Source organism: Takifugu flavidus, chromosome 13 (genome assembly GCF_003711565.1).
Source record: "Takifugu flavidus isolate HTHZ2018 chromosome 13, ASM371156v2, whole genome shotgun sequence".
In the NCBI taxonomy this organism is placed as follows: domain Eukaryota; kingdom Metazoa; phylum Chordata; class Actinopteri; order Tetraodontiformes; family Tetraodontidae; genus Takifugu; species Takifugu flavidus.
Genome location: NC_079532.1, coordinates 12,128,399 through 12,269,900, shown reverse-complemented (window position 1 = coordinate 12,269,900; position 141,502 = coordinate 12,128,399). Strand labels below are relative to the sequence as shown.

At 46.1% G+C, this 141,502-nt stretch overlaps 6 protein-coding genes across 23 annotated transcripts in view; 4 read left to right on the top strand and 2 right to left on the bottom strand.

Moving 5' to 3' along the window:
* The window catches only part of igf1ra (insulin-like growth factor 1a receptor), a 59,975-nt gene extending 48,392 nt beyond the window's left edge, over positions 1 to 11,583 (top strand). Inside the window, exons 11-21 of the mRNA XM_057050947.1 lie at positions 273 to 559; positions 657 to 799; positions 1,306 to 1,471; positions 1,580 to 1,682; positions 1,765 to 1,835; positions 1,916 to 2,145; positions 2,695 to 2,799; positions 2,966 to 3,125; positions 3,361 to 3,490; positions 4,470 to 4,604; positions 6,833 to 11,583. Of these exons, the coding sequence (XP_056906927.1) occupies positions 273 to 559; positions 657 to 799; positions 1,306 to 1,471; positions 1,580 to 1,682; positions 1,765 to 1,835; positions 1,916 to 2,145; positions 2,695 to 2,799; positions 2,966 to 3,125; positions 3,361 to 3,490; positions 4,470 to 4,604; positions 6,833 to 7,379 (2,077 nt within the window). The 3' untranslated portion in view covers positions 7,380 to 11,583. The remainder of the gene's footprint in view (positions 1 to 272; positions 560 to 656; positions 800 to 1,305; positions 1,472 to 1,579; positions 1,683 to 1,764; positions 1,836 to 1,915; positions 2,146 to 2,694; positions 2,800 to 2,965; positions 3,126 to 3,360; positions 3,491 to 4,469; positions 4,605 to 6,832) is intronic.
* Positions 11,584 to 11,585: 2 nt separating this feature from the next.
* Positions 11,586 to 13,211, bottom strand: pgpep1l (pyroglutamyl-peptidase I like). Its single transcript, XM_057050951.1, has 5 exons — positions 12,627 to 13,211; positions 12,500 to 12,552; positions 12,322 to 12,438; positions 11,871 to 12,097; positions 11,586 to 11,783 (listed from the first exon to the last, which is right to left on the bottom strand). The coding sequence occupies exons 1-5, from the start codon at positions 12,688 to 12,690 to the stop codon at positions 11,603 to 11,605; spliced, it is 642 nt and encodes a 213-aa protein (XP_056906931.1). The 5' UTR covers positions 12,691 to 13,211; the 3' UTR covers positions 11,586 to 11,602.
* Positions 13,212 to 13,360: 149 nt separating this feature from the next.
* Positions 13,361 to 20,232, top strand: synm (synemin, intermediate filament protein). Its single transcript, XM_057050948.1, has 4 exons — positions 13,361 to 14,307; positions 15,136 to 15,260; positions 16,360 to 16,439; positions 16,932 to 20,232. Exons 1-4 carry the CDS (start codon positions 13,510 to 13,512, stop codon positions 18,857 to 18,859), a joined length of 2,931 nt encoding a protein of 976 aa, XP_056906928.1. The 5' UTR covers positions 13,361 to 13,509; the 3' UTR covers positions 18,860 to 20,232.
* On the bottom strand, positions 20,068 to 26,864 carry ttc23 (tetratricopeptide repeat domain 23). Its single transcript, XM_057050949.1, has 11 exons — positions 26,538 to 26,864; positions 26,291 to 26,438; positions 25,895 to 26,018; positions 25,687 to 25,825; positions 25,472 to 25,597; positions 23,263 to 23,434; positions 23,085 to 23,184; positions 22,662 to 22,789; positions 22,099 to 22,248; positions 20,607 to 20,689; positions 20,068 to 20,518 (listed from the first exon to the last, which is right to left on the bottom strand). The coding sequence occupies exons 1-11, from the start codon at positions 26,579 to 26,581 to the stop codon at positions 20,413 to 20,415; spliced, it is 1,320 nt and encodes a 439-aa protein (XP_056906929.1). The 5' UTR covers positions 26,582 to 26,864; the 3' UTR covers positions 20,068 to 20,412.
* Positions 26,865 to 46,538: 19,674 nt separating this feature from the next.
* Positions 46,539 to 92,395, top strand: mef2aa (myocyte enhancer factor 2aa). 13 transcript variants are annotated; one of them, XM_057050934.1, is made up of 12 exons: positions 46,539 to 46,790; positions 62,425 to 62,631; positions 68,366 to 68,569; positions 79,608 to 79,710; positions 79,805 to 79,938; positions 81,149 to 81,371; positions 82,953 to 83,012; positions 86,100 to 86,284; positions 87,286 to 87,309; positions 88,459 to 88,588; positions 88,736 to 88,859; positions 89,265 to 92,395. In XM_057050934.1, the coding sequence occupies exons 2-12, from the start codon at positions 62,578 to 62,580 to the stop codon at positions 89,599 to 89,601; spliced, it is 1,578 nt and encodes a 525-aa protein (XP_056906914.1). In that variant the 5' UTR covers positions 46,539 to 46,790; positions 62,425 to 62,577; the 3' UTR covers positions 89,602 to 92,395. The 13 variants fall into 13 exon arrangements, with proteins under 13 accessions (XP_056906914.1, XP_056906913.1, XP_056906918.1 ...); XM_057050933.1 differs by lacking the exon at positions 46,539 to 46,790 and adding an exon at positions 49,575 to 49,758; XM_057050938.1 differs by lacking the exons at positions 46,539 to 46,790; positions 79,608 to 79,710 and adding an exon at positions 49,575 to 49,758 and having other exon boundaries at positions 79,804 to 79,938.
* Positions 92,396 to 94,155: 1,760 nt separating this feature from the next.
* Positions 94,156 to 121,168, top strand: mctp2a (multiple C2 domains, transmembrane 2a). 6 transcript variants are annotated; one of them, XM_057050928.1, is made up of 25 exons: positions 94,156 to 94,312; positions 94,555 to 95,539; positions 95,709 to 95,771; positions 95,851 to 95,959; positions 97,468 to 97,610; positions 97,688 to 97,764; positions 97,843 to 97,957; positions 98,026 to 98,049; positions 100,271 to 100,444; positions 101,144 to 101,274; positions 101,375 to 101,561; positions 101,655 to 101,748; positions 101,836 to 101,938; positions 102,012 to 102,114; positions 102,182 to 102,283; positions 102,359 to 102,433; positions 102,677 to 102,796; positions 110,384 to 110,517; positions 110,595 to 110,718; positions 111,416 to 111,535; positions 112,302 to 112,343; positions 116,895 to 117,004; positions 117,094 to 117,203; positions 118,432 to 118,529; positions 120,577 to 121,168. In XM_057050928.1, exons 2-25 carry the CDS (start codon positions 94,568 to 94,570, stop codon positions 120,634 to 120,636), a joined length of 3,390 nt encoding a protein of 1,129 aa, XP_056906908.1. In that variant the 5' UTR covers positions 94,156 to 94,312; positions 94,555 to 94,567; the 3' UTR covers positions 120,637 to 121,168. The 6 variants fall into 6 exon arrangements, with proteins under 6 accessions (XP_056906908.1, XP_056906907.1, XP_056906909.1 ...); XM_057050927.1 differs by having other exon boundaries at positions 94,179 to 94,312; positions 94,552 to 95,539; XM_057050929.1 differs by having other exon boundaries at positions 94,264 to 95,539; positions 95,712 to 95,771.
* Positions 121,169 to 141,502: the final 20,334 nt, after the last annotated feature.

The following is a 141,502-nucleotide window of genomic DNA, read 5'->3' as shown; positions in this document are numbered from 1 at the left end:
CACCTAACTGTAGCATAAAAAATGTCGGTATAATGAATAATGAATCTGTGGATAAAATAGTAAAAATATGGTGAAGTTACTGGAAGTAATATTGCACTTTGTAGACGGTCCCTGGGAGTTCATGCAATATCTCCTCTTTTGGTGTTATCTCTTTCTTTTAATAAACTCCACCTTGGTAGGAACGAAATAGAATTAAGAATGCTTCAAAGGTTTTGACTTCTTTCAAAAAGAAGAACTATGTCTGACCTCGTCCTCACCTCTCTGTGTTCCAGGCCGCCGGATCGCCGCCGCAGAGATGTCTTTGGTGTGCCTAACTCCACGCTGTTTCTGGAGGGCGGAGTCAGGGGGAACACCACGATCGGCACAGGGGACAACACCACAGACAGCATCCCTCCTATCAAGGAGTACCCCTTCTCAGAGGGAAAGAGCACAGTGGAGTTCTTAGAGATCCCCCACTTGCAACCTTTCACCGTTTACCGCATTGACCTCCACGCCTGCAACGAGGAGGTGGGACACTGCAGCGTCGGAGCTTTCGTCTACTCCCGGACCAAACCTGCAGGTTGGAAGCCCACCTGGACGTGCCGGGGTGCAGATTACACCTGCCTGTCGCGCTCTTTTAGTATGTCACTAACAAGGATGTGTGTTTGTTTCCCCAGTTGGAGCCGACGACATCCCTGGGAAGGTGATATATGAGAGGAGCGATAAGGTCGAGGGTTGCGTGTTGCTGCATTGGTCAGAGCCCGTCACGCCAAACGGTCTCATCTTGATGTACGAGGTCAAGTTCCGCCCTGGGAATGAGGTGCGTGTTAGATATCACAGGTGTGACCTGGCCTGAGGTCACTCATTACTTCACGTGTTGCGTCATATCTACTCCGCGCTGCAACAGGTTATGATATCAAGGAAAGATGGGGGGGTTGAAGATTGCCGCAGGGTGGTGATCTATACTCAAAGGAGAGCTGAACAGAGGAAGAATACCTGCGAGTGTATTTCAAGACATCTAAATTAATCAAAAAATTTTCAAAACATATGGCTGAATTTATGGAGCTATCATGGTAATCCACGTGTAGATTTCCGTCTTTAATTCAAGGTTTTTAGGGAATTTTATTCAGCAATCAGTCCTTTGTTCAAAAAAGCATCATCGGAATATAATTTAACACTCGTAAAAATCAGTAAAAACCCAATGACTGTCTGAAGTCTGGACTACGTGACCTGTATTCCTGCCCCTCACTCAGAGGTCACCTAGTTAGCTCCAGAAATGATCCTGAAGTTGAGACGTTCAACCAGAGCCGGTTTTCACTCTTGCAGCCCGAGAAGCACAAGTGTGTGTCGCGGCAGCACTACCTGGAGCACAAGGGAGCCCGGCTGACCAACCTCGGACCAGGGAATTACTCTGCTCAAGTGCGCGCCACTTCTCTGGCAGGAAACAGCTCCTGGACCGAGAGCCTGTTTTTCTACGTGCCGCCGCCCAAACGTAATGCAGCACATCTCGTTATCCCAGTCAGAATCTGGGAAATGCTGAGGATGTTTGAAGGCAGCAATAAGAACGCCGAGCCTGTGCTAACGATGTTTTTCTCTCCAGGAGATGATGGCGTTACCTTCTACCTGGTCATCATCATTCCCATCCTAGCGACTCTTTTAATCGCCGGCCTCACCACGATCCTCTTCTTTGTGAACAAAAAGAGGCGAGTACCTTCATGAACATTTTGTGTTTCCCTCCTCGCAATGATTACAAACCATCACATCCTGATGTCCTGCTGATTGCAGGAACAGTGACAGGTTGGGAAACGGGGTTCTTTACGCGTCCGTCAATCCAGAGTACTTCAGCGCTGCAGAGAGTAAGAGAATCAACAAGAATCGCTGCGTTTCTGTTTGGGTGAGAATATGTAGGGTTGAGCCGCTGCGTGTGTTGATCCAGTGTACGTCCCGGACGAGTGGGAGGTGGCCAGGGAAAAGATCACGATGCACAAGGAGCTGGGCCAGGGCTCCTTCGGCATGGTGTACGAGGGCATCGCCAAGGGTGTGGTCAAGGACGAGCCCGAGACGCGAGTGGCCATCAAGACGGTCAACGAATCGGCCAGCATGAGAGAGCGGATCGAATTTTTGAACGAGGCGTCGGTCATGAAGGAGTTCAACTGTCACCACGTGGTAAGAAGGAAGCAGCCGGTCATCAGATCACACAGATCCCGCCCGCAGAACTCCAAATGAGCTTTATTGGCCCATTAAAAGCATGAGCAGTATCAGCGGGGTGCGACGCCATTGTCTTTGCTCGGGAAGCCAAGGCCCAAGGCAGCATCCAGGCTCCCGTGCCGTGTACATCCTCTCATCGGTGCGCTCACAGCCTCATTAAATGCCTGGGATTCTTTTTTCCCCTTTGGGAAGTCTGGCTGCTAAAAAGACAACTACTTAATCATTTAAGTTATTTTGAAAGATGAAATGGAAATAAATTTACCACCGGTCTTTAAACTTGCCCAAAATCCGTGGAAGAAAAAAGGGGTGATGATCCAAACACAAGTAAAAGGAAGCGATGCTAACTAGCTTAGCACAGAAGTCAGTAGTGGACCTGCACCCTTATAGAATTAGCAGATTAGACTTTTTTAACCAGATGTTTAGATTAAAAGTGCAGTTAATATGTAGCCGCTATTGATGGACTATTGATTGGCGATATCTGCCTCTGCTATGGTGTGATCGGTGCAGGTGCGGCTGCTGGGTGTGGTGTCTCAGGGACAGCCGACGTTGGTGATCATGGAGCTGATGACCCGCGGAGATCTTAAGAGCTACTTGCGCTCTTTACGCAAAGAAGTAAGCAGCCTTCTCTCTCTTTCTCACTCACACACACACACAAACACACACACACACAAGCTTGTAACAGTTTCTATAGAATGTGGTCTCTGGAATCGAATGGTCTCTATTCCAGCTCTGTCTGACAGCTGCTCCAGGACTGACTAATGATTGTTTTTCTTTATAGAACTCCACCAGCCAGGTCCTGCCACCACTCAAAAAGATGATCCAGATGGCGGGGGAGATCGCCGACGGCATGTCGTACCTTAATGCCAACAAGTTTGTCCACAGAGATCTGGCTGCCAGGAACTGCATGGTGGCCGAGGACTTCACTGTGAAGATTGGAGGTAAGTCGAGCTAATCAGGCTCTTCCTGGTTGTTCAGGGCCGAAAACCAGACGATGGTGATAAATAGGTGTTTGGATTTCAACGATTGCCTGAAGCGGGGGAGGCTTAATGTAGATGGACGGAGTGAGAGTGGAAGAAATGAGGGAATGGGTGAGCTCCTTCTCCCACACAGTGGAGGAGACAGTTAGTGGCTTTCCCAACCTTTGGTTTTCATGGGTTTTTCTTTCCTCTTTAGATTTTGGAATGACGAGAGACATTTACGAGACAGATTACTACAGAAAAGGAGGGAAGGGCCTGCTGCCTGTCCGCTGGATGTCTCCAGAGTCACTGAAAGATGGCGTGTTCACTACAATGTCTGATGTCTGGTACGAGAATAAACACTCACACGTCTACATTACGAAACATTCACGCAACAAGGGGGGGAAACTTCTTCATATCAGCTAAACTAAACAATTTAATACACTTCATACAGTGTCAAACATGCTACTCTTGTCATTCACAGCCCATTGTTTGTCACAAACTGTATATTTCAATTGGACATTAAATTTCAGCCCACTTTGCCCATTTTTCCCCCATTCACAGGGATGAATATACATGTTTACCAGCTCTCTTACAACTTTTTGTTTTCCAACTCAACATGTCCCAAGGGTCAGTTCCTAAAAGTGGGCTTAAACTGCTCCAGATGTTCTCTAATCATAGGCTGCAGTGCCAGCACCAACCCACCTCCGCGTTTGTGTACTGCATCTACCGCTTTGATGTTACGCAGATGAACTGCTGCAAGTCATAGCCATTCTGGGCTCCATGGGAACTCACAAATAGGAAACTTTTTGTTCCACTGATGAGGAAATGCTGTGTGAATCAGGCTTTTGTCTGTCTGAGGGGGTTCCAGGCAGCAGTATGCACCATATGTACCCTGGAGTTTACTCTTACGCCACCAGAGAAACCAGCAGAAAGACTGAACCAAACTTTAGACTAAACGTTGCCGCCGAAGTCGAGATAGGAACTTTGTGGATGAGAGGTTGAGATTAAACCGAGGCGGTGTTGAGTAATCTTTTGTCTTTTAGGTTTAAATGATGCATTTTATACTGTAATTTGCATTCGGCCGCATTTTATGTTTAATTAAGCCTTAGCAAAGTTTGAATCTAAAAATGACATGACATGTTGTCCTTAAAAGTTTAAGGAGGAGCAATAAATGTCACTTTTCACCGTAGATCTACGTCTCAATGTCATAAAACCATGCAGCAGTGTTTAATTCGTATACATTTGTCATCTTAGCTGTTTCTTCCGTGTTCTGCACGAGTAACAACGGACTGACATTGATTCAAACTATCAAAACTCTTGCAGGTCGTTCGGTGTGGTGCTGTGGGAGATTGCCACCTTGGCGGAGCAGCCGTACCAGGGCATGTCCAACGAGCAAGTGCTGCGCTTCGTCATGGAGGGAGGACTCCTGGACAAACCCGACAACTGCCCCGACATGCTGTAAGTCTAACTCATCTCCCCTTTTCAGATCGTACACTTTTATGGTGTAAAACCTCTCTGGTTTTATCCTCGACCGCCGACGACTCCGCCTCGCATGTCCCATTCAATTTCAAGAGCGGGTCTATTTAAAGCAGAGGTCCTGAGATATCATGTGGTGTGTAAGCTGAGGTACAGCCAAAAATGAGTCCCGACATTGACGTCATGGTTTAAATGTGGACCGTTGACGACACTTTCAGCTATGGCGAGAAAACTCATCGGCTTAGGCCCATAGAAGGGATGCCTCAACCCGTGTGTGAAAGATGCCCCTCATTCCGATGGGTGCGATGACGGCCTCTGTCCAGGAAACCAAGCGGGAAAGATGAGCTTCATTAACTCCGATATGAACCGCCGCGGCCGGTCAGAGTGGATACACACTCTGACCTCAGCGTTAGGGCATCTCGGTGTCTCTCTGCACGCCGCCAGCCTCACCTTAGAAAGGGAATGCAAGCTGACGGGAAAAACAGCTCCCAAATGTTGTGCAGACACAGACCTCTGGTTTCTATGGCAGCCTGACTGTTTTGTCCTGATTACAGGAGTGTGTGGATTGTGTTACTGAGGTGGCGGCGGTGGGAGACCCGGGGGGTGGGGGTGCAGGGGATTAGCCCCATGCTCTGTGAGCAACACATGTGGACGTCGCCGCTGCTGGCTTGAATTATGCGAGATTTCCAGAGGAGTGCTGAAGTGCGGCAGAGCCAGACACCCCTACAAAGACCGAGCACAATGATAGAAGAGGGATGAGTCATGTTTGGAGAGCTCCGACTGTCTCCTCCTTTCCCATGACCGTGTAGCCGAGGGTCAGTGGTCAGACTTCCCGAATTGCTGGCTGGAGTTTTCCTACAGACAAAGGTGCATTGTTGCTCCCTCCTTCTCTGAGGAGTTGGCCGACAAGGAAAGTCAAGACTCCGAGGCCACATTAAAGAGTCTTTTAATGACAGAGCGCACTGAGGTACATTCCGCTGTATATCAAGGTCACATTAGCGATAAAGTCTCAGTCTCCTCATCTAACACCCGCCGCTGACGTGCACACTGCTGTTTGCGACTCTGATCTGTAGTTTCGTCAGAGCGAGTCTGCTCTAAATGTGCAAGAGCAGCTAAAGTGGGTCAACCATTGGGAAAAGAAGGCAGTTTCATGAAAATAAGGACACGTCCTAAGTTTATTTCACGTCGGCATCACGTCTGTTGTGCACCTGTGTGTCGGGAGAGACTTGAGGCTGACGGGCAGTCGGGATTTACTGCGCTGTTTGTTTTCCAAAGTTGCAATAAACAAGCCTTGTGTACAGCAGTGGGGGACTCAAGCTGCCCCGGAGCGCCAACCAGCACCGACATCCATTATGCCTTTCTTTTCTTCCGAGTCCCGGGTTTGGACAGTACAAAGCCAGCTTTTGCTGCGCTGCTTAAAAAGGAATCCGAGCTGCACCCCACCCTCCTCCCCCATCCCGGATGTTTCAGAGTGTGAAACAAACTGCATGCTTAAGAAAGCTGTAACCATAATTCCTCTGCACAGAGAGAAGCTGACACCCAGCTGTACCGGGTGTTGCATGGTGCAACGAGATCGCTGCACCAGAAGTGACACCAGAGAGAGGTGTTTACTTCAGTGGGGGCCCTGAGAGTGCGCCCCACTTGTTCTGCGTATAACTGAAGCTCAGCTGCTGGCCTGGCATAGCAACCAAACTCAAAGAAAGTGCTGCATTAGTCATATTGCCGTAATGCAGCAATAAATACGTCATCCAGTCATTTTGTAATGTCTTCTGCAAAGGTGTTTTGTAACTCTGTCTACTCTCCTCTCGGCTGCATGCTGTCATAACACTTCTACTGTAAATCCCAAAAATAAAACTAAAGGAGTCGGTCTAAAGGGATGAAAACGGGTGACGCTAAAACCCTCCTTTAGCGTGTGTGTGTGTGTGTGTGTGTGTGGCGCGAACCAACTTTATTGAAGTCACACCCAATAAAAAAGGATATGAAGCAAAATAGGAAACAAGGCCGAGCCTGTTTTTCTGAATTTAAATCTTGTTCTGGTTTTTCCTGCTCTGAAACTTGGGAGAAATTAAAATAGTCACGTAATTATTTACTTGTACATCGGTGATTGACGTCGTTCTTAAAGTAACAAGCCTTTACTGCCACCTGCTGGCAAGAAAGTTTTGCGCACCTTATTGGCCTGCAGCTCTGACCCCTCTGTATGTGGCTTGCAGGTTCGAGCTGATGAGGATGTGCTGGCAGTATAACCCCAAGATGCGTCCGTCCTTCCTGGAGATCATCAGCAGTATCAAAGAGGAACTGGACCTATCTTTCAGGGAGGTGAGCTTCTTCTACAGCGAGGAGAACAAGCCGCCGGACACGGAGGAGCTGGACATGGAGGTAGAGAACATGGAGAACATTCCACTGGACCCTGCATCTGCCAGACAGCCTGCTGCTGCCGCCGCCGCCACTGCTGCTGGTTCCCCGCTGTCGGGGTGTACGGGAGGCTGCACGCCGCCTCCATCCACTCAGAAGTTGTCCCCCATACAAGGCCCAGGGACTCCGCTGCTGGGACCCGTGTCTCCCTCCTCCCCGGGCCCAGTTGCCCCATCTTTGGCATCACCGGGTCAAGCCTTGGACAAGCACTCAGGACATGTTTCTGCCAACGGGCCTGTGGTCGTCCTTCGGCCCAACTTTGAAGAGATGCAACCCTATGCACACATGAACGGGGGCAGAAAGAATGAGCGGGCGTTACCGCTGCCCCAGTCGTCGGCCTGCTGATATCAGCCCAGCCCCTCTTTCTTTGACACAGGGTAACAAAAACCTCTCTTCTCTTAAAGAGGGACGGGTGACAGAAGACTGTTCTACTGTGCACCAGTAGTTGATTTCTCCACTCCTGTAAGGTCGAAGGTTACTTTTTAAAAATGGAACGAAATAGCACAGAAACCTGCAAAAGCATTTGGAGCCTTGTGGCTCAAACTCCCCACCGAGGAAACCCCCGCGCCGCCCGCAGAGCAGTTCTCGTAGCAAGAGTCCTTTAAGGAGGAAAAAACCACGAGGGCACGAATCCTCACTTGCAGGTTTGGACACAAAATTGTGGAAAATAATGTTGTTTTGTTTTAAAAAAAAAAAAAGATCTGCCAGCAAATTCAACGGAAGAGCACTTTTTTCCCTGATTATTTCAGAGAGGATGTTGTAGATATCTTGACTGTGTATTTATACAATCCGATTCACTCAATGCGTTTGCATTAGCAGACCGGCGCGTGTCCCTCAAGGATGCCCCGGTTAGACGTCACTGTTATGTCTGTGGGCGTCAATCGCCGACGGGGGCGGGTCGGGACGGAAGACGAGGGCCTTCTGTCGAACGGCCAAATCCGTTGGCAAACCGAGCTTTTCAGACAGGCCTCGCCGCTCGTTCGAAGCTGTGATTCACAGTTGAGCTCGCTCTGTCCAAGGAATCACCTGCTCAGGCGCCCTGGTGCTGCTGCAGCAGCTGTGTGCGTGGTGTGTGTTTGGTTTCCCACGGATGTTGGATCCACACCTGCATGGAATACCACATTGTTCTTAGGAAACTCGCAAAGACGGCAGAAATCGGACGACACGGAACATTTAATTCATATCAGCTCAAACTGTCAACATTCTGGTTATTTGTACACACTTTTGTTGCTAAGTCATATTAAGAAGGGAAAATCATTGGATTCAAATTACAATAATCGGAATGGGTTAAAAAAATAATTGGTTGTGGGCAAAAAACCTGCAAAGGTTCTGTAGTGAATGAATGAACCAGACGCCTGTCATACCGCTGACAGCCTGGTGGGGGCAGGAGAGGACCCGATTGCAGGTCTGAAAATGGATAAAATTTAAAACCCAACGTATGAGAAAAAAAAAAACATGCTGTAAAAGTTTTAATCAGATAACTGAGACATCACTGGTTGAACTGACTGATCTCAACGGGCACAGAAAAACCTCACCGAACAGAACTTTGACTGACTGTGAATCACAGCCTCAGTCTCTAAAGGTCAAACGATCGGTTTCACGTCGGGCTTCGCTCCGAGAGGCAGATAATGAAAGACTCTGAGACACAAAAAGGTAACAGATCCCATTTCAAAACCACAGCAGATCTCTCTCTCTCCCTCTCTCTCGTTGCAACAGACATTTCTAAATTTTCTCCACATTTCAGACACATATAAAGGTCTTACAGTTGTGTTTTCGACTGCAGGATCAACTTTTTTATACACATCATTTGGCTTTTGTCACTTTTTTTTTTTTTTAAAAAAGAAAGAAATAGAAGAAAAAAAACTTTTTACGGTTCAAAAATGTTTGCCTCTATGTCTGTACAGAACAAAAGCTGCTATTTTATTCTTTTTCTCATTTTGGATGTTATATATATGATGAAATCCTTCAGGTTTGGTATTTTATGGTCTCCACTACGGTCTGTTTCTTATATCTACAAACTCTAAAAAAAAAGAAGAAAACAACAAAAAATAAGACAATTTAGATATAAACCCTTCTCCCGTTAACCCCCAAAGGTTTTCTGCATCATTAGAATCTGCTCATTGCCTTTAACTTTATGAAATGTTTCCTTCTGTTTTTGTTTTGCGGATGTCTATATTATTATTATTATAATTATTATTATTATTATTATTTGAAAGGACACCTTAGCTGGATGTGTGAGTGTGAACTTTCTGCACCCTCTTTTGTACTCTGCTGCCCCCAGCGTTGCTCTCTGGGTGCGACTCAATCTCAGGTTAATGTAAAGGCTTAGCTTTTCCCACCGTCACCCCCCCCCCCCAGTTTCTTCTGACTGTCAGGATCAGCCCCAGGGATCAGCTCTTACGCCACGTCTGGTCCGCTTCCCGCCTCCTCTCCGCTCGACACGGGGCCGTCGTCGTTTTTGCCTTAATTGCTCCAACCATCTGCCAATCCTTAGATATCAGATTTGTATAGAAGACTTATCACTTTAATCCTTTTGCAATGGGGCAAATGTTTCATAGCTTAGCATCCTCACAGCCGCCGCTCTTCTGAAACCAAATAGAGGATGGGTTAAATACGGGGAACACGCGGAGTCAAAGGTCTTAAAATGGCTGAAGAGTCAACCGTCTTCTGAAGGATTTCTCGTCACCTTCTGGAAATGTTGCCTGGTTATTATTGTTATTTTTCACCCCTTTCTTTGACTTTTCCCCCCCTGCAGGAGTGTTATTTATTTATTTTTTTATTCTTTTTCTTCTTCTTTAATAATACCAGTTTAAATCACTGTATAAATGCCCCATGATTCAGTATAAATGTTTTTTTTTGGCGTCATGACTGAGGGGACTTAAACATTTCCCCCCCCCCTCCCTTTGAGTATATGATCTACCTCACTCGTTCTAAAACATGTATTGGAAAACACAGCTCGCTCTTCTCTCAACGATTGTGGAGAACCCTCACGTGGAAGGTAAAGAAAGACCCACAGGGACCCTCACAGATCCCGCCGGGCCAGGAGGTGAAACGTCTGCGTGCTTTAAACGTCTCTGTGTCGAGATGCGGTCATTCCACGGTTCTCCCGGGCTTTCCACCCCCCCACCCCGACCAACAGCCGCAACCTGAAAACCTTCAAAAGACAGAAACTACTTCCCTCAGTCAAAAACAAAAAGCATTTATAGAGAATTTTTTTAAAAAGCGTTCAGAAAAGGGAAGGTATTTTATCGACGAAGCGATTTCTCTTATGGGTCAGCAACATCACATGACTTTTGGGTCACTAACGCTCAGAAATCACATCTATTTCCACATCTGGATCAATATTGTGAATGTAACGAGGTCACGTGTTCACTTTTCCACAGAACCATAGCGATAGCAGCAACTGCCACCTTTTCGTTTGCTCCTTTTTTATTTATTTTTTTAATCATTTGGACTCCCTGTTGACATGCCTTTCCTCTGCCCTGTTGTACTGCTGTCGAACACTAATGCTGCTGATACAAACCGCCACCTCAGTGGATCTTTCACGGTCAGAAAAGTAAAGAGCGGGATGACGCCACGGCGGCAGAGGAGCTCTCGCATCCCAAATCTCCTCCTGGTGAAAGCTCTCAGAGAGGTTCCTGTCTCAGCACAAGGGCAGGAGGCAGAAGAGTATTTTGTAAAAAAAAAAGAATCAGGCTAGCAACCAAAAAGCAATAAAAGGGTGACAACACGATTGGGTAACTAGTTAATGTGAATTTGGGGTGCGTCCAGCACGTTTTGAAAGAGGCTCTTGGTCTGACTGCTGCTGAATATCACCCAGGTACCAAACTCACCACTGACGAGCAAACATATCTGCGCGGTCGTTTTCTTCCATTTATGACTATGTAATAACTGATTCGCTTGTTTATGGATGGACTTGGACGACAAACCTGTCGCAACTGTTACACTTCAGTAAAACACTCGGGACACGTAGAGGACAGGGGCGTCGCTTAGATTACGGGTAGTTGCTGTAAGGACTAAATAACATTATTAGAGAGATTAGAGAGTTTACAGCTTCATGCTATAGTCGCTTCTGCTCGGCATCAATAAAAACGCCTGTAACTGATAAGAAATCTCCATCTTCGGCATCTTTGCCACTTTCCCTTCTTCAGAACGTTCTTCATGGCCTCCCCGGGTTCGTGGAGGATGTTTGGCTCCCATCAAACTGCAATAATAGGTTTGAGGCTTCGTCGCTGTCGCGCCTCTGTCGTCCTGTTTCACATTCCTGAACCTTCTGAGGGGGCCTCGCTCTTCTGTCTCTGTTAGAACACTTTCACTAAGTCTCTGTCTGTTACCCGCCAGGGAAGAGAAAGATTCATTCTGCAAAGAAATCCTTCATTTGATTGTTTTCTGTTTGTTTTCCGAGCTCTGTATCTGAGACCTCAAAGCTTTTCCCACCTATAGCTGGGCCATGGCGTAGTTTTCTTACGCCATCCCTAAATGTGTATCTGACAATTTCTTGTATTTTCTTTTTTTTTTCCTGAAATTTTGAATAAATAAATGAATGAGAGCTGAGAGTCTTTATTCCTTTATTCTCTTACATGCGGCAGAAGGTTTTCCAGCTGGGCCAGCAGGGTCCGGAGGAGGGTCCGCAGCAGAGGGACCAGCCTGTCAGCTGAGGCCAGGCAGCCAGACGTGGGGAGGTGGACGAGGGCCGCCCTCCTCTCACCGTGATAGAGCGAGCAGTAATAAGCAAAATCACACAGATACCTGAGGAGGAGCACACACACACACACACACACACGGTTTTTGTATTTCCTCCAGTGTCTTTGAATGCAACACAGGTGCTCTCTATACCTCCCAGCATCTCTGGAGTAATGGACGTCCACTCCTGCCTGGTTCAGCTCTTTGCAGACGGTCCTCATATTAATGAGTGAGTCCAGTTTCTCTGGCCCCCCCTCCACGCAGCTGTGGCTCTCAGGACAGAAGCCGCGCACGTCTCTGTCTCTGTAACCGAGGTTCTTTCCTGTTTGTTCCAAGATGATCCCAGTGGAGCCAGTGGCAACACCAAGATGCAAAACAAACTGGAACACAAGCATCTCCCATCACACCGACTGGTGGACCAGTTTAACCGAATATTAAATATTGAACGGAACTATCTTCACTAATTATTACAACTAAAATGTAAAATGTAGAGATTATCAGCACTGTGAGCGACATCTTTTAAATATTATCGCAGATTTTTTTTTAGTATATTCTTTCACGCCCATTTTGCTATTATTTTATATCTTGGTTAAGACATTTTTACCTTTGGGCGAAGACTTCTCCAAATCTCTGCAATGATTTGTTGAGCCTTAACATAACTCACTGGTAGCTCCTTGACGTGAATCACAGTCGGATCGCCCAAACCGACCAGCTGCAGACCCTTTAAAAATGATAGATTATATCTCGGTGTTTTATTTCGCTTTTGAAACTCATTTCGTTACCTGAGCCGCTTCCCAGCTGAGGTTAACGAAGAACTGTCTGAAAGGTCCAAAGCCTAAAGAGAACGAATTAAAAACTCCAGAATGAGCTTCAATTCAGTTTGGATTCATGGAGAAAAAATGATATTACCTGTAACCACCACAATTTCACACCCACTCATGGCGAAATCGAATAGGCTTATTCCCCTACGCATGTCGTCAAAAAAACACGCCTTGTACACAATAATGCCCACAAGGGGGAGCCATTTCACCTAAAACTAATCGTACCCTAACAAGGTGATGCATTCAGGGAGCAGAGAGGACAAAACATATACAGTATATATTTGATTTATACCAGGTCTCCTTGAACTTGTACAGAATGTCCATCTATCCTAGTGTGCTTAGCTATTTCTATATATTGCTGCATTAAGATAAATAAGTACAGTAAACTTTCAAACTGTACTACAAAACCAGACGGATAAACAGAAGAGATCATCGATAGTTCATCTTTTGCTATTGATATTACTACGACTACTAATACCATAACAACGATAGGATTGCCAATAAAAAATTAAACTTAAAATACATTGAGATTGTTTTGCATTTAACTTAATAGATTACAATTTATAAACTTATAGGAAAGGAAACATAGATATTTTTATTATTTCGATCGTGTGTGTGTGTGTGCGTGGGCGCGCGACTGTAGACCAGTAGCTTTTGTTTATGGGCCTAGGCTCTACCCGACGATTGATCTCGAAGTGATAATATTTCCGACGGCACATAAATGCAGCGTAACATCTGCCAGGGACGCGGACGCATTTATGACGATCCTGAGGCTGGAACCGCCTTCATCCTCCTCCTCCTCCTCCTAGTCCACCTCTTGCACTTGTCAAAGACCGCTGAGCGCATATGACATCACAGTCGTAGGACAGGACGCTCCAGCAGATGACGCCCGGACCACCAACCACCTAAATTAGTTATATTATTACGCATTCGGGACATTTTCGAACCCACTTTTAGAATTTGCCGCCACGATGTTGCCTTTCAACAGAACTTTTGAGGGCGAAAAGCAGCAGCTCCGGGAGCTCAACTCCAGACTTGTCCAGTATCTTTCAAGAACCAAGCAGCTGGAAAAGGAAAATGTGCACCTGATTGCCGAAATTAACAAACTCCGAGAAGCCAAGGCGGCGGAATGGGAGCCCAACTACAAAGATGAGATGCGCGATCTGAGGAGAATGGTGGCACAGCTGTCGTTTGAAAAGTCCCAGGCTGAGCTGGAGAGGGAGAAGCTATGGCGGGAGCTGCAGATGGTCCAGGGTCTTTGCAGCGAGCAGACCGAGGTGTGCAGGGACATCAGCGGCGAGCTGAAGGGCTGCGAGCAGGAGCTCCACCGCGCCCACAACACCAACGACCAACTCCAGCAGCGCTTATTCCAACTCGAGAACGAGCGCAAACGCCTGGAGGAGGCGCACAGGCAAGAAATGCACCATCTCCGGGTCAAGGTGGAGTCACGGGTGGTGCCCGTCGTCACGCAGACGTACCGCGGACCTCCGGCCGCCTCTACGGAGGAGATGCACGAATACGCTCGCGATCTGTCCGAGGGGTGGATCCACACCTTTGAGATGTACCAGCGCAAAGTGGAGGAGATGGAGCAGGGCATCAGAGAGGACCGGGCCATGCTGTGCGACCTGCAGAGGGAGAAGATGCTGTATGCGTCAGAGCTGGACAAGATGCGCGCAGAGGCAGAGAAGCAAGGGCAGGTTCAACTGCGCCTGGAGGAGCAGCTGATGCACATGCAGGACCGATTCCGGACGGACTGCGGCGAATATCAGGTATCCAGCGCAACATTTTACAGAGCCAGTGTAATTACATTCACTGATTAATATTGTTTTATAACAGAATAAGAAGAGTCTCTTGTTATGACAAAAGAGACTGTTGGCCGCCCCCTCCTGCCACACCCACCCCAGGGATGCAGCCGTCAGACCTAAACCATTATCTAAATAAGTCCTGCCCCACCACTGCCGCTGCTAATAGCAATAAATAGATCTGATTTAACCCGGTGGCGCTCCGGGGCTCATTCCAGCATCACCCTGCAGGTGCTGCCGCGTCTGAAATAAATCTGACTCTTCTCACCTCCCCACATAATGGCATTAACTGCCAGTGTTGACAAGTTCCCTTAACGGTCAAGCATGAGGTCTTGCGTGCAACATTTGACCCAAGCATAAAAGGATTTGAGGTTTTGAGTGGCTGGACGTGGTTGCGCCAACCCAGCCCTTTAGATTAAAGCAGTCACTTAAACCAATTAGCCGTCAGACTGGTTAATCCTTATTAGCCTCCTAAAGATGGAGCCTTAAGCAGGGTGGCTACAGAAGACACCCGAACGCATCTCGGCTTAACCGTGTGGTGCCTTTCAGCAGAGTGGGAGTGAGACGACTGTCCCCGGATGCGATGTGTCGCCGGGAGAGGACGCATCCGGTCCTGTCGCGCTCTATTATTCGCCATCACCAGTCAAAAATAACAGATTGGCCCAGTTACAGACACCACAGACGACCAGATGGAGTTCACCTGCTGTCACCAGCTAACACAGCCAAATGACATAACCCAGGCTGTCCATCATGTCCCCTCTGGAATGTGTTTTTGGTTTGTTCTTATTCCTCCAGATGATTATTGAGCAGTTAGAGGAGGAGAGGAAAGCCATGGCTGACACCATAGCAGAGAGGATGAGGGAGCACCAGCAGCTTCTCCAGGTGAAGATGGATCTTGGCATGGAGGTGTCTGCATACAGGTGACACGTCTATTTCATATCAACTTTTATTTAGTGGTCTTTTTAACAACTCTGCTACAACGCTTTCTCAGCCTGGTTCCTGAGTCAACCCTGACGTGGTGGGAAAGCTACTCCTTTTGTTTGAATGCTTTCAATTTAATTTTAATTTACCTCTTGTTGGACCTTGCAAATAAACCGCAACTTGTCATGAGTATCTGAAGACCAAAAATATAATAAATGCATCACAAAGTGCATTTCAAGGACCTGCATTGTCCTACCAGATCACATTTAAACGCGAGATGGTATGAAATGTGCAATCAGGCCCTGTTATAACACGTTTAAATTGCTAAGAGACAATCAGAGCCAGACCCAATTGTACGAAAGATTCTATTTAATAGAAACTGAATTGTTTAATCCTCTCCAGGACGAACTAGAGCATGGCTTCCACACACCATCACAGCGTGGAAGGTTTCTTCATCGTTCTCCTATAGGTTCACACACCAACCACAAAGCAAAGTTATTTATGATAAAAAAAAACACCGTCTCTTCATTTTTAAATTGCCCCCAGAAGTATTTTCATGCCATCAGAGCTCAGAAATGTTACATGTTTACATCAGAGGAGCAATTCTGCTGCTTGAATTTGAAGCTCCGGCAGCAGGAGTCTGCATTTGTCACGAGTCAGCTTTTACGGTGGGATTTCTGGAGCCGTGGGACCGCCCAGCATTGTGGGTGATATTTTTAGTCTTTCAGGAGTCTCCAGAGACGTTGCTCCTTTTTCAGACATTGTTGTGCACAGTCTGCTGGCGGTCGGTTTGCTGGAGCACGGCCACGCAGAGGTGAGGCGCTGAAGCTGATTATTATGGCGGATTGTTGCGTTTTGGATGACTGTGGCCCTACATGGTCAAGGAGCTGGGTTCATTCCATCTGCTAGGCTTGTCGCGTTTAAAGTTTAAGATGGAAGAACTGGAGGAGGCTCAGCGTCTTATAAGGTATTTGTCGCCTTTGCGATGTAGATTCGGAAATAGCGAATTCTTGTCCGCTCAGAGGATCTGCAGATGGTTTTTGATGCACGTGCGCTCGTCTTTAACGGTGTTCCTGTCCTCTTGTCTTGTTTGTTTAGGGCTCTTCTGGAGGGTGAGAGAATGGGTCTTCAAGATGCTAACAGGAGGATGAATCCACAGCAGAGAGAACGAGTGATAGGTAAAGTTGCTCAGTGCAAATATAGTGTAGAAGCTGCATTTTTTGAAGAAAAGATTGAGTAGTAATATTCGTTACAAAGTTACATTAGTACGTCAAAAACTGTGTTATTTAGCTACCTTGAGTGTTGTTGTTCCGGGGTCATAAAAGCTCAGCTGGCAGGGTCACGGTGATAAATGGGGGATTTTCCTGTCTGACTTTTCCTGGATCAGTGAGGAGTTAAGCTGATCAGTTACTCTTCCTGGATAAACAAATAAATCACCTGCCCCTTATATCAAAAAATCATAGTAAACACAGAATTTTGTGGAAGCCGGACACACCACCGGCATTGGTTACTTTCATGACCTTGAAGTGGAGCCACTTACCCTCAGCCTCAGATCTTAGATCTCAGGCTGGAATCGATCTTTCCTCTATGTTTAGAAATGAATGTCTCAAGAAACAGCGACTTGCTCCTTTTTATCTCTAAACTAGCACGCTGTCTACTTCCTCTGTCAGATATCAGGTTACCAGCCCAACCCTACACCCAAAGAACTTCTGCAGTATCCAGCAGACACCGCGTGGATACCAGGTACAGCGCGCCGATGTCCAACCTAAGAAGATCTCCGGTGCCTCCTTCTGGTTCCAGAAGTCCCTCGAGGGTCATTCCCATTTCAGTCGCAGGCAGAGCTCAACATCAGAGTCCTGCGTCCAGAAGGGACATGGTGTCGTTCGCCAAAGCGCGAGCTGACGCTTCGTCTGCAGCTAGCGCCGCCAGGAAAGGCACAGATAAAGCGGGAGAAAATACGTCAGAGGAAGCAGGAGGAGACCAAGTTGTGAAGGTCAAAAAGGCACACCAGGAGAACCAAGTCAGTCCAATCAAATCCCCACCTGCTGAGGCCAAAACTGTGGCATCAGCTCAGGTGAAGAGCATGATAACATCAGCAGAAGGTGAAGCACAAGCACCCAGTCAGCCAGAGAGAGACAACAATAGCACAGATATGGAGAAACCAGAGGTCCCCAGTGGTCCAAATGAGAAGAAAGCGTTAGACTCAGTGTCTGTGGAGGAGCTCATTGAAAAAGTCATAAAGCCGGCAGGTTTGGAGGCTAAGGTTGGCTCCTCGGGGGATGCGAAGCTGACCTACCATGTGGAGAAAACCGAGCAGGAGGATGGAACGACTAAAACGCAGATTGTGCTGGAGTCCAAAGTGGAGGAAGAGCTGGATTTCTCCAAGGATGCCACACTGGATGGGCTACTGCACCAAGGGGTGAAGAAGGTGTCACTGGAGGACATCGAGGACACAGCAACAGGGAGCATGATCAAGGACCTGTTAAGCGGCCTGCGGGGAAGCGGGGAGCTGGAGAATAGGTCCGTCAACGTGGAAATCATCGAGGAGCCGGTGGAGGCCCTCAGTGAGGAGGAAACTGACATTGAGCAGCATGTCAGAGGCGATCTTTACGAACCCCCTGCAAGGTATTTTCAAATCGAGGAGCTTGAAAACGTATCTGAGGGCGTTCCTTCTCCAAGAAGCGCTGACGACACAACAAGACCCCCTGAAGAGAACGCCCAAGTCAGGTCTGTGCAGGTTCAAGAGGTTTCTAGTAAGAGCGAATCTTCCTATTTCTCCCACGACCAAGAACCTCGTGAATATTTTGTCTCCACACCGGACGACAACCTTTTTGAGCATGAGGAGGGCATCACGTCGTACGGCCACTATGGCGTCGTAGATGACCTGTCAGACGAGAGGTACTACCAAGACCAAGACCGAGATCTTTTCCCCCGTAAAGTCATTGTAGAGGAGAGTGAGGAATGTGCTTTCCTACCAGGAGGTCACGCTTTCCCAAGCGAGGGTTTCCAGCCAAGAGAGTGTATCATCGAGGAGGAGGTCCGCATCTCCCCTGTGGTTCAGGAGTCGATGCTGGAGTTCCTGAAAGAAGACTCCCTGGAGCCCAAAGAGCAGCTGAAGGGAGCTCTGGAGAAGCTCCAAAGCTCCGTGTCAGGACCACTGAGGGAGGAGTTGGCCTTCCTCACACGAGTGAGCAGCAACAGCCCTCAGAACGTTGCCGTCGACGTCAGAAAGGTGCAGCAGTCCAGCGACAACGGCACCACGACCATAGTGGCAGAGCTAAACGTCTCTCAGACTCTGGAAGACTCCGGGCTGCTGGAGGGAGGAGAAGATCTCAGCGAGGAGCAGATCATGGCCGCCCTCAGAGCTTCCGACCTGGGGCTTGAAAAAGGCTTCCAAGGAGGGGCGGGAGGAGGATACACGTTCAAAATCTCCAAAGAAGAGAACAGGACCTACAGCGACGGGGGCTTCTCCAGCGAGGGAGAGACGGCACCAGAAACCTCCAAGAGTGAAAGGTCTGCGACCCTGGGAACCCCGGTGAAGATTACTCAGGAGCAAAGAATCGCAACAGTTTACTTGGAGAGCCCAACAGACGATTGAGAATCCAGTTTTAAAGTCAGTACTGAAGCCAATTCCATTCAGATGATCATACAGACTGACTCTCCGATCAGAAAACAGAAATCTATATTTTTGAGTCACATTTCTGCCCCTAAATGCAGCAGCAATTATGCGCCGTGCTAACTAATCTGGGCTAGTACCTGTTAGCTGTAAGCTACTATAGCAATTTTTGTAGCAAAACCGCGATGCATTTACTGCTCGTACTCTGTCGCTTTGACATGTATCGATCTGTTTTCTAACTTTCAGACGCTTGGGTCTTCTACCCAAATATTTCGTATTTTTGTACTAACCTTTGCAGTGCAGCTGGATCAGCCATTACATCACAGTTGAGCCTGTACTTTTCAATCCACCCGGGCCAATACGAGCCGTCGCCCGACAGCCAAGACTGGCGACTGGCTGCGCAACCTTTCCTTTTTCCTTATTTGGACGGTGCGGCCCAATGACGCGACTGTTGTGTATGCCGTTGTAAGAAGCCAGGCAGCGGCGTTTGCATGTTCTCCCTGTGCCTGTAGGTTTCTCTGCTTTCCTCCCACGGTTAAAAACATACACCTTAGTTGGACCGGAGAGGCAGTGGGGTCAAAGGTTAGGAACGAAGCTGTGGACGGTGAAGAGGAGGTAGGGAATGAGCTGATAGCAGATCCAGGTTCTGTGTTAGTACATGTGGTAGTTAGAATGGTTACTGTTTGATTTCTTCACAGCATGTAGCATCACATCACACCACTTTGGTTTAGAGCCAGTGTGACTGCACAATGTTGATCGTCTAATGTTGGAGAGGGAATTTCACATCAGAGGTAGACTGAAGGAAGGAGAAGTCATGTAGTGAAGGTTGTTAGCGGCCGTCAAAAACGTTGAATCACATTTTGTTTGTGCAGTTGTCCCGGTGTTGCGTTGTAGGTTTCACATTTGCTCTGTCAATATTGTGTGCTGATGGTGTTACTATTTCTGGATCCTCAGCCTCCTGGCACTGACCTTTAGGGTTTGTTGTGCTCCGCATTTGGCGATCTGACAATATGGCGGCGTGGTTGCATGTAAAGTTTTACACATGTTGTTAAAGTGGCCAAATAATGTCATTTAAATCACAGATTCCCAGCTTTCCCAGTCAAACTCGGGTGCAGCAGATTTCCTGGCCTTCAGCTCAATAATGTATCATCCGCGTACTTAAACTGTAGTTTCATCTGGAATTGTGACCATTCTTTATTTTTGTGCGCCGTTTCATCACATACAGCAGTGACATTTATTAAATTTGAATCATCCTGGATTGTTCAACATCTGCTTCTATTGACATATGGAAAAAAATGCATCATTTTAAAGGGTCCCAGCCTTCATTTGATCATCATTAAAAATCTACAATTGGAGTTTTGTGCATATGTGAATATTTCTTAAAAAACTATCACATCTATACACAACACATGTTGTTAGCTATGCTACTGCTAAGACAACAAAACTGGACACTGGTTAATTTCTGACTTAAACAAGCCTCTCAGTAGTCCTAGTATGGCTCTCAACTAGCAAGTTACTAGTAACCAATCCATTAACTAGTCAGAAATGGAGCTTTCTTCATTTCGACTGGGTGCTGTAGTTGAAAACAGTTTGGTTCTGTCTCCACTTCTGCTCCGCTGGGTCTGTGCCACCTCTGGTGCCCTGCAGACAAAACACAGCACACATGGTTACAGCAGTGAAACATGGGCAGCACTCTCAACTATCACACCGCCATCATTCATGGGTATACCGGGCCAACATCTCCACAGCTTTCTGTGTAGCTTTGGACCTTCTGTGCTGGGGTCCGAACAACAGCCTTTGGATCTGCAGGCACTGAAATAAAAACAGAAAAAATGCAAGTCATCAATATTGCTGTTGTCAGTGGAAGATGAGAAGAGCAACGCCCGCTCAAGAGGGAAATAAAAGCGTCCTAGCAACACGTGGATGCACTAAACATCCCAAAATAACCGCTGTAGCAGCCCGAAGTCAAGACAACACCTGTGCTGACTCTGAATGGGGCCTTACCAACTCCGGGGGGATTTTGCTAGATTGATTACAAGAACTCAGAAGCACCCCAAGAAACATCTACGTTCAAAGGAGAGGGGCTGAGCAACCGCTGGTAGACCCACAACATTCACACCGAGTCAAGTCAAACTTAATCAGAAAAAGATGAAGAGGTTACAATGTCGAAGAGAGGGAGCCCACCCCCCCTCTCACACACACACACACACTGGGAAAAGTGAAACACTGAGTAATCTGGAACCGATTCATCTGGCCCCTGGGATGTTTTTTTTCTCTCCGTTGCTAAGGTTGATGTCATGGAAGGCCTTTTCTACAGCGGCTCTGAAAAGGAAACAAAATGTCAGGCGCATGTGAGTGAGCCATTGTTCGCCTGTTTTCTCTGAGATCTCGCCTCCCGCCCGAAGAGGTTTTCCACTGGAAAAACAACGTTACTCAATCGGGGTATAGGTGGGCTGAGGACGGGAGGAGACGAACGTCTGGACGTCTCTGGTTTGTGTCAGTGAACTTTAACGGTGTTATTTTGGAGAGTAGTGGAACTGTAATTTCCCAACGACGAGGGGGACTCGATCCTGCCACAACAAAACAACATAGCAACCAGGCTCCTTCCTTTACAAGTGCTTCCTGACCAGATTTAGGATGTATCCCTTTACAGTTATTCTAGCTCAACGCTGAATGTGGAAAAGAGGGGGAAAAAAGAAAGAAAACCCCCCCGTAGACACAGGTCACAGCACTGTAGGCTAATATCAAAGACAGCTAAGCTTGTTTACAATGACATCACGATATTTCACTGATTAATGAGGTCAGTGTCCTTTAATTGACAGCGATTAACCGGCTGTTTGTTTGTTGTCCATCTGTCAAGCCCCGTCCAGAACCAGAGTCACACTGATATTTTAGTCTGAGGAGGCCCGCTGTGCACGCTGCCCCCTCCAAGATTAGAACGCAGCTCTGATGGCACCGGGCTTCAGGGACGAAGGTGAAAATAGCTCCTCTGGACACGAGAGCGTCTCCGTGTGTATAGTCTGAACGAGCCTCCCACTGGTGCAGACGCACACGCCCACTGACTCCTAACCTTTGATTAAATCCTCCCAAATACGCTGGCAGGATCACAATCACGGAGTTGTGATGTTACCTTTGGCTGTTTGCAGCATCTCTAACGTGCATTTATAGGTTGTAACCGAGGCAAACATGAGCTCCTGCTGTTCGTGTGGTGTTGTATTTACCTTTGTCATGGTCCTGTGAGCCTGCCTCAGGCAGCCCTGGGCCATCTCCAAGCTTCCTATGAGTTCAAGGGTGTCTGCCACCTCCACACTCACGTCACCAAAGGTGGATTTTTTTGTTGCGAGGGAAGATCTCTGGATGTCTAGACATTTCTGCAATGGTCCACATGTGTGTGGTATTTAATGGGAGCCTTCACATCAGGACAAATCATGACAATTAGAAAGTCTGGGGGTCTCCTCGAGGTCTCACTCACATCGGAAAAGTCCCTAAAGTAAAACATAACACTCTCTTGAGAGTTGCCCAAAGGTGAGGGCAAAATGTTGCAATCACCCCTAGTGGTCAGCTTCTGCCGATCATTACTTTTGGTGGGGTGTAGCCCGTCATTTAAACAAGCTATCCTCAAATTAAAGCTATTCAAAGATGGATTATTCTTTCTTTTTTTAAAAAAAAACCTTTGTTGAAAGATAGCAGCACCTATATTTAAGCTGGTCTGTGTTTCTACATTTCGTCTGTGTGTGTGTGTGTGTGTGTGTGGTGTGTGTGTGTGTGTGTGTGTGTGTCAAACCTCTTCCTGGCCACTGACGAGGAGAAAACGACAGAAGTCATCCTGCACGGCGAGGAAAGCTGCGTCTTGTGGGCCTGCTGAGGTCTTGTAGATGCTCAGACTACGCTCAAAGTGCTGACCTGCAGAGTCTGAACCAGCATGGACAAAAACATGGACAAGAACTTCAGTTCTGGTCGTAACTGATGGAACAAGAGCTCGATTTAGCTACAAGCTACTATAATGACTTTGTTTATTGGATACATTTAGGCTCGCTTTGCGTGATAAATGAGTCAAATGAGTCACATTTCACCAACAAGGCCATAATATAGTCATGTTCCTTCACCCCAACCTAAAGAATTTCACATACATGAAGACAATGGGGGATTCTATTGCCTCTAACCCCTCACGCATATGTGCTAGCAGACTATCTGGGAATAAGCTCACCATTATGACCGGGATCTGAAGACAGAATGAGCGCCATGCTGTGGGAGACTTCAGCCCCCACCAGCTCCTCTGGACACTGACTCATGGCAATGGCATGAGCCTAGAACACACGTGCAAACAAAGCCTTTAGCAGTAGCACTACGTGGTTCCCTCCGACGTGCACCGGCGGGCCACTCGCCTTGGACAGATGCTCTACGGCTCGGTCTGAGCGGCCTCGGTCCTGCTCGACGGCAGCCATGTCCCTGTAGACAGAGATCACGCTCTCCGGCTGACCGCAGTCCCTCAGCAGTCGGAGAGACTTCTCGCACTGGCCCAAGGCCTTATCTGGCCTGTTCTGTGTCTTATAGACCCTGTCAGAGCGGAACAGACAAACCAGTAAGTGGAAAGATGCAGTTAAAGATACGGCGCGTATCAGTGGGCCTTATCGGTCAAGTGAAAGTCTGGAAAAAATCGGCGTCCTTTAGTTTCACATGTTTGCGTCACAACTCATCTCTAACCTACTTTTTGCCTAAAGGAATCTGGAGTACATGTGTGCTATAAAGCGTCTGGGCCTCATAGATCAACAAGGAGGAAGAGTTGGGGCAGTGAGGATCCATTAACCACCGGAGAGATCTTGGATCCATCAGGCTCCTCTGCTAACAGCTCTCACACTGTCTAATGGATTCTAAATTTAATTCCACTTTCCAGGCGATGGGGTGGCCTCTCTGAGAGGGCACAACGCAATCTCCCCCGCCACAGCAGAACGTACTGTCAAACGCCTTTAAAACTGCCCTGGGAACCGTCTCACGTCTTCACCACTCGCGTTCTCGTGAAGCACTTTATTAAAAAAGCTAATTTCCTTGATTATCCCGAAAGCCGTGACGGTATTTAGTGGCTGAGCTACAGACTTCAGGTCCTTTTAGGGGTGATGGCTGAAGCAGAGCTGCATTCCAGTGTGGCTCGCGTCTGACAGGCACAGACAACGCCTCTCTATCCTCGCGATCACTCTGGATCCTCCCCTCTCTGAAGAACTGCAATGTGCCACATCCTGCTGCAGCCCACTTAGACGCCACATGGCAGGAAATTAATAGAGTTAAGGGTTTGGAACATGTGCTGCCAAACACGCCACACAGCCCTCTCTTCTAAATGTTTCCGGAGTTGAGGCAGTTCTTGGTTCTAATGAAATAGAAGCCAGTGAACATGAAAAAACACGAGATCCTGGGTTCATTTGCCAACATCATCACTGATGAGACTTTTTTTCCCCCTCCTGAGCCCTAGAAGGGCAGGAATGTAAGCTTAACATGTTCACAGAGACAATGATTGTGGCTAATATTCTGTAATTATCAGTGGAACACAAAGAATCGACCCACACCTTTAGACAATAATTGGCATTCATCAGGCAGATGCCGTGCGAGTGTCTAAAAATGTGCCACCGTCTGTGATTTCCTGACCATCCTGCTCGCACCAGGATCTATATTGTTATTTCTGTGATGGGAACATTCCCCACCATGGCCACAGTGCTGACCGGCAGAGCTTTCAGAGGCATGCCAAATTCTTAGTCATCACCTCTGAAAAGAGATTTAGCAGCTTAGACACTGGCAGGAGTCTGCACATTTTTCTCTATTACGAAATCCACGTAAACAAATTCCAACTTTGACAAACAGTAGACGACGGCTACAAATGATGAGCATCATCAAAACATAGTGTGTTGTTATTGATGGAGCTAATTCCTGCTCCAGACACACCGATATTTGCATGTTCTACTCCATTAATTTCTCGTGCTGCTTTGTGGGATCTTCAACATGATCCACTATTGTTTCAATATTGCACATTAGTTGACAAAATCAATAATATGGAAATCGTGCCAAGACTTAAATATAAACAGAACAATTGGTAATTTGTTGTTTTTTTTAAAAAAGGATAGTATTGATATTTAGGATCACCTCGGTGTGGTCTAAAAGATCACTAGTCCATGATAGAAGTAGAAAGAAAGAAAAATTGTCCCCTCATCCTCCAACTCCTTTAAAACAACCAGTATGACAAAGGGACTTTTAAAGTTGTATTTAATGTGCAGATATTTACAATCGAGCACGAATGAAGGCTGCTTTTATTTTAAAAATTGACCGAGTTTGTTCCTTCAGAAACACACGGTAATCTGCCGTAGTGCCACCTTGTGGCCAAATGGTAAACCTGCAGGTTAAAGTAGATGAGTGAGTTAATAAAAGAAATCAAACACTTTATGATTTGGAGGACCTGAATTTATGCTAAGCAGAACGGAAAAGTAAATGTAAAATATCTGCAGCTCTCTTCACAGAACCACATATGTGGATTTTGAAGGCAGTTTTTTAAAATAACACTAAATTAATAGCTTAGAGACTTAGTGTTACATTTGTTGATTACTATTGTACCTGTAAAGGCCACTGGATACCTCCTGTATGGTTTTTATCTTGTCTTCCTGGCTGATGTCACCACGCTGATGAAGCTCTTCAACAAGCCTTTCTGACTCCAGAAAAGATGACTCGGCCTCCTCACCAGTTAAAAAGAGGGGGTCAAGGATATTTTCAGCTTTCAAATCCCATTAATGTCCTCATATCTGAATGTAAAACATATGCCATAAGGATATTTAGCTGCCATCAGGGATGCCTCTCCATGAGTGAGGTGTATGGTCAGAAGAGCCTCCAGCTTTTCTGTAGATGAGCTGCTGCAGGAAGGCAACAGCTCTCTGGCCAGTGTCGCATGTTCCTGCGCCTGCAAACCACAGCCTGGGGAAAAGGATGTGACAGGTGACCAAACAGATGCCATTTGATTCTCACGGTAGGTTTGGTGATTACCTTTGAATTTCAAGTAGGCCTTTGCCAGTCTGATATGGGCCTGAGCTAATTTCAGATGACTGGCCCCAAAAACCAGCTTGGTCAAAGCCACACAGCGCACCAGATCCTGGATGCAGGCATCAAACTGAGCAAATACAAATGCCAGTCAGTAGCACATGTTTCTCTTTTCTATTTGTTCTCATTCTGATGCATAAAATCCCCCCCTGTAAAAGCCAAATGACATAGTCATAGGTTCAGGTTCAATACACTTAGCCAAGACATAGTCTCAGATTTTATGAATATGCAAATATCTCATTTAAATGCTTGCATTAGGTCTTTAGAATGCATTAGGTCTTTCGTGCATGAATGAAAGAGACTAGGGGAACTCTCCGTCGTCCTCTTGCTGCTGGATCTCACCTCTTGTTTGTCTTCGTGGTCCTGAGCTCGACGTTCGACGACTGTCAGCTTGTCTTCCGGTGGCATCATAATAAACTGCTTCTTTGAAATTCCGATTAATGAGGCACTCAAAATATCGGACGACGCAGAAACACTCAGGTCTCCCGCACTGTCAAACACGGCAGAACATTAGATTTCTAGACACAAATCAAAATATGAAATTCGAACCCAAAAAAGGGCCCTTAAAGTCAATAAATAACAGACTTACTCTGAGAAAGACGAGGCGGCATCTGTTTTCTGAGAATCTGCCATGTTTTACAGTAAAAATTAATGCATTTGTGCAAATGATCCTAATTAAACAGCGTTAGAAAGCAGCATGTTTGTTCCGCGTTTGTCACCGTGGATACGCCGCTCGCGCCAGCTCACGCGACAATCTGGTTAGATAAAATAATAATAATTATAATAAAATGTAACTCACTAACACAAGTCTAACGTCTTTCAAGACGGCCTTGGTGCGATCTGTGGAATATCGCTCCATTGCAGGAAAAATCTGGGGAAAAAATAAGGAAATACTTTTGGACGCTCGCGTTGACGTCATCGAAAGAAAGTGGGCTGCATTCAAGAACCCCGTTGATCAGCAGCAAAGTCCTGTGACGTTTCAAAACGAGACACCTTAAAAGTTGAACCTTTGCTTGTTTCCTATTATTTCCTTAATTTATCAATTTGCAAGAAGAGAAAAGGCTTCTTAATTGACTTTTTTTGCCTATGGAAAGTGGGTCAATTTTCTGTTGTTACAACGCGCGCCTTTTGTGTAACATACGGTTTTATTTTATGCTCTTTTAATAAATACGCCCAATCTGTACTGTAAAAACCTAAATTTATTCGCTTCAAATGAGTTCTAAATGATGAATTTCTCAATATGGAAAGGTATTTAAAAATCAGTTTTCTAGACGGTTTGTTACCGAGTTAATTGTAATACTCAGACATATCCACAAGATGTCAGTATAGCAACAATATAACGCATCAGTCGTGAGAAAGTATTAAATAAGGTCGGATTGGAGCTTCACCTCAGGGGCATGTGCACTTGAAATAGTTTTCCAAGTTTAAAAAAAGATTTTTTTTCTCCCTCTTTTCTTCACTGTTTTCCAAGGCTCATCACCAGCACCCAGCAAGGTATTCATTCCATGTTTGTTAAGACATCTGAAGAATTACTTTCTGTGAAACATAACTCTGTTAACATTACCTGCCAACAGTCTAAAATGGTTAAATATATTACAGTTGCTATGATCACTGTAATTCCCCCCACAGTGTGTCACAATAAAAAGCACTGTTGCGGAATGATTAAAACACTTCTTTCAATCAATGAAACTCATCCTATTGGGAAACAACATGTCAGTGCTTCCCTCTCAGATAGCAGCAGCAACATTAACCTTAAAGTTGTTCAAACTCACTTGCTAATAGCTCATTAGTTTTAATGGGTGGGTGCTAAATGGAGTGAAGTCACAGTCAGCCTCAGGTTGAAAGGTGTCACTCAGAAGGAATGATAAGAAATGAACCCTAAAGCTTTTGTCTCCTTTGAAAATGGTTTGTATTAAAAGAAAAACAAAACACAACCACAAGAGACAATAAATGTGATTGTCTCTCATCTGTTATAATTAACATGCATTTTCTGGTTTAGTAGTAATCAGTTCACATTTTCTATCACTGTTAAAAAATGTCCTAAAAACAGCAGTTTTGTGGCAGGTTGGACCTGAACTCTGCTGAAAGTGAAGAATTGTTAAACTAATTTCTATAATAAGAAGAACTAAATGAAAGAAATAAATATTACCAGTGTTCTACATCTCCCTGGACTCACTGCTGTATACCAATAGCTGGTAGAGGAAATGTACATTTCCTTGTGAAAATATCCCTTCTTACATCAGTGCTCAAAATCCTTGCCAAGTAAACAAGAAGTATCGTTTCTGTGGCTGCTTTGAGAAATTGGTCTCCAGAGAGAGCTTTCTAGGTTAATTTATTCTGAAGCAGGCTGGCAGTGTGTGCACTGTCACCACTTTTAAACTCAGGGCAGGCCCTATTTTGTGTGCAAAAGTGTCTAAGATAACTTCTCATGGCTCCTTGGTACGGCTGCTGCCGGTTTATTCTGGCAGGCCATGAGAGGAGCCGTTTATTTGTTTGTTTGTCCCGTGAGTTTCTGGCTGGCCATTCAGGGCTCTGTTTGTCCCTGGTCCCGGTTGGGTTTCTATTTCTGAAGCCCAAGTGGCTCTTAATGAAGCCTGTAGGGTTGGCATGGGCCCTCAGCAAACCCAGTGCCGATCAGACCCTTCTTCTTTCTGCCTTGGCAGCCACACTCCATTTGCTCCCTCTGGCTTCCTAATTTAGTAACGGAGGGTAAAAATATGTGCTAACGAACAAGGTCTGGTATGTCAGGCTGGAGTCCAGAGAAAAGGGAGGAGGCATGGGGGTGGTGTGTGTGGGGGTGAGCGTGTGTGGGGGGGTGGGGGAGGTTCGGCGCTGTTTTCACAGCAGGCACCCGTGCAGTGACAGGGGTTTAGTTGCTCAGACCTGTGTGTGTGTGTGTGTGTGTGTGTGTGTGTGTGTGCGTGTGTGTGTGTGTGCGTGCGCGCGCACAGCCGTTCAAGAGAGTGTATATGACTGGAGGACGAGAGGCACAGCTTACCGACTTACGACCTCTGCCAAACACTTCTAATCATTGTTCTGTTAGTCGAGCCACTCTTAGAGGGGGCAGAGACGTCCGCCTCCATTTTGGAAGTTCTTTTTAAGTTAACTTAACACTGAGCAGACTTTGATCAGTGTTCTGGTTTGGATCTTACATGAACATCTATCTATCTGCCTGCCTGCCTGCCTGTTTGTTGTTTGTCTGTCCGTCCAGGCACAAGGTCATGTGTGTCAGAATGGAAAATATTCAACGATACCAGTTGCGAGTAAAAATAACTGCTAACGGAAGTGGCCGACGTGTTAGCGCCCTCATGCAACATGTTTGTACATATAGTGGAGTTTGTGGTTGGTATCGTGAATAGGGGCGCATTTCTCTTGGATGTTGCTGAAGACGGGGAAACAATGGGTCAGTGCTGGGTTGGGTTGTGCTAGCGTCCGCATGTGCTGTTGACTTTTTTTTATTTCATCTTCTACTTTTATTTCCTCTCTGAAGACGAGCAGCCGGACTGATCTCCAACTGTCAGAACAGTTTAGATTGCGAACAAATCCCCGACCCAACGCATCAGTCCTTCATCCTCCAGCATTCCCCTCCCCGACGTGCGCCTCTCCTGAATCATAAGTACACGTGGTGTCAACATGGGCCGCAGCAACCGCTGTTGGCCCCCACTCGTAAGCTCCATCTCCTCCTCTGCATTTCCATTTTCTACTCGTCGGGCGAGTCGAGAGACAGATTGATGAGAGGTGAGTTCACCAGTGTGAACGTCAGCGCTACCGAAACGGTGCAAATGCTGGCAGAAAAACATGGACTCTGCAATCCTGAGGTCAGAAAATGTGACAGACACACCGACACTGCGCCTGTAAAATAAACCAAGCATCATTTTTTGATGTTAGAGACACTTGTCAGACTGCGGAGACGGCCACGATGTTCATCTGCTGATGCGGCCGCTTAAGGTCAACATAAAAAACATGATAGAGAGCTAACGAGGTCCGTTTCTTACTGGATCTGATGTAACAGTTGCACAGAGGGACACGACTTCCTATTCCCGATTTATTCCTACTGTAGCTACGAACCAAGGCAGCAGCGGAAGAAAAACATGTTTATGCCGTGTTTATTTTACACACCTCAAACGCCGACAGTTTCCCTTTTTCCGTGGAGCCGCTCCAGCAAACATTAACCTTGAATACGGCGATTGAAGCCGCTTAAGCTCAAGATGAAAGAGGCCAGAGAACTTGATCGTACAATAGCGAGGAAGGCATTTTTCACACATCTCAGGTCTTGTTTAAAGTCACAAGTTAAAGTTTAAAGAAGAAAATGGGATTTGATGTTTTTCATTTATTTGCCTATGAAACCTCAGTGGGTTCTTCCCTGTGGGGGCTCTGGACCCGAGAAGTCTGCCCTCGAGCATCTTCCTGCTCGTACTTTGAAGGCCAAAGTCTCAATTTCTCCTCAAAACTCAAAGCTTTGGATGTGACAGCATCGGCCTTACATCAACTCTGCCTCCTGGGTGAAGGATGAAACACTAAATGGATTAGCAGTGAGCTAATAAAGCCACCAAATCTAAGCATGTACGTTTCTCAGACATGGCACGGATCTCATGCATGGACTGTTTTTGTATTTGATTCCAATCAATCGCTATTAAAGGCTGCAGCTGTCTCTTAAAGCCACAAACTAGTGTTTTACATGTACACAGCTGTCCCCACTTCCTGTGTTAGTTAAACCCGCAGACAACAACCACTCCGCTATAAGCATTCTCATCATAAGAGTGATATTTCTGTTTCTTTTAAAGACCCTCGCTGTTTCCATTTGCACTTTAAGTTGCTTCTAATGGATACGGCAGCGTCTCCTGCAAAAGTTCTGGTACTTTTGAGAAACCATAATGGTCCGACATGACAGGAGCCTGGACAGGAGTCCATAGAGTGATGATGTCTTAATGGAAGTTTATTCCTTTGTTCACTGTTGTTTCTGCAACGCCGCTCTGATTTCCATGATCTTCATGAAGCGGATCTTTAAAGCACGGCCCTTGAAAATAGGGTGGGTTTTTCTGCCATAATCAACGTATTTGTTCTGTAATGCTGTTACAGGAACAAAAGCTCAACACTCCTTACTTTGCAACTAACTGAAACCACTGTAGTCGTAGAATGCTAAGATAAGCTTTTTTCCCCTTTTCTCCCCACTGAGCTGCGTGGTTCCATGCCAGTGCTTCGTAAAACAATACATTTGTATTCAAATGTGATTGTTTTCCGTTATGGCGAAGATTGGAGGTAGCTTAAACTTGTGTTTATTCTTTCCAGAAGCACGGCTCAATTTGAGACGTACGCAGAACAAGCAGGCTGGCTATTGTCTCCACGTAAAGCGTCTTCTCTCCTTTCCATTCAGCTTCAAAACCAAAGATTAGACAGAGCTTCAGAGGTGATTTTTGCCTTTCAGTCAGACAACAGCACAGTAAACCAATAACGCTGCTTTGTGTGTGTGTCCTGCCGGCGCGTGCGTAATTTATGGTTTAGCAGCTCTGTGACAGAGAGATATGTGTGTGAGCTTCATCCTGTTCCTGAAAATTCCAGCAATATTTTTTTTTCCATGTCACACTGGGGAACAGACTGCATATAATGTCAAATGTAGTTTGGGATGGCTTGTCCAGACATCCAAAAAGTAGCAAACAAAGCCTGCAAATCTTAAATTAAAGGCGGTTTGGAAGGGTGTGCGGGAGTTTATCCCAGCAGTCAGCATGCAAGAGGCCCAAACACACCCTGGACATGTCGCCAGTTCATCACAGAACACACACACATTTACACTCACACCATGGAGCAGTTTTAGATTCTCCAATCGATGTGTGTGTTTTTGGACCTTGGGAAAGGCTGGAAAACCTGGAGTAATAGCCAGAGCCTTGACTGCTATGAGCCTGCCACTCTTAATGCACCGCACAGACTCTTGTGTCATGTTTTTCCATTTAAAAAAATCAAGACGGTAACTGCTGTGATGCAACAAGGCGGCGGGGGTAATAATCCACGGCCGATGTGTTTGCACAGGAACCTGGCTGAAGCAGCACTCGATGCCCCCTGCTGAAAGAAACGGCGTGCGACGAGACTTCTGCATCCAGATTGATTTCAAAATCCAACGGCGCGGACGCATAATTTTCCTCGGACCACGGATGTGGGTGAGAGGCTAAATGTCCGCCTGTGGTTTTCTGACCTTTGGGACTCCTCCACAGACTTGGTTCAGGTGAGCGCGGCTCGTGTGATGCAGCGGCATCAATAATAGAAGAAAGGCAGCCACCCTCCCCGCGGCTGCTATGTGGGTCAGAGGAGGCTCTCCGTGGATGGAAGAGATTGATGAAGAGCACAAGGGAGAGTGGTAGAGTGTCTACCTCACAGCAGTGCAACTCCAATCGCTCCCCCTGCACTTGTTCAGAAGCCCCCCTCCTGAGCTGCAGCGGCTGGCGCTCTTTAAATGACCTTCAAATTAGCCTTATTTTTCAGGGCCCGAGACCCTTCAGGGTCCTTCCCGGAAGGATGGTGTTGTTATTCTGACTGTCTTTCTCTACCTTGTGCCTCATTATCTTTCCGCTGACCGCGACTGTGGCGTAGCGATCGCAGAGGCGTGCAGACGCTGTCGTCTGCAGCCTGGAATAAGGAATTGTGTTTATTTCTATGGTGGACGCATCGGCGGGATCCTTCGGACATGACATCAGAGCAGAGCACGGCAACCATCCGTCAGTACTGCTGTGCCTTTTGTACCCACAGCAGGTTATGATGGTCTGCGGTTCGGTCCTGAGGAAAACCTTTTGTTTATCTCCATACGTGGAAAGATCCCTGGAACACAGCGACTCTGATGTGAGGCTGTACCGACAATTCCAAAAGATTTGTTATCCGGAAGGCAGAATTCCCAAATCAGGCAGCACGCAGATGCTAAAGAAGCTCTTTGCAATCTCACCTTGCCAATCAATGATCACTTAAACAAACACTTGTGATCAATCAAACATGTCAGGACATAAAGGTGTAGATGATGGTTTCTCCAGATTTAATGCCTTTGTTTCGTACAATTGATAATTTACATGGCTTGATTCATCCCAAGCAGCGTCATGGCAACCCACCCAAGATTTATTGAGATATTTCATGAAAACAGCTGGTGACACAAGCAATAAATTCAGTCCATCGCCAGAGTCGGGGGTGGCAGCGCGGCGGCGGCGGCGGTGGTGGGGGGATTCATTAAATAAATCCCGTATCTGCACCACACTCATCGAACCAGCAGACAATTCTGCTGCTGTGGCTGCGAAAGTATTTTTTTATTGCCTCACATTTCTTGTCTTGGTACTCCTTCTTTCCAGTATTACAATGGCTCGTGGACGTGGAGGGTTTTTGTGCATGAAATTTCATATCTAATCTCACTAGGCTCTCCTGAGCGCTGCGTGGCTCTTTTCTATGAACAGAAAGAAACACTTAGGTTTGGAATGTGCTTCACTTAAGAGCGTTTCTCCAGCTGAAGAGTCGGGCGGCTGTTTCCCGTCCTTCAACCATCCGTCCGCGCGCAGGTTATTACGAAGCGAGGGATGTGATTTGTTATCCACAGACACGGAATCAAAACAATCGTGGAAATGTACCGAGCGTTTTGCAAGAACATGGCCAGCTGTTTGGAGGAGGACAGAGAATATACCACATTGCACTTTCCCCCCACCTCCTTTAGCCTCTTTGAACTTACTTCAAACATTAGTCAGTGTGTGTTTAGTGATATGCCAGCCATGTGGATGGCATATGCTACCAACACAATTGAGCTCAGTGTGTGTGTGTGTGTGTGTGTGTGTGTGTGTGTGTGCGTGTGTGCGAGTGGAGACCAGTAGCTCTTGTTTATGCCCCTAGGCTGTACCTTTGGTGTGAGGTGGTGAAATGGTGACGACTGAGGGAAACATGTGGATGGAAACAGTTCAGACACATGCACTGTCTAACAGTAGCCACTTCAAAGGGCCCTTTTGTGGGGGCCCCGCTACCTTGCAGATGGTCAGCTTCCCTCATCCATTAAATAATAACAGCACTCCCAGCTCTCCCCGGGCCAGATGTGCTGCATCTCTGATGCTAAATTGAAACAAATCTGCCAGGCTTTCCTCTAAAAGTATGCACCTTGAGTGTTTAGTTTCCTGAGACTGTCACAATAGACTTGGAAATTCCCTTAAAACCCAACCGTGTGGGCAGATTAGACCATTTAGCACTTCTAGATAGCATTTTCCACAGGAGACAAGTCTTAAGTGCGGTTCTGCTGGTGGCAAGACCTCCATGTGGGACTGGCCACATCTTTAGTCACTCCTTATTTCTGCTTTGGGATCTTGCACTTAGAAGCCCCTTTTGTAAAAGCCGCCGTTGCAGGGAGGTCGCCCTGACATCTTTATCATAATTGCCCTAAATACCCCCATTAGAGAAGCTGGCCAGTATCCTCAATAACACAAGTCATCCCTGGTAGCAATGGTGCATCTAATTGCCTGGGTCTTTTTTTTTTGAAAGATTGCCTGACATCAGCACGGCTCCCAGTGGGCTGGCGCTCTCCATTCTCTGCCCAGCAAAGCATATCGTTATCATGGCCGGCGAAGAGACCTGGCCTCCCTGCTCCAGGATAATTAACTGTCTGGCTTTACTGCATAATGGAAAAGAAGAACATTGGAGGTATGGTAGCTTTTTAGAGAGAAATATAAGAGAATACCAGGTCAATCACACTCTCCATTTCAGGAGGTAATGAAGGATAAGAAGTCATATTGTCTGCGCAAGCTAGTTACAGAGCGTTGGTTTCATATGATAATTAGGCCCGTATGCTAATTGATGAGGAAGCTTGATGAATTCCTCGAGCCATGCTGGCTCTACTATCAGCTGTCCCCGAAGTCCCCCACTTCAAAGGCTCCTCCTGTTTTTACATAGTACTACATCTACTCTGCCTATTTTTACTTCACAAGAACAGTCAACCCTGCAAAAGAAAAGGAGGCTGCAAAAAAAAAACCCAAACAGTGGCGGAGGAAATAACACAACATCTAGTATTGTTTGACATTTACAAGACTCCCAGTGAAAGACACGACGTACATCGCTGTGAGTGTATGCGCGCAGGCGTAATTAGAACACGGCGGGCATGTGTTTTGTCTTTGTGTTGTTGTACGGCGAAGGTATCAAGGACAAGCGCATTAATGAGCACCTGGAGAGGAACAGCTTGTGCCTCCTGGTTAGTGTGACCGCGAGCAGGGCACAGACTCCTTCACTGACTCAGATGATGTGACTGATGGAGGGGGAGGTTTCTGTCAGATCTGGGGCACTCCCAGGAGCTGCAGTTTGTCTCAGCTGACAACGGCGCTCGCCAAAGTGGCCCCCATCCCACACATCAGCTGGAAAGGTGAGGGAAGATGCTGTCCTTCTCTCTGCGCGCTCAGTCCCACACGACGCATTTACTTCCTTTTAAGCGCACGTGGTGTTTTTACCACCTGTAATGACGGCAGTTAAATGCTTCAGAGTAGGATTCTTTCTGGAGACCCTAACAATCAGCACACTTTAAAATATTAATAAGCAAAACTGCTGCTCATAGCACAGATATGTGTTATGTTACAGTGACAGATACACTTTGGGCATCAAAAATTCATCACCAAGCATCTGTTGGCTTAAATTATAGGTCACATGCAATATACTGTGGCCCTGTTTGTTTATTCCAGCATACATTTATCAAATGTATGGACAATGGTTGGGATAGAGGTGGTAGAGTGGTCAGTCTAGTGGTAAAAAGGTCGTGGGTTCAATCCCAGGCCATCTATAAAGCCGTTTGAGGTGTCAAAAAAATATTAAAAACAGTCCATTAAGGACTCGTCTAAAAGGTTTATTCACTTGCCTGATGTGAAGGGGTCTCACCAAGATTCATTATTCGATAAGCCAGGAGTGAAAACACATGGATGACGGCCACAATCTACTTTAATCAGATCGGTTGGTTCTGTCGATCATCAACGTTCAAAACCAAAGTCAAACCACATTGTCATCGTAAATTTGATCAAATAAGAAGGAAACCCGCAGCACCCGAATGGCCTTCTGATGGCAGAAGAACAAAGGAAATGCATTGTATTCTCACTTACATATGGATGAACCATGTGGATACATACACGTGGAGCCACAGATACGAGGCAGCCACCGGACTGAGGCGTTTCACATCGCCAAAAAAAACCCAACAAAACACTGGCTGCAGCTCTTAATGACGAAGGAACTCAGGCAGACTCTGCCAGGCACTTAGAAGTCAAAGGGCTGCAGATGTTATTTTAGCCTTGGAGCTCCCCTTGGCACACTGAAGGAGAATATATTTGCTCAAAAAATACCTACAACAGACTCTTGAAACTTAGGGTGCTGACAATTCCGAATTGAGGAGCAGCCAACAGAATTTGCTGTTCAAGACTGCGGCAATCAGAGCGGACGGACATCAGGCGCGTACGCTTTTGATGTCCAGCCGAGGTTTTACAAGTTCACCTCTCCTTTCTTGATGGATTTCGCAGGTTGAATTCTGGCTGGTGTTAGCGCTGCTGGTTTTATTGGTACACTGGCCGACAACAAAAGCCTCGAGCAGATGATGCTTTTTACAAAAGTGTCTCTGATTGTTTACAGGAAAGGGAAGCTGGGAAAATCAACGCAGCGCGCCGCACAGGGCTCTTCTGCGTCTTCTCCTTTTTAGCCCTTTTATCCAGCCGTGGAGGAGAACGCTGGAACACAGACTTTGCTCAAAACTTTGGCACATCACAGGATTAGAATGCACCCTGTTTTTATACCTACCCCCCCTCCCAGAGTTAGCACTAATAAGGTTATCAATGCTGTGCTTTCCTCCAGCAGTTTTACTATTGGAAAGCCCAAGCGGAGCCCACAGGGACGTTTGTGCTTGTGTTCCAGCTGCCCATGTTTACCATCCTTCACCTCAGGCTCTTTCCACTGAGAGAAAGATGCTGGCTGGGGTGCAGCTCTGCAAATCCCACCTGGATGTGGCATTTGTAATAAACAACCTCGGGGCACGTCTGCTGCCCTTTCTCTTCTCGCTGCCGGCGCTTCTCCTCAAGTCCCTTCATAAGCTCCACAAACAACCACCGATTCCTGTCTTGATTTGTGTCATCTAAATAGTTACGCACGCTGTGGGAAACATACGACACGGACGCTTCGGTTCAATCTCTTTTCCCGGCTCTTTTAAACGCGCTCTTCATTTCTCTGATAGCACACGAGGGAGACAATATCCTTATTCAGGGAATTATCAGCCTCATTGGTGCCATATCTCATCCCTTTCTGCCAAATGGCCGTGTTTCCATGGAGCCTGCCTGTGTTTACAGTGACGTGCCATGGCAGAGCCCTTTCTGCTACGGAGGGATTTAGCATAGAAGAGTGGATGGGTTTTCAGCCCCTGTTTGGAGTTTTGGGACTTCTCTTCTCTCTTCTCCACCTGCTCTGCTTGCTGTTCCTTCTCTGTGCGGCTCTGTGCTCCTGGCCCTGTTCTTAGACAGACATGGCTAATTGAAAGGGAAAGCTGCTCTCTACTGATCAGCTCTGACAGCAGTGCCTTGCCAGAGGTGGGTGTGCCACCCCGTGCTGAGAGTTTTCACGGCGAAATAACACCGCCGTCGCGAAAAACACAGATCGAGCCGCGAGTACCCGGGCAGCATGCCAGAGGAGCCAGATGAATTTCGTGAACATTGAAAAAAAAAGGGAAGCCCGCTTTGTGTGCTTTGCAACTTCAGGGAGGAGAGAGATGCCAGCATTTAGTGTAAATCTAACAGACAAGCTCCCATTTGACTCATGTGGAAGTGTAATCGCGTCCCCTTTTTTCTTTTTAAACATGAACATTTATGATCATCTTCGCTCACAGAACAGTCTGTCAGTATGGTTTGCTTTCCAACTGTAAAGAATAAGAGATGTTCACCCAAAAATTGAATAATTAGTCAACAGATAAACACCTTGTTATGAAAACCTGAGAAAAAACTCCATCCAAGCATATTAAATAGCCAAAGTTGAAAGAATATTTCATTTGCTGAAATCCTAGAATCATTGATGGTCCTTCGTGGTGGTTTTATATGCCCTGAAATACATCAACAACCTCAGCATCCACCAAATTCAAAGTGCCTGGAGAGATTGATATAATGGAAACACTTTGGACAGACAGGGGGTTTTAGAGAGAAAGCGCGATATTCCGTCGTGATGCAACAGTTTTACTGCGAGGCTTCTTTTTCACTTGGGAATCAGTGCATGCTTCCAGCATGTCTCACTGAATTACAGCAATCCTAGAACTTTATGGTGGGAGAGTAATAGGCCAGTTAAAGCTGTGCTACAATAAAGAAGCTAAAAGTCCTGAAGCAGGGAGTGAAATTATGGTAAGGTCATATTGAATCAAGTAAGAAAATGAGTGTTTATGTTTGTGTTTTGTGCTATACTCCATTAGATGCTGAAGGGGTCCTTTCATGGAGGACTACTCCTTCAGCCACGCATCAATCGTTTCATCCTGTCAATCACTGTCATATGCTTCGGGACATTGGATAAACTCCCCCCTCTCCTAAACTTCCTGTTGTGTTTCCCATCGCGTGTTGCTTTTTCCCACCGCCCATGTCAGGACCGGCGCGATCCAACGTGACTTGATGCACCGGGACAGGCTGGGACCCCTTCAGCACCGCTGTGGCGGATGGCTGTGATTACTTTTGACAATAATTTATGGTCCCTTCTGATTGAAAACAGGAGAGCTGGAGATAGAAAGCTGGGTACACAGTTAAGGCGCTACCTTAAGATACAAAGCTGAGACCACAGCTGCTGTCAGAAGATGAACTCCTGCCAAGCTCTGCAGGCCGTCTGGCCATCCGGACGAAGCAGGCTCTCATTTTACTCTGTTCTTTTTCTTTGTATTTCCTTGCCTCTTTATCTTGGCTTGGTTTGAGTCTACATTGTCCCGTGAACTTGAGCTTGAAAACATGTGCAGTTTATTCATTTGCCATTGCTCCTTCATGCCAGAACAAGCTTAATGTCCAAGATAATAAGGAGAAATACTCTACGTAACAACTGCCTGACATCCACGTCTGACAAATACACCATCCTCATCGTCCCAAGCCGATCGGGTGTCTCTACACTGAGCTTTTCCAGCTCTGAGATTACCACGCTAATCCCAACAATAGCAATGTGCAGCTGGTTTAAGAGACTATCTGCGCCATTGTTTATGTTGTCATCCTTGCTGGATTGCACTCAAGGGGAGTAACCATTATGTGGATTTGCGTTTACTATTTCAGTGCCACATCCAGGGATGGAGGGCTCTCGCTCTAAAACAATGTATGCTATGGGTATTATGTTCCATTTCTAAGAGAGGCCTTGAACTGGAGAGGTAGAAAAGCTCTTGTGGGTATAAAGCTGAAATTAAACAATGCCTGGATTGAAATGGGGGAAAAAAGACAGAAATGGAATCTTGATGAGATAGAAGAGATTTTTTAAAAAAACCTTAAATCCTGTTTTGATTTTTTTAAAAATGTTTATTTGATTTTAAATGTAAGGTAAGGGGAAACTAATCTTAGTAACAATGTCACGTTATTAAAAAATGCTATTGGCTAATTTGTTATTTGTTCCATTTTCTGAGTGTATAGTTGTGCCCTCACTGTGTTCTGTTGAACGTCTATTCAAATTGAGTCCTGTTACCTTTGTTTACCTTAAAAAAACACCTCAGTGCGAGCGCAGTATGTGTTTCCTCTCTTTGCACAATGGTGTCCAGCAGCCTTTGAGTTTTGTCAACAGTGTGAATGGAATCCCCCCCCCCCCCCCCCCCACCCCCACCCACCCCAAATTCAAGGTAAATGTCTTTGTTATTGTTCACCAAAAGAGTCCTTATTCACATGGCTACCTACAAACAAAAGATAAACATGTTTTGCCTGCATGGAGATATATAAAAAAAAAACCAACCATATCTGTCATCCTGTCCACCCTCCATTTTGTCCAACGTGTGGTGCGACATGCTCCAACCTCCCACCCAGTGAGAACATGATAAGTAGGTAGGTGGAAAAGGATGGTTGACGGAGAGAAAGAGAGGCAACCACTGAGAATCACAATACAAGATTCATCGAAACACAAGGAAAAAACAACATAAAACAACAATGTGTTGCTCCGATTTAGTGTGACTGAATGCAGCCTGGACTGACAGCTCTCCAGAGAGTGGGAGGAAGACATAGAAGCCTAAATGCAGCACACATGAAACAGAACAAATAAGTGGCGTTAGTAGCACCAGGGGCCATTTTAGAACTTTTGACAAATAATGGAATCAACAAAAGCACTTTTCTGTAGATAAAAGCAAAAGGGAGTCGGCATTTTAACCTCAAGCTGTCTTAACGATCCTGAGAGGGGCCAATTACTGTCAATGAAATACAGTATTTGACTAGAACAAGAATCAATCAACAGCATTTAAAAAAATAAAGCGCTGAAGACAAAGAGCCAATATCAACACTTATTCTTGTTTTATTTCCTTTAAAATGGCTCCTTCAGGTTTGCATAATGCAGTGAACACAGTGAACAGACAAAAAGTTGACACATTCAAAGTAACCTCACGCTTCATAATGTGTGATCAGCTGAGGGTAAAACAAACTAGGCCTTCTCAAAGAAAGCCCTCAGGCTCCCTATAAGCTGAACAAACGGACCATTACAGGAAAACAGTGGAAGGTGCAGAGGTCTAAACAGTTCTTGTGGTAGAGCTCCCTTTAGCCTAGCCTTCTTTTTGCTTTTTTCCATCCCACAGAGGACTTCCAGCATCTTCCCTCTCTTGTCTCCTCTTTGTTGCCACCTCGCTCGCATTGCTCTCTGCCACCTGCACGCAGTCGACACGCGCACACACCGATGGCACAGAAAACGCTCCGTTCTGATGAATAAATTTGTATATTTTAGAACCTTTCCCTGTTTTGGTGAGTATTCTCTGGAGGCCTCTCCTTCTTCTCTCCTGAGTTCGCCTGCAACCCAGTGGAGTCATTAGTCTGCTTGCAGTGTTGAACTCTTTAATCATCTGTGCGTTACATAAAAAGAGGACTCTTCCTCAGCGACACACAACGGCATTCTCAGCTTGGTGGAGGCTGGCTTTGAGGCTTTGATGTGTTCAGGCTGTTGTGTCTTGTCTGCATTGTAGCTTTCTTCCGGCTGAGCTTTTGCATTTCTCTCTGGAGGTGAGATGAGACGTCAGTCTCCCTCCTGTTCTCGTAAAGATGGAACTATGAGGCGGTGTGCTAGGAATATGTGGGGTCTGTGTTTGTTCAAGTGCTCATGTTTAAATTAACATATTTTGGTTAAAAAAAAAATGCATATTACACTGTAAGGAGGCAGAAATATCTGCACGTTACATGGGGCTGAAGGAAGACGTATGATGGTTTCTGGTTTTCCAGACGCAAATTTTAAAAAATGTGGCGTTTTCTCACACAGCTTGACCAGAGAGGGCAGAACAATGAAGTTGCAGTGTAGACGGATTTACACTGCAGGGCAAGACCAGCCGAGCGTTGAGTCGGGCAGCGTTACTCGGGCGAGGTCATCCCTCCCAGACCCTCACATACAATGGAAGTCAACAGTGAATGGAAACGGAGGGGAATTCCCAGCATGCAAATAATAAAGTGGAGCCTTCTATATTGGTGACAAAAGCCATCAGATACAGTCAGGCTACTCCCAGAATACATCACTTTCAATGTCAAAAAGTCATTTCAGTGGGTCGGCATACAGCTGGAGACAATCAAATCACGGGTCAGCAACTTAGACCTTTTGTATTCTTTTTGCATAACAGCATTATCATGCACTCTTCATGGGTATCAGAAGTCATTGCTGTAAAATGTGGCTCTCAGAGGAGACATTTTTCTGCTGAATTTATTTTTTTATTGGTACACATCTAAACAGGCATTGCAATATATTGGAAAATATAGTTGAATCGCATCGAGCCATGACATCCAATAATGTGTCTGATCTCCTTCAGCACTTACAGGAGGAAGCATATCTTTTCTCCCCCTGATTCATGCAGCATTCGGAGCATTTTCTTCTTTCGGCCTTTTATCTATCGAACACACGTTTGCGGGCCAGCCACGCAGTGGCATCTAAACAGAGGTCCGGAGGAGCGATGCCCTCAGAGCAGCAACTAAGGGAGGGCGGTGGCGAAGTACTGAAAGCCAGATTTCGTTAAAACTCTTAATAAGGCACAGTGTGATATATAAGCCTGCAGGCGGTAAAGCTCTGTGCACAAACACTTCACTGACTCCTGTGATAGGGCAATCTGTGTGTGGAGCAGTAGACGGCCTAACATCTCTGTTATTTCACAAACTGCGCTATGTGACCTCTCTGATATCTTTAATTCGGTAGCTGAATTTGATATAGTGCCTCAAATATTTGCTCAGGCCCACATTAGCTGTGTTTGCCCAGTATGTTACTATAAACAAACCGCAATGATGTTGCAAATGCAATAAATGTTCAACAGTGTATGCAATTATGTACTTTACATATCTGGCCTTCACTGAAAGCGTGCGTTGTGGACCTGAGCCCCGCTTTGACAGATCGTTATTCCCCTTCCTGACCACCTATGGGCCACACTCAGAAATGAACTGTTTATGAGAAGCCCTGGGTAGATGCAAATTTTAGCCCATGGAGTGAAGAAAAATGCTAATTCTGATGTGAAAATTCTCACATTTCCATGGAGCAGACATATCAAAATGCACAGAGAACACAACAGTTTTGCACAGTTGTTACACCCCTTGGATGAGTGTATGAACTGGAGAACTGTTTTTTGCTTTGCTTGGCTTTCTCGCTTTGCGCCTCTTAGGAATTAAACTTTTGAACCACAGAGCCAAGAATGAAGATCATTTCCTTTGCTTCCTCACCTCACCTGCTCCACAAAGCCTATTTCTTTCTGCTAGAGTGTCCGTGAAACACTCCGTAATGTGTCCATGCTGGTCAAAAAGAAACACTCAAACCTCATAATGAGGTCATCTGTCTGGGATTTGAGGTTTTTTGCCATTTAAGAAAAAAAAAAAAAAAAATTTTAAAAAAACCCCACCACATCACCTTAAAAAAAAGAAAAAATTAAAATTACTTGAGGGATTAATTAGCTCTAATTTGAGCTGAAAGTGGAAGAAGTGTGAGAGTTCTGGAAAAATTGGGGCATGAGCGATCAGCCATACTTGGAGAACACAGCAACATGCTTTTGGCTGTACTGCATGCTGAATCAGCCCTTTCTTTCTAAGGATAATAAATGATGTTAAGCGTGTGTATCTAGGTAACCTTTTCTGAAGGAGGAGGAGGAGTACAGTAATAGTGCAGACGTTACAGTCAGGCCGTGTCTAGACGGAGCCAACATCATAATAATGGCAAGGATCTAATTGCACCAGAACCAAATAAAATCTATAGTATTAGAGTATAGAGTCTGTAATGCATCCTTGCAACGTGCCTGTAAATGTCATTCTGTCTCAATTTCATAGAAAATGTGAAATGGCAATAAAGAAGATAAAGAGGAAGATACCCAGTTTTGTCCTGCAACCTTATAGCTTCTTCGCTGGGAACGCTGTAATACCCCGCTGTTACAGAACGGTGCTGGCAGGTTCTCCGACTTCTCGATAGTTGTCCTGAAGTAAGCTTTTCTCAGGATGGTGACAGCTTGCAGCACTGGTGTGAAAGGAAGAGAAGACAAAGCACTCTCTGCTCCCAGGCTGCGCGTGATTAATGGCAGAGGTGCGTGTTGCGCCGGGCACCCTCGGAGCAGCTACAGATCAGTCTTCCTGTTAGACAAATCTGACACTCACCAACCCACCGCCCCACCTGGTACCCCCCTCGCCACCATCAAACCCTCAGCCCCCCACAGCCAAACGCAAGCAGCATGACATTGCGCTCATAAATCATTCCAAACAAAGCACTTTTAATCTGTGACACGCAGGCCTGACGTGCAAATTTATTACCTGTTGTAGGAAAACTGCACGTGTCCCACTGAGCTGAGCCGCTATTTACTTTAAAGAAACCAGTTAAATACAGGAAAGAAAAAAGTCAGCGACAAAGAAAGCTGATGAAGGCAGTGTCTTCCAGGCTGAATGCTGGAAACAAAGCCCCGCTTCGCCTTGCTGTCCCACCACTTTTTCACGGTAGATGACATGCTTGCACGACTTTCCCGACTACCCTTGCCAAAAAAAAGATTTGGGGATTTTTTTTTTTTCCTCAAGCACATTTGTAAAACATGAATACCAAATGATCTCCTGCGGATTAGCAATGGATAGCTGTTCTACGTCTGGGATGAGTCACGACGTTTCTCTGAGCACCTGCTAGCTCGTGCAGTATGGTAACATTTTAGGAAACCACTATGCAGTTTTAATATCGTGCGGAGAGCAACAGCGTGAGGACAAATTTGAAAACCTTCTTACCAAAAAAAAATGTGAGAGAAAACAGGAACCACATCTTCACTAAACACATGCAGTCAACCAATCCTAGTATATTATGATATATTTAGCATACTTGTGGTAGTCTGACAAACTGAATTACGGTAGCATTAGCTTGATGTGGAATTGCCGTTAAACTGCCAAGAAGAGGTAGCTGGAAGGCAGAAATTAGAGTGGTCTCTCCCACACGTTCCCTCTGCCAGAGCGTCTTTATCCAGATCATGTTGAACATGTCTTTACACTGTAGATGGTGCGAATGAGAAGTGCTGGCACCTGCTGACTGGCTTCTGCGATGTCAGAAGCTCACACGTACAAACACGCATGCAGCAAGGTTTCTGCTTATGATGCAATCATCAAGTCAGAAAAATCTGCAAAAGTTGCCAACAGCAAAATGCAAGAACTACAAAGTGATTGTCACACTGCATATATAAGAGTCATGCCGTCACCCTTTTACAAAAGTCACTTTCCTGATTTTTTTAGAAAGCAAATGCCGCAACCAACCAATGGTTTGCTCCATGTTGTTTTTATAATCCACTTATAGTGCCCAGAATGTAATGACTTATTTAAGCCATTAGAGGTAATATATTAAACAATATTTGGGGACAAAATGAATAATGGCAACTATGGTTTAATTCATGACCTCCTTCAATCTTTAATGAGCTCAGTACAATGGACACCATGTTTTATAAATGGAGCTACGTCCTCGTGCGAGCGCTCGAGATGATTAAAGCGTGTTATTATCCAGATCTCTGTGTATCCGCAGGAGGGGGGGCCACTCGTGCAAAACCAGGCGAGGTGGAGGGGCGTGCTAAGCCACCTCACAGCTCACAAGCATACAGCTGCGGCGAAGCAAACAGAAAATAGTTTCAAAAGAGGTGGATGGTCTCAGGAGAGATCATCAACTCACGATGAAGCCCTTTGTGTGCAGTTGCTTATGTGCCTCTGAAAAATTCACATTGAAAAGTGACAGAAGAAGCAATATAAACAGCTAAAAAAAAGAAATCACCTGAGTGTTTGCTGCTGGTATGACAAACGTAATTGCACTGTTATTCCTTTGCTGCAGATGATTCCACTGCAGTTGGCAGTTACGTGTAAATGGACACGTGTGCCGGCTGGCATTTGCTAAAGTTCTCATAGCTTTGCTTTATCTGCCCCACTTTCCTCAGAGACCTGATACAGCAAGGGCTTTTGTCTCAAGAGTCATTCCTTCATGTAACAGTCGAGTGCTGCTCTTCGCTGTTTGGCAACAGTGTACTTTTAATTACGACATGTAATAAGACATCTAGACTCTGAGACATGACATATTTTTAGAGCTGGATTAGCTAAAACTTTGTTGCTGCCTCCCAGACACAATAAGGTGGAGATCAGTGACATCTATCTGGCAAAAATAACAGTGGAGGTCGAGTGTTGTTGCTCTGAACTCGTCAGTGAAATCATTTGATACGGTTTAAGTTGAACTGAACAGGTGTCCTTATGGGATGTCACACGGCACGTGATGTGATTGCCAGCATTAGCATTATTGTTGTTGAGAGGCTTCTACACACGATGCCTAAAACGGCCTCAAGATAATGAAATGTCATTTCAGAGGCCTGTGGTCAGTGTCTTGTCTCGCAGCGGTTCAGAGATCTGCCTGAGCTTTTCTCATTTACAAAATAAACATCCCATTCTCTTTCCTATTATCCTAATGCAAAGATGCGTGCTTGAGATGTGCACTGTAGTCTCTGATGTGGCACGGAGAGAAAGAGCCTCTGAGTCTATTTGTGGTCTGATGCAATGTTGGAAATGCCAGCTGTCACACAGCAAACTCTTGGTGGAACAAACCATCACCGCAACTGCAACTTGTTGAAATACAGTACGTCAGTGTTATTACGATAAACTATCGTATCCCAAAACCTTGCATGTAATCTGGCACTAAAAAGAAAAATGTCAAAGTTTTTAGCTAATATACCTATTCAGCATGTGAAATAATTATTATCCTATCAGTTCAGAATTTGAAAATGCTTTTTTTCTGTGACTTTGGTCAAAATACATTTATTTTGGTGCTTTTGTCAGGCCATGGATTATAGATGGGAGTAATCTTTAACACCTTCTGGGGTCATGATTGACAGCTGTGGCTGGTCCATGCAGCCCTTGGCCGTGCTAAATCCCATAACGCATGCCCAACATGTTTGCTTCCATCTGGGGTCCTCCTCTTCAAACCCCTGCACCCCCTGCTCTCTGCCGGCAGAGAGACCGCGGGACAAGAGGAGGAACAGTGTGAAGACGAGCCTCTCAGGGCTCTTGAAGGGAAGCATTGGAAGCCAGCTGGTCTGGCTTTGGAGTCAGCGGAGGGGCAGGGTGAAGCAGAGGAAGTGAGAAAGGCAAAGGCGTGGACAGAACAGAAGGAAGAGATAAAGAAAGTCAAGAGTTTAGCGGTGGGAACAGAGGAGACCGAAAACCCCGGGCTCTGTGAAGGAAGCACACAGGTGAGAAACAAGTGTTAAGAAAAGTCTGCATTCATTGAGACTGGTGTGAATGTGGCAAGAAACAGCCCCATCAAATCCATTGTAGCATCTTGTTTACGCAAGTTAAAGTTCACTGTTTTCTTTCTTTTTTTTTTAAACTAGCATCATAGCTCTGTTTTTCTTTCAGTGTGAAAACAAGAGGGTGTATGTTGACACAAAAGCGCTGCTAAAAGAAGCGCTGAAAGCAGTTTGGGTCCACACGGATGTCAGTTCGCATCAGCCTGGACCCACTAAGAAGCTGCACACAGCAGAAAGATTATTGACTGAAAACACCTCAAGAAAACAGCTGGGGACGCTCCCTGTCTCACTCTGTTTGTTGCGTGTGTTTCACTGCAGGAAGGAAGAGAGAAACCAAAATGAGTGAGATGATAAAAGGAAATAGTCGTTTTATGGGATAATCATTTCTATGTAATGTGAATTTAGCAGACGTATCTCCAGCACAAAGGACAGCTGGACTTCCCATCTCGAAAGTATAGTTCGTTTCAACATGACACGCTTTGACAAATCAAATAAATGAGAGATTAAAACACATTAGTTATACAATGTTGAGGATTCTTTGCTCCCCGTCTCCATGCAGAGAATAAATGGACAATGCAGTTAATGACTCTGCAATGGGAGATAATCTGATCTGAAATATAATATTTAGTGAAAATGCAGCTTTTACAAGGGATTTTTAGGGGGCCACCCCTGTTGTGGAGTTTCTGAGGGGACAGTGTTCTTCACCAGATGCTGCCAGTTCACCCTCACCGTACCCTTTACTGGGTACTATCAGCTCAGCTTCTCTGTTTGCAATAATCAAACGTATTCATTTCAAATTCTCTGAATACTAGCAAGAAAAATTGACCACCAATCTTACACTGAAGCTTCTTTATGCTAAAACATCCCCATTACCTGTTACTGTGGACATCTCAGGACAGCAGGGGAGTCCAGTCTATTGCCCTTCCACAGCTTTACGGCCGATGTTCCCTGTTCTTTCGGCATCGGGTCAAGTCTCACGTTTGTCTGCTACCCACAGTGCATCACATTAACCTTTGTGAATTCATCTAATCAAATGTTTTCAGCTGGATTTCTCATTTCAGAAAAGCGAAGAGCACATTAGCATGAAGATGCACATGAAAGTCCAAGCTGGAATCTAACCATCAAGTTTGTTGGGTTAGCTTCAGTTGTTAGGGAATATAGCTGCCGTGTTGTGGTGCACAGTATAGATTTAAGTGTTAATAATGCTGAAGAGCTTTAAATACCCATAACCATTTCCTATATGTATTAGGTATTTAAAGCTATTAAGGACAAGCTGTGACTCCTTGGCCCCGTGCCCCGAGGAAGCAGGAGGGATAAAGAAGACTAGACAGTGCCCCTTTTCCATTGGGATTGGAGCTAACTGGAGGAAAAAAGCAGCACTACACTGCAATACACCCAGGAATGGGTCCAAGACTAAAACAAATGAGCTCCATGCAGCAGCAGCTGCACTTTTGTGCTTTGTCTGTGAGTTTGTAAAATATAAAGAAAAACAAGATGGAAGTGGATGAGGAATTATAAGGTATTACTCACCATTTTAATCAATCTGATTGAAGCACTCAAATTACTGATTCACCGAGCAGCGACAGATTTCTTGATTAATATTCCTAAAACATACTCCACAACATAACACTGACTCTGACCTTTTTTTTTTTGGAACATTTAAATAGTCTAAATCCCGTGATTAAATCCTAATCAAAGAAAAAATAAAGTCATGATGGTTATAAAAGACAAAAATACTAATACATTAAACCACTGGACAGCTTTTATGATTTCTGGAAATGGCGGCAAGTGTTCAACTCTTGACTGGGATATCACTTTCGATGTTTTTACATTTGGCTCTGGAGCGAAATAGGAATAGCAGAAAACCAAACAAAAAGAAAGAAAAATCTAACATCTTGAATTCATATTAAAAATCTGGAGCAAGACAGCAATAATTCTGTTCTTTGCAATAGTAGCAGTCTCTAAACCTGGCCACAACTTCATGGTTTCCATATTAAAAGCAAAGTTGAAACAGATGATATTAATTGTGGCGAACGTGCTATTGCACCTGCTTCCAAGGGCCAGTACAGGAACTCAGGACTCTCTCTCTCTCTCTCTCTGTGTGTGTGTGTGTGTGTGTGTGTGTGTGTGTGTGTGTGTGTGTGTGTGTGTGTGTGTCCTGCACACACGTGACACGCTCAGTCGCGAGTCAAACGGTCCTGTTCTCTCGGCTGTAATTGGCTGCTCGACAGACGCTGCCGTTTCTGATTGGATGCGAGGCGTGCCCTTTAATCCAAATTCCATTAGTGTTGTTAAGAGATATGACGTCAAATGTATCTAATGTGATGAGGCCGAGTAATTTGTGAAAAGTAGTCGCCCCATTTCAAGAATAAAACAGCGTTTTAGCCTTTAGGCTGTTGATTTTGTTGAAACTGTTTTGCACGTTATCATTATTATTTTGCCAAAGTTGAGTGGGTAACAAGCAGATACAAAGAGAAATAAATATGTAGATCGTCTTCAGCTGCCAGGTAAAAGTTTACGGTGGTAATTGTTGTTTTCAGAAGAAAGCATGGGATTGCGTCGAGCAGTGTCCTTACAAAGATAGTAATAACAGCATTAGTGTGTGCGTGCGAGAGAGAGCGAGAGAGAGAGAGAGACATAGAGAGCGAGAGAGAGAGACACAGAGAGTGAGAGACATACACACAGAGAGAGAGAGAGAGAGAGAGAGAGAGGGAGAGAGAGAGAGCGAAGGGGGGCAGTTCGTCAACGGAGGGGAGGAGCCTGTCACTGACAAGAGGGAGCCTGGCTTTTCTGAGTTTGTCAGCTCCCCCTAAAATAGCATTCAGCGCGTAAATGTGAACTGAAATTACGTTTATCCAGCGGAGCCACCGATATAGAGTGTCTATACACGGCGACTGGCTCGGGAGTAAAGGTGAGTAACGGAAATAGAAACAATGTTGAGGAGTGTGACAGCGGCTCTGTGGCTGAGTGAGGGAGGAAAAGCGCAAGAGGGAGACGTAGAGTGGATCCAGGACACGGCGATAGCTGTCTTTCCGACTCCCGACTGTCTTTCCCGGCCCGAAATGTCAACTGTAACAACCTTGCGGTGTCACTCTTCATCACAAATCTGAAACTGTCCGTCGGGCTGATGCCGTAAAATGTTGCTGTTTGTTGTAAAGGGCGCAGTCGGAGGAGCGCGCGCTGTTGACACGGAGAAAGTTTTACAACAGTAATGCGCCGGTAATTAGTCGACTATTGTCCGTTTTACAGTTGAGACTTTTATGACGAATTTTCCCTTTTAAAGCGTCGAATGCCAATCTGGACTTTGTAGAGCAGACACGTCGTTCGGGCAAAATAATAATTAATGTCTTGGCAATAACAGCGTTGATCCAACAGCAGGCTTCGCGACGTGTACCGACTGACCGAATTTACTCATATTTTATTCAAGGTTTTTGAATTGGTTGACTTGGATGCCGTTGAAATCTAGATGGTGCTGTCTGCCCTTGAACAATACACCCCGTGTAATTCAACAGTGATGCCTTTAAAGCTACAAAAAAGACCACTTTAATACATTGAACAAGATAAGAGCGGTAGTTGCTCGAACCTAAGCCTCAATCGAGGAATTGTAAAGTTGGCCCTTAACATGGAATGCGGTGATTTAGGTCATTTTATACGATTAAACATTTTTAAACCACCCAGATATCACTTTATCTAAGAGACATGATGCTGGATAGAAGCTGAAATAGATGAAATGCTTACATCTGAGTGAATTAAGTTGGGGGGTTGAGGATTTTTATCTACATAGACTTCTCACAACAGAAAAAGATCAAGTTTTTCATTATTATGATTATTATTATTAAAGGCTTAAACTGCCATTACAGGTCCTCTGAAATCTGGGGGGTCTCAACACTCTTTGAATCTCAGACGCTTGTGACCTTCACTTCTTGCCAGAGCAGATGATGACCAACAGTAATCTGACCTTCTCAAATGATTCTGTAGTATTTCCACACCAACCGGGCTTCAATTAGAGAGGAATTGAGTGGAACAAATAGAAGATAAGCAAAACATGTGGTGTTGCTGAAGTGAATCAACTCGTAGTTGAGACTAAGGCTTAGGTATAACTTGTACAGTGTTCTTTTTTATTCTGAAAAATAAGGAAAATGTAGCACCTTTTGCAGATCGACTCATAAATTAGTTGTAAAACTTATTTTGTTTTCCTTGGTGTTTTCTCCAACACTCTAAGGGAGCATAGCGAGGGCAGGACGCTGCATTTTTCTTTATTTAGTCTTCAGTCTCAACACCAGATGCTGACAAATCTTGGATACACGAGGCCTTTAATAGTGGCCATGTATCTCTTTGTGCTTATTCCCATTCTTCATCCTCCAGGCATGACCCGCAGATGACTGAAACGCTGTGCAGAAAACTTTCTCTCACAATATCACATCGTGAATGAATTGACAATAGAGGGAATCTCAGTTAAATAACATCATAACTAATTAGTGTGCGTAAACATTTAACTAACTCTAATATTAAATACCCCCCTACTTCCAATGCTGTTATGAATGTATATTATTGTACAAGCTAGCTGCTAGTGATTTGCTAGCAAAGCAAAGCAATAAAGCACCCTCCAATCTGCAGTCATTAGCCTGTGCGCTGCCCCAGGCCTTGCCTGTAATGGTTCTTGTTGCTCATGACCCACGTCACGTGAGCTCTTATGTCTGATATGTGCCAGAGAGATGCTTTCACTGGCTGAAATGAATATCACTTTAACAATTTATGTTGTATATCAGTCAAAGGGATGGAGGTGATATCCGCGAAGGTGCGCTTATGGAGACACCGCGGATGTCTTTATCATGCATGTGACTGTTGCTCTAACCTCAGAGGTCCTTTCTTAGAGGCCCATTCACGCACGATTTGATGTTGCTAATGTTAGCTTCTGGTTTCTCACCTGCAAAGATCGTCCGTGTTTATGAAATGTTTTGGTTGTTTTACATTTGATGTTTGTGTGCCCCTAGTATGTCTGTGGAAATGCGAGTAAGTTCAGATTGGCGTCTGAGCTGCAAAAAACAGGTGGTGATGGTGTGAGCAACGGGCAGCTGCAGCATCTTTTGCTGCACTCCTCATCCCACTTCAGTCTCAGCAGTTCGGCTTCTCTTTCCAGGAGGAACGTGGAGCGTGTGGGCGAGTAGGATCTGCAATTAATGCTGGTTGTCAGAAAGAGAATGCTGGCGTTTACGTGGTGCCTCTGAATCACTGAGTGAAAGCGTTTTGCCTCCAGTCTTCTCCTTTCAGGACAATTTTTCCAAAAAAAAAAAACCAACAACCCCAAATTGAAAAAGAAATCGTAAAGCTGAGAAAGGATTGACTTGACGATACGTGGACAGAAATAAGGAGGACATTGCATTCGTTTTTGTCCAGCCTATATAGCATCAAGACTTTAGAATGTATTTTTTTTATGTTGACTTTCCTGACTGAAGCAGTGCTCAAATGTGCAGTAATTTCCCTGCATCCAATTGACAGGGGAGGTAATCCAATTTTCCATTCCTCCTCATCTTCCCAGTCGCTTTCTTAAGATTAATTTCAACCTTATGGCATCGCGTTGTAACTGTTCAGCTTTCTCTTTGACCCTCGGTAACATGATTCATTGTTTATTGGAGCTCTGCCATCAGTATGGAGATTCCAGCGTTTTCCTGTGAGACCTCTAGGTTAGATGCAGAATTTTGAGCCTGGCAGATAATGTTTTAGACCACAGTTAACTATATACTGTCCCCTGTGCGCTACGGCTACACACCCAGTGTATCACCGCATCTGATGACACAGAAAACGACCAGATCGTAGCTTCATTTTAGTTTATAGTGCATGGGAAAACCATTTCTGTAACAGTTCTTTTGGATATATTTTCTTTCCGCCCTAATTCCAGAGTGAGAACGATCATTTCCCTTCGATCGTTTAATGACTAGTATTTCATCTGTCATAGTGGGTTGTGAATACTGTCCGTCTGACTCTTTGATGGCCTTGTTTAAGCTCCGAGGGTGAATACATTACTCAGAGGTGTTGTTTGTGTAGCAAGAACACTCGCAGTGACCTTTCAACTGTCCTGCCCTTGACTGAGACCTCTGGTGGTAAGCCACCTTGTTTGGCTCACTCAGCACATGTGCCGCTAAGCAGGACAGAGCAGCTTAATGTCTTCTCTCCCCCGTGTCCCGCGCTCTTCCAAATGAGGCCTTACTAGTCCTTTCTTCACCTCTCCAACCTGGACCACACGGGAGAATCAGCTGAGAGATCCTCGAGCAGAGCAGCCGCCTAAAGCTGTCGATGGGCTGCTCCCGGCCCACAAGTTCATGCCTGCCCCCCTCATTTTTCATCCATACATGTTAAAAAAAAGATTGTCTTTCATCTCCAAATGGACTGAGTCACACTCGAAAGATGTGTCCTGGAGTTTGGCCATTAGTTCTGTGGCGATTCTTCCAGCGATGGAGACTGAAACGAGACCATCAAGCATAATTCTGTAGTCTAGCGCAAAACTGATAGTTGAAAAAAAGGTTAAGAAAGACGTCTCTTTGCTGAGTTGCATTTTAACTGCATTTTAATGAGACTGTGAAAAAAAAAACATAAATCAAAGGAATATATTATAATCTAATTTACTAGATCAAAAGATCTCCCGTGATTGCTAATATACCCCACTGTATTGAATTCCTCATGTTCTACTGTAGATCTTATGAAGCCTCTCTCGCTGGAGAGTTAACTTCTATGTCTTTGTGTTGAGTCGAAGTTGAGGAAACAAACATTGGAATTATTAAGTCAACTTTAATTCTTCAGACTCCGCAAACTTCTGTATGAAGTCGATTTCCTACTAGTGTGCTATTAAGCAACTCATTATTGGGACAAGGAGCGCAGTATGGTTAAAAAGCTTTATCAAGCTATCAATTATAGCTGTAAGATCTTGGATTAACAGCTCCTCCAGTGAGCAGATGTCCAGTAGCTGCTGTGGGGATAATGCAGCCGCCTGCAGCTGCAACGGCTCTTTGGGCCCCCGAGCTGCAGGAAAAGGCCCAGCCTATAGTCCCGTTGTTTTTCATATTTCTCCCAGAAGCCCTGCGACTTGCGACTGGACAGCTGGGAAGGATGTGATTCCTCCCATTATTCTCCAGCACACATGAGCCATTTGAACTGGGAAGGGAAGTGACCCAGCCTGCCCCTCTCCCTGGATGCTGCTCCAGGCCACCGCAGGACTCTGACTCGGAGTTCAGAGTTGTCTTCCTCGCTGCTGTCAGGGCCAAGCTTGAGCAGCGTGACCACTCACACACATCGCCTCATGCTGGTGCCGGCATTGTTTTGGGGGTGAATATTCCGTCAGTCCAATGTGAGAGAAGATTAACATTCTGCTCCCTTTTCCATCATAGATGCCTTTTTATTCAGTTTAAATTCATATTGTAAAATTTGGTTGCATTTCCAGTCTTTCTGCACCACATCTCCGCAGTGCGACTGGGACTGTGAGTGAGGTGTCGAGTCTTCCCACTGTTCGTGCGTCTGCTCGTCTGTCCTCTCCCTCTCTCCCTGTCAACCTTCCATCTGTGTGCTGTGGGCTGGAAATGGAGTGGAAAATGGTGGAAAAACTTTCACCAGTGAGTTACTGCTGGCCTATAGTCCGTGTCGTTCTTAATTTTGTACGCTAAGCTCTTTCAACTGTTGGGGCAGTTAAAAACATAGATTGGGACTGACGAGGGGAGGCGAGGGCATCCAGGACCTAGGACCAGAGGCAGTCCAGTTTGAGGGAAATGGTCGCCAGAGGTGAGCAGAAGCGGTACCCGCGGGGGTCTCTTTCTCTTTCCTTTTTCATTGTTCATTGCTTGGTGGTGTTTGATCACACTGCTTGCACACGGCGCTCACGTGACAGCTAGCACGCATCATCTGATGTGGAGAAAGTGTGGGCTGGAGCTGCAGAAACACCCCTCACTCTGCTCACTGAATGCCACTCATTGATGTCAGTACATTTCAAATCGAGCAAAAACCCTCGAAGACGAATTCTCCACTTATGAGCGCGATGATGTGACGTGCACATATTCTGTCCGGTGAAGAAAAGCAAGGATCCATTGTTTTATTATCAAGCCCCATTCATGGAGCAGAGACTGGAGACGAGTGTGACTCCACGATGTTGCTCAAAGATCCTATATGTTGGCCAAACACCGCCTGCTTGCGTGTTCGGGCATAGAATTTATTCAAGATGTTTTGTTTGAAATGAATGTGTGAATTACAAACCCATGTGAGAGATAATTTACGGGCTAATTCTATAAACTTGTAAAGAAAAAAAAAATCAATACTACTTTTGCCTGCTCCTTTTACTGTTGTTATGAGTCACGGCCATTCTCACTCCTCAGATTGCATAAACCTTTTATGTAATGGAACACGGTGGGAAAGAGGCATCGAGTGCTAGATAAAAACAGGCAGAGAAAATCAAATATTTATTCTGAGCATAATATTTTTCCTCCCATCAAAAGCGGGCTTTCTTTTAAAGCGCAACAATACCTGTGATCCTAAACTATACGTGCTCTGTAGGCAAGTTGCCGAGAACTGGAGGGAAGAATTGAGTTTCTGGAATTTCAGCGTCTAATCTGGATCCAGAGTGTTTCTAAAGAGGTGTTCAGATCGGGGAAATGCGCCGCTGCTGAGGCACATTATGCATGACGCTCCTAATATCCTTACACTGTGGATTCCCCCTGGAGGTAGATCTCGGTTCATCTTCGCTGTTTACCATTTCTGAGTTACGGCCTCTCCGACATCAAAAGGCTTCCACGGCAGTTAACACAGCTCGCAGGGTTCCTGGGGGTGGGGTGTTCTGCTGCTCCCTGTGGTGTTGGCGTTATTATCCCTCCCAGTGGTGATAAGTCCATCGGATGATAGACAACCATGCAAATGGACACACGCCGTTGGGCCGAATCAGCACCGCGGCGGTGCGCAGAAATAAGAAACCTAACAATGTATGTGGTAAGGTCACAGTTTCCGTGCACGTTTTCTAAGATCCAGTGTTTCAGTATACCTTGTGTAACATTCCGAGCGGATGCAGAATGAACCAGGAAGTGCTCATCCATAAAGAAGGCTGAATGCTGATGGTGTGTCAGGACAGTAACTTGTTGAACAGACGCACCGTTAAAGAGGTTTTGGATGGCGGACTATTGCTCAAAGATATAGTTTGTTTAGTAGAGACAATTAATCAAGTCAATTGGATTATACATACAGGACTTATTGGTAATGGTGAAGAGTTTATTGGAGAAGTTTGTTACAGCACCGAAGGCCTTAGAGCTGGTTGTGCTTTTGCAAATCATCATTAATATGTCAGGTTTTAGCAAAAACCTATGAGATCATTCAAAATAGCACTTTTTTCTTTAATTACTGTGTTTTTAATTGCACTTTAATGTACTTGTTTGGATGGAAAAAGCCATTTGTCAGCATTGGCTGATCATTAGCATGAAATCCTTAGCTTTAGTTGCGCTACTTGCATTAGTTGCTCACGTTAGCCATCATGTACAGCAGTGTTAGCTTGTTGTCTTCCCTTATATCTCACATTGTTCACATGGTTTTCCCCCAAATGTTATTGTGCTGCTGCATAAATATGCAAGGATATGTTCTACGCCAATCGATAGTTTAATAATGCTATCCTGTGTGTGTCTTTTCTTTTCTCGGACATTTATGGGCAGTTTAAAAGTTTAACTCACATGGTAAGTTCTGTCTGTCACTGATTTCTCGAGACAATATTCACCTTGATGAGAAATCCCATTTTAATTACGTTTTAATCTCATTGCATCTCCTCAAAAGACGGCAGCAGATTTACAAAGTTGCAATGAAGATCGCCAACTCATGATTTGCAAACGTGCCCAAAGTCTCAGCCAACAAGATTTGACTCACCAGCGTCCAAAGGAGCAGTTTCTAAGCTCAAGTCACTCAATGTGCTTCAGTGTGAAACCCAGCGGGTGTTTCTGTTTTGTCACCGCAGCAAGACTTTGGCGGAAACATTTAAAACAGTTCAAAAATGTCTTACCAATGGGCAGAAATAGACGTTGAGATGGAACTGAACTCTAGAGGGAGAAATGGATGAAAGTCCTAGATGTCTGATAAGTCATTTTTAATGAGACATAATTCACCAACACTTGCATCGAGAACAAAAACACCGTTATTTTATGGACATGAAAGTTTCACCCAGGTCCACAGCAAGGGATTTACCTTGAGATAAAGAGTAGCTTTTCGACATGAAATGGATATAACTGCTAGGAGAGGGTCATCTCTTTATCCTTGAGAAACTGAAAATCCATTCATTGGCTGAGCTCGGAAACCTGACTGACGCAAATGGATCATTGGGAATAGAAGTGTCCCAGCAGTAATTATGTTACAATGCCGTTGCCGCACACTACCTCCGAGGTGGAAGAGCACTGGGTGTCTCTTTTAGTCTCGTTTCCCTTGCTTCTTTCCTTATAGTTAACACAGTCATACTGTCTTTTCTCAGCCTGACTCCCCCACCCCCCATTTTCTTGTTTTATGTTCTTTTATACACCTGCTGTCATACAGAAAGCACTGTGGAAAGTTTCTGATAAACATCTAGCATCAGTTGTTCAGTTAGTTAACTTGGTCTACTTCTTTGGTGTCTCCTCTGACCTTCAGATAACCACCCCCCCCCCTAAAAAGGCCTTTTCACTTTTTACCTGCTAGCCAGCACTCGGCGGTGCTAAGTCAGTTACGAAAGAGACATGGAATTAATGTGATGTCAATGGCATTTTCTCATGAAACCCCACGGCACTTAGTCAAAGTCACCTTGCATAGTCCTCTCAGCCCCTGACAGAGCAGTGAAAGAGAGACGGAGGATGTCTGTCTGCTCGTGCAGACTACACACTGACTGCGTTTTTCCATTACTTCTTCGCAGGCACTGATGTAAGACATTGTTGACGAGATATTTCTGTTCTTTATCTGACCAGGGACATTGTTACCATTCAGACCTGCAACCTCTCAGACCTCTTAGCAAGAACAAAAGCATACTGTGAGGTTGGCTTTTTTTATTGCTGTCATATTTGAGGTGATAAGTACCTATTTTTTGGTCTCCTGGTCCCTGCGATTCAGCCCAACCCCCCAGCCTAAGCAAGGTGCTAGCAGCATGTAGGATTGTTTGAACTTGCATGGATCCAATGTGGGATTACAGCTAGGTCTTTGGAGAGTTGGACGGAGCTACAAGCCATCAGGACAGATTAACCACTTGCTGTGTGCTTGGCTGCCGTTACAGTACAGGCTTTCATCCTTCCCGATAGTGTGGGTCACTTTTATAAATTTCTCTATGGTACATTCAGTGGCATTTAAGATTGATGAATTTCTGGAAAGTCTTCAAATCTGGGAGCAAGTAATGAAACCATATGCACAGGATTTCAATATAAGTGTTCCAATATCTATAAAATTATATGGATATTTTTATATGTCCCCCAGCTTTAAGCATTGTTGGCCCCAGTACCGGTGTTGTTTTTCTTAAAACATGCAGAACTGCTCCACCTCTCACCTCAAAGCCTCTCTTTTCTGCACATTTTCTGTCCACGTGCGTTTGCAAGAGTTATTATTAATTATACCTCGTTACTGGCCTTGGCAGCCGGGGTGAGGGGACGTATAACATGAGTTCCAAGACGGAGAGAACCGAAAGAATAAGATCCCGAGGAAAAGAAAGCAGGAAACGAAAGAAAGTAGGGGGAGGGGAGTCTGAAAAGACGGGATTGAGAAAGTGGTTGTTGAGGGATCAGCCGTGTGTCAGATTAGCATCAGGAGACATTAACACTAGTGATGCAGCCGGGGCCACAATCCTGCCTTTCAGTGCTGGAGAGGGAGATAAGCGTGCTCTCACAAAAGGGCCGAGGGAAAAAAGGTTTAGAAGGCTGGCTTCCATCCACTCCTCCCCAAGCCTGCATCCCCATTTCCAGGTACCGGCAGCTCCTGATGAAAGCAAGAACAAAGCCGCGGATGTTCATTTCTCACTGCCTTAGTGTCAGAGATACCGGGACATGAAATCAAATCGTTGGGCTGTTCTTTACTTTTCAGTTTGCCAGGAAACACAGTGTTGACACTTGGATACACTTTAGAGGAGTACTTTGGATTCTCATGCAATCTCAATATCAAAGCACATCAGACTCCGCACGTAGGGCTTCATCACAAATGTATTTTTTAAAAATTCATAATCGCGATGGTTCAGTGTGTAATACATCATTTTCGGAGAGGTCTGACTCATTGTGTTGCAAGCACAGGAGTGTTTCAACAACATGTAAAGGGCCCTGTGTGCTAACGTGAGTTGCTAAGGTGAGTTGCAGAAATTGGCGTCACAAAGTTCGTATAATGATCCTTAATAAGCACACAGGGAAGCTTCTGTTGTTGTTTAGTCTGAGACATAACGTCAGGACAGTAATAAGAGGAAGAACTGGAGGGGAAGGGTGTCCCCGAGGTGGTCCCTCCCATTCTTCCTTCTGTTTCTCTCCTCCTGGCTCCCACTGACTCCCCCACTGGGGGTATTTAGAAGGGTCCTAAATAACAGGAAGTGGAGGGCAGGAAGTTGAGTCTTGTCTGCCCATGGTCTGTCGTAGTAGTAGCATACACAGGAAGTACAGCTGTCACAGCTTTGCCCAGGTCTTCAGCTGCTGTCTGTCAACTTTAGAGAAATTATATACATTGAGACACCGTGTACAGTTGTTATTGAATGATAATAATTAGCCATTAAAAGAGTACATTTAAGGCCAAAGGCTTAAATAAACAAATCCATTCTCCTTTAATGGTTACAGTTAGACTCAGCAAAGGTAGAGGGAGCATAGACTTTACAGTAGAATTTGCCATGCTGGACGCAGTAGTTAAAATTTTGAATTGAACATGCTTTATTGATTGTGAAAGGGCCAGAGCAGACCTGTCACCAAGCCTGAGTGCACTTTGTCTGTCTGAAGGAAGGAGATGGAGGCACAATGCTTCTGCTGTCAGTCTCACAACTTGTCACAGAAAGATCACAGAAAGGCAGAAACAGTTGCCATTACTCTTTTATATGCTCGTGCCAAAAGTCTATATGAGTATAATCAGGCACAGATTCTGTTATTTATGCTATATCAGTGGTTGAGGAATCAAATGGAAATATATTATGTGTATTGGTATATGTGTGCAGGTATTTAGCAAGCAATTTTGAGAGATTTTGGACTGGATTGTCATGTGTCTTGTCTAAGTATTAAGCAACATATTTGATATTAGATGCTGGTGCAATCTGCCACAATACAGACATTGTTCTTCTTCATGTGTGTGGACTTTTCTGACGTCTGCTGAGTTTCCGGCTGAAATTTATTTCTGCAGAAGAAAATTGGGTCACTTGATGTGATATGATCATCACCTGCAGGATGAGAGTGATCATTTAGAATTTTTTTTGTTTTTTTGTTTTTGAGTTGGAAGAGAGGTGCACCTGGAGTCTGGAGGTCCCCCTACCCTGTCTGTTTGCATTTTTGTAGGACAGATGTCGTGAACAGTCTATTACGCCTTTGGAGTCGAACCGTCCTGTCATGGCGTGGCACCTTGTCCACGCGTAAAAGATGTGATGTGAGACGATTGTCTCTGATGGACAGTTCCAGAGGACAGGCAAGCATCCAACAGTAAAATCCTCTTTAGCCCTTCAGTCCACATCTCAGCGGTGTAAAGGCATCAAACCTAATTATAATAAATAAGTTGAAGTTTTTTAAATCCACTTTTGAATCATTATAAAACAGTTAGTTATATTAATAGGATGACTGAGGCATGTCAGCACCAGCTCCATTTAATATTCACACGAGCTCCTCCCTGTCCATATTTCTCCATCCCCTTTTCTGTGTGTGTGTGTCTGTGTGTGTGTGTGTGTGTGTGTGTGTGTGAGAGAGAGGGAAGGGCATGGTGCTTGAACAAGAGGACCGTCGTTGCAACTGGCCTGCTGTGATGTGGTTTGAGGGAAATTCTTTGTGGGGGTTCAATCACTTACTATCCTGGCTCCAACAGCTCTGCGTGGGTTGCTAGCGAGGTGATCTCAGTCACGTTTGCCTACCATGGAGCCCCAATTCAGACATCCAGACACCATAATGCCAGTCCGTCTGTAACCCATAATGAGGGTGTACCAGTGGAACTGGTCATTTCAGTTTTGGTTGCCAATTCAGCCCCTGGTTTCCTCACCTCCCAACTGCTGACTGCACCTAATGTCCTTGGGTTTCTAACCTTTCTGCAAGTTAAATGCACTTGTTGAGAGATTTTCTATTTGCCAGTAGTAAGTGATGGATGTTCCTGCAGAGAAAAACAGATATTTCTACTTCTGAGATGCAAAGACATGACGGAGGCAGATGTTCCCATGGGAACCGTGCAGTCGAAACCACTGGCCAGGTTACAAGCTCATGTGGGAATAGAGCGTAGCCCTTTATGCCCTTCTCAGTCCCATTGCGTATTCTTCTGCCCAGGAGTTTCCAAATGCTGTCAACCTTAGCAAGGGTGCCCTCTCAATCATCTTAAGTGCAAGACTAGTATCACAAAAATATAATATTTTCTTTGTCTTGTTTAATTGCTGGCTTTTGTCATGTATTTACTGTAGACCATATAGTGAAACAGATAAAGCCCCCCAAAGGTAGCCTTAAACTCTCTAGTCACACATATTTGTGTTTTGTAACTAAAATGAACTTTGTATGTCATCCTTGTGATGCATTTGCCAATCAAGTAACGATTACTCAACCGCTCACTCATTACATAATTTTAATTCATTTTTTCGGGCCCTCAGATGAGCTGATTTGGTTCGCATATACCTGTCATCTTCTTATTTCTATCGTAAGTATGCGACGTAGTTGCAAACCTCTGGGATGATTTAACACTTTGACTCAGGATCCAAACACTAGACGCACGAGGAAACAAAACAGAGGCACTAGGAAAACAGGAGAGAAGTGGACAGAGGACAGACTTACTGGCACAGAAAAGTAAACACAGAGTCAGCATCTAACGTGAGCACGGAGGGACATCGAGCGCAGTGCACGTCAGAAGGCAAACATGTTTAAACGCAGACAAATGAGTGACAGCGCGGGAGTGACAGCGCAGTTTTAGGGACACTAGGGCGGGAAAGTGACAAGAAACAGGTGGTGATAAATAACGTGAGCGAGGAAGCGGACACCTAGGTGATGCAGCGGAATGACAAAAACAGACTGGAAAAGGACACACGAAGCGACCCGGCGAAACCCAAACCTATAAAATAAACAGCCAAAAAAACAGCTCCTGACATCTTGAATTTGTAAGGGGTTAGTTCCACCCAGCTGCTGCTTTCCGGACCGTAATAAGACAGTAACTCTTTTGAATTTGAACTTAAAAATTTGCCAGAAAATTGCAGATACAGTAGTAAGTTTCTGTCCAAATGTGAAGGAGCATTTGTAGCCTCCGTTACTGAACAAGCACCGTGGAGGAGAGGAGAAAATGTAGCATGTGGGTCTGTCTTACTTTCAGACATAAAAACAGACTTAGAAGTCCCTGGAACACACTGCTGAGTGTCAACTTAATGTTCTCCCACCTCCTTCCTTTCTGATATTCTCTTTCTTTTTCTCTGTCTCTCTTGCAGGTTGCGGTCTCCTTTTGTCAACGTGTGTATTTGAAAGACGAAAGAGTGTATACAAGAAGAGGGTGTTGCACAATGTGCTAGAAGAGAGTGGGAAGAAGCCGTTTTTGTTTTTGTGATATTGTTGAGGCGTCAGAGGCAGGAAAGAACGCAACCATGGGGCGGAAGAAGATACAGATCACCAGGATCATGGACGAAAGGAACAGACAGGTGAGTGTCTGTCTGTCTGTCTGTCTGTCTGTCTGTCTGTCTGTCTGTCTGTCTGTCTGTCTGTCTGTCTGTCCTGTCTGTCTGTCTGTCCGTCCGTCCGTCCGCCCGCCTGCCCGCCCATTCACCCACCTACCCACCTATCTATCTATCTATCTATCTATCTATCTATCTATCTATCTATCGATCTATCTATCTATCTATCTATCTATCTAGCTATCTATCTATCTATCTATCTATCTATCTATCTATCTATCTATCTATCCATCCATCCATCCATCCATCCATCCATCCATCCATCCATCCATCCATCCATCCATCCATCCATCCATCCATCCATCCATCCATCCATCCATCCATCCATCCATCCATCCATCCCTGTGCTCTACCTGTTCACCCTCCTCTGTTTTCCCTCCTGCCTCGGAGTCCAGCAGCTGTCATGTGTGCATGGATCTGAACAGACGTACCTCAGTTCCCAATGTCCCAGCCAGCTCAACAGGGACGGTAACATTTCTTTGTCAGTGTGGTCATATTTACAGACACGACTCCCCCGCCACCCTGCAATTTCAGCCGGAGAACTTGATGAGACAGCAGGAGTGCCGGGCTGTAGTGGTCGCCGCATGGCGTGGGAGTGAGCCGAGGCTAGCGTGGAGCACACTCGGGCCGCCTGTGGCCTCCCCACACTGCAGGGCTTGTCCCCTGGCTCGACAGCATGGCTGGGTCCCTTCGCTGGAGCCTTTATGCGTTTGCAGCTGTTTGGTAGTAATTAGGAGCGGCCGGTGTACCACAGCACCCTCTCATTTGAAGGGCGGGTCAGCGGGACACACAGCACCCTTCTCTGCTTCAGCAGCACTGGTCCCAGTCAGCCACAGAGACGGAGAAAGCTGGAATTCACGCTGTCTCCTTGTGTTAAATTTAAACTCCTGAAGAGCAAAAACTGAAGGAAACAGCACGTGTGTCTGGTTTAAACAAGAATAGAAACGTATATATCTACAGCAGGATAGCCAGAACCATTTCTCTGGCTACATGTGCTTTGTTTTGATGTTGACAAAGTGTTAGTAGTAGTTTTCTTTTGTTTACTGCTATTTACTGAAGGTTTATCGCATAAGTACCGTAAAACACACTTGATTATCAACTCAGTTAGTTCATTTATCTTTAGTGCACGTTTGGAGGTATCCCCTAAGGATCCTTGCTCATATCTTCAATCTATACTGACCTTGAAGGACTGGTTGTTGGACCTAGTTTTGCTAGGTCAGCTAATGCCCACCCAACATTTTACGCATTGTGTACATTATGATGGGAATAAGCAGAAGACATGCCGCTATATTGTGATGGACAATGACAGATGCTGCATCACATTTTAAAAGGCCCACTGTAATTTGAGAGAAAGTTTATCAGTAGGACGCAGGCACTTTGCTCGCATTTAGATGGGTTTAGCTGGCTCAGCAGAGAATCTGCTCCAACAAAAGTCTTCCAACTCAAACTAAACTTCACTGTGAAGTAATGCATGCATGTTTCTCCTCTTTCTCTCTCTCTCTCCTCTCTCTCTCTCTCTCTCTCTCTCTCTCTCTCTTTCTTTTACCGGGTCTTGAAGTGCAGAGAGGCATCTCCCTGAGGCGCGCTCCTTACCCATGGAGAATAACCATTAGCATATTCTCCCTATTGTTGAACAACTGTTTTGTTCTTCGTGTAGCCAAGCAGACACTATCTAGACAGACATCAAAATGACAGAACTCTTAAATGTACCCATTAGATTGTAATACTGAAGGAGATTTTGTGTGAGAACCCCCAATAGTGCATTTGAATGGTAGAGAGGCTGAGTAAGGTTATGTAGATGCCTCTGCTGGAGCGGTTTTGTGGAGGTAGACTGTGTGAGACATGAAGGCTGCAGAGGTCCTGACATGTATTTCATAATGGTAAAGTTCCTTTGCCATACTCCACCTAAGTGATGGTACTGCTGATTGCAAATGAATGTAGATTACAAGCAGACAACAGCAGCTCCCCAGAATTCACGGTGATTACTGCCATTTCAGGAATAGAAATATAGGCGCGCTTTCATCATACGTTATTATCCAACATTCACATAATCATTTGCTCTGTCTGACTTCCTCACATATCCCTGGTGCATTCATTAGCCGAACCTGTAAAATTCAGCAAATCCTCTTTCAGTTTGACCCGAAAGGTTCACTCTTCAAACTGCACAGTAGAGCCACTGGGAGTCCACGGTTATGTCTCTTGTTTATTCAGGACAAAAACTAATAACAAAAAAACTTTACATGACACGTGTTGTTGCTCAGTGAGCAGTGTCTAGTGATGTCCTCTGGATGCCATTAAGTTAGCTCACCAGGGGTAATTGCCCAATTCATTAAAAGTTTGATGATTTCGCTCCTGGGTTGAGGGTTTCCAGCCCTTGCTGTGACTCATTTGGGATGTTCTGACACTTTAAATGCCTGAAGGGTTTGGTACATCTCATCCCAATTTTATCAACAGATTATTACTGGAACAAGCCATCTGTTGAACTCCTCCATTGTCATTGCTGATTATATTTCAAGGAAACCTTCTTATATCCTGCTAACCAGCATGTCACACATGTCTACTAGACCTTCTCAGTCACAGCTACTGTAGGTTTCAAGGTCAATTTCAGTCAGGGAAGGAAGCTAGGTGCCCACAGTAGTCCACAAATGAATCCTCAGGCTGTCCCTTCTTCCACCATGAGTTGATCCAGGCAGACAGTCATGGTGGCCCTGGCCTGTCTCCCAGGGTTACAAACACTGGCTGCATAGCCAGGGCAGCAGCCACAGGGCCTGGGTCACTCTGCCAGCTGGTGCCAGACCTTTCTGACTCTGCAGCTCACCCTCATCTCTGCCATCAGGGGCATCAGCAGTGACATGAGGTTCTAATAAGGCCGCCAGCTCCTCACCCCACTGAAGGTGTTAGTGACTTGAGCAACTCTGTCATGCCCCAGTCACATCTGCAGTCTGAGTCCCAGATGTCTTGTTTGTCATCTTGCCACCTCTGCCTAAGGAGCGACATTGATAGACCTTATGATTGACACCGCAAGTCTGTGCATGTCAGTGTTGTTGCCATGTGATGCTACACAATATATTTTATACCAGAGTGCTTCTTTTAAGGGCCTGTTCTTGTTGAAACCTTAGGTGGGGGTTTATTTGAATTGAAATGGGGCTTTCATGTACTCACAAGAGTAGGCATAGTTAAGTAAAAAGAAGGCAAAGTGTGCAACAATGCTGGTGGTGAGTCCATGCAGCGACAAATTTGTTATATTTCAGCATCTGTTGACAATATCTAGGCATAAATGGGAAAAAAAATGTGTTTAAAAGCTTTGTAACTGAGTGTTGTTGTTTTTGAGAAGTTCAATAACTTCTCCATTCTGAACTGGCTCACCCAATTAATACTAAGTTTTAAAAAAAATCATCTAATGGCGCTACGGCACTCGGGAAGAAATTGAAGAAACGTAAATTGAGATCAGAATCACCACCACCACTTGACACTGCAGGAGCTTCTTAAAAGGTCGGCCGCTACAGTCTAAATTAAATGCTGGTAGTCACCGACCTGCCTGGTGTGGTCTGAGCCGAGATAATGACCTTATCAAAACAGAGAAAGTTTGAATCACTGCAGTTTATTAGAAGTTTATACAGTATGCTGGCGCCTCTTTTTCTCTCCCCATGACATTTCATTTTCTGTGGGCAGTGAGACAGATTACAGCTGAGGCTAATCCCGTCATTGTAAATATGGGAGTTAGGCGGAAAGAAACATCATAGAATGGGTACGTTAGAACTACACCTCACTGTTTTAATGTCGTCTGTGAAGTGCCATAGGAATCCTCTGTTACTGAACTTATCTGTGGGTTTTCACTCCCACCAGGTACCACAGAGAGCATGGTGATGGCAGGTTCTATTTGTGCCTCAAAGTAGTTGTTTGTACAGATTTTTCGGTTAAAACGAGTCTTCCGTTTGTCAGTTTTAATGGTTTTATGAGCGGCACCGGTGTTTTGTCAGGGTATGTATGTTAGGCCGGGCAGGGACCTCGCCTCAGCGCTGCTGCCGAGGCTGAAGTGATGCTGTGCCTGGGTCAGCAACCCTGCACTCAGCACTCTGCCATGCATCCAGGTGGAACAAAGTCCTCTCTCAGCATCTCATCCTTTGCTTCCTGTTGAAAGGTGACATCTCCATGGCTTAACGGCCGCATTCATTTGCTAAGAGCATACATTTTGTTAATCATTTTCCCAGATCTCAGCACCTGCTTTCCAGTTGGTTAGGCAAACAAACAAATATGCAAGCAGGCAAATGAACAAGTGGGCAGCTGGGGCTTTCAGTCATTTCGGTTTGCTCAAACTGGTTAGAACCACAGGTAGGATCGAAAAGGACTTAAAGCTGCTCCAGTCCATCACTCGGAGGCATTATGTCACTTCAATTAATGAGAAAATATGTCATGGACGTTAAAGTATTTTTTTTACATATTTCAACCCTGTCATTAAAATGGACATCAAACAGTACATAGAGGCAGTTGACACACTACAATGGGAATAAAGCTCCACTGAGATTACTGTAATGATTTGAAAATCATTTATGACAGTTGGAGTGACCCCGGTGCCTGAGTGGTTACATATATTCTATATAAGACTGTACTGCATTATACTAGCTAAAATGAGAGTATAGCTGCAAGCTATGACCAATTAAAGTTGAACAAAGCCAGCTCATCTGCTAAACTCTTCTTAGTAGGTCAGTGAGACTGATGGAGAACACAGACACACACCCACACACACTCCTGTGTGGATCGGCACATTCACACGACATGTTGTACAAGTCACAGCTAAACAGGACACATGCAGTAAAGTCAGGAACAAACTGCATTTTCAAGATGTGTTTTGCTGCTACCATTACAAAAACCCAAAGAGAAATCAGCTACATGTCTGTCCTCCCTACTTGAGAGGGATGTTTTCATCTTGAGAAATAACTATTGCGTCTTATGCAGAGGTGGTGTAACATAATGACATGTGTGTGTTGGCCACCGCGGAGACAGAGCTGCACAAGTACAGGACATAAAGTCACTTTGCAGAGAGGATTGCGTTACCATTGGAGTGATGTATGACCCCAAGTCCCATCTGTGGGCTCGTGTTACAAGGCTTATGCTGCACTATAGTGATAGCTTTCCGTATACGGAGGTGGGGGCTACAGTAATGTATGGACCCCTGTTATTGCCAAAGCTCTGACTCAGCTCAGTGAGTCGCGCCTGTAACCCTGACCTCCCTCCTGATAACCAGACATTTCAGACATGCACTGCGCCATTGCAATCATTCTTAAAGTAGCAATGATCCTGTTATCTGTCACCTTGGTTACGGTAACATCATTGTAATGTAATGACACTGTTAATACTGTTATTTTCCAGGCTGAGACATACATTGTGTGCTTCACATGAGGAAGGTTGTTTTCAATAAAAATGACTTTTAGAGCTATAGTTATAATTACCTTTATTTTGGCTAGTAACATTTTATGTCTTCTTAATCCTAGACCATCTATACCAGATACCCTATGAGATAATTTGATAGATACTAATATTATATTTCTATGATGCTGTGTTGCTTCAACTTGTGATTGCATTATGTGGTCACGTCTTCCAAAACAACTGTCTGTTTAGTTCATTCAGCATTGATTTTCTGCTTCAATTCTAGCTTTTTCCCCTCAGTGAAGAATGGTTTTGTTTTCTGTGTGCCCCTCAGGTTACCTTCACAAAGAGGAAGTTTGGCTTGATGAAAAAGGCCTACGAGTTGAGCGTACTATGCGATTGTGAGATCGCTCTCATCATTTTCAACAGCTCTAACAAGCTTTTCCAGTACGCCAGCACAGACATGGACAAAGTTTTGCTGAAATACACAGAGTATAATGAACCACACGAGAGCAGAACCAACTCAGACATCGTAGAGGTAAGTGCCAGCCTCCATTTTATTTTGAAGAGGACTTCTTCTGCTTTACACGACCAAGTTCAGTCAATCAATTAATTGTTAGTTGATTGTACTTGAAATGGTCTGCTGTGACCATGGATTTATGTTGATCCGAACATTGAACTAATTATTTGAGTTCAGAATCAAGCATGTTTCTATTTTTGCCAATTGTCCCTCGGCTGATCGGTAAAACCAACCGATAACTCACTGACTATCATGTGGTAGTGAATTGTGAACGAGCTGTCTAAGCACCGTACACTGTGATGTTAAGCACGCACGTTACGTTTCCTTCTGCTCTTTATTCCGACAAGACACAGAACGTCTGTTTTTCTTGATAAGTTCAGCCTGTAATGGTTCCGACAGCTGATGTGAAGAACCTATCTTTGTGTGCTGTAACCGCGCAGCTGTTTCCCACAGATATTGTACCTGCAGTTCTCTGGACACTCCCCACCGCAGACCATCATCTTGGCTGTTGCCACGGTGAAAATACATGGTTTAGTAAATTCCATACCGCTCTCTGAAAGTCTGCAAGCACTTGGGTTTCTTGGCAGCTCATGCAGGGGGAGAGTCAGCCACTTGTCATCCCAGTATACAAAGCTGTCAGCCAAATTTATAAAAGCCAAAATAATGAGAATAATTAGTCATAAATCCTGTTCCACACATGCATCTTCTAATCATATTCAAGCATATTCAATGTCAAGCTGTGGCTTGGTGATGCCATAACTATATTAGATAAAAATCTAATAGTATTCATAACCAATAAAAACAATTAATATAAAATGACCAACACTGGAAAGATTTCAAGTAAGCCCAGCTTTAGAAAATATGTTAGCCTGATGGCATTAGTGAAATGATATGCACCATAGAGGAGTCAGCTGTGGCCCATTATCTTTTATTCATGCTTCTGCTGCTTGTGAATTACCTGCTTGGCAGAGCTGCAGAAAAGTGCTCTGGCATCCAGGAGGCTCATGCAGTCGCTGCTCCATCAGGGGCCCTCAGAGCATAGCAGAGCAGAGCAGGGGTTCACCTGCATAAAAAATACATGGATACATTCCTCACTTACGTAACGCTGCCCCCATATTTGTTTTTACTGTGACTCTAGAAGCCCTCTATTTTTTTAGAGCACGAACCTGCAACAGCACACTATAAGCAAAAGAATCCCTATGTATAGATACGTTTCACCATGTGTTTATTTCAATAATATGCACCGTAACGCGAGTCGATCAATGCGTTCTGTACACTGAAAGCCTTTTAGCTACTCTCAAGGAAGCTGCCCCACTCAACAACGGCAAGAACAAACCACCGTTGTCCTCGCATAATTGTGCTAGCATCTTTGTAGATAAGCACAATTCCCATTCTGCCTGCTGGCTACGTGTTCGAGGTTCTGAAATGAAGAAGCAGAGCAGAAGTAACCAACGTAGTCCACTTCACAGCACTTTCACACAACCCCTTTGATAACACTTTGGGAGTTATTATGAATAATTTCCTTTGACAAACGTTAATCTACGACCGTACCGTTCTCTGCACGCTGTCTTTATTGATGGGAAACTGTCACCCCTCCCACCTACCCACCGAAATGGGCCTCACATGAGCGCACTCATATTGGACATCTAAGTTTTTAAATTGTGTTAGACCAGTCTCTGCCGTGCAAACAATCATGTGCTCAGCGCATTTGTCTAGGGTAGCAAGCCAGAAGGACCCTCACACAGTTTTGTGTTGGGATGCGACTTCCACGAGGGAAACTGAATCAAAGGTCACATTCCTGCTCAGTGGTACCATCTGTAGATAAAGGCTGAGCTGTGCAGAGCGATAGAACAGTCTCCATGTTTTCCACAGATGGATGCCTGCCTGGACCACAGTTTGATAACCCAGCAGAGGGCTAGGGACATGGTTTCAAACTTGGCTTGCAGTCCAAAGCGGAGCACTAGGCTCATAATATTCATGTGTGTGGTGGGGTGTGTGCGTGTGCGTGTGTGTGTTGGTCGGAGCAGTACTGCGGGTGTCTAGTGAACCTTTGCTGAATACGTTTACCTGTGCAACACAGAAATCTATTACAACCAGTTAAACTAGCAGTGTTCACATTCTCAGACTATTGTGTCAAAATGCGATTGCAGTTATTAATAAACGAATTAATAAACAAATTATTTCTGTCAGAAGAATCTTAGGAATGCCAGTTTCTGATAAAGCAGCAATGATATACTGTTTGTGTTTCCATAGTGAATGTCCAAGCACAGACATGGTGCTGTTGCGTTTGTGCTTTAGAACAAATTCTGTTTATCCCACAAATGAAAATACTGCTGTTAGTCATTACATTAATCTAATAATATTTACTCTTCCTTCCCTCTCCGCTTGTGGAGCTAATGAGATTTTGCTCATGATCCGCTATAACCTCACACCGTTCTCCATCACGCACAAAGACGCGTGTGTGTGTCCAGACGAAGCCCTGAAATCAGATAGCAACTTCACAGGATTAAACCGGTATTTATGTGTCCCCTCTTTGAGCAGTTTAATGCAATTAATGTGTATATTATGTGATAGATTAATTATGTTTGCAGGAACAGGGGATGGCCATTCATTCAGCACTTAAATGAAATTTTGAAAAATCAGGCTTGCGATTTGGCCTTTACTCAATTTGCGAAGGCTTTTTCGTCAAATGTCAGAGAGTCGTAACGGTAAACCGTCGTGCGCCGTATGCAAAGCAGTGACTTTTCACTCTCAAGAAAAAAGCAACGTAAACAACCCAAGATCATTCAAAAGGAAATTCTCTTTCTTCCTGAAATAAAAAGGGACGGCCATTGTTAGCGTGACAATAAACCACACAATTGGGTCCGTGTGAGCGAAGGTCCCTGCTTCTCTAAAGGCCACTACAGTAAGAAGAAATGGGCATAGAATTATCCGGTTATTTTCATTAGGTTTTATGTCACAGTGTCTATCATCCTTTGTTGTAAATAAAATTATTTAACAGATGTTATATATGCAAAGTTTGACCATTAGCGAATGTCAAGTCGAGCCCTCTGGTGTGTCCCTAATTCTGCATGCTTAATGATTGGTGCTAAATACACACTCATTTTCTGGTATTCTCTGATCCAAATGTATTCAGATATATGCTTTTGTTCTGAAATTGTCATTGTAGTTGCTCCGCCATACACGAAAAAGAGAATTTTGGGGGGCTTCCATCAGGTGTAATTATTATCCCTTTCACACTTTTACAAAGCAAAAGCTGTTTTTGTGCTCTAGAAATTTTTTGCCAACCTAAACATTTTCAGCAAAATTGCTTGTACAAGCACATACATTTGTGGGACATATTTCCAGGATCTTACAGTTATAAAAGAGATTTTTTTTCATTATCAGTTATCAAATGAGTCTTTTACAAGGCTTTGGGCTGAATGGGTACCAGGATTTTCAAATAAGGGGATGTTTATGTTGTCAATCACAGGCTGAGTTGTAATTAAGACTCATTTCTGTCCTAATGAATGCAAATTGGCACATCTGCTATGGTGCACTAGCTGTCCAGACTCTTCAATTAGCGTGATTGATCAATTATCCTCCTGCTGGTGGCTCACTGGAAATGGAAGCTGAGGAGCGGTTAAAGGGGAGGTGCAGGGATGAAAGAGCCAGGGAAGAAAAATGAGAGGGAACGGTATAAAAGGTTCAATAAATAAATAGATCAGATTTTTCCTCTATATTTAGGCTTCAAATATACTATTATTTCATTTTATTTACAGTATGCTCTTTCGTTCAACACAAATTTGCTTGTGACAGACAGCAGAATATTCCCAAAGAAGCAGCCATTTTTATTGTAAGCTTTTGATCAGTGCTTACAGGCAAAAATCAGGCCTTCTTGATCAACTTTCTATGATTAAAACCACCACTTTAACAACCCTGCTGGTCCTTAGCAGGAACAACCATGGAGTAATAAAGGTTTTAATCAATAATTGGCATAAGAGTCTTTAATCTTCCTAACACAAAAGGACTTAATGGCGTCTTGAGCTTGACTCACTTTAAGATTTGCTGACTCCGGCGGAGTTACCTTCTAACAAAGCACTCTTCTCAGAAAAGACCAAACTTAGCTTCTCCTTCTTATGTGTCCATTATCGTTGGCACAATCTAAACAATTGACAGCTCACATTGACCTGCGGACATCGATAGCATCAAACTGAACAGATGTGTGAATGATGATCGGTACACATTTGTATTTTTAGCCCATGGCGAGCTCACTCGTGACACTCTCTCTTCTCCACCTTTGTCTGGCCACTTCTGCTCCTCACTTCAGCATCATCCTCTCACTCATAGCAGCAATGATGAGAAATCCCTCTTAAGCTAAATCAAATGGCATTGCTGTTGACTTAGACATATTGGACTGATGTTTATTTTTCAAGGCTTTTCAATATATGGGAAATTTTCTACCAGTCTGTTTTTAATATAACAGGGGAAAAGTCTGTGTGCGCCTTTGGTCTCCTGTGATTTATTTGAGTGATATTGAAATGTTTTTTTCTTAGTTTCATATCGAAGTCAGGGTACAGCGAATGATTATTTAAAATACTGTTGTATAACTGTAACAATGAACACATCTATGTCCATGCACACTATCTATTATATCACCATAAGCATTCTTTTCTATTCTTTTTATTTAGCTGCATGATTTTTGGGCAGGCTATTGTCCAAAGTAACAGTCGCCACATTGGTAATTATTTTATTTTTTGCGGGGGGGCACAGTACTTTGTATACCCAGGAGCAGTCATTTAACCTTTGGGTCAGAACAAACATGTTTTCTGCTCATACAGCTCCATTATCTATTTCCAGAAAAGTGAAGTAGGACAAGTGAAAACTAAATAACACATGTAGGACATAACCTGAAAGACTGTATATACTGTATATAGCTAAATGAAATGGGTTAAATTCTTTACAATGTCCCAGCTTATTTATTAGCCATGTGGTTTAAGAGTAAAATTTGATTAAAAACTTAGGTTTGAATAGGAAGCACTCAGCTATGCATTCCAATTCTTCCCTCTAGGAATTAATAATTGCAAATCGCAGTGGCTGTGGTCTTCAGCTGTCATGTATATTGCATTGGTTATCACTCTCTTGCTGCTCCAGCCAGAGAGAGGCGTCTCAAAAGTCTTCTTTTACCACAGAGAGTGAAACTGTATTAATGGCTCTGCTGAGAGTAACATGGTGAGTTTCAAAGTGCCCCTTTTTTATAGGACAAGGACTCATTTTCCTCTGGGGTTTTAGTGAAAAAGGGTCACCAGTTCTCTTTTTTCAGTTTTATCAGTGTAATGATGAAGCTGTATAGCATATAGGATTGCACGATATGTGTCATCTGCATCCCTTATAACATGGTAACGTTTCATCTGTCTCATGATTGACTTACTTTTCTGAATGGCCTGATGTGAAGTACACCTTTGCTTTTTAAGCCATGGTGTCTTACATCTTATTGTTTTATTATGTGTCTGCTCTCCACTCTGTGATGCTTGTTACCAGGTTACAGCTAAGAGTTTTTTGCTTTTAGCACATGTCATACTTCATTGTCGTCAGAGCTTTTTTCCACCCTCTCAACCATGCTGGACATGTCTCATTACAAAAGGAGGGTCTCTTTGGAGAGCATATAATAAGAGGAGACAAAATAACAAAAGACTACAAGCCAATTAAATATGCTCTTTCCCAGGATCTTCAACCTGTTTAACAAACACTAAAGATGTGGAGCCCAGCAGCTAAAATGATGAATTATACATATTTTACTGCTAGTTTATTTACTCATTTATTCACTTTATTTTGTTAAAATATTTTTATTTTTATTTTTAGTGTTTGTTTTGCTATCCTTGCAGAAATATATTATATTTTTTATATATTATATTATTCTCATCTAGTGCGGCACCACTCTTCCTTACTCCTTTATGTGTCTTCATGGAACAGCAGGGTGGGGGCATGGAAGACATTTACGAGACTTCCCAAATGAATAGATAAAGAGGAGAATCAGCTGACCGTCAGCTGATGTCGGCTGGATTTTAGTTTGGTTGAAATAAATGTAACTTTTCACCAACAGAATCATTTCTTCATTACACCAGCATGTAAATTCAATTGAGTGGGATTTTTTATGTACAGAAAGATGATCAGCCCAATGACCTTGCGCGTCTCATGGCTGAAAGGAGACTTAGCTTTCGTGACAAAAGTCAACTTGCCCTTGTGCCCTCTCCTCCTAATATGCATGCTGTGTGGCCAACCCCTACTGCCCAGGGGCAGGAGAGAGCAGAGCCTGTTGGGATGGTGTGAGAATGGGGGGTGGGCATGTTGGGGCTTGCTGGCACTTTGCCACCTGGCCTGACTGGGGGCAAAGAGGGTGGCTGCTGTGTCTCAGATTGATGAGAGCAGGCCTGTGGTCTGAGTATAGAGTGTTGCAGAAAAGACGTCCTGCTGGCACATCCTGCCCTCTCTGATGCATGGCCCCAGCCCCTTACTCGTACTCCCCTTATCGGAACTCCTAATTGTCCTTATGAATATTTTAGTTGCGAGAGGGACTGGGGGTTGGGGGTTTGGTTTCAAGGATCCACTCAATGACCAGAGGAAGAGAAAGACAGGGAGAAAGACGGAAAATTGTCAGAACTGGTTAAATACAATCCTACTTCTCTCTGTGTTCTCAGCCTTTTTAATCCATAGATAATGATGACACCGGTTTGCCTTTATCCTCAATTTGTTGTATAATTCCTTCTTGTCCGGACTGAAAATATGCAGTCCAATGACAGAGATGGATTTCTCTGACTGCGGTGTCTAATAGCTTTGTCACATCAGTCATTCACTAGTCCGATGGCAGAAGGCTCGATAGAGATTATTCACTGCACAGCGTATAGCTCTCATTGTGTGGTTTTAAAGGGCCAAATTCCATTGCTGTTCTATCCAGACCTCCAAAGGTCATGTACTATAACTTATCTATCAAAGTACTTTGTGTTTTTTGCTGTTTGTGTGGGACAGAGCATTTTTTTCCCTGACAACTAGAAGACAAATATGAAAATCTAAGTAAAATACACACAAGAGAGCTCACTCCCTATTGCTTCTCTTCCTGTCCGTTCAGTATCTAGACAATAGAGCGAGGCAACGGAAGGACGCAGAACCAGGCTCATATCCTGATATCATTCCACTCAGTAATGTGTAATGGTCACAAGATTAAACAAGATATGTCTGGGAATTACTGAGGTCTCCTTATCTAGAAGCCTGTTCCTCCCTGTGGCAAGAACGGGGGGGGGGACAACAGCACTTAAGACAGCTTGGCATACAGCGCGTAAAACCGAACCAAAAGAGGCTTTTATTTTTTTCCAGCAAAGACCACAGCACCACAAGGGGAAAGTGAAAACGGTGGCAGCGAAAGTCTTTAAGATGTTATGTAAGTGTGGAAATATTCCTTAGCAGATAAAGGCCTTCCTATCAGACACCCCTGTGTGCTGATTTCCTTGTACATTCACACTCAAAGAAGCCTTTTGATAAGCACATTAGATGGAACCGCCTGGGCACAATGGTGATGTCATGAGGATTAGCACGCTACCTTGCTTGCAGTGGTGGGTACAAGGGCCAGTACAGCAACGTGGTGCTGTAGGATGACAGGCTGGGAATCCTATCAGAAATGAGGTGAAAGGAGGCCACAGAGCAATGATGCAGTTTTGGAAAGGCACACATACATTAAACATTCATACCCGGCTCCTGTGCTAGCGTGTATTTTCATGCCACAGACTTGCATGCCATTGAAGGGCCGATAGTGAGAACTGCTGCTCTAGACCAGCACTGCGGAAGAGACTATAGAACCCGCCTCTTGTCCCGCTTCTTGTCTTCCCTTCAGCCATAGCTTTCATATTTTCGAACCTTAGCTTTTATGCCAAGCCACTTTCTCCTTTCTCCTTTCACCCTGCCTTCTATTCATGTACAGTACCATGCAGTACATGAATAACTAAAATGCAGAAAGCTCTCTTGACACAAGTGAGGGAGAACACCAGAGTGAAATTGTTTTCCAAGACTCACAGCAGCAGAGTAAATTGCTCAGGCCCATTTTACTGAAAGTACTTCTCAAGAAACAGGTGATGTAGGTGGCTTATGCAATGGGTTGAGTTTTATTTTTAATCTATGGAACGGTGTTTGCTTCAATCCAAAAGCAAAAATCTAAACTTAAAGCTTTAAAGGAAATGCAGGACCTCACAAAATGTAGAGGACACAGGCTTGATTTGCAGAAATCCCACCAAATTGTTTTTAGTTTAATATCCATTCTTAAAAGGTTGAAATGAAGAAAGTATTTTAAATCAAAATACTATTCGAGATTGCTTTACATTGATCTCAACCTTCTTGTACTGAGCATGCACCACTAATGTGGAGAGGCAATTACTCTGCTCAGTGTTACCCTTGGTTACAGTGAGGCTTGTTGTAAAGGCTCAGGTGGAAAGGATGGATAGATGTTTACCTCAGCATGAGGAAAAAGCATCTTTCCATGAAAAACATTTTTAGAGGTTGCAGCAAACTGCTAGAAACAAACTCCCGTCCACACACACGGATATGCAGACAATAGTGTCCAGTTGGTTTGACGTCATCAACTCATTTTCCTTTCAGAAGCCAAATATCTATCAATACAGGTTTGGACTGCTGAAAAAACGAGCAGCTGGGCTTGTTCCCACTCATCTTTGTGAGACTCTCAGGACCTTGTGAATATATAAAAGTTGCCTGCTCTATACTCTCTGCAGCATTCTCTCCTTAAACAAATAGCCCCTGTCTTTCATCAAAAATATGACTGCCCAATTCCAGTTTAGACCGTGTCATGACTAGCTCTACTGTCAAAGTTCCAAAGCTTCAAAGCATTTATTTTGCCCTTACTGGCTACTTTTTTACCCTTTTATCTCGGTCATAAGGTGTTATTCTATGTAGCGACTTGACATGTAAGAGCAGAGCTGATCAGCGGGAGTCGAGTGGCATTCCGGGCAACACGCTGTCCCTTCTACGGCCATGTCTTTGTGTGGCTGCCCCTGATTGGACAGCATGTGAAGCTAGGACTTGACAGGTGTTTGGAAAAGGGACACCTGTTTGGCCATGTGCTGATTTAGTGATCCATTTACAGGAAGCTGTGGCAAAGGGCTGTGGGACACCCCAAACATGCCAAGTGATTTACCAGAAGGCCAAACCGTAGTATGTAATAACATGCCATAGAATTTAACTCATCACCTTTCTAATCTTTTGCCAGCTATCTAGTGTACTGATTTCTGACATGTACAGAATCATGGGATAGAGTAGTTGTTTGTCCTGCATGTCCTTATCTGCTGCTATCTGGTTCCCACTCAACCGTGGCTGCAACCCTCCCCTAAATGGTTTGGGTCAGTGGGTGCGGTTGACTGAAGGCTAGTCATGCCTGTTGTGAAAGTAAAACAGCCCTGCCCAGCTCACACCGCCATGACCGACCAGTCCAACCACGATATTCCCATAATGAGCAGGTTGGAACTCAAATTTGCAGGTTGAGATTAGATCTTTTGCCTCATTGGCAGAGAGAGTGCATAGTTAAGCCGAAGTAAACACAGGCCTTTCTCGACCCTAACTAAAGAGGGCTCGTTCAGTAAACAGGAAATGAAGCAGCAAGGCGTTTTCTTAGAATGAGAGGAATGCCGTGGCTCTGTACCGCACTAAACAGCAATGCAGCTGTATGACAGAGGTAGCCATTCATTATCCAGCAGACTTCTCCGTCCCTCACTCCCCTGTGGGTATTGTGGAAAAGATGTTTGAAAAGATGTGGGTGCTTTCCTGAACGTCTTTATTGCCCAAGCAATGCACACATATGTTTTTCTCCCCCAGCCTTAATCACCATTGTTAACAGGAACGTCAGAGGAAGTGGCATCCTCTGGCTGTATCAAAAACCGTATTTGCGATACGCATGCGGCAATTGCACAGGACTGAGGAAATATAATTTACACTGAGGTTGGGGTGAACAGAAGCGGGTTAGCCGCATTGTCTGCACAGACCTAAATTTACTGTCACATTGTTGTCGCAGGATGTAGCAGCTGTTGAAGCCCACCCCTCCATTGTCACACGGAATTTAAAGCCATTCACAGTTTAACACTGTTGCTTTACACAGCAACACACACATCAAACACATGCAACACCCTCACGTACTTTCCATTTTTCTGGGTGACGAAGACCAGAAACAGAGAGGAAGTTCTCATTAGAGGATGTCTCTACCTTCCACTCTGACCCCGCCACAGGAGCCGGTGACCTTTTTGTAGACGCGAGGCCTCCGAGGAAGCCGACGGACGTGGCGTAGCCCCGCTGCAGCCTGACAGAGAAACCTGGGGAGCCAAACATAAATCATGTGTTGATGTACGCTGCCTTGATGTCACAAGCTGTCACATGCTGTCAGCAGGTCTTGTTAACGCGGCTATTCAGAGTTGAAATGAGGAGCAAGGAACAGTCTCTATGAGAGCGAGCACAAGGATGGTGTTGACTTTGATTTCTCACGAGTGTGTGCAGTTCTCATCCACCTTATTGTGTATAGATGCAACCCCGTTGCTTTTACAATAATTGGTCAATTTCATGCATAAATAGGCACCATTGATCACATTTGGTAATCAGTTTTATTCCCCACACTTATTAAGTTTGATACGATCCTTGGAGTGACAGCCACGATGAATCAGAGACTGGGAGGATCTGCAGTGGGATCTTCTTGTGTGGGGTTTCTTCCTGCTGGGTGGCTTACTATTGCTGAAACGTAATGAAAAACGCAAACACACATTCGCTGCAGACGGAGGTGTGGAGTGGCGAGGGCTGAAGTCAGAAGTGTAAGGCAGTAAGAGAGAGAAGAAAGGGAAGAGCAATATTTTCTAAGAAGGCATCTGAGGAGTGAAGGAGCAACATGGCTTCAGTTGAAACACCATTTAGCCCCGTGTTGGTGGAGCTGGGATCATGTATGAATGTGAAATATATAACTGATTTAAGAGGGAGCACAAACACAGATACACCCCCTGGTGCAATGTTTTTTCTATAAACTGTGCAAATTTCATTTCAGAAATTGAGAAACAAAGGCCATCATGACTGTGCTAGCCCCGATCCCGATGACTCTTTTGGGCACAGCCCCGTCATGGACGACCATTTTGGCAAACTAAACGAAGAAAGTGATTTAATGTACAAGCGCTGTGGTGTAAGTACATCTTTTTGCTGCCGTTTTGTGTTGATTGCTGTCTTTATGTTGATGTTCACTGCAGGCGCTAAACAAGAAAGAACACAGAGGTTGTGATAGCCCGGACCCTGACGCCTCTTATGTCCTCACTCCTCACACTGAAGAAAAGTATAAAAAAATTAATGAGGAGTTTGATAATATGATGAGAAATCATAAAATCGTAAGTACTGTAAATGCAATGTCTTTGCTTGGCTTTGTGGCTCAGAGGACTTTTTCACTCTCTTTTATTAATTTAACTCTTCCTCTTTTTGTTACTCTTCATCCCTCAATACTTTTCAAACGCAAAACTACTGCGGCTTAATTTCCCCTGCCCTCGACATGCATTTGATGCTCATGTTGATTTGGCACAGCCTGATAAGATCACACGTCTCGTGGACATCTCAGAGGTTATGTGCATCCACTGGAGATATTACGCCTATTAGAAATCAGATCGCAATCACTTTAAAAACACAAAGACCTTTTAAGAGCTGCGCATGTTTGGCTTACGTTAAGGTTGGATTATTTCCATCTCAAGCCATATAGACAGCTTATTTGTAGCAGTTTCCTTTATAATGTAATTTTATGCCGTCTCCTGTCAGCCTTTTGCTACGAGCATTAAGCATGGCTGTCTCAATGTGTTCACAGAATACAATAACCATCATTTCTCAGCTGACTCTCTCAAATTCCAAAAGCTCCTTTGTGATCTTATCGTGCATGACATCATTAGAATGCTGCAAGAACATAGTGCTTACTAAGCAGCCATTGTCTCTATGTTCCTGACACGAAGAACATCACTTCACCATTAACCAACTAATGATAACACCTGACTGGCTCACTGGGTAACACTGCGATGAAACGTCGTCACTGCCACCTGCCATTCTCACTCACGACTTGCGCAGTCAGCACATTGCAGGTGAATGCGAGTGAGTCACGATTCCTGTAGATGTGAATACCCACAAAGCCATTGCTGCGGCACTGAGAAACTTTGCAAAGCAGCGCATCGAAAGAAGAGAAATCTATCTGTGCTGACTGCTGCAATGCCCAGCTGATCAATCCAACGCATGTTTGTGGGGTTTTACTGGTCCCTGTGGTTTCTGTGTGTTGCAGTAGAACTGTCAAAAAAAACAAAAACATATTCTCGAAGGACGAGATGCAACGTATGATTTCACAGACAGAATCATTTATGCAAGTGCACTGTTGCATAGTGGCTGAGTTTCAAATTCACAACGGTACATTTTACTTCGACTGGCATCGCCTGTCTAATTATTTTGGTAATGCAGTGCTCATTCAGAGCTCATTCTACCCCGCATTGTCGATGCTTTGAAAAGTACACGTCGGCCCTCACATTGAAAGTGCTAGCGTGTAAATACCTGTGTCTCTGTCTTGTATAGCCGTCAGCATTGCCCCAGCAGAACTTCTCCATGCACGTGGCCGTGCCGGTATCCAATCCCAATGCCATGTATCAGCCAGGTGCAGCTCTGGGTAGCCAGGCCCTGGCAGCAGCTACAGCCTCCCTCAGTGACAATGGGATGCTGTCCCCTCCACAGGCATCTGTCCACAGGAATCTGGGCTCAGGCGGAGGTCCTCAGAGACCCACCAGTGAAGGCAGCGCAGGTTGGTGGTTACTTCCACTCTTACCTTAAATGATGAAACCGGTGAACGTCCCTGCATTTACTGTGTATTTACTCCCCCTAGCAATGCATTCATGCCGAGAAAACATACAAAATGCAAGGTGTTTGTTTATGTAGGCCTAATTTATAACCCTGTATAAATATAAGCTTCATTATTGATCAGTGATGCGACGATATATGTTGAAATTGGCTTTTGTCACACGTTTCACTTTGCTAAATCTTGGATCATTTTCTTTGTTTCCTCTTTTTAACTGTTTACTTTGGTTGTTTTCACACATACTGGTCAAAGAGCTGCACCAGAAGAAGACATTTTTTTTAGCCAGCATAGGGCCAGGATGTGAATGTTATGTTCACTTTGACCCGCCAACACTGCACTAGCACCAAAATCTTACCGAGATCAGCTTCTGCCTGTGTGAAAGCACCCTCAGATTAAGACTAATGTGTTATAAAGGGTTTGGGGATCATTGGCAGCGATCAAGATTGTTGCTACTTGCCAAATATGTCTGAACACCAGAGAAATTTGATGACCACAACATTGATTTATAACAGTTTGATGAGGACTGTTGGGAATGATGCGCTCTATACTAGACTGTAAGAAAATAGTGATCAGAAGTTGACTTTTCTTTCCTTTTTAATAATGATTTGTTTTTATGAAATTATTTGAAACAAGTAGACTTCTGTGGGTTTTGGAAAACATTGCACACCTGCTAACTTCTATCTATGTGTTCACTTCCCGCTGTTGCCCACTATAAAACCACAATGCTTTCTTTAGAGGTGTTGAGATGGTGAGTTTTGATGGAGCCGGGCTTCCGCCTTGCTCTGACTTCATATTGGCTACATAGAATGCAATGCTTAGAAAACTTTGCTTCAATTTTATAATTTTCTGTACTAGCATTGGAAAAAAGATGTCAGCATTAGCTAGTACTTGGATGACTGATCTGAAATCCAGCTTGCCTTTGTAAGTGAGGTCTGCTGCATGCAATAGTTTCATGTAGCAAGGTGTGTAACACACCATTCAGACATGACTACATATCAGGCTAACACCTACCCATTTGCCAGTGCTTAACTTAAATATATGTTTATCACAATATCTCCTGCTTTGTGATCATTTTCTGCTAGCTCTTTGAATTTTATCTCTTCCTTTACTGATTCATACTGGATTAAGTGCATTTGAAGGGCTGAGAAGTGTCCAGGTCCATGTTGCATACTAGCGTCGTGTGCTTTAAATTAAACACATCTCTTTTGAGCTCTTCCTGGCGGAGTATTCACGCGATTGTTGAGAGTTTCCAGTCGGTTCCAGCGTTCCAAGAAAATGAATGATTGAACGCTGGAGGTGTGTTATCATTACAGGATAATAAATTCACAATCTCCAACGTTTTAAGCGTAAACACTGTGTTCACCACAGCTTATTGTGGCCGTTCATGATCATATATTTGGAAAAGAGCACAGCTCGCTTTGCAAGATATGTCAACAAGACTTTTTCATGTCTCTTCTAGCGTTTCCATCACATGCCATGCTAGAAGCGTGCAGATGGTTAATTGTATCAATGTGTGCATCTCATTAGGTGGCATGCTGGATACCACAGACTTTTCAGTGCCAAGTGGTGTGGGCCCCAGCCCAGTGGGTAAGTCCTCCCGGAGAGATTCATAAGCTCTCTGTAGCTTGGTCCAATAGGCCTCCCACTTAGCGTGCGGGCTGGATAGTTGTGTGTCTATGTGTAATTGGTTCAAGCCAGTTGTCATAATCCTTGCCTGATAGCGTTCCCCTATACATTCTCACTTTGTGCTCAGGGGATTCAGTTTAGCGCTACTGAACAGAATAAATGCACAATATACCTGCAGAAGGCATGCTTGACAGAAGGCCGTGGTGCATTTATGCAGAGTGCTTTTTATGCTTGAACCCACGCTGCTGACTAATTGAAGCAGTTAGCCGCCCAGCTGTCTTTGGCAGGTAAATAAACGGAGGGTCGCCTTTAAACTCGTCACCTCTGAGCAGCCGTCCCTCCTCATGTTTCCTACCCTCTATTGACAGGTGCATCTGTTTCCTTCTGCCGTTCAAGCAGCCCTTATAAGGCTGGAGAGGGTCTGTAAGATGCCGGGACAAGCATAACTCGGTTGGCATTTGTAGCCATGACATCTAACTGAGTATTCTGTACACAATGACCGGACTGCCCGACACGGCTCCAGCGTGCTGTGTGAGAGGTGGAGACAGGTGGAGTTCAACTCTTTTATGTCACAGCATATAAGATTTCCAACCAAATGCCACCTGCTAATGGTCAAGGATTGCAATGACGATTTGGCTAAGCAGTGGGGATATTTGGTAACAATTTGGTTCTAGTAGACGATCACATGTTTGATTCTGGCAGAAGTCTGTGCATTCTGAGTTATGGGTGTGGTTTTAGGGTCGGGGTAGAGTTAGGGTCCTCTGGCAGTCAGCCTCTGTGATTTGGCCACCTAAGCCTGCTGCAGCTGTTGTTTGCACCAAGTGTGTAGCGCAGCAAGAGAAACCTTTTCGCCCTGCTGTCAGATGACCATTCCTGACATAGTCCCCATTTTTCACAAGCGGCAGCTTTGACCACAGCAGAGACCAAATGGGAGACGCGTCATCTGATATCTTCCCTTCTGCTCGATAGTGTCACCAGAGCGAAGAGATTACATGATTTTCTTTTTAAAAAACTACATTATCAACATCAGATTTACATCTATCAAGAAGGCACCTTTAGGTGTTGAGCGAATATAAACATGTCAGTAGTTAGACTACACTGTGAGCTTCTCTTACAGGGCAGGTCAAATCAGGACTCCTGGACCAGTAGGAATTTAGATGTAGGTTGTGGTAAATGAGAAGGCTTTTTTTATTCCAAAAGATTAGATGCATATAAACATGTTCCATGACAAATATGCTCGGGAAGATGTTGCACATGAACCGTTCACTTGCTCTTAATTCTTACTCTGTGCACAACAGCACGTGATGCTGCAAGTAAACATGTGATCTGTCCCTTGCTTAAAATGACAAGCTAATACTTCAGTTATAAACACAAGACCTTATGTAAGGACCCTTCTTAGGCTGTATTAATAATTCAGGGGAAGGGATAGAAACCAAACGGCTTTCAACGTGCAAAGTTTTCAGTGAGAGAGGATTTATTGGCACAGCCGATCTGTTAACGATGAAGAAGGCGTGTCATGACATCAGAGAAGCCCACTTTTCAGCAAAGGCTGTCGGTTTATGTTTAACTCCCAGGCGCCGTGTTATATTTTGGATTGAATTAAACAGCGCGCAAGCTAATCTTTTAGATTTCTTCCAGTAAAGTGTTGATGTCACGGCAGAAACAGCTGAATTAATATTACATTAATAGCATGCACACTGGCTGATGTGGCGAGCTCGGAGCCGAACGCAACGTGCCGTGCAGACATCTGTAACGGAATGTGCATCCCCGAAATGAAGAAAACCTTCATGCCGTCACAGATTTGGACTCATTTGCTTCTCAGGTTTCAGATTTGCAATGATGGCCGTGACGTTTCTGCTGCGACGCTGACCCTGCTGCGACGCTTTTCTTTACACCAATTTCTGTTTGCACCAGCTTCTAATTCCCTGTCTGCGACATCTTTGCTGTGTTTAATCAGGTTTGCTATTTTTAGGCCCTCGGACGTTCACCCTGCTAATTCTGCAAACATTTTCTTGCCAAGTTCTGTGTGATCAAAGGCAAATCCAATGGCCTGTACATGCTGTTGATTCAGCTGTGTGATACTATTGTCAGCATCCTAACTGTTTATTTGAATTGAATTGTTGCCATCCTTATCTGCAGTCAGGGGGGGCATTGTTTCATTATATTCCTGAGTGGGACCCTACGTATTGTGCGCACGCTTTAGGTTTCAGTGGGAGACCCAGGACACAATGGAGAAATCAGCAAGTTGTCGAAATGTCACCGATCTCCCGAAGCATTGCCAGATACAATTCTCTCTCTTTTCCCCTTGTTTTTTAGAATGCCGACTTGCCGTTATTTTAAAAGTGCATTTTCGTGTTTAAACTTAACACAAACAACGTGACTGTTTATTCTCTTTGTGCAGAAATGTGCTATTAACCCCTTTATTACAACGAGCACCAAACAGGTTGTTTTTCACATTATATAAGGTGCAGAAAAACTTTACAGGAAATCATCTGTGAGAATTTTCAGAGCAGAAATCACCTTGCGTATGGTATAACTGTCCGGCAACAGAGCTAAAACCAAGAGGGTGGAAGTTCCTGATGATCTAAGTGCCTTTCATACTCACTTTGCAAAGTGAGGAAATGACTAATGCCAGTGGGCTTCAAGGTGTGATTGTCTCTCATTTTGCTTTTGTTTGTCAGCACCATGTTAAAAACACATCTAGAGGACTTTTTTTTTTTTAATTTGACTATAATGGCTTCAGCTATTTCTTTTAAACAGTCACAGTACATTTATCCACGAACTGCTCCTCATCCCCAGATGCAAACAAGTGACTTTGATCTAATCATTCACACTAAAAAATAAAAGGCTCATCAATTTTGAAATGGACATTTTATTTTTGCAAATGCGCCTGATAATTATCTGAGACTATTAAAACTTCCCAGAGGGTCGGAAGCGCTTAACGTTGTGTGCAGTGGCGAGAAAACGGCGCTGTGCGAGAGGCTGTGAGTGTTGTCAGCCACGCTCGGTGGTTTGATGATGCGTTTCTGTCGTTGTGTACCTCTGCAGGAAATGGTTTCGTCAACCCCAGGGGCTCTCCAGGCATCCTCAGCTCCCCCAGTGGCAACGGCCTTGGTAAAGTCATGCCCACCAAGTCTCCACCACCCCCTGGAGGGAACATGGGAATGGGAAGCCGCAAGCCAGACTTACGGGTTCTCATCCCTCCGTCGAGCAAAGGGATGATGCCCCCGCTGGTGAGTAGGGAACACATGGCAGCACAACTTAAAGTGCGTCTGCTACAGGGCAGACCTTAACTCGGTGTCTTTATTTGTACATGCGTATCAGCATGAGCGGCCTGTGTCAAGTGCTGTCACATCAATAACGTGTGCCGCGCTGGTGAGGCTGCCGCTCTCTGCCAAAGAGGGACCCTCTACGCCTGAATCTGAGCAAAGTTCTGTTCGTAACGTTGCTGCTGTTCGAAACAGATGTTCCAGAAAGGTGTAAAGCTTTGCTCGCTGTGGGCGCCTCTGCCCTCCTCCAGTCGCCGTGACCCCGGCGGTTTGGAGCAGTCGGGCGCCGGCTGGAAAGTTTCTGCTCGTCTGAGGCCAGAGCAGTTCAGATCAGGGCTGCGGAGAGTGCCGGCTGTGGCAGGTCTGCAGATAGCCTGTCATTAAGCCATAATGGTATTAAATTAATCACATTTCAGTGTGACAGAGTGTAGATGAAGACTTAATCAGGGGCCCGGGGTGTGAGCCAGATAATATCTTGTCGCCCTTGTCGCGTCTTCCTGCCTCTATTGATTGAGTGTGGGTATTAAGACAGCCCTGGCCTGGTCACAGTACGGCACAGCGTAGAAGAGACGGAATTTAGCCTCAGCATCCCCTCGTTGAAGGAGGATTTGAACATACAGAGTTTTGTTAGCTCGCTACTGAAGAAGCCTCTTGTGTAATTTTGAGTTTTTATACGGTGATTGCTCGGTTGTGCTCACCATCAGAGGCGTTTTGGTCGGCCTCCAGAAGAGTTCAGCTGCCTTTTTGCCGCTGATCTTAAATCCACTGATTTTTGGCGCGAGTCTTTCTGCTTCTCCATCGCAGCGGTGGTTAAGCGAAGGCTCAAGCAACGGCCCGAAGACACGAAACGCTGACGTGCAAATGAAAAATATAGATCGATGCCACCGTCCTCCAGAGCCACCTACAGCCCCTCTATTTGTAACTCTGTAACTCTGCCTCTGTTCTTTTTATTCTGTTGAGGGCAGTCGGAGGAGGAGGAAATGGATTTGGTGAGTTCTGACAAAAGGTTTGGCAAATGGCTGAATGTGCACAGGCTTTCTGCAACCACACACGGCAGACTGCAGCCAAAGATCGCTCTCAGAGCTGCCGGGAACAGCCAAATGATGCATGTTTTTACGTTTGGTCTGTTCATTCCCTCACTGTTGCCACTCATTGAGAGTGTTTGAATAAAAAGAGTGTAAGATGAGCCAAGGTGAGTGGTTTTTTTACATTTTCCAAATCCATTTGAGTCACCTTCTCTATATTGTTGGAGTGGCAAAGGCGTGAAGTGGGCGAAAATATAAATAATTGATATTTTTGAAGGATTAGAAGATTACGTCATCGGAAATGACATCATTCTGGGAGATGCTCGGGTTCGGTGAAGTCATTGTCCGGAGAATGTTAGAACAATACAAGGAAGCCATCAACTAGATGATGATGATGATGCAATGGCGCTCCGACTGTAACGGCCGGCAGCTGTTTTTAACATTATATTCAGATGGTTTGCTCCAGCATTGTTCTGAAAGATGTCTGCTTTTGATTAGCCTAGTCTGGGCTGCACAACCCCACCGCACAGCCTAGGTCACCCTGGACGGTCACTTCACCACAAAACACACCGAACTGTCTGTGCCTCACCTTTAGCGCACGTGACGTTTGGAATAACCAAGCTTACACACTCCAGGGTTGTTGAGCATTAATCACTCACATTGTGTTGCACCGATCGGTTTGCTGTCCTAATAACCGCCTCCTGTTTTGTTAAACAAAGCATATTTCTTAAACAGACTGTTGTGAGACTAACTTGTTGTACTTGCAGCTGCACGTCAGTTGTCAGTCTTCCTTAATTATTCAGATTAAACAGGAACAACACTGTCCAATTAGCTTTATTCACATCTACACTTCAGACGCACCCATTAAGTGAAAGATCTGTCAAAACTGAAGAAACAAAATGCATTAATATTTTATTCTAAGTGTAAGACAACAGTCAGTAATGACCAGAAAATGGCTCGAATACAATAACGCAATAGCACCATCTGACGGCAGGTTTTATAACTACACCTCTCAGCAACTTCCTCCTGATACACTGGATACAGGTGAAAACGGTTGTAATCAGGCTGCACTGTGCTCATGTATTTTCCTTTATCATCATTCATGTTTTGCAGAATGCCCAGAGGATAAGCAGCTCCCAGTCCGCCCAGCCACTGGCAACCCCAGTAGTATCTGTTACCACCCCCAGTTTAGCCCCACAGGGCCTGGTGTACTCAAGCATGCCCACCTCCTACAACCCTGCTGGTGAGTGTGGAGCCTGAAACACAGCCCCCTTGGCCGGAACTGTTTGCACTGCGCTCTGCTGGTTCCTGATCTTTTCTCTGTGATATTGATATTGGAGCTAAAATCCGAGCGAGTTCTCACTGTGCACGGCTGCATTTGTTTTTACAGACTTCTCCCTGAACAGCGCGGAGATCTCCTCCCTGCAGGGCTTCGGCTCTCCAGGGCTCTCGCTCGGCTCCATGTCGGCATGGCAACAGCATCAGCTGGGCCAGGCAGCTCTTAATTCTTTGGTGTGAGTAACACAGTTTCAAACAAAGGCACACTCTCCAGACGCCCTCACATAAAAGCAACACCCACTGTGCTCTCTGATATCGTGCTGAATCACATCTCTGAATTATTCTAAGCTTTTCATTTTGTTTCAGCTCATATTTCTTATCTCCTGCGTCGTCTTGATAATGGAATTGTGATTCTGGATTCAGATTTTAATTTAAAAACACTTGAATTGATTTTTATACTAAACGCAAACTAGCTTGCGCTAAACCAACCAACATTTTGAGAAATGAAGTGTCTGTTTTTCTGCCTTTTCTGACAGTCGTATATGAAAAGGCAGGAGATTGATGGATAAATGATTACAGATTAAGCAGCGGAAACACTGCTTGGTGTCACATGTTTATAGGGCATCTTTTCTCGCCTGCAGTGGCGGAGGTCAGCTACCTCAGGGCTCCAACCTCTCATTAAACACCAGCCAGCACATCAACATCAAATCCGAGCCAAATTCGCCACCACGGGAGCGCGTCACCCCGTCCGGTTTCCCCCCTCAGCAGCCGCAGCAGGGGTCCAGCCGACAGGAGGTGCTGGGACGTTCCCCCGCCGACAGCCTCAGCTCCTCCTGCAGCTCGTACGACGGCTCCGACCGCGAGGACCATCGGCCAGACTTCAACTCGCCCCTGGGACTGGCCAGACCCCCCGTGGGAAACGAGGACAGGGCGAGCCCCTCGGTCAAGCGCTTGCGCATGGACTCATGGGTGACATAGAAAGTCCCGGTCAGGTCTCCTGTCACCAGCCAGTCAGGGAGCGGGAGGGGTTAGACGTGGAGAGAAATGAAGGAACAAGGGTCCTGAGCGCTAACATTATGATGCTATTATTCAACCCCATCGTGGCAAAAGCTGTGTGACAATTTCGAAACAAATCCAAATTTGATTCTCAATCGGATACTGGAAGATTTGAAAAATCTAAGCTAGCTGGAAAAAAGCGTATGCACAAGCACGTGGTACCAGGTACTTGGCGTGGTTCAGAAGAAGACTGCTGAGGAGAGATTATCATGGAAATTGTTAAACAATAGGCGGTAGATTATTGTAGTCACTGGTGTCAGACACTTACATGTAGTCGCTGTATTGCTGTTGTGCGTGCAAGTTGCAAACAATCAGAGAAAGCGGTGCGGCTCCCAGGCGGCGGACCCTTCCAACTCGGTCTTTCACGCTAGGACGTTTTAAAAGTCATGCTGTAACCAACCAGACCTTGATCTCCAGTGGCCTCCGGAGTTCATTCAAAAGTAAAGATTTACCACAGGTGAGACTTAGCGGCTAAACGAAAAAACGATAGCAAAAGAATTTAACGCAATAATATGATATTACTCGTTTTGTAATTTAAAAGAATAAGATATATAAATGTGCAATTAAGAAGACGCGAGCCTGTCCAGTTGAACTGGTGAGAAAATCAAAATGTTCACATTTAGTGTAACAGTTGATCAGTAATATAAGCCAAAGCTGTTATTTTGGTTCCTTTGTGTTTTGTACAGTTCCTCATCAGCTCACTCAGACGCACCATTTCTCTCCTCATTGTTTTATTTTTCAATCGTGCTGTATCGCATAGTCACGTTAAACCAAGACCTTGGACGGATATCTAAAGCCATGAGCGTTTGCTGTTCTGTTTGTACAAATTTGAGCCAAACGTGTTCCTCTGTTGTGTAAATACTGACTTTAATATGTGTCACGGGGGTGCGCGTACATGCCGAACGCACCCTACCGTCGCCCCTCGCAAGAAAAGTCTATTTTTGTGGATTACAGCCAAGTTTACAAGAGTTAGAGCCTGGAGAAGTAGACAACTCACTGGTTCATGTTTGCTGTTTTCTTACTTTCACTGTAATCGCTGCAAAATTCAGTCATGCATAGGAACAAAAACAAAAATCTCCCATACATTTTTTTCCCCATTCTTCATCATGAAAACGTTGTCATGACAGTGCTGGGAGGATGAGGTTCCTCTGTTTTCATATTTGTAAAGGCTGATCAGAAGGCTGAGGGAAATTGGTATTTTTCCCTCCTATTTTTAGCGTGTTAGTTGTACACCAGCTGCTGCCCAATACTCTGCCAACAATCAGACCCAAGGCCCCTCGCCCAAGAACCCTCTATTGTTGCTACAGGCAGCTCTGCCACACGCAGCTCTGCCACGGTGGCCGCTGACCCTTACGTAAAAAACCATCACACCCGCATGCGTATGTAAATATGTCAGGCTACCTATCTAAAAATCCCCCCCTGTGGTTTCTTAATTGGCTAAAAACGCCCTCCGTCAGCCAGTCACAGCAAGGCCTACAAAACAGGAGAGTGAAAACCTGAGGTCGGCAACGCTATCACACCTCACAGACAGGAAGCAGGCCTCCGCCCACCTCTGCAGCTGCTGCTGCTGACTTCAGCTGCACTACCGACTGCTCACACTTGGAAAGGCATCACGCTGCATTCGCCTGCATTTTCCTGTGTGTGTGTGTCTGAGGGTTTCTGCTCACGCCACCGCCTCCACATACAGATGATGATGTCATGACAGGTTCAGCCAGCGAGGAAGACGAGCAGCAGAGAGTAGACTGTTACTTATCCTGAAGTGCCACACCTGGAAAACAAGCCACACAGATGTTTTATTGAGTCGATGTAACACTCCTGGGGCAATCTATTCATGTTCAATTACATTCACACACACACACATAGCTGGTGAAAATAGCAATAATATTTATAAATATCTACAACACAAATTTGCCTGCCTGCTCTGGCAGCACCTCCTCATAGTCGAGCACATATTTAAGCACTTAATTACGTATCAGGGAATTTTGTAGTTTCTACAGTATATGCACAGTTTAAAATGCCTTATCCCAAAGAGCAGTTACACTATTTTACTCAACCCACAGCTGGAGCAGACCCCCCCCCCCCCCCGTACCTCCTCTCACAGCGGACACACACAGCAAAACGCAGCGTGAATGCACCGTGAATGCACCGCGATGCGTTCGCTCCCTCGGTCTCTGTCCAAATTGTGCACAATTGATGAATGTGAAAGGAAGCAGGAACGAACGAACCTTTGACTTTTCTTCACTTTGCTGTGTGAGAGTACACTGCTTTGCTTCATGGCTTTTATAAACAGAACTACATGTTTGGTAAGTGTTTGTAGTTGATAGTTCACTTAATTAAAGGAGCTGTTTTCGGTTTGAATGCTCAGACCGTTTGGCGGCACAAGCTGGACTTTGTTGCCAATAATGAAATTATTTGTCTCAAACCTGAAGGAGATTTTAAGTTAATCTACATTTTGATTTCCCTTGAATGTGTTATTTTATTTTTATCATACAATAAATATCCAAGTGAACTTTTTATTAAACGATTAAGATACTATGCTAGATATTGTTGTACAAAATTTGTATTCACAAAAGTACAAATATTGGCTTTTAATGTGTAATTTAGGTTTTCTCTCTCTTCTTCTGTATAAAATAAACAACTCTTGCATAGAATTTGTTCTGTGAAGTCCCAAACAGTAGAAATTGTCAACTTTATTAAACACCTCAGTGTATGCTCAGTCTGAACTCACCGTCTATTTTTTTCCCAAATGGCTCTTGTGTGTCACCATACATACCGACCATCATTAACCTCCTAAATGAGCTCTCATCACACAGACATCATTTATCAGTAAAGTATTTGGCATTAGTTATATAATAAAACACAGCTCCGGTCTGCAGAATACATAAGTGTTAGTCAAGGACTATAAACAAACTACTTTAAATTTAACACAATTTCAAAAGCAATAAAATACCTATCAGCAAATGCGTCTTTGCATGATTATATCTGGTAGTAATTGAAATAGGTTTAGCCTTTCCACAGTAAATATTGTGGGAAAATGTCCTTTTATTCTGTATGTAGTTACACCATCTGACCAGCAGATGGCGGTGTTACACAACATGATGTAACTACATAAGTTTCAGCCAATTAATAATAAACCTCATGTCAGTTTCTGCGTTTGTGTCTTCATGCAATCCTTCATTAAGGTAAGTTAATTTGCTAACCTGAAAGAATAATATAATAAATCACATCCAGAAGTATTGAAAAGAAGCGCTCATGCTAAGATCAAACAATTGATATTTTTAGTGTAACAGAATAGACCTATAAAACTATTTCTTTAGTTAGCTTTTCGTCAAAAATACGTCTGTATAAAGTCACACTTGCCAGGACACAGTGTATTCTGCAGCTTTTAATGGTTATTTTTGCTGTTAAACAAAAAACAGCGTGTTATTGAGTGCTATGAGGTAGTTTAGAACCACACTGAGCAGTTGACAACCTTCACATTTTCTGTTTTGTTTTTTCCTCCCTTGCACGGGCATTACTAGATTTATCCCCCATCACGTGTTCCAGGCTCTGTGTCCAACAGACCAGCTGTGCTGCAGGGTGGAACATGCCCGGGGTGCATGTGTAAGGGTTTAGAGATGTTTGGGTTGTGCAAGAAAAGGGGGCGACAGGCCACCTGCCACAGGAGCTTGCCCCCTTCAGAGCCTGAGCCCTGCCTTTCAACTCGGAGCCAAGCTGGGATTCTTTCATGTGGCGCTGATCTCCTAAAGACGTTGGTAAATATTGAAGGAGACTCGGTCCAGACTCCGACACATCTGTCATCATCCAGCCTCCGGTATTAGGCCCAGACACGCAGGGAGAACCAACACCAGCGGGTCTGTTGCGCCGACACATAGATGTTTGCAGAAAAACCCATAGTTGATGCTCCGCAAACACAAATGTTCACTTTTGACTTGAGCCCTCTGTTGCAAACAGATGTGGGGCTGTGTGAAAGAAACGCGCCAAAGCCACGCGGAAAACACGAGACACGATTGGAAGAGGAAAAAAAAGAAGAAAGAACAGATTTTAGCCAATGCTTCATATGCTTCAGTCATGTCGTGGGATCCATCAGCAGTATTTTGGGACTGTGTTGTACTGCAGATTTATTCTAGATTATGGCATTAAATATCTTTTGGACTTGTAAGAGTACACATATTAGAGCAAGTGTAAAGTACTCAAGTCTTAAAAAGAGACAAATAGTCTCATGAATACAAACAAACAGAGCTATTCAGCTCAACAAGCATCCGGCTGCTCAGCCTTCTGTCCTCTGTGTAGCTGTGTTGTCATCTCATCCGTGCGTCACTGTGCGTTTCCTCTCTTTATAAGCTGCCCTCAGGTTTCTGCTTCCCACAACCTCCCACATACCTGAAACCACGGCCAGCTTCGCCCGTCCCGGAGGATGTGACAAACCCTTGTGCCAAAGAGTCACAGTCGTTGAAACCCGTCCTGTGAGACTGGTAAGGCGAGTTTCACCGGTGTGGCGTCTCCACCAATCAGCCGCCACTGTGACTTCCCCTGCCTGCGTCTTTGCACCCATAGTTAGGATGGTTGAAATGCGTTTCTGGAATTTTACTGCCGCTCTTGTTGTCGACTGACTCGGTTTGTGGCTCTGCAGGTACGGAGTGAACCTTTATCTGTTACTTATGATACAACCTAGCCGCAGACAAGTCATTTTTTATTGGAATTGTAACATCTTGGCTACTTTTTCTGTGTTTATTTTGTTGCCTATGACAGATTGTTACTGGTTATAAACACTAACCTGGAAATAGTTAAACAATCAGTCCGCTGATGGAGATTACAAAAAGAAAACAACGCCTTTTTTTGCAGCGCTAACTGTGATAATCACTGTTCTAGCAGCGAACCGTCCAACATGGAAGTCAAAAAGAAGAATTTCCTGGGAAACCTGCGCCAGTTGAGGAAGTTGGGCAACCCCTTGAAGCAACGCAAAAAGGGAGAGACCAAGCCGGGGAGGATGTTGGCCCACCGCCGCAGCATTTCCGTACCAAACCTGACCTTAGTGCCAGGTGAAGCCTTCTCCTTGGCCAACGCTCCAGAGGGCCTCTACTTCGGCATGTCGCCCGGAGTGAGCGACAGCGATTCCATCGCCAGCTGCTGCAACACCGACGGGGGACAGACCGCTGAGACCGACGGGCCGTACGATTCGGTGTCAGAAACTGGAGTCAGAGTCCGCACGCATCGCACGGATGGTGGTTTGAATAGAATAAGTGCCCCGGTTGGGGCGCTGGTGCAGGATCAGGAGCTTAAAGATGGATGGATGGACTCGGAGGATAGGGTCAGCTCCCCACCTGCAGTCCTGTATGCGCAGGTACAGAAAAGAGTCAAGGAGGAAATACCTAGATTTACCTTTGACCCGATTCCCACCCCGAGGTCTGTTTTTCCCAGCACGCCATTTTTTTCACCTAAACCGGAGGTCGAGGAGAGAGGAAGACTTTATTCGGAGAACACCCCAGCAAACAGCATCTCCACGGCGCTGGTCCGACCCAACTGGCAGGGAGAACAAGTGACTGTACCAAAGAGAAGCTCCCCGTGTGAGCAAAGACAGCCCTCTGAAAGGGGGACTCCCCCAGTGATGAAGAAAGCCCCCACAGACAGAATGTATATGAATTTGGACGGTCTGGGGACCCCCCTGGAGAGCGCTGACGGCACCTCTCTGGACTCAGCCTGTGGGACCTCCAGCGAGGAGCGGGTCAACCTGCCCTGGATGACCGACTCGGAGGACCTGGACCGAGACCTCTGCTCCCCTCTCTTCATGAAGGACCTCAGCGCCGAGGAGGCCCGGCTGGAGCAGCTCCAGGCCGAGGAGGCCGCCGAAGACCTCGAGGTGCGTTACAAATGCATCATTTTAGGACAGGAATGTACTTTCATCTGCTCTGAGCTCATCCTGTTGGTGGTTCTAATAAGGCAGATTTGAAGAGACGCTCTTCATATCAGGTTTGTGCAAACATGGAGGTTTTATTGTTGGTGTTGTGTTTAATCCCATCGTTCTGCAGCAGATGTCCAGTGAACAGCTGGAGCTCTACTGCGAAAGTGTGATCGATCCTCTGGAGAACTCTGTGAGTACTCACGCTACTGCCGTCACCTTTGAACCACGAGCCAAGCATGTGGTGTGAAGCCAATGGATTTCAACTACAGGGCTCGGCGGCAGGAGTTGAAGTCCAGGCTCCTCAAACCTTCCAGAGATACGTCCTGAACATCAACCTGAAGCAGGGGAGGAACCTGGCCGTCAATAACAAGCGCTCTGGTGAGGCCACAGCACAGATCCTCACTACTGATCGCTCTTCGTGTTCAGTCAAACAGCACACACACACACACACACCACACACACACACACACACACACACACACACACACACACACACACACACACACACTTAACACAACAAACACGAGAAAAGAATGTTGTCAAACCAGTATAGCAACAAATAAACTACCATAGATACCATACCATAGATAATAAATGGGAAAAAAACACACTGTCACCACAGATCAACAGGTCTGCCAAGTGGATCCTCTAGAGCCAAACATATCTTTATAGCTGTTGTGTGTCCTCAAATGATCAGATTAACTCGGATCATTGAACTCGGTGCACGCTTCCGGCGAAACACTGACACCCCGTGGACCGATCTGGAACTACAACTATCACTATCACTAAAATTCACCTGTGGCCTTTTGTATTTTCGATACATGTAATAAAAGAAAAAATGGACAGTGATCATTTTAGTCCAAATAATTTTGCAGTAGCAAGTTGTGTTAAACATCTGTAGTGTTTGTGTAAAAGTTAAATAAGTTGTGCTATAACCTGAGCCAACGTCACCGTGCATCTTTAATATTTACTCCTTGCTGGTTTTGAAGGCCCTTATTTAGCTACAGAACTTTTCAACTAACAGTTGAGTGAATAAGTTCAACATCTTCGATAAGATGGGGCCATGGAGATGCACCCCCACCTCCCCACACACACATACGTCTCGCCGCTGTTTCCACAATAAACACTGCTCACCGATGGCAAACACTGCCATTACATACTAAAAAACGGCCCCACGCCACCAGCCCCCATCTCTTCAGCCCCCCCCTCCCCCCCACCATTAATTTCCATCGTCACCGTTCAGTCATGCCAGAGCTTTTCTCCTCGCGAGCTGCCACATTCTCCTCCTGTCAAGTTGCCTGGAGGTTTCCCTGTCACAGGCTGGCAGGGTGGAGCTGCTGTGGGTCCTGCCCGCCTTTGCGAGATGTTCATTTGGAGTGGGGAGCTGACAGGCCTGACAGCCCATCCCCACAGGGCCTTTGTCATGTGATTCAAGCCTCCCTGCAGGCTCTCTCAAGCACCCCTTTATTCCCCTATACAAATGAAGGTATGGGACTGGCTTTCTCTCTCTCTCTCTCTTTTTCCCCGGCCAATCTGCATGCAATTGCAGAAACAAAGAAGCCCCACGCCCCCACCCCACTCACTGGCGGACTTTTATAACAGTCTTGGGAGATTAACACCAGTTGCGTCTACATTTAGGTTTTCTGGTTACCTCATGCTGGCGAGTGTTTCTACTTGTTCACAATCAAACAGCGACATCCCTCTCTTTTCACCGTGTGTGGGGCGTACCACACATTTTAAAGTGTCACACACCCAGCACGGGCAGAACGCGAGTACATTACTGGTTTAAGCGGCCTCATTTGTTTTTAATGGGATTCAATTCAATAACTAGAATTAAATTGAATAATTGCCGGTGACGCCTTTATTTTTTCTTTTTTCCATCTCAGGCACCAGTGACCCTTACGTGAAGTTCAAACTGGACGGCAAACAGTTCTATAAGAGCAAAGTCGTTTATAAAAGTTTGAATCCAAGGTGGAACGAGTCCCTTTCTTACCCTCTTCGAGACATAGAACACACCCTGGATGTTCGGGTAGGCTGCGTTTGTTTGGTTGCTGACTCCACACAGAACACTTGTGTTGTGGCTTTTTTATAGTGACTCTGTTGCAGGTCTATAATAAAAACCGGACCGCTGATGAGTTCATGGGTTCCAGCAGTTTATACCTGAAAGATTTTGATCTGTACAAGTAAGATGATTTGAGTTACCTGTGTGTTTTAGGTGAGGGTGGGATCATCGATAGTCGTCCTAACTTCTCTGTTCACAGAACCTACGAAATGGAGCTGCAGCTTGAGGATCCAAAAAGTAAAGAAGATGACGTGGGCCTCATTTTGGTTGATTTGTGCTTGATGTTCCGAGATGCCACCATTAAAAAAGGCCCGGTACGACTGTTTCTGGTGTCAAATACTTGAATGTCTTCATGGTATTAATTCCTGTTTTGTTTTCATAGAAATGGGCTCAAAAGAAGAATAAGGTATGCATGTTAATATTTACATTACTTTACCTCACATTCCTTCACGCGCACGAGGATTTCTTGCATGTTTGTTAACCTTTGTGTTGGATTTTTCATCAAAGGTGATGTTTTGAGTCCGCTGCTGTTAAACCGGTGGCCGCTAGGGGGCAGTATCTCACCGTGCTATCGTGCATGTGAGATTAAGGCGAGCTTTTGTGTGTAACAACGGTTTCAGCCTGTGTTCTTTTGTGGGTTTTTCTTATTTTTTTGCCATTGCATATTATTTTCAGTGGGCTCATTTGCTGTGATAAAAGTGCAGTATTATATTACGGTCTGATCAACTGAAATATAACAATATTGACTGAACGTGTTGTCTTGGATACCTGTTCAGACAGGAATCACGCAGCAGTATTTGGTTTTATAGTAAACAAAGTTCCGTTTCTTCTCAAGTGGCTTCCAGTGTTTTCCAGCCGTAATTAGATTCACAGTGAAATAGGAGGCTTGTTGTTTGGGACACACGCTGGAGCGAGTGGGTTTACATTCACACCTATGCAGTCATTGCATCTGTCACCGTTCGGTCTCTTGATGGTCCAGCAGACCATCTAAATTTGAAATTAGATGACAAAGGAATTAAGCCACTCTCATCGGCATCGTAGGTTATCCACTGCAGATGGTTAAAGATACTCCGAGGGAGACGGAAATGTGTGATGGGACTCCTCACAACATCGTGCTGCCTAAATCGCAGTGCTAAATTAACAATGTAACAATGTCTGCCCCCCCCCGTCTCAATTTTTGGATAAGAAAAACCTATCTTATTGCATTTAACACCTATTCTGAAAGTGCTGAACGCCCAACTGACAGCCCCCTCCATCCGGAACGTCATTTCGTCCCTCTGTGTTGCCGCCACAGAACCAGGGAATGGCGAGCGCCTGAGCGAAACTCTGCTGTGTGATAGTGTTTCAAACAGGAGGGGGGCGTATGGGAGAAGTGGGTGGGCGGGAGGACGGGGAGGAGGAGGAGGAGGAGGAGGGGGGGGGCACTGCTGTTCGAGGCATGCTGCCAGCGTGGGATGCCTAAGATCGGCGGCGTTGATAATTCCCAGGCATGGCGGGCAATAACCCAGATGTTAGGATGTAATATCACAGCTGTGGACGGACAGTGAGGTACCAGCCAAATGGACCCGGGTCTGAGCTCATCGTGCTTGTCCGCATGCTGTCCCACCATATGGAAGCAATCGCATGGCCCTTTTAGGCCCAGGAATAGATTCTCTTTAGGGGCCACTTACAGTTAAGTGGAATTGTTTTATTGGCCGCTGAGATAGAAATGTGTCCAAGATAAACACTCGGGATGACTTGGCTGAGGCCTGCTTTCTATCGCTCCTCCACTCCCTCTGTTCCTTCTCTTTTGAAGGGGCTGATATTTATAGGGCCGTGCCTGTGGTATTCCATGTTAATTCAGGTCTCTGAGACGCGCTTTGATCCCCTCCGGATTGGGTGGCAACGCGAGCTGTGACCCCGCGGCGGAGAGGAGGGGCCGGGGTGGCGGGGGGAGTCGGGAGGGACCGTTTGAAGCGGCGTCGCCGGGGCAGTCGGAGGAGCCGGGCAATCAAAGAGGCTAGAGCAGATTACGGCCCTGCTCTTTAATTACAACCTCTCCACTGTTTGTTTTTACAGCCTTGGCCTGTCGCTGCCCGGCCTCGCGGGAACGCTAACACGGAGCCGTTTCAAGGCCTCGCTCTCTGGGTTGTGACACGAGAAGGGGAGGGTGTGGGGGGGTATTCACAGGGTCGGTCCCCCACGTCCAGAACAGTTCTCGAACGCACCGCCTATTTTAAATTTGGATCAGTTTAACGGGATTTGTAAGGCAGACCCCGGCCGCACGCGCTGCACGGCCGCACGGTTTGCTGATAAGAGAGCTACGTGGCTCGCATCATTACTCAGCGTCGCCGTCTGTCGCTGGTCCGGGAAGGCAAGCGTCCCGTCTCCCCACACTCAGTCTGGAAGCCGGTGATGAGTGGGACTGTCGCAGCCGGGGACAGCTGGCTGCTCACTGTCATCTCGCCCTCCGCTTCCGTCCCCCAGGAGCCTCCACAGCGTGGCTCTGCCGCCAGCAGGGACGTGCTAATGTGCTCCAGCGGCGGCGCGCAGTAGAGTGTAACCCCTTTGTCCCGCTTTCACGTGCCCGGTGAACATGGCGGGGTGCCAGGTGACCAGAAGGGCAAACCTTTGTTGTCCCGCCGCAGAACCAAGCCGCGGCGAACCAGCGGCCTCCCGAAACGCCGAAGAACCAGTCGAAGAACCGGATGTGGACCGGGGTGCTCGGCATCACCTTGGTGGAGGGACAGGACCTGCCCCAGTACGGCCAGGGCGACATTTACGTCCGCTTTCGCCTCGGCGATCAGAAATACAAAAGCAAGGTCGGGCAATTGTTAAGCTACTTTCCTCTTCTTTTCCATTCCACTTTCTCCATTTTTTCTTCTTTGTTAAGTCGACTCTTTGCGTATCACTTTTCCCCCCTCCCCTACCTGGGAGCTGCCCCTCTCTCCCAGCAGGTGTCTGTCAGTGACTCACCTCCACCTTGGCTCACTGGGCCGTGGCAGAAGCAGCTCATTAAACTGGGCAAGGCTGCCACTCACTTCTCCCCGTGCTTCGGGTGCCGGGCTTCATTGCCTTCATTTGCATACCCAGCATGCTCTGCTCATCTACCTGTGCTCGCCGGCCTCCCCCCCTGATGATTCCCTCCGCACTTGTCTCGTGTTGTTGTGTTCTTTCTCTGTAAACCTCGCCGCTTTCCTCTCCGCTTGTTTGTTTGTTGGACAAAGCTGATTCTAATTGGAAGCTGTCAGCGTTTACAATCCCAGAGTGGCTACCGAGGTGTGCACGTACAAGCGCGCACAAATAGAGACACATCCCCACAACACACCCCTCCGTCTCCTCTCCCGCTTTCCTTCTGGTTGCACCGAATGAAGACGTAATCCAGCTGTCGAGCAGGAGCTGCTCAGGCTGATGGGGCATTAAACTCGACACTGCATCCGAACGTGTGTGTGTGTGTGTGTGTGTGTGTGTGTGAGCGTTACTGTATGTGATGAACGAGTCTGCGTCTTCGCTGCCCTCAGAACCTCTGCATCCAGGCCAATCCCCAGTGGAGAGAGCAGTTTGACTTCAATCAGTTTGACGATAATCAGGAGCCTCTGCAGGTGGAGGTCTTCTCTAAGAGAGGGAGGAAGGCCGAGGAGTCGTGGGGGATGTGAGTATCCCCGAGTGGTTAGCGTGCTCGTTTTGCTCGCATTGGCCTCCCCGCAGCACGAGTTGGCCTTATGTCTTCCGACGGATCTCTTGTGTCTCAGGTTTGAGATTGACCTATCAAGGGTACCAATTAATGAGAGGCAGCTCTACAATCATGGGCTGGACCCGGGAAAGGGCAGGCTGGTGTGTCTGGTCACCTTGAGACCCTGCTGGGGTGTCTCCATCTCTGACATCGAAGCTGCTCCTTTAGAGAGGCCGGATGAAAGAGACTCGGTGGAGGAGAAATTCGTAAGATCCCTCGTGATTTCTTCCCATCGGCTGATTTTACGCCGCCGCCTTTGCAATTCCGAATGTTTTCCTCCCCCCTTTCCTTTATTTCAGAGCTTAAAGAACTCGCACAGGTGTGTGCATGAGGTTGGCTTCCTTCAGGTCAAGGTCATCAGGGCGAACGATCTACCTGCAACGGACCTCAACGGTAATTTCGCTCAACCTGAGCTCTTCTTTGATGACAGTGGTGGGTAGTTTTCTGCCTACTAAATGATTAAAATGTTAATATTTGCAGGGAAAAGCAACCCCTTTTGTGTGGTGGAGCTGGGTAACAGCAAGCTTCAGACTCACACGGTCTACAAGACCCTCAATCCGGAGTGGAGCAAAGCTTTTACACTGTAAGATAACGCAGGATCTCCACCTTATTCTGGAGCAACAACCTTAAATCTGAATAACCAATCTCGCCTCCAGTCCCATTAAAGACATTCATAGTGTGATACAGTTGACTGTCCTGGATGAAAACGGAGACAAAGCACCAAGCTTTTTGGGGAAAGTAGCCATTCCCTTACTGACCGTAAGTGTCTTTGCCTCGAACCTTGTGAAAAGCCCAGTCCATCGACATATTTCAAATGTTTTGACAGGTCCAGAGTGGCCAGCAGGTTTGCTTGCTGTTGAAGAAAGAAGAGCTGGGATGTGCTGCGAAAGGAACCATCACACTGGTGCTGGAGGTCATCTATAACAAAGTGAGCTAGCATCCAACCAGATCTGGGAAAATACTCCAGATCTGGAATCAGCTTGGGTTTGTTTGATCGTCACAGGTCAGAGCTGGTATCAGAACCTTCCAACCGAAAGAGTCCGACCTGACTGAGGAAAGCGCCAAGTTCTCCAAAAAGGTCACCTTTTGAGCTTTCCAAGCGTCATTCGCCAGTTCCTCTCACCCCAGTCGCGAAATAGCCATTTAACACAAAGCGCGGTCGTTGTTTGAATGGGACGTTGTTTTAATTGGTGTGAAACGTCCAAAATTTCCCAAGTAGCAAGTCTAGTAAAGCCCATTAAACCCTCCTGCAGAAGCATTAACATTATGTCCGGTTTCAAATGACACTAACTGGTGTTTTGTCCCAATTAATTCCCATTAGGTTCTTGCCCAGAATATATTTCGGGTTAGAAAAATCAGCACAGCAGTCCTGCACACGTTACGCTACATTAACAGCTGTTTCCAGTGGGAGAGCACACAACGGAGCCTGATAGCCTTTCTGGTAAGTCATGGAAATGAACTCTCTTCACACCTCGGGGGCAGAGAGTTTTGTCCCGTTTCTCGACTGTCGAGTTTGAACTTTTTTTTCCTCTAATTTTCGGTGAATCCGAATCTTGGGTTTAGCCATTGTCTGCGTCTGCCAGCCTGTTCCCATGAAAAAACGCCGTCCGCCTTTTGTGTTTATCCCGCGTGTATCGGATGGACGTGCTTCATCCCTTAAATCAAACCCCACTTGGCTTTCTTTCGCTTCTGATGACATTAGAGTGCGTTTGAAGGGGTCGGCTTTGGAAGTTTGTACGTCTGACATCTCAGCAAAGCCCCGCTAACCCGCGGGACGCCGCGAGGAGGATCACGGCCTCGTCTCCCTCGGCTGCGACAGCCTGCTTGCGAGATTCGAACCTCGTGTAAATGTCTGTGTTTAGCTGCTTTTAATGAGGGGATGTGATCTGAGGTCCTAATCTCGAATAATCTGGAATCGCCGTGCGAATCCCCCTCGCTACAGCACATTTAATGTCCTGATTAAGCGCGTACACTCGCCACGAAAGCCCTGCGAGCGCCGCGCCAGGGTGAGGAAGCGGTCACAGACAGGGTGTGTGAAGAACTCTCCTTTCACCGCCTTTCTTTCTGTCTGCTCTGTCTCCCAATGACATGCAATTCATACCTGGTGTATTTTATAAGCCCTTCTCACTGATCCGGAGGTGCAAATCCCCCTCAGGCGGTGGCCGAGCTCAGTGTATCACAGCCTTTAGAACAGCAAGACGGGCAGACAGACACGCAGACAGCAGGGCCGAGAACAATGCAGCTGATTGTATAAGGATAGAGTGGGAGGCAGGCCGCTATCTGGGAAAGAAAGTTGCAGCGGGGAAGGAGGAAGAGACTTCAGTAAGCGTGTGGTCTTCCAGGGCTGATGGAGAGACTGGGAGGGGGCAGCGGGGCAGAAGGATAGGCAGCCTGACAGGTGACAGGTCAGCGGGACCGGGCCGTCTTCTTCTACCTATAATTAGATCCTCTGCAGGCGACGGGAGTGTGTGGTGGCACACTCTAATCTTTCATTTCCACTTCTACTCTACCTGCTGTTCAGGACTCAGGCACACAAAAAGATACCCCAGAAAGACAAGGAGCTCCCCGGGTCCATCATTCTAGTGTCGCGCTGCCCAGTCTTATTTTTGTCTGTCACCTGCTCCCCTTCAGAGAAGGCGCTCATTTCTTCCTTTCATTCTTTCTTTATTTTGGGCCCGATGCCCCCTTCTCCTCCCAGATGCTACGCTCTCCGACATTAACTCCCACCCACTGGTTGAACCGGAGCCAGAGGAGCTTCAACCGGTGTCGGGGTGAACCCGCCGCTGCACTCGTCAGCTTAGTAAAAGTACAACAAGTGAAAAGTCCCCCCACCCCACCCCATCGATGGCGCCCTGAACGAGCGTTAATCACTATGGAACATGCAGATCACAAGTGTTTAATTGATAGCAACAGCACAAACTCTGAACCCGCGCCAGCGTTCGACACTCATCCAAGGCGCCAACAAGGTCTCCGTCGACCGTCATTACGCGCTTCGTGCCACGCGACCATCAACACCGGTGCCCCTGCCCCCTCCAGCGCCGCGGCCCCTCCTCCGTGTCACCCGCGCAATTAAGTTAGCGCCCGGATCCGTCTAAAGTAACACGCCGCCGTGCACCTTAATGAAAGCGGCTCCCGCTCCTATCTTTATATCTTTAGGCAGTGGTAATAAGGTAACTGATTCAGACATTGACAGATGGCCTCTGCCTGCCTCTCACGTGCACATAATTATGCCGCCAGTGTCTGCTCTTTTCCACAGCGCCAGGCAGCATGCGGCTTCTCGGGGTACGCCGGTAGGAAGCGCCGCAGCATAGGATCGGGCTTTAATATACATTACAATACATTATTTATCACGCAGGCAGCCCAGTCCTAGCCTTTTACACCATACACATCCTGTAATGCATTACCGCTGCTGTGGTTTCTACTGGGACTGCGGGACGCTCATGTAGTGCTTTACCAGGAATACTCAGCCATTATATCACTCAGTCCCACGGGCCAATTTTCTGACCTCCACGCAGCGTGCGTTCTACAGTCGCATCCTGTTTATGCAGATTCATGTATGCATTATGAAGTGGTGTGCGCCGTATTCAGATTTTGCATGAGGGATCGTTGTTCTAGTTCAGAGTAACCAAATGAACAGGAATAGGACGCTGCGCGTTTGGGGGAGGGGTGTGTGAAATGGGGAGGATTCCGCATTTAGAACTTTTCCACTCACCCTTCAGGAATATAGAGCCGAGACATGTTGTCAGTGCCATGCTGCGTTGGGGGGGGGGCCCTTCTTGATATGTTCCGTTTTGCGGGAGGCCGCTTCTTTTAATGGCGCAATTCCGGTTTGCAGATTTGGGCGAATGTGGAGAGGTTTGAAAACAGGCTTTCTCACGGACTCAAACAAAGTTCGGGCAGATCTTCATAAACATTTTCATCGCTGAATGGAAATACAAACAAGAAATTTACCCCCCTCCCCTTCCCTCCCCCGTCCGTGTTTACGCGGCGGTAATGAGCGCAGGATCTGCGCGTTTCACGGCTTTGACAAGCGCTTGTTACTTTCTCCCAGAGAGAGGACGTGACAGCTAAAATCTTCATAAAATAACGGCCTTTAGATGTGCATTTCAGTCCGACCGAGCGGGAAGAACATCAGCAGCGACTGCGGAGGGGTCACCCAGAGTTCCTTGAGGCGCAAGCGAGCGGCGCCTGTAGATGGCGCTAGAACACTGCTGGAAACCTCAGCAGCGGCGCCAGAGAGATCACTTACATTTCCCTGCAGGAGCCATTTGTGGGTACAACTTGAGTGAAATCCTCCATCCTGCATCTCCAAGCCAGACAAGTTTCCCTCCGTGAAAAAGAAGAAGAAGAAGAAAAAAAAGGGTAAAATCCAAACGAGCATGTATTAGCCAAATTAATCTGCTTTGGAACTTTAAAGTTGAGAGCAATTTTGATTTAGATGGGATGGCTTGAAAGTTTGAAAAGAAAGAAGAAGGATCATTTACACTTAAAAGCTGATTTAGAGCTTTGCTGTCATTAGAGCGCTTTAAGTATTTAAGTAGAATTAATATTTTAACATACGAGGTGCCTCATCTGTCAGGAGATGAGGAAAGAAACCTGTATACCTTATGTGAGTATTTCAACCATTTTCTTTTTGACCCTGCCAGCTAGCAACCGCTTCGGCAGCATTTGACAGCCTGTGAAATGCTGATTGCCCCACATCACTCACCGTAAAGATGCCATTTGATGAATGTTTGATGCAGCGCAGCTGTAAACACACTTGGCAGCTTCAGTGGGCACGTTTCAGGCCCGACACAGTCACCTCTCCCCAGACGAGAGCGGGACGGGGTCAGATCTGGCTCCGGAAGGTCTCGGGAGACCACCTGTGTAGAGTCGGAGCAGTCGGGGCCATTAACCCCCCAACACCAGCTCGGCCGCGATCAAAGCCGTAATCAGAGTGTCGTAATTGTTCTTGTTAACACCGTCGCAGGAAACGAGGCGACCCGGCGAGCCCGGGATCTGGAAGTTTGCGGCGAACCGCAACGCGGACGAGCTTTTGTGGGAACAGCCAGGGGACCGCGTGCGCCTGGGAAGCGTCTCCCTGTTTCTGCTTTGCATCTGTTTTGTCTCAGGTTGGGGGGGACTGGAGGCCATAAAGAGTGAGTTTCTCCAGTCTCACGGGGCTGCACTCACTCTCCGCACGGCTGTGGGAGCTCTCACACGCTCCACGGTGGGAACGTGTCAAGCGATAGGACCATATGGATGCATATTTTTTTCTGGGGGGGATCTATTAATTATTGATAGTTTCAGAGTGATTATTTGCAAACTATTCGGCGGCGCCTGTTAATTTAAGACAGCGCCATCATTTAGATGGTTTGAAAGCCCGTCATTTCGCAGCTTTTCATGTTGGCAGCGGGTAACCTTGAAACATATCCCCTTATTAATTAGATTAAAACTTTCCCACTCTAATTTTCACTTCATTAAAAGCTGTGTAAATTCTCTCCTTTTCTCTTTTTTTTGAGAGCACATTCGGTGTAATTAAAACTAACCCATTCGCTACTCTTGCTTTGATATGAGCTAATGGTAAATACACCCACTTTAAAATGCGTCTGATTTTAACGAAAGGAACCACGCGATCACCTTTAAAGGTGGCGTTGGTGCGTCTGTTCCTGGTTTTGTTTTTCTTTTTCCCTCCATGACGTTATGCGTGTTTCTATCCTGGGCTGTGCTTAACCTCATTGTGTGCGCCGTATCATAATGACCGCCGTGAGCACATTCGCCACCTACCATGTCACAGAGGACGCCTCTCCCCAGGCAGCTGAGGCGGCGACCTGTCCGCCCTTGTGCTCGGCTGTTCCCGGGCTGGTCTTGGCCCTGGTGTGTTAGTGTGTGAGAGCTGAGCTGACAGGGAGAGAGGAGCCGTGCCACTCCCTCGCTACCTCCTCAGGGGAGGAAGGCTCGCATGGCAGATCTGTCACCCAGGAGGTCGCTTAGTGTTAACGCTCCCGACACGGATTAAACACTAGTGGCCAGTGCGGGAGTGCGGGGTCAGCATAGCCACCGCTGACAGGCACCACGGGGCCCCCGCCGACTGCCCCGGTCCAGCCTCATACTGGTACTCCTCTGTCCCTGGCATGTGTCAGGCAGTCGGGAAGACTCGCGCCTAGCGTCGGAGCAAATGCTAACGTGCGTGCCTCACTGCTTCCCCACTCTGTGCAGGCATCCTCACAAGCCGTGGCACCGGATTCTGCTGTTCTCTGATGGATTAGAGACTGACTAGGCGCTTGAATAAGAGAAAAATAGAAGGCATTGTTTTGATTGTTGTTCATTTTAGCTTATTTATTACCGTGAAACAGGATGAAATTAGTTAGATTAGAAAGCTGGACTCTAAAATGTTAACACCACAAGAAGAGAAAAGGCTTTTTAAAACGAAGCAATGCTGTTTTATTGCTTTTATTTCTCAAATATATCCTCTCTTTCACTCACTCACTTGTTCACTCGCTCACTCGCTCGCTCGCTCCCCAGTCGATAAGGCTCGAGCTGTGCATATGTGAAATATTTATTCGACGTTCGCTCAGAGCACCATAGCTGCCCACACACTCTACCTGCCCTGAAGTGAAATCTTATCTGGGCTTCCGCTGCCTCCGACACCCCCTGAAAGCCTGTCCCCACACTGGCCCGAGCTCAACACAAATTACGTGTCTCATTGCTCTGCCTTTACAGCTGCTTTAAAGCCCACCACTGTTGTTAGCCGCGCTCTTTCAGGCCGATTCAAAGTTGCACCTCACCATTTATATAGCATTTATTTATTCAATTACAATCCAGGGAATATTGTAATCCTTTCCAGGACTAATTTATAGTAGTCTTTTATTCTATTCACACACAGTCAAATGCACATTTCCTGTCTCTTCTCTCTTACAAACCCCGCAGCCTGTAGTCATCTCCGTGTTGTGTTGTGTTCACATAATCCGGCATCCACCTACAACCCCCCCCCACGGCTGACCCTCCTAATAGTGGAACACAGCCTTTGAAGCAGGGTATTTTTGAATCTTCCCATAGTAGGGCCAGCTTTCTGCAGCTTCCTGCACCTACTATTCTGGCCCATGTGCTTTAACATTACATTAACTGGTTCAATGACATGTTGTGCCCATGAGCAGTGTGTTTGTTTAGCCAGTTTTCTTATGTAATAGCACACACGGAGCGGAGCGCATTTGGCATCCTGGGCTGCACCTGCTAGTCAGGAGTTTGGGTTGGTAGGCTGCCCTGATACCCCCTTACTATGTTAATCAATTTACAGAGTGCTAAGAACTGTTATGGAGGGTGTCTTTGTCCCTTTGTTCCTGCTACAATCCTTTCTACCTCTCCTGGGAGAGTGTGGGTGGTGGGAGCTGCCATGCTTGCTCAGCTTTAAGTTATTTTATTCACACTTTTAATCGCTGAGTGCTTTATTATTAGGTGCAGGATTCTGCCAGCCAGGGGAGCAGCACGAGAAGGCGCGGCACGCATTTAGTGGAATCATATTAATGGCGCTATAAAACAAATCTGTCAGGCTGTTCTTAACCCTGCTGGCAGAATCGCGCTGCCCAGGGTTGCCCCCTTCTCCAAGCGCTTACAGGTGGCTAAGGAGAGTGCATCTCCATCATCTCCTTCACTAATAGTTTTATTAATTTATTCTTTTTTTCCCCTCCCCATGCGCCCCGTGCATAATCATACAGACATTTTTCAGCTAAATGGTGTTTGTCGAGGGAGGATTCCTACATTAGAGGCTCTCCTCCCAGATATACATACTAACAGTGGCTCAATTACAAGTCGTTTGTTATCCAATTCTGCTGTGCATAAAGCTAAATGCTCAGGTATATCATTAATTATCACCTCCCTTGCTTTTTGTTTGTTGTTTTGTGTCCATTTCAGTTGAATAAATGCCTGTATTTCCACACTCATTCAACCTATTAGCGTTCCTATATTTAAAAAAGCCTTTGCTTGTCATTTTTCAACACAGCCAGCTCCTTAATCCTAGCTCCTCTTTGACAGCAATTAAAACGCGCCATTTTCTTTTTTTTTTTGGTCGTCTTAAATATACTCTAGGTTTGCCTGCAAGGTTGCACTTTGTCCACCACGTCCTTTAATCACTCAGCCGCTGGCTAATAAAAGATAAACCACTTACTGTGGAATTAGCTCCGTCTCCAGTTCGGAGAAACTCGGGAGGACGGGATGAGACAAGGGGATAGTCTCGCCCTGCCTCTGCTCATTACGCTGGGATATCTGACGGCGAAGTCTCAGTCTGTGCACCTGAGTGATGGCATCCGAGCAGCTTTCCCAGATGTTTCCCCACCAGCGTTTTTATCGGTGTTATAAAAGCATGTAACTCCCGAACACATGGGCCGACACACCGTACGGGAGGAATTGAAGAGGTGTTTCTGACAGTTTTGGTTTATACCCTCATTTAAGCACTCGGTTTAGACATGAGCTATTGTATTTCTGTGGGCTTTTATCTTGTCCAGCGAGCCAGAACGCCGTTTTCCAGAAATTTGCATTAGCGGGCGATTATGAATACCTGTGACAGATTCTGTGTGCTGGCTCCCCGGGTGGAAATGAATTGGCTCCCTCTGTTGACTCGCGCAGGAAGACAGAGACCAAGCAATTAGACTTTAGTGGTTAATGTAGCAGCTTTTCCAGGGAGGGCAAGGAGGTTGAAGATTCCTGCTGGGCTCGTGTCAGTTGGCAGGCGATTTCCCCTCCCTCTTTTCCGCTTCTCCTTTATGAGAATCCCGGGAATATGACAAGCTACCTGTCCGGCTGAATTCCTCTGGGGTGAGGGGAGCGTCGCTTTAGAATTCCCTCGTGGGAGCCGGGGTGACAACTCATGACGTAGGTTATTCATAACAGCGAAGAGATGTACTGCAGGTACCTCTGCACGTCATACATATTCATTGTTTACCTTTAAATCCCCCCCCACCCTTAGAATAGCTTATTCAGATAAAGCCTAATGGGAAGCAGCGGTAACATATTGTTCCTTCATTCGTTGGTCAGGCCTGCGTCCTCTCTCCAGGACGTTCCTGCTCACCTACAATCTAACGTCCAGAACAGTTGTGGAGCCCAGGGCAGGCGGGCCGTCGCGTTGTCTGCTTTACTCACGGTTCAGTGTTTCCCTGGTGGCTGCTTGAACCCAGACCTGGTGTGGCAGTAGGTGGGCCGGCTCCCCCGGAGCAACATTGGTGGTGCCCGTGGTTGCTATGACAGGAGCAGTCTGCTGTTTACAGGCTGGCGTTTGAGGCCCGAAGGCCCCGGTGCTTCACATCCTGTCTCAGGCTTAACTGGAACATATTGTTCAGACTCCAAGGGCCCGAAGCTTTGCTGTGTGGCGCTGCTGTCGTGCAGGTTCAGGTAAACAGTTACACACTTTTAAGGGATAAACGGGGAAAAAAACCCAAGTAAAAAAAGAAGAGATTGACACCAGATTTTAATATTCCACTTTCTCGGTTTCCTTCTTCTTTTTTCCCTCCCTGTCAGCTCACTGGTGTTATCCTCCTCACACATTCCTGATAATTTCAGTCGGAGACAGACTCATTAGGCTGTCACTAAATAGGTTTAAATGCGGCCGGCCAATTAGTGCTCTGCTGTGAAATGCAGTGGGTGTTGTGCAACGTGCTTAGCACCACTTCTTTACCGAATTATAAGGGATTACTCATTCAGCGTGATCCATCTCATTTCTACCAGGGGTCTTGGCTTTTCTAAGCATCATCACCACGGAGGGGGTAAATGTTGCAAATGCTTCTCCAGTTGCCATATGTGCCTCTTCAGAGAGCCTCGCTAGCTCTGAATCTAAGAGGATTTGATATGCTAGTTAGAAGACAGCATACCCTGCCTATCCATGTCATATTTCCTGTTCTGCACTGAGACACTCAGCCAGCACGGTGTTACCGCTGTGCATAATAGGGATTCCAAGATATTAAAAGTTGTTGTAAATGTCTGCGACTTTTCAAAACACCGAGAGCAAAAATCTGTATCCATCAGCGAGGCTTTTCACGCGATCTAAGCTGCGCTTAAGCCCATTAGATATTTTGTTTCGCTGTCTCCTCAGATCTTCCTGGTGACGGTGTGGCACTGGGAGCTCTTCATGCTGCCCCTCTTCCTGCTCCTCATCCTGGGATGGCAGTACTTCCAGCTGACGACAGGGAACGCCAGCTCCAACCAGGAAATAGTGAGTTACAGACACTCCGAAGAAATGGAATCACTGTAAATATAGAGTAAAGCCTTCAGCGTCACCACAGCTATACATGCGGGCTGTAGTCCAACCACATCTCCTCTGCCGTTATTGAAATTACGTTTGCCATCCGCGTCCCTGTGAAGGTTAATGCCGTTCACACTACCGAATGCCCCCCAATTTTATTGTTTTGTAAGCCCTCTCGTCAGGCAGCCAGAAGCCTGGCCCTCTCACACGTCCCCCCCCCAAAGCGACACGCCTAGCCTAGTGATTGTGTTTACGACTCCTGGCAAAGATGCCATCCCTGGGCAATGTTAAAGTCTGGGCTCACCCCCATATCCAGTGCAGAGACTCTGCCACCCCTCCGCGACCCTCTGGCCGGCAATGACACAGCTGTGTTCCGAGGCGGTGTCACAGCGTGCACCACATTGGGGTCATCGATGACTTGATATAAAGTGATCTAGGCAACAGCATCCAAATTAAATGTGCCCCCCCCCCACACTCTTTCTGTTTTTCTGTGTGCTTACGTTGTGGAGAAATGAGATTGCTTTGGTGTGACAGTGCTCTTGTGAGGAGGACCCTTTTTCACCTCTCCTTTTGTGTGAGGTCACCCCTGTGATGCAGTCTCTATGGAAACAAGCTTCTCCCAATAGGGGTGAATGTACTCAAAGAAAATTTCATTACGAGGTGTTTGTTAAAAATGCTCCAGTGCTCACATGTCCCATTCGTTTGAAATCACCCACTACCCTTTATTTTCTCCTAGGTGAACATGAGCATGGGTGACGAAGAGGAGGAAGACGAAAAGGTATTTTATCCTGTCTCTAACCTTTTAAAGGATAATATATAACGGCACATTCCTGATTTCTTACTATGTCTGGGTGTCTTCAAAATGTTGAGCGGGCGTGAAAAACACTTTCTGGTTTCTACATTTAAAATATGCCTAATTTGTTTCGGAATATTCAAGGTTAAGTTGTAACGTGGGACATGTGACCTATGGAGTTGACAAAAGAATGCTCATGCTTCCTATACAAATTCATCATGTATTACCAAAGAGCTATCTGCTTGGTGGTTTAGTGGAAATCAAAAGCAAGGCTGCATCTTTTCTAACTAAAAATAGAAATGTTGATTTGTTTTTTTTTGTGCATTCCAAATGAGGGCAACGTTCATGAAACAGTTGCAGCACGCAGCTCTTCATCCTGCTCCTCCGGGTATCCGGTGTCAATCTACAAACGTTCTCTGCCGAGATAGCGCCGTCCTTTGAAAATCTATAATTCAAATTTACCGTCAATTATGTGCTGCGCGGCTGGGAAGGCTGCAGTCGCTCCATATTTATGCGGCGCCGATGTGTGTGTGCGAAAAGTTAGGATGGGAATGACCTCTGAGTACCAGAAAAAAGGCAAACAAAGTAAAATGGAGCAGCAAAGTTGCGCTTCGCCCCGGAGGTTAGTGCTCGTTTTCGCTCGTCCGTTTGTGAGAAATCATAAGCAACCATGTTTAATAATACACTTTATCTCTCCTGTGTCTCTTGAAAAACAAAACAACAGGAAATCTTTAAGTAGCCAGAAAATTATACCTCCCCACAGCACACAATATTCAATTACGCTCATCCCGCTGTTTTCTGTAAAGAAGGAAGAGTTAACTGGGATGTGCATTATTGCTTTATGGCAATGAAGTGCGGAGCTTACAAAAGCCTCCGAGCGATGACCCTTGTGCTGCGTGTCTAGGCCCAGGATTCATATCCATAATGCGTTCAATATATTCTGTTGTGGTGACCTGGGGCGAAGAAAAGAGCCAGATTCTTTTAAAAACACAGGCACATCCACCAAATCCTGTCTGAAAGGACGGGCTAATTCACTGATGAAACTCGCATGATATGTCTGCGCCCACAAAGTGCTAAGCTGCGCTATCACTGCGAGGAAAAACAGGCGACGGGTGCTTAAACGGACGGCGGGGATGCGGAAGAGTCGGCGTGCATGAATATTGTATCGGGCAGGATTATGTTTATGCACCAAATTTAATATCGTCGCCACACAGGACGGTTATTACATTTGTCTTTACCTCCGAGGCCTCGATTTATAACCGAGGAATGTGGAGTTTTTTGGAGTGTGAGAAAACGTACTCTTTGCTCGTGTGTTTCTGATCTCAGCCTTCTCCTGAGCGAAGCTTTCCGAAAGCCCTTTCGCACTCAGAGGAAATGAAATATCTCCTTTCATTTACTAATTAAGCAGTCACCCGTGTTTGTTTTAAGCTGTCAGCTTTCATTTAAGACGGCTTATTTGAAAGACTTGTTATGGCGTCGCTGTCACTTGAATGCGATATCGTGCGGCGAGATCAAGCAGCGGAGCGTCACGCCTCCTATCAAAGTCTGATTTAAAAAAGATTTGGGGTTAAAGAGTGATCAGTGTTAAATTTGAAGCCTTCAAAGCATTTAATCCCCCCCCCCCCCAGTGTTTACCATGAAGGCATTTCCCTGCGAGAAGGTTACGATTACCACTTTTTTTTCCCATTTTCTCCCCTTGAGGAAGGAAATACATAAACCCCAGAGTATCGGGAACGTGAAGGAATGACGCTGAAGGAAGTGGAAAGGCATCTCGGTGATACAGCAGTATATTAGCCAACAGATTTTCAGCCTGTGAACAAATCTGTCCTGGGGGGAAGAGGCGGCGCACAGATTATGTGTTAGCAACGTGACTTCCCTTTGGCCTCAGGTCGCAGCTGTGCAGATAGGCAATATTTAATCACGACATGAAGAAACAGAGAGGCAGAACCAGTAGATCTCCAGCAGAAATGAGATGAAACAGCTCTCGCTCTACGCCCCCCCCTTCCCCGCCAGCTCACGGCGCTGGTTCGGGGTCGACTTGCTCCCAGAGCCTCGCCCTGGGGAGCTGAGGGAAGGGTGAGGAGGAGGGGTTTTTTAGAGGGTGGGTGGGTGGTAGACTGGGCCGGAGGGTTGCTTCATCTGTCCCCCTCCAGTCCAGAGTCACCGCTGGGTCTCCTTGACCACCCCGGTCAGACGAGACTGTCCGTGTCACGATCTGCGTTGTGCATGATAAGAGCTGCCGCACGCAGCCCGGCCCGGCCCGGCCCGGCCCGGCACGCCCAAGCCTCAGAGAGCACCAGCACAGGTGGGATCCATCCCGGTGCGGCCCCCGTCTTTGTCGCTTCAAAAATATTCCGTTTGAGTATTCAAATTTGGCAGCGTTTACTCTAATTAAAGTGATTCTAAATGAGCTTTTTGCAGCCTTTGATAACAACCTGCACGTCTGCGAGAGCGTGTTTACCTTTGTGCAGGGGATCAAATTGGTTCTCCATTACTGCACCTTAAAAAGAAGCATTTACAGTTTTATGTGAAATGAGAAGATGATTTCACACAGGTTTTTCCAATCAGCTCACATTTAGGATTCATTTACTCTCTCCCCAGTTTACCCCCCGTCCCCCCCCCCCCCCCCACACACACACACACACACACTGAGACATCTTTTATTCATTTCTTTATGTTGGGGTTTGTTTTCTGTGCAAGCAGGACCACAGTAAAAGAGAAATGATCAGTAATATCGAATAAATAATCGCGGTTTGGGTTGCCAAGGAGATGATGTATTTGAAGAGTCTTGAGGCGCGTGAATAATGATATTAATAAGCATTCATAGATCCCTGTTTTCCTCTGTTGTACATGTGCACGGTGAAGTGAACTCTTTGAATTTGGAGCGAAGTAAATGGGTCACAAATTTTGATGCGTTCCCCAACACACCGTATCGGCTTTTAACGGCCTCTGACGGGATCCACCGCTTTCGAAAATAAACCCAGAATGAGCTCATTTGACACCTGATGCGATGGGGAGTAAATCAGTGAACTGGGAGAAGATGGAGCATAACACACACACACACCCACACACACACACACTGTTCCTTCCCTCAGGAGAGTCCAAAAGAAATCATATTTGTGATAGTTTGTCCTTTTTTGGACCGAGCGGAGCCCAGTGTGGGAGGTTCTGCTAGTGTGGGAACGGCTCGATTCTTGGAGAGGAGTTGTCCTGACAGTGGGGAGTCTCTGCACGCTGACAGTGTTTTCCCTGGGGGCGCCTCATGAAGCCCTGATAAAGGCGTCCCGCCTGGACCCCGTCAGCACACACAGGCTACGGCTGCAGCTGACTCGTAACATAAACATACAGACATCAATCAAGCCCCCTTTTAGGGTCCATCAGAGCGCCCTCCCCCGACGCTCTCATCTCACTTTTCCCTCTCACTCTTCCTCTCCCACTCTCTGTCATCATTCCTGTCATTATTTCCTCCTTTTGATGTGAGCCTTCTCAGCACTCTTTATCTGCTGTGCTGGCTCCAGTCACTCCTCTGCCTCTGCGAGGCTTCACACTCGTCGTTATTTCCAGCCTTGATGTGATCACATTTATTTCATTTGGAGGGGGAGCCGTCATCTGTCTGTGACTTATTGCTTTTGTGAGGCTCGGTGTTATGTCAGTGAATCAGAACCTCACGTTCCGTTCATTGTTAGCAATGACATGATGCAAGCGGGCGCAGAACCTCCAGATGGTGTTCTCTCACAAAGACCGTTGATTACTTTCCAATGGATTTAGAAATCCCCCAACAAACTAGTTTCTCTTTGCAAAGCGGCAACTTAAGCAGCCTTTTCACATTAGCGGGCAACCTGACATTGGATCAGCTTGGAGACAGTTGCAGCTTGGCGTAGGTTATTAAAACCTGAACACGTCACCCTGATGTTTTGATTCCACAGAAATGTGTAATCTCTGGCCTCAGAATCCGCTCAGAGCCGCCTTCGTTCATAACGGGGGTTTGTTTGGGTCAAACCAGCGGCCCGAGCTCTCGCAGACATCAAAATTACTCAGTAAAACACTCAGTATGCCGCTCTTCTTGGAATGAGTGCTTGCAGGATGACACAAGTCGCATTTGAGCCTTCATCTGTAATGAAAATGTGATTACTGATAGGCTAATTTAGCGCGCTTGCTCTGACAGATCATAAAAAAAAGCTAGTTTGAAACCTTTCCCGCGCCGGATGCAGTTGTTGTCCGGGTCCCTTCACCCGCCTGATTGCGGAGGGCCATTTCATCTACTTTACATCAACCAGCCAGTTTTGATTGTGCGGCTCTTGTGGGGCGGCTCTAGTGTCTGCGCCGCACAAAAGCAAGAATCTCTCCGTCGTCCTCCCGGGCGATGAGTCCGTCTCATCTTCAAAGTCTGAGGATGTGCAGTGTTTGATCGTTATGGGCCATTCAGTAGAGAAATCACACATAATAGCAGAGATAAACTGGTCTTTGTCTACTCTGCCCAACATTTGACTCAACTGTGTGCCTCATCAGTGTGTGTGTGTGTGTGTGTGTGTTCAGGACGCAGGGAAAAAGGGCTTGATGGAAAAGATCCACATGGTGCAGGAAGTAGTGCTGGTTGTCCAGAATGTTTTGGAGGAACTCGCCAACATTGGAGAAAGAATCAAAAAGTACATTTGTCCCAAGCCTTTTGAGCCTCTTTCCATCAAATCATCTTGAAAGAACCAGGAACTCATCTGACGTCCTTATTCTCTTCTAGCATGTTTAACTGGTCTGTGCCCTTCTTGTCATGCCTGGCCTGCTCGGTGCTGTTTGTGGCGATGCTGCTGCTGTATTTCATCCCGCTGCGATACCTTGTGCTCATCTGGGGTAAGTTTACTTTAAATTAAGTTCTTTTCTAGATCTCAATATATAACCAAATCTGGGAGCATCTTCAACCCTCTAACGGAGAGCACAGGCTTTATGCAGCCCGGCATAAGTGGAAATCCAGGAGCTGAAGGAACTGTCCACCTCTGCAGATGCACAGATCAGACAGCTGCAGTGGATTTGCTCTGCTGAGTGTGGGCCGATGCGGCGGCGCCCGGCAAAGGCGAGGCCCAGGGTTTGTGTGAAAAACAAAGCCGCGGTGGACTAGCGGGCTGTATATAATGCATGATGTCCTTGGGCAGTCTGTAGGCTCCTGGTCTGGCCTCTCATTATCTGCTGTAGTCATCCAGAATAGACAGTCGTCTCAGTGGTCAGGGAGACGCGCTGCCCTTAACGGGCTCTCCTCCTCCAGCTGTAAGCCTGCAACCACCGTGGTTCCACACCGCCTTCAACGCAATCAATACCAAAAAAAAAAAGCATCATATCAAACGAAAAACACACAAGCCGAGACACTCCTCTGCCTCCCCAGTTAACCCCCATCTCTGTGGTTGCAAGGCAAGCCTTTCAAGTTGCTTGAACATATTTAAGTCCTTAGGTTCTTTGTCTGCATGTTGTTGGGGTGCAGTTCATAGCACCAAGCTGTGAATATAATGGTCCCATTAGGAGACCCCTGAGATGTTCTTTTTCTGTTTGGGTGTTTGTTTGTTGTCGTTTTTTTTTTTTAACGATTCCTCGGCTGTGTGCAGTTAATATAGACACGAGGAACGTTTTGATTGATGTAATCAAAGACGAGGAAAAGTCAGAGCCATTATTCATATCAAGTGGGTCAAATATAAGTCAAGAATATTGATAACTGACTCGTAAAACATGAATGGAACAGTGCATTTTAACGCGCGCATCATGCTGCTTTGATGCCATTAAATCCAGCCGTTCGGCAGGGAAACAGCTTGTTAGATCATGACTGATTTACAACCTGTGTAGATAACACGAAACCTCATCGTTATGTCGTTCCTTATTTTTAAAATCCCCTCTCCATTTAAATATGAGCACCAAGGGAGGGGAGTAAATAAATAAATAAATAAATACGAGCAGCATCCCAACTTACTGGTACACGAGAACAGCACATTCAAGGTTACACGGCTCGTTTTAATATTGTTCTGCAAGCACCGGGTGTAAAAATATGCCAGTTGTCGTGACAACTTTATTTATTAATGTGTTCTTGTTTTCACAGGCGTTAACAAATTTACCAAGAAGCTGCGCAACCCGTACACTATTGACAATAATGAAATACTGAATTTCCTCAAGAGGGTGCCTACTGATGTTCAAAAGGTAAGGGTCCAATTTTACATACAGATAGGGAGGGAATTCCCGGAAGACGTCTCGCATTATTTGCTACCGCAGAATTCCCAGGTGTTGCGGGAACACATCCTCTGGCTTTGTTTGATTATTAATGGACTCTCGCCTTTAAAGCGCGCCCGGCCCAATTATGCACACCCGCGCAGTCGCAGCGGCACCCGGGCCCAGCGACGCTCAGATCTGTCCTCGGCCGTACCGCCGCCGCCTTGGCCGTTATTAGCGACGGCGCCTGTGATTGAGGCGGCCGCGACATTAAAGCAGCTGATTGGCTGAGAGGGCGCCTGACGTCCGCGGTTGTCGTGTCAACGCCGAGGCCCCTGACGCGGCCTCAGTCACTTCAGGGGTGGTTTATTCAATTAATGTCGTCGTGAGCCTCAGTCGCCTTGCTGGGTGCCATATGTGATTACATATTAGCCACGGCTGATGTGTCATTTGCATTTACATCACAGCGAGGAGAGCTGTCAGGGCGGGCGGCGCGAGCGGCGCCGGGCACACGCTGCTCACTCGACTGAGGATCGTGCCTGGCCAGGAAATGAAGTGCCGCTCGGCGCCTTCATCTCCCAGGTAACCCGCCAGACGGGAGGAATCCTGACAGTCTGGATCTGGAACCCAGTCCTTCCCCGCGCCACAGCCTTGATGTGGTCCTGCGGCAGAACCCGGCCGACCGCTCTGTGATGTCGGAGGGAGCTTGTGTTGTTTGAGATTTGGCTGAGTGAGTTGGCAAAACAAGGTGGCCGGTACGTTTTTTGTTTTGTTTTTGATTCGGAACCCTTTGTATGTCTCCGTGCCCGTTGGGATGCAGCGTTTGAAAGCGGCTCACTTTTAAATCTCACGGAAGCGACACTTTTAAGTCCGCTTTAAAAGAGCGGCGACGTCTTGAAAATAGCTCCAATCCGAAAAAAAAGAAACCCACAAAACACCCTTAAGATTCGTCGTAAGTACTTTTCATTATGTGCTATGAAAAATAACCTGAACATCATATGCACAGGAGACCTGCAACAATAGACCAGATTTTTGTTTTTGTTGACTTGGAACTTCAATCCTCAGATAGGTGTGGACACAAAAAGCAGCACAAAGGCGCAAAAATTGACTCCTGTCTTTCTTGCAAATGTGACTTGGCAATTAGTGCCTGTGCACATCTAAAGTCCGCCTCAAACGGGGACTTCTGACAACGGCGTGTCTGTCCCGAAATAAGAAGCATCTGTCAGTTCTGAGGACAGTTTCATGTTCTGATGCAGGAGGCAGTCACTTTGTTCCCACGTTCCATCTCCCATTCTAATAATGGCGAGGAAGCTAATTAGCATAGAGCTCTTTACCTTTATTCAACAGATTCGCTCTGTTGTTTGAGCTCGCCGAGTGCTCTTCAAAAGCCCGTTCCTAAATTCCCGCTCGTCTCCTTTTCAGTACGATCGGTCCCTTTTGGATTATCGCGGTCGCTAGCAGGAGAAATGATAGACAACTGACCATTCTGTGTTAAACTAGCAGAAAACATGATTCAACATTCTGTTTATACTTTTGTGTGTTTGTTGGTTCACTTTAATACCGTGGAGCTGCAGCTGGCAAACCGGGGGTCAAATGTCACGTTTAGGTCCTGAGTTTCCGAAGAAAGACTCCCGCAGTCTGCTGCTCGAACACGACGTCTCTATACTATTCTGGGCTGTTCGAAGTTTCCCTGCGAGGGCACATCTTTTACTGAATGATTATGCAGTTTCGCAACTTCCAGGCTGGCCTGGCAGGTCATCTCAACAGTTGATGTCTGCTTCTAACATTGCGATGGTGGTGCAGACTGAGGCTGGGGGAGGGGGGGGGGCAGTGCATACACTTGTGCGGAACCCCTTGACTCTTCAAATCCTTCCTCTCTGTGATTAATCCCCTCTGCTCCTGTGTTTAAAAAATGATTCATTACAGGCGAGCCCGCCTCGCTTTCCACTGCACCGGCGCTCCTCAGGGGAGCCATTACCGTGCGCTCCGCTGAGCTCGGATTACCTGCCTCCGACCAAACTCCTGTTTGTTTTTACAGGTGCAGTACAGCGCGCTGAGAGCACCCACCAGCCAGATCCCGCCAAGGAGGAAAAAGTAAGCTCCACGGATGTGAGGGATGAAAGGTTGCTTCCCACTTGAACACGCCGCCGCTCTGTCCACCTGACAACAGCGCCTCAGTCCCAGCCAAGCCCGTGACCCCACCCCACAGTACCGCACTAAGGCTGCCTCCGCCACCGGGGGGCGGGGGGCAGCCAGCCGCTCTCCAGCTTGTGCATTTGCCACCCCCCCTGACAGGGGCTGTGAACTGCAGCAGCTAGGAGGGCAACGCACGGCGCTGTCAATCACAGGCCTGGAGGAAAAGAAAATAGAGCCAGGCCCTGCCTATAAACATTAAAATAGAATGCAGGTTTGACCCAAACTAGTGCTTATAAGTCTCAACAATTGGGCAAAATATTAGGATCATTGCTGTAGAGAACAACTTTCTCCTTTTTTATATCTTGACGGCTCATATGTAATATATGAAGATGCAAGTTTGTCAGCTCTACAAGAGGTCAAGAGATCAATTTCTGACTCATATGTGATCATCAAGTCATAAATAATCCAGAATAAATAACCTCAAATAACCCTGAGCTCTTAGCTTTGCCCATTTTATATAAAAAAAAAGACACGCCGCTGTAGGATGGATTACAGCACTTCTGTACACACACTGAACACATCTGATTACACAACAGCCGGTGGAGGAGCGCTCACACGCCGCTCACCGCTGCCTCTCGGTTACCAGGCTCACATCAAAGCGGCGGGGTTCCTAAAGCGACGCTTTGTTGTGCTCTCCGAGCATCCGAGTCCAGATGAGAGAGGAGAGCGCTCTCTCCGTCCTCCACCCTGAGAGCATCACATCTCTGCCAAAACCACCCGGCCAGCAGCGTCTAAAGGCCTCGCCGTGCGTCTGCGTAGCCTGTTAGCAGTGCGACACGTCTCCTTACCTCTATTTAGCCGATTGCTTTTTGGATTTAATTAGAAATTGTTTGGTTAGCAAACAGTGCACAAGACAAGACGCGTTTGCAAAGAAAAGTCAGAAAACACACTACGCGTGAACAATAAGAAAAACGTACACGTGACCAGCTTCTTTGTTTACGTTATACGGTTTATATGGTAAAGTCGGAAAAGCGACACCCGGAAATCACGTTAGTTTGGCAAACCAACCAGGGCTGTGGTCCCTCTCAGCAATGCGGAATCTGGGCAATTTTCAAAATAAAACACCACGTTCAACCTATGAAACAGTGTATTTGTGTAGGTTTACATATTTGTCCGTGTCCAAACAGAGTAAAAGAGTCATGAGCACGCACAGGAAGGCCTGAGACACAGAGCGGCTTGGCTGTAGCGTATTTTTTAAAGACTTGGCTAAGTGAGTGTCTCCATGAAGTATGGTGGTAACTGTAAATATAGCTACTGGTGTGAAGGCAGTTATTGGTTTTGCGTAGGACTCGTAATCAACAACACGACAAACTTCAAGCTCATTATGAACAGGCACAAATGTTTTTATGTAGCCTTTGGCGTAAAAAGAACAGCTCCGAATGTGATGAGGCAACAGCTGAGGAGCAGAAGCGCCTGTTGGCGTGGAGAAATCCGCCTGTGATGGGAACAGGAGAGTCCACTTCGTGCTGCTCCCGTGTCCGGCGCGTCCCTGGTGGACTGCCACTCATATTTGCTATTCTCTAATGCATCCATTTTATCATCCATGTTTACTTTTCATATAAAGTCCAATCATCAACCATATAACTTCTTTAATTATTCATTTGTCCCACAAAGAAACTTAAACTATATACACACATATATAAATCACACTTTGTCTGTATTTCCCCAACAAGAACTTGTGCTGAACCAAGCGGTGGACCCCACCAGCGCGACTTGGCTCGAGCTGATTAGGGTACCGAGCATCACGGCCGGGTGCCCCCCCCCCCTTCTGCAGCAGCATGCTGGTGAAAGAGCATCCATCTGTGCTTTGTGAAGAGTTTGATTGGCTCAGGGGGACCTGGTGGAGCCCCGGGCTATCTCTTTTGACAGGCTGATAGAGACATCACTGGGCTCTCCCAGGAGCTGCCACCGGGGGTCCATTTCAAAGTGAGAGGGTGTGGAGGTGACCCTGAGCTTCTGACGGGCTAAATCCCACACACTGGCTGAAACCCTCCTACATTCTCAGCTCCACCGGGAAGAGATGGGAGGGGGTGTGTGTCGGGGCTGGGAGGAGGGCAGATTTTGGGAGGGGTAGCAGGCAGATCACTGGCGAGACCCAGCGTCGCCGAGAGGTGAAACCAATTAAGTAATGCTCCCAGGGTACTATTAGACGACATTTCAACAAACAACCAAATTGCCGCACCAGGACATCTAAACGTCTGACAGCTCAGGGAGGAGAAGAAGAAGAAGAAGAAGCTGAGAAGTGCGAAATGCCCACTTTACATCGGCGTTTCAATAAGTGGAGGAGATATTTAAGATGAAAGCAGGTGTTGGCACATCCCGGTCGGCAGGGCGGGGCTGGCGTTCCTCGTGTCGTCACAGCCGGTGGATCGTGAAGACCAGGCTGGGGCTGCCCCAGTCGCTCGCTCGGGTGTCCGCGCACGCTCACGCCACCCTCATAAAGACACAGGTGTCTGCGTCTAATCATCATTTAAGGAATTATTTATCAGTTGTTTCCTCGTGGGAAAGCATCTCGGCAGAGGAAGTGTGTGCAGTACAGCCCCCCCCCCCCCCACGATGAGGTCGCCAACGTCCCTGGATGTGTTTACAAGCCTGCTAATGAAGATTTGAGCCACACAGCAGTTAACACCGTCTGATCACGTTTTTTTTTTTTCCTACTCCAGTAGTGGCGGCAGTGGCGGTTGTTGTTGTTGCGCGGCGTGGCGGTGATGTCTTCATCGGCCTGTCAAAAAAGGAAGCGCCTGCAGCTGCGGCGGATCCCCCCCCCCCAGAGCCTGTCACACTCCTTGTTTCCATGGCAGTCCTTCAGGCGGCACCACAGGCAGGCTGTGTGCAAGGACCCATACAACCTGTTTTTTCAGCAGCCGCCGCTCTGATGTTCATCCCCGGAGCGGACGTCAAACTACCAAGTGCAGAGAGAGGCGGGGGGGTGGGGGGGGTGGCACTGCATCCTTTCTCTGTTTCACTTCTGTGCCTCTACAGAGAGATGCTCAACAGAAAAAAGAGAGAGAGACATGTTCCTCATTTGAATAAGTCACTATTCTCAGAACCTCTTTAGTAATTGTTACATGTGCGGAGCCGCTGAGGTTCTCTGACCCCCTCTCGGAGACATAACACGCACAGTGGGACAAAGTGGGAAACACGCCACCGAGTTGACTTACCAGTGTTTTTTTCTTCCACACTTGTGTTATTTGGTTTGCCTGAACATGCCCCCCTACCCCCCAGGAAAACCAAAAAAAGCGACCAGAGCCGGTGCGACTTCAAGTCCCAGCTGGCCTCGGTTCGGGGAGCAGAGGTCAGAGTGCCCCTCTGAGTCCAGGGCCGCAGTGCAGAGCTGCCACTGATGCCCCAGGAGGGCTTTCTTAGAGCCGGGCTGCTCGACTGGTGCTCGCTGTTGCCGTTTGTCTGCGTCTGTAACCAACCAGGCGGAGCATTACTTTAGTCTCCATCTATGATGGAACATATAAATCACAGTAACCAGGATTGATGTTGTCTCTGGGAACAGGGGTGATAACAGGACTGCAATAACAACAGAGAGAAAAATGGCCGCTAATAGCAGCTGTTTTCAGTAGCCGCTATTAAGCAATAATTCATTCTGTGGCCCCCGCAGCACACAGTGGTGTTAAGACATGGCAAAAGCCATATTTCTTTATAGCATCAAGAACAGAAGATGGCCTTTAAGAGCCAAAATTAAATCATTGGCCTTTAAAAGCATCTCTCTAAGGGCCAAGGCTGCATTAATAAATTCAACTGATTCCGGTTTAATATTATTCAGAGTGCATTAAAATGAAGACAACAGCTGGGATCGCGCCTGCTCTCGGGAGTATTGCTCAGGCCAACGAGTTGCCGGAGAGATGCAAAGCATGTCTGAGTGCAACCCCGCGTCATGGAAGGGGGTAGACACGGGGTCTCGGTGTTACAGGTGCGGGCCTGACAGTTGCGGCTGGAGGATCAGAGGTTGTTGGATGCTGACACCGACCGCAGGACAGCTCCCGCCCGCCTCAAAAACAACGGCACATGGGAGGAGACGCCCGGCCAATCAGACGGGCTCCAGCCGCGGCCGTGACAGGACTGACTAACGCAGGAGCCTTCAAACCATCAACCGCTCTTATTGGCACCGCGCGGTAGAGGTCAGGGTGGAAAACATGGAAACCAGGGAGAACAAAGAAGTAAAGCGCCGCGTTTTCTAGCATTTGGCGTTAGCGCACATAGTTAAACAATACAAAGAATAATTGAACCGCATATTTCATTCTAATTAACAGTGATATAACGCAATGTGACTCTCAGCCTCCTGAGGAAAGAGCGGCGTATTTGTTTGATGAATCTGCTCAAGCCACCGCTAGTCTCGCCAGCGGCCTCTGGGGAATCAGGTATCATTAGAGATATGAACAGATCTGCTTTTTGTCTCGGTGAAAGAGGCAGAAAACGCTTTTCCACCGTGCTGGCACGCGGGCGAATGGGAAAGTGTTCAATATTAATAGCCTTTCATCAAGGACACAATTAGGACACCTCTATTTGACACATTCTATAGGTTCTGAATGAATATGGATATACGGTCCCGAGGAGGGAGCCACTGGCTGAATAACAAAGGCAGATCTCTGGCGGAGTGGAGGATGCACAACATGACAATCAGGAGAACTGATTTATTTTGATCTGCTGTGAATTTAAAGATAGGGTGGGATTCTCAGAGTATTATTAGCAGCATCATTGAGAATTCACTGCCGAGGGCAAATCATATATTTATCCGAATTAGCATACATGCTACTATACAAATGCGGCGCACATATTAAGGAGGCCACGCTGCTTTCATTTCTAAGCGTTGCTCTCGGTAAACTTGGACGCTACTTGTGCGTGGCGGTCTTTCTCTGCCGTTCAAGGAATGATTAAACTTTGACACCGCTCCCAGATCAGTGAGGGAACCTGATCTGATTAGCGAGCCCAGTCAAGGATGTGTAGTTTTCTATTACCAGAGGCTGTGCGGCGGCTCACTCGTGAAGCTAAAGGTGTGAAAAAGGCTGTGGTGAAGTGAGGAGACTAATCACACGTGTATCACCCCTGAGCGCCGTCCCCTCCGAGCTCAGCCACATTATGACACCAGAGAGCCGTGGAGGACGCAAGCACGCTTAGGCCCATTAACCAGAGCAGCTAATTATCAGCTCCTACATGGTCTTGAGGCACACAGGCATTGCACGCTCTCGTTTCTGATTAAAAACATAAATGCGCGTGGAAAAAAAAAGAAACAGAGGATCAATTACGGCGAGGCAGCACAGATAACAGCCCCGTGCCGCAGTAATTAGGCTGGGTGTTTCATCAGAACCACTCGCTCTGTGATGAGGGCTTGGAGTCCAGTGGCAGAAACGCCACAACTGTGTTTGTTTTATTCTTGACGCTGCACTGTCACCCACCGAGGCCCAATTAGCCCGCGGCTGATGCCTCGGAACGCATCTCGCCACTCCACTTTGACTGAAATTAAAAGCGCCGCGCGGTCGTTTCCTTCTGGTCACCCGTGGGCGCCAACCTGTTCGGGGCAGCCCGGCCAACGGCGATGACCCCACCATTGCCAGCGCGGCTCTCTGCCAGGAAATTTAATGACATTTAAAGTGTTTCGGTGTAGGACGGCAATAATGTGGCACCTCCACGCTCGCTCTGTAACGCACATGAAGGGACGTTCTTGGCCTCCCCTCCCCACACGAGGGAGCGACGCCATAAGGAATGGGGCCCGATTGCAGCGCTGGCTGGCGCTCTTACATCAGCATCAAACTCTTTGTCCCCGCAATTTTCTTAATCGGCTGCGATGTGCGCTGATTAAAATAGCATGTACCAATTTAAAACATATCAGAAAAGCGACGGTTTCCAAATGGCTCTAATGGGTGTAATGGTTCCTGACAAGAGAGCAAAGTGAGCGGTCGACTGAAGCTCAGGAACGGCGCTGAACATACTCGGAATTTTTTCCCTTTAAAGCGCACGTTCGCTTTAGAGCCACTTTGCTTTCAGTCTTAAACAACCCATCTTAGAACCCTTGCAATAGCAGTCCTTCACACTCTCCTATTTGCTCCATGGCTCCACGATTAACTACACCCACACACTCACGCAGACACACCAACAAGAATGACATAATTTATTAGTTTCAATAGGCAAATGAAAAAGAATGTCTATGGTCCTTTAAGCGAGCGGCAAGAGACCAATTAGTAAGTATCTCTATTCAATTCCTCCATATCTCCACTCAGTGAGAGTGAAGGGGAGAGTGGTCTGGCGGGGGGGAGGAGTTTGAGCGGCACAGACAGGAAGAGAGAAAACAAAGCCATCATCTCCCAGTGCCTGCCCTCCTCTCCCCTCTCCTCTGCAGCTCCAATTACCGGCTCCTCTGCCTGCCATCAGTATGCAGTGGGGCCGCTCCTCTCCTCCACTCGCCGCAGGCCATTGAATACGTTACCTCCGCTATGGGGCTCGGGGCTCAGGGGCACCGTGCCCCCTAACCCCCTGGATAATTTGGGATTCCTGCTCCTGCCTGGAAGAGCTGAAAACAAATAAAACACCCCGGATAAATAAAGAAATAAGTTTGCGGCGCAAATCATTCTGAGATCTCCTGATTTATTGATTCGCTCATTCCCGGGCTTATTATTTGCAAATCATTACTGATCCGCAGCCATCCACACCTTCATCCCAGAGCCGCGCAAAAAGAGGGTGAGAACTCGCCTCAGCCGGCCCGCAGATTTGGAATGTGTGAAAGCTGGGACGGAGCGTATCGGTTTGCAAGAGTTTCCGTCCAAAAAAGCCACGAGGAAGACGGAATATGTGTTGGAAAATTGCAGCCTTATTGGAGTCCTGCTCAGACAGGCCCTCGTCCCTCCCCGGGTAAGCTTCTATCGTTCCTCTCGTCACTTTCTCAAACCTCTTTGAAACGCTCTGCAGAAACACAAGCCCTCTTTCCCTCCACGCGAGCAGCATCTGTACATCACACTCCAGGCAAAGTCTGCAAAGCCGCTGAAACCGGGCTGCCTTGGGCTCCCATTCCTTTTCCATCCCTCCGTCTTTGTCCAAGGGTTTAAGGTTTAAGATAGCTCACAGCTACACACCACACAATACATATTAAAGCACTTCAGGTTTCCAGGCCCAACACAGACCGGCGTGTTCTCAAATCCTTTTGAGGAGTGAGATGATTTTATGCACAACCAGTCGAACTCTGGAGTCTGATAATCTGACGTGCGGACATGCGCCGGTATCCCAGTGCCTGGACGAGGTGGGATGAATAGCAAAGTGCTGCCCGACTGCGGATCTAAAAGTGTAGCAGCGTCTGTGTCTGTCTGGAGCTTTTTTTATGTTGACACACACCTACTCTGGTGTTAACACGCTGGTACGTGTCCACAGCTGCTCTTCCCACTGGCCCGCCAGGAGACGCTAACTGGCGTGGCTGTTTCATTTTTTTTTAAGAGGGAGAACAACGAAACGCAAAGAAACGAGGTGGAAACGCTGGCGTGAAAGAATAGAGATCTTCCACTTGGCTGTGTAGCTGGAGGAGGTAAGGTCTAAAGGCACCGGCATCCCAGCCCGACCGCCTCTGAGTGACGTTAGCGCCTCTTTAATGCGCTGCCGGTTCTCCAAAAGCAGTTGGTGTAAATGATCGCTAGATTGGCTAATGTAGCGCTGAATCGATTCCCAAACAAGTCTGTCTGGGCTACACTGAGTTTGACAGTGCCAGGGGCCAAATTAGGGGACTAATAATGTGTTGGTACCCTCGGCTGCTTGGAGGAATTTAGCATCAGTGGTGATTTGAGATGTGCTGGCAGAAAATTCAAAAATCCAACCGCAGCGTGATGCTAGGAGAGATATTCCACTTCCTGTTACCGCAACGGGCCTGGAGATTTGGACTTCAAGGCTCGCTGGTAACGAAGCGGTGCTCCCTAATGGTCCACATACTGGGAATTTTACCATTTGAAACAAACCACACACAATGAGGAATGTGACAAGCTCATAAGTATCATCTGCCTAAACGCTGTGTGACAATGTAAGATTAATGACGGGCCTTTCGGAGGCGAGCAGCCGAGGTGGAGGAGGCACCTGCTCCTCAAAGGCCACCTCTAATCATTCTCATCTGGACTCCCTGCTGACACTAACCTGCTGTTCCCCGGGAAAGGAGATCTGCCTCCCAGATCCTCAAACACTTCTCTGGCTCTGCCGTATTACTTTCCTAATTCAGCCCAGATGTGACGTCCCCACTCTGCCATCTTTTCTCCCCCCCCCACCTTTTTTTCTTTCCCCCTGTTATGCTTCATCTCATTCCCACCTGCTAGCTGACCCGGGGACCCGAGGCCCAGATTCTCATTTGGTTTGCCTCTCTCAAAGTGAAGTCCTGCGCTTTGAATGGCCTCAGCCTGGAGGGTCTGCAGTGAAGTCGGCCCACTGGAGGAAATCTCCCCGCTGTCACATCCCTGCGCACCTTTTGTTGACTTTAGAAGAATTCCCCCGCTCAGCTCCGACTGGTCAGTCGCCCATGTTGACTGCGACCAGAGTTTCTCCACATTTTTTGACCAAATCTGATTCAGTCTTGTTGAGATGGAAGAAGAATTCCTTGTTGGGGTGTTTGTTTTTTTGTTTCTGTGTTGAGTGAAGGTCACACATGCCTCTGAAAAATTAAATAAGCAATTTGTTCTCGGTATCTTGATCATTCTCCCGTCTTATTTTCAATTCAAACAAAGATCTCGATCCGATTGTATTTAAATAAGCGAGCTCTTACATGTTTATGCTTATGTTATAACACAGAAATGTGGTGCAGTCATTAGTAATTAGTAAGACGGGAATTTAGATGCACTGATCCCACAAACATCAACCTGGAACCAATGTGTTTTGGACCTCCAACTGAGGACCTTTGTGAGGATGCTTAAGCCCTAAAACAGAGGCGTTTGGACCCCTTTAATAAAGCTGATCAGAGGAATGTCATTGCTACATGATAAACACTGCTGGTTAGCACTGACCGCCTGGAAGATGGCTAACTTAATTGGATTGCTGGGCTGATGGACATGTTTGTCTCCCAGGACCACTGAGTGTCTGTCTCCACTGGATGGGCCCCAGTAAATAATCTCTCTCCACTAAACGCTTACCGTTAATTGTGTTCCCCCCCACCCCCCTCTCTCTTGTTGAGATGGGGTTGAAGGGGGCATCCAGGGAGGGGGGATAATTAAGACAATGTCTCAGCGCCTCACTTTGGAGCAGGGATCCCACTTGGGCCGGAGCAGGTGCCTCTTACTGGAAGACACTTACTGACAAGACCTGCCAATCACAGCTCACAGAGCTCTCCGCAGCCGCACTTCCGAGGTGCTCTGTTCCCTCCAGGAACCTTCATTCCAAACATTGCAATAAAAGGAAGCGGATTAAGAGCCTCGCAAACAGGGAATTTGCATCCCCCACCCAGTCATCTGTCTCAACCTAAAGGGGCAGTTTACCCCCACAAAAAAAGGAAAAAGGACTCATTGGGTCGACTCACTGCTGGCGATTTGACATGAAAATAAGAAAAAAAAAATATCCTGACATTATTCAAAATGTCACCGTTTGCTCCAGCAGACCTCCGGGTGCACCTCTCATCTGCTAGTCACTATTTTTTTCCTTGCAAATCTCAGAACTCACAGAAAAACCACGGCAGAACAAAAGCATCTAAACACCGAGGTTTATGCTTAAAAAAAAAAAAAATCCTTTGGTAAATGATCCAAGGCTGAGTTTAATTTGAATTGTTTCCCCCTTTCATTCATTTCAGTGGTTGATTAAATGCAAATTTAATCTCCTACAATACCTTGTTTGTAAAGGTGACCTTGACCTTCGACCCTGTTTTGAAAAAAAACAAACTACACGGTATATTTCCATAAGTGAATATTGTGAGTGTCCTTCAAGAACTGACCTATCCAGGGTTTGTCCCTGCTCCACGACTGGTGAACTACAGATTAAAAGCATTTATCTCCATATAAGTTAGATCCCTACACCGCTAATATGTCTCCATTGCCATCCTTAATTCTTGTGACCCGTGCAAAGACCCGTTTCACATAGGGGCGCGCGGCTTCTCGCCGTGCCGTTTCTCCGGAGGGCATTGTCAGAGCGCGGCGCTGCAGTATCACAACATATACTCAAGGCAAAAACAAAAACGCTGTATCTCTTTAAACTTCCTCGTCCTCCAGCAGACAGGCTGCTCAGAGGTGCCAGCAGCTATTCACCAGGAAGCGGGAAAGCGGGTCACGGAGTCACGGCCACTAAGAGCCGCTGTGCTATAGAGCGCCACTGACAGGCCAGGGCCTCATCTAGCTCGGATGCCAAAAATGTACACTCTGAATCCCGTCTGCTATGGAGACGGAGGCGATAGCCTTGCACACAACAAAGAACATCAGTGTGCATTCACAAAAGGGATAAAAGGCTGGAAACATGGAATCTGGAAATATAGAGGAAGTCGCATGTGTTATTCAAACTCTCAGGAACTTCTTTCCTGCGTTTGCGTGTGTGTGTGCGTGCACACGTGTGTGTGAATCATGCGCACGATGCGCAGCCAGTTTGTGCTAAATGTGATCTGGGAGTTAAGTGAATGAGAAAGTGGGTCTGAATTCCCCGGCAGCCGCAGCCACTCGTCACACGCAGACAGGAAATGGACAGCCACTTTGGGGAAATTCAATTCGGTCGTCGTCCACTGTGAAAAAGATCGAATCATGTAGACATTTGGGGGGGCGATTTAATGGTGTTAACATATACACGGCGGAGCTCCGTGTCTTCGCCAGCGCGGGCGCTGGATTATTGAGTTCAGTGTAAAACCAGTCACTTCTCCAGAGTCCATTTGACTGGGAGAAATGGATGAAGATGAGCAGGGATTCTGAAAGTGATCCATTTTGGAGAAGTGTAGGGGGCTGGAGATGGACTGTAGCTCAGGTGCTGCTGTAACAGTAGCCTGGGATTCATCACATCTCCGCGTGCATTAGTCAGCAGATTTGGGCGCCTCCTAAGCTAATATGGAGGTTCTGATATGACGGGAGGCTTTGGTCCTGTGCTGAAGGGCCACAGGTCAAACTGGCCAGTGAACATCGCAGCGTTTATTAGAAGCGTATAAACGACTTACCACTTATTTACGCTCACATTCGTCAACCATGTTGGAGGTCTGTAAGACGGGGTGTCGTCGGGCAGCGACCTGTCCCCCACCAGAGACGCGGCAGCGAGCAAAATGGGTTTTCCACAACTGTATTTGCAGTCCAGGAGCTTGTTATTGTAGTTATATTTAGAAATGAGTTCATACTCATACTCATACTTTGTCCTGTTTGCATCCAGAGATTATCATGAAACGTAGTTACAGACCGTAAAAAGCATGTTTGTTTATGTTTTATTGCATTTGGGACGACGTATTAGCAAGGTTCTTCCACACTGGACCGTCAAATGTACTGTTTTAGTTTTATATTTTCAAGTTTTAATCGAGACTTGAGCTGAACTTGCAATTGGGATGTGAATGAATTAACTCAGATGGATGCTTGAATAACTTAAGTCAGGAGGTGGGTGGACACTTATTTATCTATTTATTTTTAAACACTAACCCGCCATCCAGAGGTCTGCAGAACGTTCATCTCCGTGATTTGCACCTTTTTAAAAATCAGAATTCAAAGAAGGTTCTTACGACACATAAATCAACCATTTAAAAAAACAAAAGGAAACCATTAAACCCAGCAGCTAAAGCTTTGTGTAAATTTGCTTTGTTAACGTCCTGCACTGCAAAACCGACTCAAACCAGTCCATGATGTCATCCAGGAGCGTGAAGTTCTTTATGGATATAATGCACATTTCGTTTCCCCCTGCCAACACCTCCCTCCATTAGCCGTGGTTATGTATCTTTGCTGGATAAAATACGGCTGAAGGTTCCGCCGGCTTTAGGCGCGGATGATAAATCCTCCTTTGATCAGTGGAGCATTTCTCCTGCCACCCTGACAACATTCGAATTAATATTTAGCGTGCAGTAGCCGCAAACATGCTAAAACACACACACGCACACATGCACGTCGGCCCCGGGGGCGGTTTTTAATGCTTTAGTGGTGTGGTGAGCCGTGTCCGCAGCTGAACATCCACATTTCCTGTTGCTTTTGAGTCCCAAAAAAGGGATTTCAGGACGTCGTGATGCTGTAGCCGCAATTAAGAAAACCAAAAAAGATAAAGTTTTTCTGAATGGAATGCAAAGTTGTAGAAATAAGCTAACGGAGCCACACCATAACCTCTCCATACTGTACGTATAATGTCAGCAGTGGCCAGCAGGCATGACCTTGAGCATCACCTTGTGCAACTTGAGATGAGCACAATACTATTAATAGAGGGATGAACTCGTTCTCTCCTCCTGTGCTAGTTAAAAGTTCACCTCAAAGTTTTTGTCCTGCTCAGCGGCAGCAGCGGAGACATGAACGTCCACGTCTAAAGTCTTCCTCGTCAGCTGCAGAGAGCGTGGGAGTTCTCATATCTGGAAACGAGCTTTAGCAGACTTTTTTTTTTTCTTTCCTTCTTTCTTTGGTTCTCTCCAGACTACAACAACATCCTCCTCCTCGTGCTCGGCGCACATGTCCTCTCACTCCGTGCATTATAACCCTGATGAGCTGACCACATCCTTGGAACACTTCACAAGATAAATAATTGAACTCTCAATAGCCCTTGATGGACAAAAATTGCTCCTCCAGCTGCCACTTCTTCTTTTGCTTTGTTCTCAAGAGCAACAACAACAAATGGGCCTTTGCAGGCTCCCTCACTAAGAAAACACATTTCACAATGATAGCACATAAGAGCCGGGGTTACATTACTCTCCTGCTCAGATGATTTGTGCCATTAGAGGTAGCCTACGTGTTGTACAAATAGTAATAAAGAAGCCTTCAAAAGAGATATGTGATCTTAAAAGAGTGTTTTATCCCAGCACATGACTGATGTCACCATCACGGGTTATCTGTTAGCAGCTAACTTGTCTTCTCAGCAATCAGGAGGGAAGGCAGACAAAGGTTTCCCAGCCAGAGGTGCAGACTCTGACCGATAGGTGGCAGTATGCTCCCACAAAAAGTCCAGCTCCTGGATCCAGCCTTGGCAGAGGAAGGCTGGAGGCTGTTCTTTGGATTTAATTAGACAGAAACAGATACTCACATGTTCATTTCTCAGCTGCCTCCCATCCATTTCTTTACAGTCTGTTCAGAGGGGGAGACGTGTGTGTGTGTGTATGGCGGGGGGGCACCTTACCATCCAATTGTAACTTTAAATGCGAGCACAGAATGCGGCGCACATTCATGGCAGAGAAGCCAAGTGTTAAGACCTTGTTTCACACCTCCTAGAGGCAGTCATTACAGCAGGTAGAGCTGTCAGAATTCCCAGGCCAACTGCTAAAGTACACAAAAGCGGAGGCAACGGCTCTCCTGGAAACTATTTAAAACAAAAAAGGCTTGATCTGTCCCTCTAAATAAAGACCACACCCAAAGGGGCTTTGAAAAACATTCGTCATTACCGTCAATACTGGTGTTTCCTCCATCGTAAAAAAATGGAGCTGCATTTGTTGTAAATTCTTTGTTTAATGATCCAAAAACTCTCCGCGCAGCCCTTCAAAATTGGCCCCTCGCTCCTTTAAATCAAAGCTTTTTATTGCATATGGCGGCAGGCTTTGCTAACACGGTGCATAGCGATATACATGACGAATGCCAGCAGAGGAACAAAGCATGAAAAAAAGAGAAAAGGGAGGGCTGTAATTGAATCAGAGGGAGAATGTGGCTGCGGTCATGACAGTCAGGGAACAAGGAGCTGAAAGAAGAATATTTCAACTGGTGACCGTAGCAGGAAGTGCCACGGCCTCCCGCTAACCTTCACACCCGCAGTAGAAGCGAGGCGTCGCTGCATGCAAATTGGACGTGGTCCGCTAAAGCTCCGGTAATGAACCCGGCCGCTCAGCTCCGTATGGCCGGCTCGTCCTCAGAAAGGTGCGCCATAAATAGTCCATTTGGCCCGGCGCCAGCGGGAGAGGCTAAAGCAGAGAGCTAACGGCGGTAGCATTGGTCCTCTATTGTGTTGTGACAGACAGGGAGGACGATCAGACAGGATAGAGATATGGGCTTTCCTTTCCAGATTAATTAAAGAAAGGATCAATTAACAGTGATGAAAACCATGGCGGCATACTGACTAGCTGATAGGCCACTGAAGCCTTGAAATGCAGAGTAGTTGGCATGTTTTATCTCTCCAAACTTAATTGCTATTTTCCAGAGGGAATGACGTGATCAAAATGGCGGGGTGAAATTAGCTCCACATGAATAAAGTATTTATTTGATGCCGTTGTTATGCCGTCTCAGAAGCGAGCCTGTTTCCTATTTACAGGCTGCTTTTTGTCTGCACGGGGAAGTTACGAAACTCCCCGTTTATCCGCGCCCCCATCTTCTCCTTTGTTGTGAAAATGGGGAAGGGAGCCCTCGATGCCAGGCGTTCTGCCGATGCGCGGGGCGGCGTGACCGCTGACCAATCACACCAGGTACACGTGGTTACACAATATGGACCATCCGGGGGCTCATTTGCATATCAGGGCAACAGTTTCAGGGACGCCGGTGCTTCGGAGACGCCGACCGTGACCCTAGGATGTGCCCTTTTTTGTGTGGAGAAATGAAGGGGGGGACGCTGGAGGAGGGAGGGGAGTGTGTTTGTGTGTGCGTGTGTGTTTGGAAAAGGAGGAAAATAGGAAGTTTACCAAAGTCTGGATGAGCCCCGGCGCTTTGTCGTCACCATCGTCCGCTGCAACGTTATTAAAGGCTGTAAAATAATGCAACAGACGTGGGGTTGCAGCGGTGGTCTCCGGACTGTTACCATGTGCTTGTTTTTAATAATTTATCCAGTTATTATAACAATATTAGCTAAGATTAAACACACACACATTGCTCATTACCTTGGGAACACAGCCTACCAAAAGCTCATTTCCTGTTGAGGAAGACTGTCTAACCCCGATTGACCCCCAGATATTCCCATTACCATGAGCCAATGTTTAAGGGAAAGCTTATTGAGCTACCTCAGCTGGAACACCCACCGCTGATTTATGAGACGAGTCCTCTTTTAATGATTATCTGTTTATGTTTTTTTAACCCTGCAAATCCTGTCAGGAAACCAGGAAACTGGAGGATTTATTTCCAAAAAAAAAAAAAAAAAAGATTTTTTTTGGGATTTTGCAAGGAAAATCCGGGGAAGAAACTCTTGAAATCTCCAGATAACCCGGGAAAGATATTCATTTTGATGTGGGAGTTTCTATGGAATAAATCAGACTGAGGTCCGCACGCAGTCTGGGACTAATGGGTCAAATCCCTGTTCGTCTTTAATCCCGCGGCCCGTCTACGGCCCCTCGTTTACGAGAACACGGCCTGAACGCCGTCACCTCTGCTGCTCCTGACGCAGCGAGGCCATTATGCCCAACAAGGATCCTGAGATGCCTCAGTGTCAGTAACGCTGCCGGATGGAGGAGCAGCTTAAGTGAGTCTGTCATGGTAATTATAGCGGAGATTCGAGGACCAGCGGGTCTTCGGCTCGTTCGCTCGACTGTCTGATCCATCCTGAACATAAAGAGTCTCCTGTGAGCTCAGCCTGGGGGGGTAGAGAAGATGCACTTATCTACCTAATGGCAATAGCTCAAGCAAATCACATGTATTTCATAGCATGGAATGAGTGTATTTCAGGGCGTGTGTGTCGGCAGCGGCCATGTTGGATCTGCCCGGCTGGCCCAGACAAGGATGACGTCACAGGATCGGTGTTGATTCTACAATAATCGGACCTGTTGTTGTTCGGTTGTTGATCGTTAAAACGCAGCGGCGGCCATACGAAACAGTTCTTTTTTTAGCTTTTGTAAATTCTCATCTTCGCCGGATGAAAGCTGAAGACGTAAACAGTAAACAATGAAAAAGAACCGACTGCCAGCGGTGGAGGGATTGACAGCTCCTGCGTCGTGATTTCAAATGATCAAAAACAAGTGTTTCCATCGGCGTGGCTGGATAGGATATTTTTTAATTGGGAGTGATTGCGTCTGTTTAAACGAGGCGCTGGGCCTGTCTGATGAAACCAGAGCGCACCAGTAAATGTAATGTGCTCGCACCGACATGAGTGGAGCTGTTTTACACTCATTTATGTGGAAATGGCAACATAATGCAATAACATTTGGTAAAGCAACCGTTTGGACCAGGATGGGACAATCTGCCGAGCTGAAGTTACATAGAACATGAGCGTCCATCATCGGAGGTGGCTGACGGGTTTGGGTTTCAGCGGGCGTTTCGGGGGGAATCAAATTATCCCCCCAGACATCCGATTTGCGTTTTTGGTTTAGTCAAATGTGAGAATAATGCGCTCGAGGAGTAGAAAGTGGCTCATTTGGATTACATAACACACACAAAGGGGTTTGTGACGCAAAATGGGAATGATTTGGCAACACTGTTCAGCAAACCTGATGTAAGCGATACATTTCTATGAAAAAGGCTCATTAAAATAATTGTTGTTCAATAAAGTTTCGCCTCCAAACGGTCAGGGAAGGCGCACCGTCTCCGCGGCGAGCCCGCAGTTCTTTCACAGCTAATTCATATCAGATGGACTATTGACAACATCCTGTCAATAGCCGAGCCCTCGGAGGGTTAGCTATTTGCACATTGACTGATTGACTGTTTCTTAATAGACACATAATTGGTGACAAAGACCTTCCAATGAAGTGTCATTTGCCAGAGCATTTGTGATAATTCACAGCCTGTCCCATTTTCTGTTGGACACGGTCCCAAAGCAGAGGCTGTGAGGAGAAGCACGAACCACTGGTGAGCATCACGCTGACAAGCAGGGCGCAATAGCTCCGCAGCTAGCACGCCAAGCAAAGCCAAAACCAAACAGATAGCTTATATGGGATCCATATTGAAAAAAGGGAGGATGCAATACGGCGCTTCTCCAACTTTGACCTGATATAACGTTATTCATTGGCAGTAATATCGCCTGCTCCATCTTCTCATTCCCGGCAGTGGACAATGTTGATGGATAGTAATTCTCAGACGACGCTTTTGTTTACCTTATTTATCGGCTTCCCCGTGTCTGACACGGGCGTCATTGCCTTCATCAGGGAGACAAAGCGTTTACGGCTGCTGTGACCGCGGCGGAGTGCAGGCATTTAGAGAGGGAGATGAAGAATGACAGGGAAAAAAAGAATGAAAACACCTCTGTGATACCGCAGCGTTTCATCAAGGCGTTGCTTTTCAAGCCAGCTGCTGGGAGGATTTTTTAACATCTATTAATGCAGAATTACTCCAATTACAATCTTTCTTTGCACCAAGGCCCCCTTCCGCTGCCTGCTTTAGATAGTGCACACCTCTGGGAGCCAATCACAGCCTTCACAGCCACTGGCAGCAGATGTAAGCAATTTACTTCTGATTTCTTCATATTCAGTGTGAGACAAGCTCCTGGTGACCTGCGACCCTGAAGCCTGCAGGATTCTAACCCTATCAAATTAAAGCTCTCTGCTCACTTATTCCCCAGCGCTCCTCTGGTGCTAAGCAGCCATCTCGCTGCATAGCAACGCCGGTCGGGCGTGCTCGCTCATACGCCCTGCCTCATCAGCTGCTATTAGGGAAAATATACAGTGCTCTAATTGGATGAGATTCAGCTAAGGAAGTGCAGTTAAAGGTCATTTTCCACCGTGTGCCTCCTGCTCTTCAGAATAATTTCTGTGTCCTCCATCTTTGGGAGCTGTTAAACAATAGGGCCAAAGTTACAGTACAATTCTTCTACTCTTTTCCTAAATGCCGCAGGCCACGGCGAGCTGCAGGTCCTCTGAATCATGTAAACAACATGGCCGGGCCCTGACTGATGCCCACCCCGCACCACCTCCCTTCAAAGCCCGCCGGTGCCTACGTCGTAACCTTATCACTGGACAATTTTACATATCAGCGAAAGGTTAGGGGAGGCTAGCTACTGTTCTAATTAGCAGTCATTTTTCGTTGTTTTCTCAGTGGGGTGTCAGTTTCAAAGGCCACTTTGCTGTGTTTTTGCTAACAATCGATGTAGGAGGAGCAGAGCACAACAGCTGCAGCCTGTGTGAGCCTGGTGCTTTTCAGATGGCCAGTTACAGGGGTAGGTTGGGAAGAGACTAGCAAACATGTGACATTAGGAAATAGTCAATTTATTTTATAGATGCTAAATTGATGATGCTGTTAAAGCTACTTTAGTCTGTATCAAAGGTCCTGAAGGAATTCATGATGCTGCTATAAACAGCTACGCTGCGATGACCCTTAAAATGAAGGCTAGTTGTGTTATGTTACAGTGTGTGTGTGTGTGTGGTGTGTGTGTGTGTGTGTGTGTGTGTGTGTGTGTGTGTGTACTAAAAACCTCTCATAAGATCCATGATCCTCTTAAGTCACTGGCCACTTCATAAATAAATGATATTCTCCAGTGAGTCTCTCTAGCTCAGTTCAGTAACTTGTGATGGAGCCATGATGGATGCAGCCCTCTGGTTTCATTTCATGCTCTAATGTATGGACAAAGCTGTACATTGCTGTGCAGGTTGCACATTTTGCATAGTTGCAGGCTGGATTATTTACACTTATATAATTATATAATTATCCTTTGGGAGATATTGAAGAATTTTAGCAAAATCTACTGACAGCTATGGAAGATTGGGGTTTATATTTTATTAAATACTGCAGCAATACTGTACTATAATCATACGGGGTGAATGGGTCTGTCCATTTGAGTGAATTATTAATTTTAATTATTTAAAATACTGTTACTGAGGCATAAAGGACACTACTCTGACAGATTTTTTTTTTTTAAATGGAGGCCATTTGCAGCCCCTCCAGCTCTTCTGGGCTGTAGTAAAATCCTCCTCTAGACTAAATGCTGCAGTTTGGTGCAGGCTCGCAGTAGTCGGGGAATTTAGAGGCTTCCTGTCTGCCAATTTTACAGCTGGAAGGGCAAAGGCCTCTTAAGCTCCACTGGAAAACTGCGAGACACTCACAAAAGGGGAGGGCCTGGCCCCGAGCCCCACAGCTTCTCCCACCTTTTGTCCTCCCTGAAAGGCCTCGCCGCCTGAAACGCATCACTTGACGCCCAATGTTTGCTTTTGGGAAGCCTGATTAAAGCGGGAGAGAACTACACATCCACAGCCTAAGCCTATCAATGACTCTCGCAGCCCCCTGAGATACTGTATTTGTCCTTGCAGCTCGGGTGCTCAGAGTGAATGCTGCCGTCCATTGATCTCTGTCTGGTAAAGCCGATGGTGTGGTGTGCACGGTGCCTTATGGGTTTCATTCCACTCAGACGAGTCCATTTCAGCAAGCTGTGGTTGAGCTAATGTGGGACACGCTGCGCCAGTCACGGCCTTTGGGATTTGCCCTAAGTGCTGTGCTCTGAAATTCTCGCGCGCGGCCAGTCATCAAAGTCTTTCGCACTTTCTGCAGCAGTTTCTCCCAAACATCTGCAAAAAAAAAAAGAAAAATTCCTCCAAAAACATGGTGAGTCGACAGCAGGGTGACTTTTCCTTAGAATATGTCCACATAAGTGGTACCACACATAGCTGGTGCCCAGCATCAAATGGCCTTAAAGATTTTTTTATCCTTCCGCGAGGAGCTTTTTAAAAGAATGCATCGGACTGCTGAGCAAACACTCCTGTCGAAGACAACTGACAGATGTCCTTTGAGTTCTATTGGCTTAGACGCCGCTGCCTGTCACCTTTCACATCTCAATGGGCCCAGAGGTGACCCCTCTGTTGCCTCGGAGCTCTATACATTATTGGCTCTAACACAATCAAATGCACGTTCAGCACTGGGGGGGTCGCGTTGGTGGCAGCCACTAAGGTGCCCTCGTGCACAGAGAGGGCCAACCCCTGTGACCTCTAGCACCTGAACCGTGGCCCTCATTTACACGCAGGTCACTCCTGCAACAACTGCATTTACGTGGGGTCAGCTAGGATGTCTGTACTCCCTGAAAAAGGAAAAAATAAGCTCCTAAAAGCGGAGATCTTAATCACGGAGTGTTCTCTGACTACAGACATGGCTGAATGCAAGCAGCCCACCATGGGAATGGTCCCAGCTGTTCAAAGACGTGCCGTAATGCTAAACCTTTCCTGTTAGTACGACATGAACCCACACGCATGCATGCGCAGGTCTGGAAGGGAGTGCAGAGGTTAAAGGTCACTGTCTAAACTGAAAGCCAACACTGACCCGCGCTTGCATTTAGATTTGCTTTACTCTGATGCCATTAAAATTTGCTGACGAGACAAAACAATGCACAGATGCAGTTCGCACAAGCGCCCTCCCCCACATCCCTCCACCCACCACTGCACAGTGTGGTCCGCTGCGGTGGCACAGAGGCGTTCATTGTTGCCGATCTGCCCGTCTTGGCGTACATCTGCGCTGAAGCACCGGCCTTGTTGCCGACATCTCGCCATAAAAATAAAAAATACTAATAAAAAAAAAGCCTCCGGCTCTGACCTAAGCAGCTCAAAACAGATTTTATGGAAAACGAAATTCCCATGGAACATTGTGGTTATTGTCTGATCATTCATTAAATCTACAAGATTTAAACCCCCACTTTTGTTGAATTGGCGCATGAGCCGAGGCTTCTTGAAAGACTGAATATATGCCCATATTCTTTAGTCCCTCTGAGTTCCATTTGCCTCAGATTGTGTGTAATCCTGCACAGGCGGAAAGACTCACCTGTCATCCGCCGCTCTCTCTCTCATAACACATATATTGAGAGGCGGACAAAAGGGAGCGGGCAAAAGGAGGAGGATATGGAGGGAGAGAGAA

Bases quoted from the DNA above. Each gene is read 5' to 3' on its own strand.
- pgpep1l (XM_057050951.1), bottom strand. From the start codon at position 12,690: ATGCGTAGGGGAATAAGCCTATTCGATTTCGCCATGAGTGGGTGTGAA. The intron at 12,553-12,626 runs GTAATATCATTT...CGTTCTCTTTAG, and splicing joins TGAAATTGTGGTGGTTACAG to GCTTTGGACCTTTCAGACAG. The intron at 11,784-11,870 runs GTATAGAGAGCA...GCTCCTCCTCAG, and splicing joins TACTCCAGAGATGCTGGGAG to GTATCTGTGTGATTTTGCTT.
- synm (XM_057050948.1), top strand. From the start codon at position 13,510: ATGTTGCCTTTCAACAGAACTTTTGAGGGCGAAAAGCAGCAGCTCCGG. The intron at 14,308-15,135 runs GTATCCAGCGCA...TTATTCCTCCAG, and splicing joins CGGACTGCGGCGAATATCAG to ATGATTATTGAGCAGTTAGA. The intron at 16,440-16,931 runs GTAAAGTTGCTC...TTCCTCTGTCAG, and splicing joins GCAGAGAGAACGAGTGATAG to ATATCAGGTTACCAGCCCAA.
- ttc23 (XM_057050949.1), bottom strand. From the start codon at position 26,581: ATGGCAGATTCTCAGAAAACAGATGCCGCCTCGTCTTTCTCAGA. The intron at 26,019-26,290 runs GTGAGATCCAGC...GTATTTGCTCAG, and splicing joins ACCACGAAGACAAACAAGAG to TTTGATGCCTGCATCCAGGA. The intron at 25,598-25,686 runs ATATCCTTATGG...CCTCTTTTTAAC, and splicing joins GCATCCCTGATGGCAGCTAA to TGGTGAGGAGGCCGAGTCAT.
- mef2aa (XM_057050934.1), top strand. From the start codon at position 62,578: ATGGGGCGGAAGAAGATACAGATCACCAGGATCATGGACGAAAGGAAC. The intron at 79,711-79,804 runs AAAGTGATTTAA...GTTCACTGCAGG, and splicing joins TTTTGGCAAACTAAACGAAG to CGCTAAACAAGAAAGAACAC. The intron at 88,589-88,735 runs GTGAGTGTGGAG...TTGTTTTTACAG, and splicing joins CACCTCCTACAACCCTGCTG to ACTTCTCCCTGAACAGCGCG.
- mctp2a (XM_057050928.1), top strand. From the start codon at position 94,568: ATGGAAGTCAAAAAGAAGAATTTCCTGGGAAACCTGCGCCAGTTGAGG. The intron at 102,284-102,358 runs GTGAGCTAGCAT...TGATCGTCACAG, and splicing joins TGGAGGTCATCTATAACAAA to GTCAGAGCTGGTATCAGAAC. The intron at 102,434-102,676 runs GTCACCTTTTGA...AATTCCCATTAG, and splicing joins GCGCCAAGTTCTCCAAAAAG to GTTCTTGCCCAGAATATATT.